A 115,263-nucleotide genomic window follows, 5' to 3' on the forward strand; every position below is an offset into this window, starting at 1 on the left:
GGTTGAATCAGAGTAACAGAATTGTGGTGAAAATGTTACTTTGAATGTAGAGTTGTTGTGGGCTGGTCTGAGTGTTTCAGAAACTGCTGATCTGCTGGGATTTTCCTTCACATTTACCTGTAGGGTTTTTAGAGAATGGTCCAAAAAACAGAAAATATCTAATGAGCGGCCATTCTCTGGGTAAAAAGCTTTTTTGGTGACAGGGGAGAACGGCCAGACTGCTTCAAGCAAATAAGAAGGCAAGAGTAACTCAAACAACCACTCATTACAACCAGGGTATGCAGAAGATCGTCTCTGATTGTACAACACATCAAACCGTGAAGCACATGGGCTACAGAGGCAGAAGACCACACCAGGCACCACTCTGATCAGCTAAAATAATGAACAATAGATGATCTGAAAAAAAAAAAAAAAACATTGTCTGGACTAAGTCTGTATTTCTGCTGTGGCGTTCACGTTGTTGAGTCACAATTTGGTGTAAAAAACACAAAAGTGTGGGTCCCTTGCATCGTGTAGCACCAGTTTAGGCTGGTGTTGCACTGTTTAAATGCCACAGCTTGGTGTTGTTTCTGACCATCTCGATGTCTTCATGACTACCCATCTCCTGGAGTCTACTTCCTGCAGGATAACACACCATGTCACCAGTGTTGGTCAAGTTACTTGAAAAAAGTAATCAGTAACTAATTACTGATTACTTCCCCCAAAAAGTAATCCCGTTACTTTACTGATTACTTATTTTCAAAAGTAATTAATTACTTAGTTACTTAGTTACTTTTTAAAAACACGATTTACAACCTGAGTAGGTGATAAAGTGATAGATCTTTCAGCCCAATTCTACTTTTTCTGCATAATCCATCATACAAAATGTAATCAAATGGAAAAGTCTCTTTTTAAAACTTTTATAGTTTTATTAATTTTAATCTTTTAACTTTATGCATCAAGCAAAAATTTAATTATATGCAACATTCTCTGACTGGAAGAAATTTGTTTAATATTTAAACCTATTTTCTGCACATTCCAGCACATAAAATTTTTTTTTTTTTTTGTGTTTACACTCACTCTTTCAAATAGATGCAAGTAAAACACAGGAGAAAATAAATATAATCAAAGACTAGCGGTCCTGTTGCTCTATTTTCACCTGTACAGCAGGAGTTGGGTAGGCGGAGGTTTACCCTGGTGCAGGTGTGCCGCAGCGGTCAGTGGAAGGATACGGCAGTTTCTCTGTGAGTTTCCCATTACATCGTTGCGCACTCGGAGCTTGCTTGGAAGTTTAGGGGTTTTTTTCGCTGTAAAAAGAAGTTTTCTTCCCACGCACAATGCTAATGGACGCTAATGTTTTTGTCACTTTTTATGGAATCAAACTCAAAGTAAGGTCAGTACTTCCACGCTTTAAACGCTGCACGCTCATACTCTCTCCCGCACTCGATATATGATCCATTGTTGATCTGCACACAGCTGTTGTCACGAACATCGCACTCGCTTACGTCACTGTCATGAGACATTCTCGCAAAAAAATCACGGTTTTAGTAACGCAGTAACGCAGCGTTCCTACGGGAAAGTAACGGTAATCTAATTACCGTTTTTGCAATAGTAATCCCTTACTTTACTAGTTACTTGAAAAAAGTAATCGGATTAACGCGTTACTGCCCATCTCTGCATGTCACAGAGGTCAAATCATCTCAAACTGGTTTCTTGAACATGACAATGAGTTCAGTGAAGCAGTTTGAAATGGCCTCCACAGCCAAAACATCTCAATCAAACAGAGCAACAGGAGATTCAGGATGTGCAGCCACATAAAATCTATCATGTCAATATGAATCAAACTCACTGAAGAATGTTTCCAGCACCTCATTGAACTGCAACGAAGAATTGTCTGTGGGTGTATATGTGGCTCTGTTATTGTCTGAGGTTTATAGAGAAAAAACAGTTAAGTTCAAATAAAAGTTAAATAGGATTTAAAGCATCTTCAATTTCTATTCTTGAGCTCTTACCTCTTTTCATTTTCTATTAAACTGAACTTCTTCTTTAGTGTCATTTTTTTTTTAATTTTCAGAGTTTGTTCATTCTGAGTAATTGCTTTCATTATATTGAAATAAGCCACTTTTCATGTTTTAGCTGCCGTAATTATGATTTCCCAACTTCTAGAAATAATAATTTCTTTTTTATTTGTTTTGGGGTTTTTTGTTCAGATATGAGGAAGATTTCTGGAACTCTTATTGCTAGAAGACCACTTTTCAGCACCAGCCAATAAATAAATAAAATAAAATAATACACCTGCTTATTGTGTGAGGCAGCAGGCAGCTGTGGGTCCCTCATACACACCTCCGTGTTCCTGTGTCGCAACAGGCCTTTGATCAGGTAATTGCCCCTCGGCCCCGGAGTTTGCATCCCCCATATGTCTCTATGGCGACCACCTCTTCAGCATCCATCTGCAAGCCGCCTTCACACCCCTTTTAAGATGAACTTATATGTTACGAAGCCACAAGTGAAGTAGCACCGTTTCCACTTAAGCTGCAACCTATTTGTGAAATCTCACATATGATGAATGGTGTGTGTTTATTTTTTGTCCCCTCTTTCCATGGGTTTGTCCATATATCCGGCACATGCAAAAAGCTCCCACACACACACACCTCAGTGGAATGGTGAAATACATTTTTTCAGACTGTAATAAGGAAGCTTTTGTTTCACTCTGAACACTGATGTAACACCCATACATGCATGACACGACATGATCAGAATGCAGGTGGCGCTCATAAGGAACCATCTCAGGACTCAGGAGTGTCTGTGTGAAGATGCTGTGCGGAGGGTGACATGCTTCAAATGCAAGGGATTAGATCCTGTAAGGAAGTGAGGTGCTTTTTTGACAGATTTAAATGCACAGCTGCCCCTTTAAATTTAAGATCACTTTCCTCTTTAATGCCTGCAAGATCACATTTCAGTTTAATTCATTCCTGCTCTTGTAGAAAGAAATTCTCTAATTAGAGACACTCTTTCATCCATTTAAATATTCTCATTATATTTAGCATTAATTTATGGCCACATTTCCCAGAAATTCAGTTTCATCTAAATAATTTCCTCTGGGATTGATGTTAATACAGTATTCTGATTCTGATTTAAGATTTTTTTTTTTAATTTAATAAACACCAAAATGGCATGACTCTGTAATGAGTCGGCCTCCAACAGGTCAGCAGTGGATGGAGAGGTAATTTAGTCATATTCAGACAGACGGATTTAAAAAAAAAAATCCACATGTGGAAGCTGCACAGTCACATCCTTAACTGTTGACGCTTCTGCTGGGAAAAGTGTCTCGTTATGCACCTTGCTTGAGGGCACTGCAGTAGATATTTAATGCCATCATTTGCATGCGCATGCATGGTAGTTTATAGAAGCTGGGTGACGGGTTATCACCAGAGACAATGACAATCCTTCAGAAGTTGAAGGTTATGTTATTGTGACTAAATCCCTTTCTGTTTTGCTAATTGCCACATTATTGTATCCATTATTATTGTATCCATTATTACTGCATCCATTATTAACGTATGTAATTACTTATGGTGTAGCAGAGCGACATCATAGATACATGTCATTGTCTATAATTTAATGTCCAAAAAATTGTCGTCTTAGTTTTTTTTTTTTAATTTATTTTACTGTTTTTTTTTTTATTCAATTAACAGACCCCACAAAATGCTTCATATTCTTCTTCTTTCTTATTTTTTATACAGTAACATATTACAACAACCATCGCCTCAATGTTGTAATGTAAACCATCGGATTAAAATAACCCTAAAATTTCGACTGGCACCTGAGGAAAGCATCAAATTTCTAAAAGAAACACTATATTATTGATTTTTTGCTTAGTTAAAATGTTATTTTTTAATTTTAAATATTCACAGCTTAGCTACTGGAAACGTGGATTCACAGTTTCAATTCAATAAATTCTTCCTGGCGCAGAATTTAAAAGTGTTAAAATAATGACTTCAGGGGGAAAAGTATTAAAAAGTTGTTTTTTTTATTGGACATCAAAGAACAGGATGAGCAACACGGAGCTTGAATCAAACGATCACAGCTTTATCTATGCATAGGCTATAGACATCTCTGGAGATATTTAACGATGGTGATGAGCGGCAATAATCATTGTGAGCCCTCAGTTCTTGTTTGAGAACAATCTGTTCGCAGGCTGTTGGTCTCTTTTTCACCTGGATGTCTCCAGATCAGCCCTCAGTGACCCGGTGAGTCTTGAACCATCACGGTCTGCAAAAGTGACACTTGATGATTTTCTTGAAAGCGCTCTGAAAATCTTTGTTGAAGTACGCGTAAATGATGGGGTTCAGTAAAGAGTTGGAGTAGCCCAGCCAGTTAATGACATCCTCTAGCCAGCGGGGCATGTAGCACGACTCCTGGCAGAAAGGCATGACCAGGGCGACGATGAAGAAAGGCAGCCAGCAGAGGATGAAGGTGCCCATGATGATGCCCAAAGTCTTCACCGTTTTGCGCTCCCGTGCCAGCGCGATCTTCCTCTTCGCCTCCGTCGCTTTCTCATGCCTGCTCTCGAAGAGCGGCACGGAGCTCGGGGTGTTGGGCAGCGGCAGGTTGCCTTTGGAGTTGCTGTGAACTTCGATGATCTCCAGAGACTCGCCGTCTTCGGCGTGTCTCACCGCGCCGTTGACACTCGGCAGCGGCCGGGGCTCCACGCTTCTTTTCCAGCTCTTGCCCTGTGCATCTCCTTGGATCTTTTTATGGAAGAGCGCGGGAGAGAGCGCCAGGCAGGAGTCGGACACTTTCTTTTTCTCCGTTTTACGCACCGTCCTCCTGATGCGGAACCGGGCAGCTTTGAATATCCGCCCGTATAAAACCAGCATCAGAGTTAGCGGGATGTAAAAAGCCCCGAAAGTGGAGTATATTGTGTACCAGGGGTCTTGCCTTATCTTACACTGCTTGGGGTTCGCCCTGTCCTCTGCCATGCTGCTGGGCTGGGAGCGCATGATCAGCATAGGCGGCACGGAGATGGAGAACCCCACTAGCCAAGTGACGCTGATGAGGACCGCGGCTCTCCTCGGGGTCCTCTTCTTCATATAGTCTATGGGCTCGGTTATGGCCCAGTATCTGTCCAGAGCGATGGCGCACAGGTGCAGGATGGACGACGTGCAGCATAGCACATCCAGAGAGATGAAGATGTCGCACGGAATCTGCCCGAGAGTCCACCGATTCAAAACCTGGTAGAGCGCCGCCATGGGCAGCACCAGCACCGACACCATCAGGTCCGTGACGGCAAGAGAGCCGATCAGATAGTTGGCGACATTCTGGAGAGAGCGCTCCAGCGCGATTGCTGCAACCACGCACGCGTTCCCAAATATTGCGCACAGGATGAGCGCGCCGAGCAGGAAGGATGTGACCACTTGGTAGCTGAGTTTCACCTCCTCGTCTTCTGGTTTTGGGGCTTTGTTTGAAGAGTTGTCGAGTTGAAGCCAGGCGGTCGTGTTGTTTGTGCCCTCCATCGTTGGGCCACTTCGATGCGACTGGAGAGGTTCTACTCTGCAGAGCGCATGGCACGGGAACACCGTGAAGAGCGCATAGCGGTCAGCTGGTCTGCCGAGAAGTGCAGAGAGGCTGTAAACTGCGAGTGTTGGCTGCTGACGGAGAATGATGCTGCGGTTTTATACCGGTGATGGAAAATGCGTCATTTCTGTGTGAGGCTGTAACAGAGGCATGGTTATGTCTGTTTAGTCCACAGCTCAGGCAGTGAAGATGTAGGAGCTGTGAAAAAAACACAGTAGTTTCCTTCTACTCCGTGGTCTCCAGACTGCAAGTGGATTAAGATTTATTTATTTATTTATTTATGTAAATTTTATTGAAAAAAGTGGATTTGCTCATTTTTGAATGGCCTAAAATTAAAATAATTTTTTAATTTAAAACTATTTCAGTTATTGTTTCAACTCAATATGAGTTGATATGAAATATGTTTTTCTTCCCGTGTATTTCATTTGTGGCAGTCGTCTGCTTTCAGCACCACGATCAGCGCAGTGCAGTCAATCTGAGATGTCACACTGCCACCCGGCGTTGATTCACTGTCACAACACATAAACAATTATTACATTTTTGTTATCTTAAGCTTCAAACGCCTTCAAAGTAAAATAAAATAAAATAATTAAAAAGTTTGGCCATTGTGCCAGATTGTTGTATTATTATGACACTGTATTATTTTCATTCAGTTGTTCAATGTTAAAAACCAAAAAACGTCAAGAACAATATAAAAAGTACTGCTTTGCTGCACCTCCGAGTAAACGAGCTTTAATGAGAGCCTAAAATCTTTGAGTAATTCCATATTGTTTCCTCTATTTGATTTGGAAAAAATTATGCCATCAATTTAAATAAATATTTAAAAGTAATGAAAGTTTAGCTGGATCTGTGACAGACATAAACATTGGCCAACCAAACAACTTTAACAGGGGGGCATTTTCCCTACATCACTTTTCTGTTCCATTAAAGGCAAAATTAACTTTTATCTTAAGTATCTTTTATGTGTGCTGTTGCACTTACACACTTTGTCCACAAATCAGAGGTTATAAACTCAGATGCACAACTGCAAAATTACATGCAAAACTGGAGTGCAGGATGAGTTCCTGTATAATTAATAAACTCATACATTGTGTCATCTGTGTCACATGTTACATAATGTCAAGTATAAACAAGGATAAACATCCTGCTTTAAATCATAAATGGCCTGCATTAGTATACAACCATTTGCACTCACTGGCCATTTTATTAGGAATACACATGGCAGGAACTTGATGCTTTTACCCATGCAGACATGGTCAAGGTGACCACCTGAAGGTCAAACTGAGCATCAGAATGGGCAATAAATGCAATTTAAGTAACTGTGAAATGTGGAAAGGGTGTTTCTTGATCTGGTTGGTTTTGAGTATTGTAGGTTTATGATTCTTTTGGGGTTTGAATATTGATTTATGGTAAAGCTTTCTATCATTTTTTCTTTTGAGTTTGTTATTATTGCTTCTTGCTTTTTAATTTCTTTTTTATGCTTCTAGTTCTTTGTTTGTCGCTTGATGATGTTAGGTCTCTTTCATGCCCATTCTGTCCAAGCCTCATCTTTGTGTTTTGTCCTTATTTTTTTCTCAGGTGAAGTCAGCTTTTTCTTCATGTTTACCTTTCTGTCCTTGTGTCAGGTTTTGTGGTTTGAGTCCGTGTCTCAGTGATAGCTTCTGTTTAATTTTGATAATCTCTTGTGTTTTGTATTAAGTTCTTCTTCCCTTGTCTATTCTTCTGTGATTAGCATCAGCTGTGCTCCGACCTGTTTCCTCTTCCTTCATTACCTGGTGTGTAGTGTGTGAATCTGTCCTTTCTTATGTTCTCCCTCTATGTTGTATCCCTCTGTTCCCTGTATTTTTAAGTTTTCCATGTGTTTTGCACCAGCCTTGCTCCATGTATGCTTTGTTCTTAAGCTGAGTTTAAGTTACTCTCCCAAGTCCTGTGTTTCGGTCTTTACCTGTCACATAGCATTTCATTACAGTTAGCGCCAGATGAGTATTTCAGAAACTGGTGATCTACTGGAATTTTCCTGCAAAACCATGTCTAGGGTTTATAGGGTATGGTTCAAAAGAGAAAATGCTTTGTTGATGCCAGAAATCAGAGAAGAATGGCCAGACTGCTTCAAGCTGATACGACAGTAACTCATGTAACCACTGTATGCAGAAGAGAATTTCTGAATCCAATCAAAGCTTGAAGCGGATGGTCTACATCAGCAGAACACCAGCCAGCTAAGGACAGGAAAGTGAGGTTTCAAAACTGGAAAATGCAAGACTGGAAAAACATCACCTGCTCTGTTAAGTCTTCTGCTGAGACATTCACAGGGTAGGTCAGAATTTTGCATCAACAACATGAAAGCATGGATCCATGCTGCCTTCTATTAAAGCTCTGGGCTGGTGGTGACTTATTTTCTTAGCATACTTTGAGCACTTCTAAAGGACAAAGAGGGTAGCATATTGTGGAAAGGAGAGAAATTTTCTCAATGTGCAAACGTGGATTAATGAAGTCACCACACACGAGAACACCTGGAGTCACAGACAAGAGCAGAAATTCACCGCACTGCAGTTTTTTTAAGTCAAAAAAGGAAACTAGTATTTCTCAAAATCTGACTTTTATAGTTTGTATCCTCAGTCACACTCTTTCCCTCCATTGCTGCTGCAGGACTAAGCTTGATCTTTGTGTGCGCTGCAGCGTGAGCGTTTAAGTCTGTCATTACAAAACTAAGAATCTCTATGTTTTACTCATAGATGTAAAAACATATCAGTAGATTTCATCTGAGGGGACACAATGACCTTACTGGACTCCCAAGGCCAACCCATAAAAGTAACATAACACTGTGTTTAGCTGTTAAACAAAATCAGTTTTATTTTGTGATTTACAAATGAAATTGTTAAAGAATAAATTAACATCCCGCAAGTCTGGTGACTGCTTATTCCTCAGGCTCAGAGTTAAATATAGTTTGGTATTTTCGAATTATTTGTTGTTGTTATTTTAATTGATCTATTTAAAATTTAGTTCAGTTCCATTTTAGTTTTTGTTTGACAATGTTGGGTTTTTAGTTTAGTATTTGTTAGTTTCTGTCTTTCCAATTATTGCTGTGTGCAATGACGTGTCATAGTTAAGATTAGTACAGGTATTATTAGAATAACAAATTGTTTGAACGTGTGTCATACTATTATAAACATCCAGAGTCTCAGTAAACTTGTCTTTCAGTGACTCATCAGGCAACTTGTAATGTTTTTTAACCAAACTAAAAATTACTTAAAGATCTGTCCTCTATATTTTCATTTTATTTTAGTTTACAAGTTCTCTTTTTTTTTATTCAAGTCCAGATTTTATTTGTGTTTAACGAAAATTGTACTGATCTGTACAATGTAGCTTGCCGTCACCAGTGTGTGTTTGTGAATGGGTGAATGACTGAATGTAGTGTAAAGCGCTTTGGGGTCCTCAGGGACTAAGTAAAGCGCTATACAAATTGTAAAATTATGATATTATTTTATGCCATGTTATACCCCTAATTAAAGATTGTGAATTATTATGTAGTTTTAGTTTGCATTATTCTCCTGAATTAGAAGAAGCTGATAACTATTGCATTAGTTAAACTGATTTGCATTACATTAAATTGCTGACTTGTTGTGAATGAATGATATTGTTTTATGATGCATTATATTGCTGAGTTATAAGAAATACTGTTCGCAGAAGGTTATTGTCTAATTTGTCTGAGTAGAAGAGAACAGAGTGTGCTGGAGTTTTCTGCCCCATTTCAGCAGGAGCAGATAAACAGGGAGCCAAGGTCGTAGCTTAGGCGCTGTGTGAGAGAGAGCATGTGAATGTTTAGGCTTTTTATGATAAGGTGGAGGCACCAGAGGTTATAAAAGATTGAGCAATGCTCCACCATTTTGAGATTTTGAGGCTGTCTGCATCAGTGTCCATCTCCCACGTGTGTGATCATTAAATCATCGTTTGACTCAACCCGGCCGGACCAGTGTTGTTATTGTGGTTTTTTCTCTTGTCTCCATCCCCAATATTTTGAACCTTAACAGCTTGGGGGCTCGTCCTGTGGTATTGGGGTGGAATTTAAAAGTTTGGACGGTCCGAGGTTGTCGAACGGACAGGCACGAGCCAGTGGTCTGATTTGAGTGGACAAAAGCCGGCTTATCTAAAGGTAAGGCACTACCTGTTGAATTATTTCCAAAATGTGCCAAATTGGATATGACTAAATTAAAGTCTACTCACTGAAATTACTGGTAGAGTGTCTGTTTTGATTTTGATGAGAATCACCGTGTGTTATGCAGTTAAAGTTGCTTAAGAGTATTTAATGAAGTTGAAGAAATATGAAACTGTTCCCAGAAGTAACAGAGAATGTTGGGTTTGAGTCCCTGGATATTGAGCTGAAGGCTCAGGTAGTTTGGTAGGGAAATTAGGACAGAAACTGTTCCCAGAAGTAACAGAGACTGTTTAATAGTTTTACAAATTAGGTCAGAAACTGTTCCCAGAAGTAACAGAGACTGTTTAATTGGTCGTAAAAAAGTTATCTTTCTTCGGTGAGACCCGTTATGGTAAAATTTCTCAAAATCGGTTAGGTGAAAATTATTATAGGACGGCAGCCCAGAAGTCTGCTAAGAAGCACATAGCCCGGGGGTTACGCCCCCTCCTGGCCGTGGACGCGCGGTCTTGACCTGTCGGCGAACAGGGGTAGTTCAGTTTGGCTTTAACTGTGGGGTACAGGGCATCCCGAAATAAGCTAGGAGTTAGAATCTCCTCACCGTTTTAAATGGTGTCATGTGTTTGTTTGGACAAAGTTAAATTGAGTTAGGGATTTAGAAGTTAGGTCAGAAACTGTTCCCAGAAGTAACAGATACTGTTTGATTGACTACAAAAAAGTTGGACTTTCTTCGGTGAGACCCGTTATTTTAAATTTGTCGAAATGTGTTAGGTGCTGAATCTGTCAGGCCTGTCAGTGATTGTGAATATAAGACGTCTTTGTAATATAAAATAAAAGAGTTTTGTCTGAGCTTTGTGTGACCCTGTGTGTGACGACAGCGCACTGCAGCGCTGCGAGCTATTTTTAGACGGTGTGTGAACATGCAAATGAGCTGTGACGCGCACAGAGGACTTTGCTTCCTGTTTAGCGTGTTTTTGAGTTTTATAATTTTGATTTGCAAACAATGATACATGCCTGTAAGTAAAACGCTGATTTTGCTGATTATGATACTACAAATAAGGTGTTGAATGACTAGGGTGTGAATGATGTTGGAGTTTAAAGCGGAAACTCAGAGAGGAGTGTGTTGGGAGACTGGCATGTAATCTGCAGTGCAAAGGTGGGCGTTTTGCCTGCTAGTCTATTTAACAGTGATGAAAATGATATTAAATAAATCTCTCAGTGTGTTGATACAGGTGGCTATGGGGCTGGACCAACTGCCCCCACAAGCACGGCGGCCGAAGCAAAATTATAGTAATGGAAACCAAACTCAGCAAGAATCAGCAGCTGTGGAAAAGACAGCAGCTAGCAGAGAATTAAAGGAGAAATTAAGAGAAGTTTTACACATAAAATTGCGGCCAACAGACTTGTGGAGGTTGGGAAGGCGCCTGGAGCATCACAACAAGAAGGTGAAACAAAAACACACAAGCAGAGAAATGTGGGAGAGAGGCACGTGCTAGAGAAATGCCTCGTTTGAGAAAAAACGTTAAATTAGCCCATGTACAAACGCACATACACGCAATGAAGAAACAGCTTACACCCATGAACACGTGAAGATTTTCCAGCAAGTTTAAAGCAGTGAAACTTAACATACACCCGCCGTTACACAATAAAGTTTATCCACTACTAACAAATAAACCCTCTGGGTTGCAGGACAACAACTTAACTTCAAAAAAAAAAAAAAAAAAAATCACAACCAGTGATAACACGACAAATTTAGTGGTTAATAAAAGTCAAATTGTGACATGTTTTCTTCTGATTGATTAATACAAGTGATTACTGAATGAAAGAAAATTCCATTTTTGTGCTTTAAACATGATCTTAAGAATTTTAACATGTACCTGTGTTGTCCTGTCAGCTTGGTGGGTTATGAGAGGATTATATGGTGAAAAAAAAAAAAAAAAAAAAAAAGGGGGAGAGAAGGTTGACACAGGGCCTGGTCCCGTTGTTTTTCCCCTCTCTGAGTAACACAGCCAATACAACATGATTTTCCTGTTCGTTTGTTTTGTTTTTGTTTTGTTTTGTTTTTTCTCTTTATGCTTGATTACAGGCTGCTTTGTCGGCCCGGAAAAGCCGAGGCTGACCCTGGACTCCTGCTCTCCCCTCTACCATCTTTGCTCTCTCCTCTACCATCTTTGATGTGACCCTGACCAAATGCTAAAGCAGCTGAACCCGCAACAACAACTTGAAAATGTCAACAGTGCTGCAGGAAAATGATCTCATGCAGCAGAGACGGAGAGCGGTAATCCAAGGCCCGTTTCACTACACGGGGAGATTTCTGTCAGCGTCTTTTCTTTCTGAGAAGACTGAGAAAGGCCCGGCTCCCACCACCGATTCTGACCACCTTATATAAAGGAATTATTGAGAGCATCCTGAGCAGCTATATCACTGTCTGGTTCGGGAACAGCACCATGCCGGACAGACAAGCTCTACAGAGGGTTGTGCAATCAGCTGAGCGCACCATCCGCTCCGAGCACCCTGACCTGCACTCAATCTATAGCAGGCGGTGCTGGACCAAGACCAGGAAGATCGTGAAGGAGCTCAGCCATCCCAACAACAGACTGTTCTCTCTGTTGCTGTGTACGTGACAAATAAACATCTGGATTTGGAAAACGAGGCACTCGCAAAGCCACCAGCATTGTGCCTGATTGGACACACCCCTCTCACACACTCTTTACATTCTTGCCATATGGAAAAAGACAGCTTCAGCTGACAGAGCTGTGACGAGACGCCCATTAAGCCCAGATGAAAAGTGAGGCCGAGCAAAACCATGCTGACCTTAACCACTCTGCATTAAGAATGTGCAGGACAGTGACGGACCAAAAATGACCATGGGGCAGCAAAAAGGGCGTGCCAGAGACAGGAGGAGTAACTGAGGTCAGGAGGCACCTCAGAATGGACAAAACACCAGGAGAAAATAAGCTGAAGGCACAGGTGTCGGGGCTCGGCCAGGAGCTGACCTCTGAGAAGAGCCGAACAGCAGAGCCGCAAAAGGCCGTGGAGCAAAGCAAGGAAAACATCAATGGACTTAAATCTGATTTCTGCGGAAAAGACTCTGAGGTTTCTGCCCTCAATAAGACCTCGAGGCATCAGAGCAGAAACTGAGCATGGCCCAGGAGGAGCTAGCTGAAAATCGAACCCATCAGGCTTGGAGTCCAAGACACCGGACTTGAAATCAGGCCGGAGCATCCTAGAGCTAGATGAGCAGTGTGATTTGTCCGGTCTGCTATGGAGCGAACGTTAGGGGGATGGCTTCCTGTCGCCTCTGCCGTCCTCCGATCGCTCAGCGTCCTGGGCTGCCCAGCTCTGGACTGAACGCTCGGGCCGAGACACCCAAACAACCATGGACTCCATTCCCCTGGAATGGGACCACGACTACGACCTCAGCCGTGGGCTTGAGAGTGCAAGAAGGGATCCCAGAGAGCCTTGAGGCCTGTGTAAAACTAACAGAACAAAGATTGAGGTCTTCCACTGGGGAGGTGGAAGCTGCAGACTCTCCTATACACCTTCTGGATGTCAGCCGTTCCACCTGCAAACAAACGGACAGCAGTCGTACTTGTGCAAGCAACAAACGGACATCCAGACAATTGAGCTGCGTATCAAAACCCTGAAGGAAGACCGAAGCAAAAGGGTCAAGTTAAGGAGGAGCGAAATAAGGAGAAGATGCTGGACACTGGAGAAAAGGACTGCCTCAATTGGGGCCAGAACCAGTATGGACAGAACTCTGAGCAGCAGCACCAATGGATGCAAACAGACTGAAAAGGAGGAGGGCAGGACCCAGGGCACGCTTCAGGCCGTGGTTTACCCAGAACACTACAACAGGAAAGTGATGAACACAAACACCCACACAAACACACACATCTACATGCACCGACTCAGAGTGAAAAGAAACATACATATGAACATATGCACTCGTTGATTGAGGGAGAAATGACACACACACACACACACAAATTAAAATGTTGATTCAATGAACTGAGAAGTGATCCACACACACACACGCTGATGCAATGAAGAATGCTTTACTAACAAATGCTGCACACAAACATCCAAATACGGAGTTGGTTACAACAGCAAGAACTGATTGATTATTTATTGCTTAAATGTATTTCATGCCACGCAGAGGGCATTTGTGTAGATTTAGAGGACATGGTCTGAAGCACTTTGATAATGAAAACAATGTCTGTGCGTGATGTCTGTTTATGGCTCAAAGCCTCCACTGAATTGTTTACTGTGCTTCACACAGTCTAACAAGGAGCAGTGGCACAGAGCGAAAATGATGAATGAATGGTGTGAGTTTTATTTCGAAGAGATTATGAAAAGGTTGTGTTGATTCAACTTAGTTGTTTACGTTTTTGCCAAGGTAAAGAGTTGGTGTGTAACTAGTGTCCACTATTGAGTCAAGTAAATCCAACATGTTTTGTTGGTGCAAAAAGGAGTTTTGGTTGATCTTTGGGTTTTGTTTGACACTAGGTTGATTCTATCAGTGAGGTTTGGATTGTTCTCTTTCTCTAAGAGAGAGAAAGATGGTTTGAACTTTGGACATGTTTGCAATGGGCCCCAGTATCTGTTATTATATGAGTGTTTTATTGTTTACGTTTGTTTTTGCTTTTGTTACAGTGCACTGAGATAAGAACATCTGAGAGGTGTGATCCACCGGTGGTGATATTTTGGTATTTTGTGAGTTCCTGATTTAACAAATCAGCTCTTTAATCCAGGCCTGAGAGATTGAACTTTAAAGCGCTATAAAATATTCTTATTGAAAACAGTCGCAAAGTATTTTTTCTCCATGATTATAATGAGCTTGGGAGAAAATTCACTTATATGGGACACTGATCCTGAAGCCTAAAAGGATTGCAGCGAGTCAATCCAGTCCAAAGAAGGAAAAACAAACAAGGAGCTGTTTCCTTTAAAATGATGACGTCATCTTGCTGGTGATGGAGCCTTGAATAGGCTGCGCGTGAGACTCCATTATCAGCAACTTTTGGTATGAATGTGTGTGGATGTATGCATATGACTGACGACTAAAAGTCATGGACTGACGACTAAAAGTTTAACTGACTTGATACTGAGACAAAAACGGTGCTGACTTTAGGATTATTGAATGTCCACAGACAATTCACCCAGCCTGTAAAAGAAGGGTGGATGTTTTGTTTTGCTTTGTTTTGTCTGCAAGAACAGAAGAATGACAGAGACCAAAGAGCTGTAGCTTCACAGCAGTGTGAACTGCAGACTGAACCCTTTGGTTGCTAATTTTGAGCTACTGATGTTTGCATTAAGGAAATTGTGTTTTAGTAGCTGTGTTTTAATTAAGGTATTACATTATATTGTTGGGAATATTAAATGCTAAAGTGAAGAAAAGGTTTGATCCCACTCATGACTGAGCATGTTATTATTAACCATAGTGGGTCACTATAGAGAGTCAATTAATTTTAGAAAAAAACAAACAAACAAAAAAACCCTCCACGGAGGTCTATGAATAAGAGGGGAATGATAGACAGCCACACTCAAAATGGAGATATGTAATGATAAACACTGGTCCCCGTCTTTTGGGCGCTCTCTTGAAGTAGTCAACAATTTAAAAGTAAGATAAAATAACAGGGGCATGTGCTGAGGGGTGGTGCTGCACAAGAACAAGAGTAAAATAAAGAAAATATTGTTTTTAAGAAGTGCAAATTAAAATGTACCATTACACTCAGAGGATCAATATGAAGCTTGATATTTGTTAATTTTGAATGAAGTACATGACTGGTGACTGTTCTGTCCTGAGCTTTTGTTTTTACAGCACCCGCTTGATCACACCAACAGTTTCTCGCCACCGAAGAGGGGTACTTGAAAAAAATAAAGAACGGGGAGGAATATCATCAAAAATGGAAAAAGGTAATCCCCAAAGGGGGTGATAATGCCATAACTTTCACTATGGTCAAATTCTCAAAATTTGACCCTCAAAAATTCTTAAAACATTTATAATGTCGTAAACCACATAAGCATGTAGTATTTGATTCAATAACATGGTGAAATAACAAGCAGCAAAAGGTTGATCATGTTAATGGTGTTTATTCAAGGGTGCAGAGGAGATTATTATTATTATTAAAGACAACAAATGAAATAACGAAAAGTAGAAGTGGAAAGAATTTGCGTTAACGGTAATAAAATCAAAACAAAAAGGAATACTAACTAAAACTGTACTGAATGTTCACAAAACTAACTAAAATTAACTGGATTTATAGCAAAATGTGTTTGGTTGCATTGATGTGTGCGTGCCCTGCTATAGTGAAATTAAGGTAGTACGTTAGTCGAGTCGTCTGTGTTGCTGCTCCGTTCACGCGCAGAATCAGGTCAGGAAAAGTCGGGAGACAGCGCCAGAATAGAATTGAGGATGATTTTAATATGACTGTTTTGTAGACATAACAAGAGTCTTGTAGTGGAGAGGGACGTAATGTCCTCCTGAGACCCAGAGAATAAGAAAAAACAGGGAGAAAATATTTTCGTTTTTTCTTTTTTTTTCTTTTTTTTTTTCTTTTTTCTTTTAAATGAATCAAGTGTTATTAAAATAACAATCTCATAAGATGAAGATCAGGGACCAACCCAGAAGTCACTGACACTTCACTAATTGTAAACTATTGGTTTAGGAATAAGTGATGGCACTGAACTTTCTATTTCACAAAAGTCAATTTATTTAGGATATCTGAGGAAGTACTGATTTTATTTGGAGACACAAAGGAACATTTGGCACTTCCCTCATCTCACATCTGTTTCATTGTTGTACCCAATCATTCTACAACTGAAATGCCTTGGACTGCTAACCATTTCAGGCAAGTGGAGTGAACCATATTTTGCTAGACTCTCATCAGATTGGGGCTTCCTTTTATTGATCTTTGGAGAGAAGTCTTCATTACTGGTATTATTCAGGTCTTGTTCACATGTTTGTCCCAGGTTTCTCAGCCAAGAGGAGCTTAAACCCCAGATACTGTGAGTTCTTTCACACGTTGAGATCACTGATAACTCTCAGCAACGACGTGATCTCGTAGAAACAATTAGGTGTTATGGATTCAACTATAATTGCGACTCTTATTTTTCTTTACTGGAAAACATTTCTGCATTTTACCCATATTTTATTTTTAACTCAAAATCAAAATTCCAGATTCTACTACATGTTGGTTTTGCACCAGATAGGATGACAGATTCCAGGTGGCCCTGTGTCTTTCTCTATTACATCTGCCACTGCATCTCGATAATCTTCTCTGTGGCTTTTAGTGGGTCCTGACCCTCTCATATTTTGAAAAATCTATGTTTGAATCTCCCTTAATAATTGTGTTAAGAATTCTCTCCGCCTTTGTCAAAAGTTGGGTATTAGGAAAAAGTGAAATAAATATAAATATAAAGTCCCAATGTGTAGAGCACACATTAATAAATTAGTCATGTTCCCTGTGAAAGTAAATGAGCCTAATTCTTAAAGACCCCTGAAATTATTTACCAGATGTTTATTTTTTGAATAAAATAAAAATCTGAGTTTAACAAAACATTTTAAATGTAAATATCAAGCTTACCTTTCTCTCTTCCATAAAATGTGCTTGTGGGCACGCCAGCCATTTTGAAAAGGTGGGAAAAACAATTGGCAAGGCCACACCCCCACACATGTGACATAATTTTAAAGGTACTGTTGTCCTCTCTAAGAAACATCAGGACTTAGAGGAGTGGCAAGTAGAGTATGAGAGCTACAAGCAAAAAACTAAATGTGTACTACAGTGCGCAAAAATGAATTACTGGGTCATCAGGGGGTCTTGAGGGACATTTATAAAACAAAAAATCCCACAAACCTTAAAAGTGCACTTGAAAAGCTCACACAAGAAGGTTAACCTAGCTTACCTAGAAGACCTCATCAGGGGGAGCACGCTCCCCCTCGTTGAAGAGCTCACCCACTTAACTCGCATCCCAAGAAAATAGCTAACCCCAGATAAGGCAGCGTGATGTATCCCGAGATAACAGGACTGGGACATCTAAATAAAGGTGTGAAACAATCGCCTTCAAAAGGTTATCAATTAACTTTAACCAAAATTAGGACCACTCGGTGCGGCAAGAGTTAATAGTTATTAGTCTCAACACCCAAGGATAATTAGAAGAGCATGACTGATATGATGGAACTGAGATTTTGTTACACTTAACTTTTGCAAAACACAAATAAAACTAAATTGAAACTAAGGATTTTCAGAAAATAAAAACTAGACTAAACTAGCAAAGAATTGGTAAAAACTAATTACAACTGGCAAAAAAATTGAAAATCTGGAGTCGAAACTAGATAAAAGATAAAACCTAATGAAAATGGCGAAACGTTTAAAACTCTGGTGCAGAGATTGGCAAATCTGACCAGGAAACGTTATAAAATGGATTGTCAGAACAGTCAGCGTTAAAGCCACATTTGACAGTCCATACTAGGGTGGCATTGGACATCTTGGGGGTGGAACGGGGTTGGTGTGACCAAGGTGTGGTTTGGCTTGTTGTATGTATATTTGAGATCATATGGCTCTGGATGGACCGGTTACCAGGGCATGGAAGGAGGACAGACTCATTAAAGGAGGAGAAGGAACTTGCTGGGATTGGAGATCCTCTGGGTGAGTGGTTGATTAAAAGCATGCATAAAATAGAAGTTATCTGTTGTTATTGATTGGTAATAGATTGATAATTGGCCACATTTACAGCTGTATTGACTTGTTGTGGACGTAGTCGACTTCAGGTTTAAACACTCTCATTAACAGGTTGAAAATAGTGATATTAAAGGAAGAGTATGCAGCGCCACCCTGTCAGACGCCAGTGATGGTGGAGCTCACTGATGAATCAGGTGAGCTGGATTCATGGCTGATTCAAAACTAAGATCCCCCTGCTGTGGTCAGTAAGGGGAGAAAAGGGGGAAATAAAATCAAGAATTAAAGAGGCATTTATAAACGTTTAGGTGTCAAGTGAAACGGGACAAAAGGGGGTGTTATACTGTTATTTTCAATGTCAGCATTATTATTGTATGAGAATCATGCAACAAGCATTGCATCGATGATCATTTATTGAAGCTTTTGACCTTATACTAACATCTGTGTTCCTGTGATTGTTATAACTTCTGATGAATCTTCCATTTACAGGTGTTAGGATAATGATATAATTTTTCATTGCAGGTGTAACCATGATCATTTTTATACATATTGCAACTTGTTGCTCATTGTAGAGTTGTGCTCAAGTTAATAAGGGTTAAAAGCTACAGTCAGCGCGAATGTCTGACTGATCTATTGAGGGGAAAGGCTTCGAGCATGGAGGGCCGCACGCGCTTACAAAACACTGATATCATGTTATTCTTTGTGATCTTTTCTTAAATTATGTCTTTAAGGTTAGTTTAAATAGTGGCAGTTAATTAAACGAGATTTATTAAAATATTAAATACCTGAGTCAGAACGTTACACGCGGATCACCTTAAGAGTCTGGGAAACTTTGTAGCTGCCTAACTTTTTTTTGAATGTTCTAGCTCCGTTGATTTGACACATTGGAATGTGTCAAAAAAGGGGGGGAAGGTTGAGCTTTAACATCAAACCAGGATTATTTGAACATTTTATAACTTCATTTGTGTCTTTAATAATTTAGGAATGGTAAAGCTTAAGCTAATAGCGGTCCGAGAAGACGGACCTTTTAGAGAATCAGTGAAAAAGCATAAACTATCACTTTCATGTTTAATCATTACTCATTGAAATGAACTGAATAGCGCTTAGAAGATTTGTTAATTTTTTGTCTTTTGTCAAAAAGAGGGGTTTCAATAATTTTCAGACACACCTTGCAAATGTGCTTATAACGAGTTGGCACTCGGCCTTTTGAAGGTCAGAAGCTTCGTTCGGCGTGACTGTCCGGACTGATAAAGTGTAGGAAATGCCTTGAGTGCGGAGGGCTAAATGCAAACATGCTTACACACACATAAGATATGATTAGAATAAGTCCCTGGGACATTCTGAATGTTTTAGACCAATTCTGAATCACTAGAAGGTCAGTAGATAAGAACATTAGATTATTAGGGTTAGGAAGAGAGGTGTTTTGGTTTTCTGTCTCTTACAGAGAAAGGAACAGACACCAGACGAGGTCACAGAGATGCGAGGATCCTCCGTAGCAGAGTCAGACACAGTGACTGCCGAGACATCAACTGGGTCCAAGGGTCATGGCGTTTGGGCTCCAGCTAGTCACCACAAAAGGATGGATCCCATAAACACAGCAATAACCATGAAGGGGTTGGCGGAAATCCGGGAACACCAGACCAACGAAGTTCGAGAGGCTTTTGGGCAAAAAGGGGACACCTTCCTGTTCCTTTTTCTGGAGAATACACAGATCGTTGTTTGAAATCGGAGCAGAATAATCCCCTGATCTGTGTTACGACTGAAGGGTTGTCTAACCCCTAAGGTTGAAGAATTAAGAGCAGAGGATAACCCAACTGGACGAAACTGGTAGCTGCAGCAATAAAATAAAGGTTAAGAGCTCTTCGGACAGAGGTTCTAGTCTACGTCTGAATGGTATAAGGGAACACCAAATAAAGCTGTGGGAGAACAGGGGAGTGTCATCTGGACCTGCTATCCTTGTAGTAATAGTTTGTCTTGCACCTGACTTGCGCAAACACAGAGGTCATCTTACATATGGTTTGCCCGTCAGGGGGACAAAGGACCTCAGGAGTGAGAAGAGATGAACCCGGCCACACTGGGCTACAGGGTGTTTGTGAGGTCATTATTCTAATGACCTCATCAGGGGGAATTGTAAAATTATGATATTATTTTATGCCATGTTATACCCCTAATTAAAGATTGTGAATTATTATGTAGTTTTAGTTTGCATTATTCTCCTGAATTAGAAGAAGCTGATAACTATTGCATTAGTTAAACTGATTTGCATTACATTAAATTGCTGACTTGTTGTGAATGAATGATATTGTTTTATGATGCATTATATTGCTGAGTTATAAGAAATACTGTTCGCAGAAGGTTATTGTCTAATTTGTCTGAGTAGAAGAGAACAGAGTGTGCTGGAGTTTTCTGCCCCATTTCAGCAGGAGCAGATAAACAGGGAGCCAAGGTCGTAGCTTAGGCGCTGTGTGAGAGAAAGCATGTGAATGTTTAGGCTTTTTATGATAAGGTGGAGGCACCAGAGGTTATAAAAGTTTGAGCAATGCTCCACCATTTTGAGATTTTGAGGCTGTCTGCATCAGTGTCCATCTCCCACGTGTGTGATCATTAAATCATCGTTTGACTCAACCCGGCCGGACCAGTGTTGTTATTGTGGTTTTTTCTCTTGTCTCCATCCCCAATATTTCGAACCTTAACAAAATTCAACTCCATTTACCATGAAGTTGAAGCGACAGCAGCGGCCTTTACGGTCCTTTTTGGCCCATTAGACGTCCCGTTGAGCACTTTTCATGACGTCACCGAGCTATTTAAACTCAAGAGAAATATTTTGTTTTCTTAGCGTAGCCGTGTTTACCTAGCAAATACGTCTGTCTTAAAGGTAAGCTTATTTTATTTTTATAGTTGTCGAAATGTTCTTCGTTGTATTTGGACCGTAGCCGTTGTCGTTTAATAGGGCTCAGTAGCTAACTAGCGACTCATTTTATTGTTTTACTTGAATTGTGTTTTTCTTATTTCATCGAAACCGTTAACTTTAAACTATGCACGTTAAGCGAAAACCCGTAATTTTGCCCTCGTAGTTTAAACATCGATAGTGAGAAGTTTGGTTGTCCCAGGCTGATGTGTGTGTTGTGCACGCCAGCGTGCCTGTAGAGTGTCCTTTATTATTTTAGTGACTATTTAGATTCTTTGGAGCCGCAAAACACCTGTGAGCGTTAAAAAAATAACGTTAAATAAGAAATACTTACTACCACTAAAGTTTGCAAATTGCTGTGGTACAGCATCCAAAACATGAAAAGGCCACATGGCTCAACATAGCAAACATTATAACAGAACTACATAAAATAAAAAATACAATAAAGCTAATTTATACAAGAGCTTAAAAAAACCCCTCTAAAGACACATTAAGGAGTTAAATCTAGAATAACTAGCACGTATAGTGCTATGAGGCGGTAACGATACTTTCTGTACAGGGAGTGCAGAATTATTAGGCAAATGAGTATTTTGTCCACATCATCCTCTTCATGCATGTTGTCTTACTCCAAGCTGTATAGGCTCGAAAGCCTACTACCAATTAAGCATATTAGGTGATGTGCATCTCTGTAATGAGAAGGGGTGTGGCCTAATGACATCAACACCCTATATCAGGTGTGCATAATTATTAGGCAACGTCCTTTCCTTTGGCAAAATGGGTCAAAAGAAGGACTTGACAGGCTCAGAAAAGTCAAAAATAGTGAGATATCTTGCAGAGGGATGCAGCAGTCTCAAAATTGCAAAGCTTCTGAAGCGTGATCATCAAACAATCAAGCGTTTCATTCAAAATAGTCAACAGGGTCGCAATAAGCGTGTGGAAAAACCAAGGCGCAAAATAACTGCCCATGAACTGAGAAAAGTCAAGCGTGCAGCTGCCAAGATGCCACTTGCCACCAGTTTGGCTATATTTCAGAGCTGCAACATCACTGGAGTGCCCAAAAGCACAAGGTGTGCAATACTCAGAGACATGGCCAAGGTAAGAAAGGCTGAAAGACGACCACCACTGAACAAGACACACAAGCTGAAACGTCAAGACTGGGCCAAGAAATATCTCAAGACTGATTTTTCTAAGGTTTTATGGACTGATGAAATGAGAGTGAGTCTTGATGGGCCAGATGGATGGGCCCGTGGCTGGATTGTTAAAGGGCAGAGAGCTCCAGTCCGACTCAGACGCCAGCAAGGTGGAGGTGGAGTACTGGTTTGGACTGGTATCATCAAAGATGAGCTTGTGGGGCCTTTTCGGGTTGAGGATGGAGTCAAGCTCAACTCCCAGTCCTACTGCCAGTTTCTGGAAGACACCTTCTTCAAGCAGTGGTACAGGAAGAAGTCTGCATCCTTCAAGAAAAACATGATTTTCATGCAGGACAATGCTCCATCACACGCGTCCAAGTACTCCACAGCGTGGCTGGCAAGAAAGGGTATAAAAGAAGAAAAACTAATGACATGGCCTCCTTGTTCACCTGATCTGAACCCCATTGAGAACCTGTGGTTCATCATCCAATGTGAGATTTACAAGGAGGGAAAACAGTCCACCTCTCTGAACAGTGTCTGGGAGGCTGTGGTTGCTGCTGCACGCAATGTTGATGGTGAACAGATCAAAACACTGACAGAATCCATGGATGGCAGGCTTTTGAGTGTCCTTGCAAAGAAAGGTGGCTATATTGGTCGCTGATTTGTTTTTGTTTTGTTTTTGAATGTCAGAAATGTATATTTGTGAATGTGGAGATGTTATATTGGTTTCACTGGTAAAAATAAATAATTGAAATGGGTATATATTTGTTTTTTGTTAAGTTGCCTAATAATTATGCACAGTAATAGTCACCTGCACACACAGATATCCCCCTAAAATAGCTAAAACTAAAAACTACTTCCAAAAACATTCAGCTTTGCTATTAATGAGTTTTTTGGGTTCATTGAGAACATGGTTGTTGTTCAATAATAAAATTATTCCTCAAAAATACAACTTGCCTAATAATTCTGCACTCCCTGTAGTGTTCATCTCCAGTAGGTGGTGTAGAGGGTTATCAGATCAATAGCTCACCTTTTGATCACCTCTTTGTCAGCTGATGAAAGAATCCATGTAATCTGTTGAGAATAGATTCCTTAATGTACATCAAAGTTAAAGAGAACATAGTTGTGATTGCTTGCAATGGTAATAAAAGGATTGTGCAAAACATGGAAACATCTCAGCGTGATCTCTACCAGGACCAAAAGAATCTCAGAGACCGATGTTGTCTCACCAAATCCATGTGACAATAAGTGTTTTGATTTTTGAAACATCTCATGTCCAGGATTCATCACATTGCTTCTCAGTGCTCAGATTAACGTCCCTGTCAATCCAAAAAGTCCTGAAGGTGAGTGAAGTCGCACTTTAGTTAACTGTAAAACCCTTGTTCATCCAAATGCTTAACAATCCTTCTGATGACTGCTGTAACACCTCCAGCACCTTCCAGGATTACAGGCCTAGCTTTAAGTGAGTTTAACTTTGCACCTTAAATACTAAACAGTAATATCCACGTATTTGCTGCAAACTATAAATTTATTTTTTTATCATCAAAATGAAACAGCTGTGGACCACATGGAGCCTATATCTATTTGCATGTGTAGGCTACTTCCAAAGGTAGTAGCTTTAAAATGATTTGAGCCACTTCAGATCCTATCTGGATCCACATCATCAAGCGATTGAACTAATTGATTTCCAGCCTCCAACTTCCGACTCAGAAATCAATCTCTGTACATGTGGTTTTCCTAATGCCTCTGGAAGAGAGATGGGAGGAGGACTCTTCAAACAACCAATTGTTTGTATTCACAGCTGATTATTTCAGCTGACAGTTTGAATGTCCAAATATTTTTGTCATTAGTTTTGTTTTTTTTGTCCTTTTATTTGAGAGTCAGGACCAGTGCAGGTGAGTTCATCATTATGCATTGACAGCCTTTGTCACCATGTACAGATGAAGGACCCACTGCAGGAAAATATGCAGAGATCCATGCTGCGCTGCAGGAAGTGTCGGAAAAGCATCATAGACTCAACATGTTTTTTAACGGTAACAGTTTATTTTAAAATCCTAAATGTGTTTTCTTTCATTAACTTCATAGTTTACTTTAGGAGACGTTTTATGGTATTTGATTGGGAAATTAATGTGTGACAGAAGCTAAAACAAAACTCACAAAAAAGCAAATTTGGCCCAGTCTTTTAATGCGGCTTCAGTTCATTGAGGTTTATGGACCAGACCTCAAACTAATAGAGCTCTAGTCCACAGATGTACAGAGGAGTTCATGGTCGACCCAATAACTAAAGGTGCTTAGGTCCCATGGCTGCAAAACAAGCCCAAATCATCACCACCTCCACCACTGGACTGTAGAAAGTCGTGTGAAAACATCCTTTCTCACATGGCACTAACTGGCTATCAGTACCTGAGAAGCTGTTTTTTTTTTTTTTTTTTTCATGTAAACCGTCTCGGCTGTCTGTGTGTTTTTTGCTTTGGAGCAGATTCCGTACACAGATGAAGCCTCTGCTGATGTTTGCAGTATTTGGCACCTCGATGTTGACATATTGCCAGAGTGGATTTTGACCTCAGTTCACCAAGTGAGTGTGACCCGTGTGAACAAAGATAATATGTCAACATTTTTATTTAGTTAGTTAGTTATTTTTTTTAAAGCTGTGTTGACTGTTATTGTTGGAAGAGGAGCAAGAAACTGAAAAAAGTTAATCTTTAAGCTTTGTTCCTTTGGTGTCCCCAGACCCAGTGGACTGCTGGAAAACTCAACTGCCAGAATTGTAGAGCTCGCCTGGGAGGCTTCAACTTCATTAATCGCAGTCAGTGTCCCTGTGGCACTGACGCCTCCATTCACTTCAGCAAAAGCCGCCTGGATTACGACCACAAGCACTCCATCCTGATGGGCCAGCCTTTAAGGTCGAGGCTCAACAGGGGACAGATGGACATTTCTCAGAATCACGAGGAGAGGGCTGAGTTTAGCACGACTACACTGGATAGATTTCAGGATTTTAACTGTGCTGCTACAATGCCCCATGAGAGTCCTATGGAGGCCTCAAATCCACAAACTGATGGGCGAACTCCTGTAGAAAGAGAAAATGCTCGCTGGAAGAGTGTGCCAGCTTTCTGTGGTCGTGATTTTTACCCTGATGTTGTCTCACATCCTGCAAGCGAGCAGCTTCACACAGATGGTGAAGCCTCTTCATCTGTTTCTGAGGGTACCCAGCCGCCTCTGGATCAGCATCTCCTGCTAACAGAGGAGGGTGTTGAGTCTTCTGTAGAGACTGCAGCTCTCTGCGACGAGGTCTCTGATCCTGCTGTGTTTCTCAGAAGGAGATGGATCTCTGACAGTGTCTCTGAGCATGAAGAAGAACCAGTGGTATATTCATTTTTATTTATTTATTTTCTCTCTGTTTGGATTTATTGTAAACTATCTTTAACCTGCCAGACCACGTGATTACGTGTGAGTACAGAGTAGTAGAAGTAATGGTCAAGTGAATTCTCGACTCTGTTACTGACTTTCATCCCAAAACCACACTGAGTATTTCCAGTGTTCAGAATGCATCTGAATTTGGGAGGGGGGGGCTGAAACCTTGGCAAGGTTATTTCCCATTTTCAGTCTAACTTAGCAGCCAAGAGAGTTTTAAGGCACGGTTAACCTCATTCTCATATAGCAATGTATGCTGTAGCCTACCATAGCTGGTGGGCAGATAACTTCCAAAGTGAGCAGCAAAGTGGTCCAATGGGATTGTCACCTACAGCAAGAAGGTCCTGGGTTCAAATCCAATGACTAGGACCTCTGTGCGAGGTTTGCATGTTTTCCCCATGTCTGCGTGCTCTGGCTTCCTCCCACACTCCATAGACCAGCATATTGGGTTAAACTGTGATTCTAACTTGGCTGTAAGTGTGAATGTGGTTGTTTTTCTCTCCAATTTAACTCTGTGACAGATTGATGACCCTGTGTTCCCAACCTCTTGCCCCCTGATAGACAGCCCAAACTTGTGGTTAAACTGTCTGCTTGCATACCAGTGGGGAAAAAAAATTCACTAGCTGATAGATTCTGTTGTTTGAGCTGCTAAATAAGTGACATGTGTGTTATTGTCTCAGCCTCAAACCTCTGTCGGCTCCCCACCCTCAAACAGCCTTAGCAAAAAAGAGAAGAACCATATGAAGAGTGTGAGACTGAAACAAAGGAGGAGACAGAGAGATGGCTGCAACACCAGAATGAGAAAGCACTGGTGAGAGAGCAAGGTTCACACTGAGTTAGTGTCAGTATGAAGGATGCAATCAAGTGGCAGCTGCTGTGGCTGAAAAAGGAAGCCAACATGGAAGTGCTGAAAACTGCAGCTTCTCCAATGATTCCTTCATTCTAGCTCAAAAAGCAGGGCAGTCCCCATTATCATGGTAAAATACCCCAAAACATTACAGCATAAAAAATCTGTTTGGCACAGAATGGGGGCTTTGGCCTCTGTGGATAGTTTTCAACTCTATTTTAAGACTGAAACTTGAGGCTGTGGCTGCTTTATTTGATGGGGCTGATAGCTCTGCTGGACTTCACCTAAGTGTTTGTATGTTGGTGACTTTTAGATGCATTTTAATAAAATGATCTGATTTGGCTTGCTGTGTATAGATGGAAGACCAAATGCATGAAGGCCGTGCTTCAGTTGTGGTTAGCGAAAATCCAGTGTTTTAGTAGTCTGCTGTTTGGCACTAATCAGCTGAAGTGCGTTTCCCTGTGGTGTGCAAAAGTCTGTGAACTGAAGTGACATGGTAAAGAAGAGTGTGCCAAAATTCCTCCACAATGATGTGAGAGACTGAGTCATACAGAAAATCATTACTTAAAGTTGCTGTTGAAGGTGGTTCTAGATGTTGTTGAATCACGGAGTGTAGTTTTTCATATGACTGCCTGGAGTCCTGTGAAAACCTTCAGACATAACTGTATCCGTAAGTGTAGAAAAACACTATATAAGAACCAGTGCAGTTACCATATGCATGTAATAATGAGCAGGACTTAAATTATTTTAGATACAAGATTCAAAATGTGATCTGGGCAGTTTCTCCTCCAAAGTATGCTTGTAGAAGCGTTTTTTCCCTCCGCCGTTTGGGACCAAAAAATAAAAACTCGGATGTTTATGTCCAGGCTGAACGTGTGAGAGTTTTGCTGCTGGATGATGATGATGATGATGAGGAGGAGGAGCACCAGGAGAACAGGGAGAACCTCACCTGTGCTGTCTGTCTGGATGTCTACTTCAGTCCTCACAGAAGTCAGGCCTGTGGTCATGTCTTCTGTGAGCCATGTCTTCGCGCACACGCCATGAACAGTGGAAATGACAAGACCACCTGCCCTCTCTGCCGGGATGTCATCTTATACACCAACTTACAAACTGGTACGTTTGTTAATTCGCTCTTTGTGTTCAGAATAGCAAACATTTTCTGGTGAGGATATGCTCTTTAGTTCGTCCCCTGTTCTGTCTTTTTCAGAGCTCGATCAAAGGGCAAAAACCTTTTTCCCAAAACTTTACAAGGCTCGCAAGTGTGAATTTGAGGCTTCGCCGTGTGCATCATGGCCTCTGCCTGAAGGTGAGAAGCTTTGCTGTTTAGTTTAATTTGTTTTTATTTGACTAGGAAGTGTTTCCAGTGTAATACTGTGACAGAAAAGTCTGGATTATCCCGTTTCTGTGAAGGTTGACAAAAGCAAAAATGCATGAAGTAGTTTTCAATCTCAGCTCACATTGCATCAGGACCTTGGTTCTGAGGAAGAAATAAATGGTATTGCTTTATCGCCTTGCTTTAGTGTCTGTAGGGTATTTTATCTTTACACAGCTGGTTGTAAACTGTTAAAACAATAACTGAAACTGGAGTTAAAATCGATATAGTTAGGTTTGCAAACCAGACAGAGCATTCCTCCACTTAAAAGCTTTTAGTCTCTTATGGTGGATAGATGATTCAATTTTATTTATACAGCACCAAATCACAACATCAGTCACCTCAAGGTGCTTTATATTGTAAAATAGACGCTACAATAATACTGCCTGTGATAACTGTGACACCCAGAGAAAGAAGCATCAGAACTTAAAGTTTTGGAATGGGACCAGTTCTGATTTGACAATAGATATTTATGTCTTTGGGAAATATATAATTTTTAATTCTTTAAATGTAACACACTTATGTACACTTGGGGTTGTGATACATGTATGTATTCACTTGAACCCCTTAGTTGTGTGCCTGAGGTGACCATATTGGAGTTACTCCCTCTTACTCACAAACAAATCCAAGAGAAGATGACATTGTGTGAAACTGAGGAGTGTGTGGAGCAGTCTGAAGCCTGAGCTTCTGGTTTCTCGATCAGGGCATAAAACCATAATTATGTTTGTTTTGAGATCATGATTATTTACCACTATTATGGTCACTTTTTTCCCTTGAGCTTTAATTAAAATTCAAATGAAATATACTCAAAATGTTAATAAATAAATGAACTAAACCTTTCACAGCAGCCTGGCAACGAGTGAATCTGGACTTTCATGGAGAAACAAGAGTAAAAGAAAAGTTTGCTGAAGGGCAAAAGGAGTAAATTATTGAACAGAATGCAGTTCAGTTCACTCATTTTGTTTTAATACTTGTTATAAATCCAAATTAATTACTCGGATAACCTCTATTATTTTTACATGTTCAGACATGTCATGTCTAATGTGAGTATCTAGCACTGGCACAATAATAGAACCTAAAATAAGGAAAAAACCTGAGTCCCATTAAAAAAATGTCTGGTTTTCTAACTTGAATTCTTTATGTAGAGCTCCTTATGTTATTGCAGAGCAAAAGTAAAGGAAAGAAACTGATGAGAGATTGAAGGATTTGATGGTTGTGAATAGACTCAGGCAGAATTACCAGATGAAGGTTTCTGGCTGAGGAAATGATGTGTAGTGCGCTTATCTGCCGAATGAATTGAATATTTTCATATGTTTGTTTCATCTAAAAGCTAATCATTGTTTTATAGGTTTAATATTCTTCCACTTTATAAAATTCTGCTCTTATCAAAGGTTTATTTGTATTTGGAGAAATTTTTTTCCCCGTTAAACATGTATCACTTTGTAAAATATAAAATTTGTATTTCTGTTGTTTAAAAGAATAACATTTTGAACCTCGGCACAAATAATGACATTACACACAAATTTTGATTGGTCATTAAATGTGGAACATTTCATCTCTTTCTCATTAGGTATCAGAGACGAAGATTTTCCCGTGCTTCATTTTTACGGAGTGCAATTGGGCCACATTTTGTTAAAGATATTTTTTGTCATCAGCTGCATCCTGTGCTGTGTCCTGGTTCTAGTGTTCCTCTGTTTTATCCTATTCCTCTACTGTTTTAGACCTTATGGTCTAATTGCATCATTTCTTCCAGATTAGGCCTACTGAATCGCATGTCGGATGTTAATAGAGTCCGGGAATACCTCTGAAACAACAGAGGGCATGTGAGACATTTGCAGAAATTGAGAAAAGTTTATAGTATTGAGTGTGATTAGGGTTTAATAACTACCTAATTACTTGAAAAATCTTCAGTCTGATGATTTTTGTCCTGCTAACATAACAAAGCACAGAACTGCAAAACTGAGCTTCTTGTGTCGTGTTCACTAAGGTCACTTGACAGCAATTTGAATTTTGAATGCCATATTTCTTAAATTCAAAGGTGCCAAGCTTTGAGGCATCACCTGAAAACGACCGTATCAGTGTTTTTATTTTTTTCAATCATCTGCTGAAAACTGTTTCATAGGTCTTTAATTTCTGTCCGTCATGTTTCACAACGTATGGATGTGAAAAAAATTGAATGTAAGTACATATCCTTGACTTATGTACACTTTATCCAAACTGTGAAGCACTTTGTGTTTTCAAAAGTGCCATCCAAAGATCTTGCTGCTGTTCCATTTTCTGTATCAAATGTACAGAGACACGCTGCTTCTGTGAAATGTAATCCATACCAGGAGTCTCAATAAAGGTTAGCTGGCTGATTTTTGGTTGAAAATGTGTTTTTATTTATGGTTTTTAACTCATTGGAAAATGCTAAACTATAATAACTGCTCGGTACACCTGTTTTGGGCACTTTCTCTCATTCTTCTCAGAACCTCTCAAGTTTGACGGGGAGCGCTGGTGCACAGCCGTTTTCAGATCAGTCGAGTTAGTCTGGGCCCTGACTGGACCACTTAAGGGCGCTCACAGAGTGGGCCCAAAGCCCCTCCTTTGTCTCTCTTTACCCAGCTAAATCAGCAAACACCTGGTCAGGAGCAGGTTTTAAATTGTGGTTTAAAAATGGCTGAAGCACCATGTAATTAAATGATTAAAATTCTCTGCTGCCGCAATGTCGTTCTTTAGTAAAACCACGATATAAAGCACAAAATGTGCATTGCATAGTTGCATGCAATAATGTGGTGATGGAGAAAATCTATACATGTTCTTATACTTGATTCTAATCTAAATCAGTATCTGCTGACAAAGAAAGCCCTAAATCACCACATTAATGTTTTTCTGTCCCAGTATATTTTGCGTTTTACTGTTACGTTTGTTTTATTCATTTCAGATTTTTATCATCATCTAACTGAGTCTGATTGGCGCAGGCAGTACTCGGAGAGCATTTTGGTCAGAAGTCACATGACCTTGATATTTGAGCATACATGGCGCCTGCAGCAGAGAGCCTGGTTTAACAGATAAAGTTGATAACCACCATAATGATGCTGGTTATTTCACACTGGGGTCTGAGGTTGCATCAAGCTAGCTTAAAGCACAGGAAGCTGTAATCTAGCCATCAAGTGTCTGTATTTTGAAGCCTAGTTTCTTTACATACAGTTTCTTTTCTTAACAGTAAAAAAGATGGATGAAGTTACATGATTCATTCATTCAAGTCATACTTTGAAGCCTTGAGATGAGCATTTATGCTGACAAGGTCTTGGTTTCTTAAAAAAAAGAAGTTACCCCATGTCTGATATTGGGGTTGTTTCCAGGACTCCTTTTTTAATAAGGTGGCACACTGGGGACTAAAGAAACGTAGCTTTGTTTTCACCTGTTTTTTTTTGTAGTGAATATCTTCATTTAAACCAGGGATGTCAAACTTAATGTCATAGGCCACATGCAACCCACTTCGACCAGTGAAAGGGAGGTGGGCTGCTGCCACCACACAGTCCACTTCGCACACGCCCCTGACTGATATGCAGTAGGTAATGAGTTTAAAAAACGTGCATCTCGTGGATGCAAGAAAATCATATCGTTTGTCCTGTATGCACAGAAACGGTTAATTTTCAGTCGGAGGGTGACGACTTGTTTTGCCGTTGGCTCTCTCTGTATCCTCCGCACACGTGAGCGTGGGGCGGAAGACGGAGGAGCCTCCCTGTCGGCCTTCAGGAGGGGCTGAAGGTGACTCTCCGCTCGGCTGGGATGTGGAGGGAGCTGCTGGGATATCTTTTCTGATCCTGTTCTGGGGAACAGTCACGCACCGCTGCGGGAGGGGGCTTTAGGCATTAAGCAGGGGGGGGGAAGAAAAGCCCACACCCAGCAGCGTCTGCGTGTCGTCTTCTTCTCCACAGAGGACACAGCAGCCACCAGAAAAGAGAGGGCATCGCTCGCTGCGTCTGGCTCGGCTCCGGTGGTGGGTGTGCATGCATGTGTTCTGCACCGTATGGGCGGAAAAAACGCCCAAGATCCACAGGGAGCATCTTTCCGCTCGGTAAAGCGGCGCAGACGGAGACGGATCGCCGGGAGAGTACTGAGGGGGCTGTGGACGACAGCAGGATGGTGGGTACTGAAATAAGGATCGTAGTCATGTCTGTTAATGATTAACTTGAGCTCAGCTCTGCACCAAAGGACAGATTCATGCGTGTAAATCCGACTTTTTTACGCGCAGGTGCAGCAGCATTGGCGCATAATGGATAAAAAGCGTCGCGATGAGCCGCATTAAGAGTGTGTTTGTTGTATTTGTTGCATTTGGAATCACACACAGTAATATCGTGTCCTTCCTGATCGCGTGATGGTTTGTTTTCCTTAAGACTGTGCAGGAATTCAACACCCTCGTAGCGCTGTACCGGGAGCAGGTCATCTCCGTCGGCGAGATCTCCGCCGACTGTCCTTCTCTGCGGGCTCAGATGCACCACACACGGTCCAAAGGATGCTCCATGGCCCGGGCTGCGCACCAGGACCTCGCCGTCATCTCTGTTTCGGGGTTAGACACGAGTTTGAATGATAATATTTTTTTAAGAAGAAACTGTGGCTCCCTCATTTATTGAATTTATTTTGTCTTTTTTTAAAACGTTTATGAGCTAACGTTTATTCAGGTAGAACAGGTGAGCATCACAGAGTGTATTTTAAGTTAAATCAGTAAAGCAACAATTTTGAAAAAGGAGTCAGTGATAGATTTTATCCACAGTTAGTCACACATATACACATATTTTATTTTATTAAGTGAAGGTTAAATATGCTAGATACTAGGTGTTCCCAATCAGGGATACATACAAGCGGGATACTAATCAATCAGTTATCTAAACAACTACAACTGATGAATTAGCTTTGAGCAGAAAAGGTAACAGTTAATGCAAAATAAGACTTAGAATATAGACAAAATAAATTAATTTGTGACTGTAATAGAAAAGTAATGATCAAAATAAAAGGTAGGAATAAAAGGTTGAAAAAGCACGATTAGAAAAATATTACATGCATTAAACAGTTTAATATAAACTTAACAGAAAAACGTGGCTAAATTATGAATGAAAAGTTATAGATTATTGTTGATTTGAGACCACAAAAAATGAAAAAAAAAACCAACAAAAAAATGGTTTAAATACAGTAAAAATATAAGTAGAACTTATTTAGCTAAAAGTTTGTCTAGCAGTTTAATTGTTACGTATTGGTGTGGAATAACAGATGAAACTATTGACTGCGAGTGTCTGATTCTCCTCTCCTTAATGCTGCAGTCCAGAGGACGGGGAGATCCATCCCGAGATCTGTCGGCTCTTCATCCAGCTGCAGTGCTGCCTGGAGATGTTCATAACAGAGATGCTCAAGTCGATGTGCCTGCTGGGGGTGCTGCAGCTACACAGAAAAAGTACAGTTACAGTAGTGAACACACGGTGTGATGATGCTGAATTGCTGAGTAAAGATAAAAAATAAAAACCGCCTGTGGCCAGGTGTTTGAGTGTAGTATTTAAAAGCCAAGTGTAGTATTTAAAAGCCAAGTGTAGTATTTAAAAGCTTTAAAAATCAAGTGTTACTCCCAACTGATTTCATTTTGCTTTCAGATAACAAGAATATTATTATTGTTGTTTTAACCACCTTCCAAGTGCAATATGCTGCTACCATGGATATTATGTTTTGGTTTGTTTGGGCTGTGTTTGTATAGTCGGAGTAATTGGATATATATGCCCAATAACGCACAGTACAGATGTTTGATGCAGCTTGATGAGATGCAGACTTTACAACCTGAAATCCCCAAAAGACCTGAGTGGATGTTTGTGGTTCAACTTATAAATATTTCTGACGTATATGGAGAAAAAAGTTCCGTGTTTTCCAGGCAGTTGTGCAGCATGTCTTGCATTTTGTGCTAATGGCTCAGTCACACTTGGAGTAAAAGTAGAACACTCCTTGTGACTAGTATATCACCAGGTGGTTGCTTGGTGATTGCAGTGATTATTCTTCACTTTCATCAACCAGTTGCAAGTCGTTGCAGTAACCAATTGCTTGTTCAAAGGTGACAAATTCATCTTCTGGGGGAACACATTTGTGTACAGGTCGCCTCATGGTAGCTGCTGTCTCCAACCAATCTCACTCCGATTTGTGAATGATCACCGTGTAACAGCACTTTGACCAGACCCTTTGTCACTGTGCAGTTAAGTTGCCATCCTGCAGCAACTACATCACTACTTGTACACTACAGTGAATTTCTGCACCAGATACAGTGGCTTGCAAAAGTATTCGGCCCCCTTGAACTCTCCCACATTTTGTCACATTACAGCCACAAACATGAATCAATTTTACTGGAATTCCACGTGAAAGACCAACACAAAGTGGTGTACACGTGAGAAGTGGAACGAAAATTATACATGATTCCAAACATGGTGACTCTGGACGAGCTGCAGAGATCTACAGCTCAGGTGGGAGAATCTGTCCATAGGACAACTATTAGTTGTGCACTGCACAAAGTTGGCCTTTATGGAAGAGTGGCAAGAAGAAGGCCATTGTTAACAGAAAACCATAAGAAGTCCTGTTTGCAGTTTACAACAAGCCATGTGGGGGACACAGCAAACATGTGGAAGAAGCTGCTCTGGTCAGATGAGACCAAAATGGAACTTTTTGGCCAAAATGCAAAACGCTATGTGTGGCAGAAAACTAACACTGCACATCACTCTGAACACACCATCCCCACTGTCAAATATGGTGGTGGCAGCATCATGCTCTGGGGGTGCTTCTCTTCAGCAGGGACAGGGAGGCTGGTCAGAGTTGATGGGAAGATGGATGCAGCCAATTACAGTGCAATCTTGGAAGAAAACCTCTTGGAGTCTGGAAAAGACTTGAGACTGGGGCAGAGGTTCACCTTCCAGCAGGACAACGACCCTAAACATAAAGCCAGGGCAACAATGGAACGGTTTAAAACAAAACATATCCATGTGTTCGAATGGCCCAGTCAAAGTCCAGAACTAAATCCAATCGAGAATCTGTGGCAAGATCTGAAAACTGCTGTTCACAAACGCTGTCCATCTAATCTGACTGAGCTGGAGCTGTTTTGCAAAGAAGAATGGGCAAAGATTTCAGTCTCTAGATGTGCAAAGCTGGTAGAGACATACCCTAAAAGACTGGCAGCTATAATTGCAGCAAAAGGTGGTTCTACAAAGTATTGAATCAGGGGGCTGAATAATTACGCACACCCCACTTTTCAGTTATTTATTTGTAAAACATGTTTGGAATCATGTATGATTTTCGTTCCACTTCTCACGTGTACACCACTTTGTGTTGGTCTTTCACGTGGAATTCCAATAAAATTGATTCATGTTTGTGGCTGTAATGTGACAAAATGTGGAAAAATTCAAGGGGGCCGAATACTTTTGCAAGCCACTGTATGCTTTGAAGACAGCAGTCACTGCGAATGGTTGCAGACATGGTCCTCATCTTTGAAGCAAAGGCACAAGCTCAAGTTCATTGCACACTGTTAAGCTAATTTGTTTGCGCTGCAGTCTCCAACTGCTGTTTTCTATAGGGTGACTGTATCATAAGAGAAAATCAGTTTAGTTTGTTATTATTTAATACTGAACTTAGTTGAAGAGTATATGTAGTGTTTTGATCTTACATTGCCTCCAATTTTAATCTTTCTCCAGATCAAAAATATGTCCACAAATAAATAAGTTTAGATATTACTAAGGAAACAAATTAAATTATAAACAAGCTGCAAATACAGATTGTTTGTTTTTTTACATTGCAGCCTTTACTAATGTTACGAAATCAGTTTCACCCCGGTTCTTTTTATTCCTCGGGCATCCAGAGACTGGAGTCTCTGGAGTAGTCATTTTCACAAAAACCTTTTATTCATCTTTATTCATCTTCATTTAAGCATGCATCTTCTAGAACAGCGGTCCCCAACCCCCGGGCCTCGGACCGGTACCGGTCCGTGAGTCATTTGGTACCGGGCCGCGAGAGTTGAGGCTCAGGTGTGAAATGTATGGTTTTCAGGGGTTTTATCGGTTTTCAGCGTTATTTTGTTGTCGTTTTTATCGTTTACTCGGTTTTCCTGGGTCTTTTCACGTGTGTTATGAATAAATTTTCTTTTTTTCGGTACCGATACTAGTTTTATTTTGTTGTATTTATCCACGACACCTTAAAGGCCGGTCCATGAAAATATTGTCGGGCATAAACTGGTCCGTGGCGCAAAAAAGGTTGGGGACCGCTGTTCTAGAAGCAAGGCCGGTGTCCCTCTGAAAATCTTCCACTCCTTTGTTTGTTACAGTCAGCTTTATAGAAGCAACCCCATCATAAAACCCCCATGGTGTGCTGCAAACAAAAAGTTTGTGTGTGTATGCACCAGTACCTGAGTGAGTGTGCATGTAAGTGTGGGTGCGTCGTAACAGTCAAAGCACTGTGTGTGTGTGTCTCTGTATACGTGACTTCCTGGGGGTCATAAAAGTAATCTCCTCACCCAAGCTACACCAAATTCCTCTAGACAACATACAAAACACAGTTAACATATTACAAACACTGAGACTCCCACTCTGCATCCACTGGGCCATTGGCCTCTTATTGTCTTACATTTACAGATAAGCATGTGGAGAGTCTCCTGCAAACCTGCTTCTAAGTTATAACAATTATGAGTTTTTATTAAAGGTACAAGCATCAGCATCAGCAATCCCCAACTGCAGCTTCCTGTCTCCTTTTATGACAGCAGACCCCCAGTGTCAATAAATTCCTTTCCCTCTAAACAATTACACACACTCGCAAGCCTACAGCTAAGCCAAACTGAAACACAGACAAATCCTTCCCTATTCCTCTGATCTAAGCAAATAAAACATTATATTGTAATAATTATTTTCTTGTACTCACAAATCCCTCTTTTGATCTGCCCCATGGCAGATCAACAATACACTATAGTCACTTCTCCCCTGTAATATTCAACATTTTCCCAAGAACACACTGTAATAGCATAATCAACATATACTGTAGCCTGCAAACACAGTTCCCTTCACTCATAAATCCAGTAATCCTGTAGTAAAAAAACATCAACCAGTTGTGTCCTGTTATAAATCACATGATCAAATCACATGAAGAACTGTAATGCTGTAGAAAAGAGAATGCAAATGTTAGTGCTGCGCAGGTATATACACACTTTCTCACAGTGACCTCTGTGAGCAACACAAGCCCATGAATAACACAGCGCTGGTAAATCCACAAACACAGAAAGTGCCATTTAAAAGGTCAAATCGGTATGGCCCAAAGCTCATGCAACCTAGGATGTTGCTGTCATCTTTCTGCTCCTGTAAAAAGAAACACACATAGATTCATCCACCCTTTTGTCCTGTCTAGGTGGAGGTTAACCTTGAGTAGTGGTCAAGTCAGTCAAGTCTTGTGAGCTTTTGTCAGCTTTTACCAGTCAGTCAGTTTTGGGTTTTTTGTTGTTGTTTTTTTCACTCATTCATTCATCCATTCTTTCTTTCTTTGCTGATAGTGGAATCAATTGTCGCATTTCGTTTCCACCCTCAGCAAAATGACGTCATTTCAAAAGAAAAAGAAGAATTTAGACTGGATTACCTCGTTGAATCCTTTTTGGGCAGGGACTCATTTTCTAATTGTCCCAAATAAGTGACTTTCTTCCGAGCCCATTGTAATTTTGGAGAAACTCACTTGCAACGGTTTTCTCGACGTGTCGTATAGAGCTTTTAATTCCCATCGTGCAGATCTGCTTAAAGAAAAGAAATTCCCAAACAAAACTCTCAAACAAAACTCCCAGTGCACTGTTCAAAAACCAAAAAAAATTAATAAAATAAAAATAACCAATCAAAATGAAAAATAAAAATACAGAAGCCCGGTCTTAGGACTTGTCTCAGAATATTCTTCCTCTATTAGGTGAAAACACACCAAATCTAAAACTTGGTGAAAAAGAAAAATACCTCAGCCAATTAAATCCCCCAAACTTTCATCAACCAACCAATGATCAGATTGAAATGATCAGTTTCTTCCTTTGTCCCCAGGTGTGTGCCATGGTAAAACCTTCCCCATACATCAGAAACAAAAAACAAAACAACATTATGTTGTAATAATTATGTTCTTGTACTCACACTAACTATCACATTATGTTCTGTTTTTCCCACTGTATAGAAGGAAAATATAAACTTCTGACACTTTTAGGATTTACAGCTTCAGAATTTGGGTTTCTCCATTATTGAACTAATTAAAATATTATTAAGTAAATTATTAAAATACAAAACTTTTATGCAGTTCATTTACATTTAGTCAGGAATTCAGATTGACCTACTGTACTGGACCCTCATCTAGGAATAATTTCTTGTGATCTGCAATTCATTTCTAGTTCACTTGGTAATGAGTTCAAACTGCATTTGTCCAAAAGTGCTGTTTTCGGCTTAAAACACATTTAAATACATATAAATATTAAAGCATTTGCTGAATACTTGTTTTGTTTGCTTATAGTTATTAAAACTAATTATGCTGAACATCAGTAGTTGATAGCTAAGGGCACAATGCAATAAAATATATCATGTGCTATTTTTATATGCACAGTTTTCCCAAGCTCACTGGGGCTTTAGGGGTGACTGCACAGGTTTTGTCCAAGTGCAGTAAATGTTCCTGTTACTTCTAAAAACTGTTTGGCTTAATGAAAAACGAATTAAAACTCTAAAAGTTCATTTACTGCAAAACTGGTGATTTTATTTTGGATCTGCCTGAAACCTCACTGTTGGCCACCTGAAATTCTTATATGCAGGAAAACTCCTGATATATTTAAATGTTATATGTAAATTGCTGTATAAACGTCACAACTTTCCCATTTGAGATTGCAGTGGAGCTGTCATTTTGTATTGAAACAGTAGGGGGAAGCAGAGTGCTGTATTCACGTTCATTACATTTTAAAAACATAATTAAAAAAATGTTAAAAGGAAGAAATAATTTTTGTCAAATGTTAAAACTAAAGTATTTAATTTTCTTGAAATCATGAATTGCATTCCAGATGTAAGTGTTTTATAGTGTGTGAGATTTCTTTGTCAATCATGCTTGAGTGCTGCTGTATTTGTGCGGTTCTGAAGGAACAGACTCGGAGCCAAGGGTGGATTTCAGGCTGGACGAGAGCTCAGATGTTCCCATCCTGGAGGACCGATCCTCTTCTCCCATCGACTTTCCTCAGGAGCAGTGGTTGGTGGGAAATGATATTGAAAACATAGAGAGGTACACGCACTGCACTTGCTTTTAAATTTATATTCTGAAAATGTTTTACCAGTATAAACTCTGTTTTTGTCCAGGATTATCTAAACTACTCATAAAACACTGCTGGTTCTTTGTGTGCAGAGATATGCGAGAGATGCGAAATCTACTCAGCAAACTCAGGGAGACGATGCCCTTGCCACTGAAAAATCAAGGTATGTAATATTTGTTATAGGTAAAATATATGTAAGAGAGTTGATAAAGAAGAATGGAAATCAGAAAAGTCCTTAAAACGTTTCTCCAGAAGGCATTTGGTTTGTTTATGTGGGCAGCTGAAAATTTCAGAAGGTGGAGATTTTGGAACAGGGTCGCTTCTTATTTTGGTCGGCACCCTCTCAGTCCATGGTGATATAAAACTGGCTTCACTGTGGACAGTGACTCTGGTGTTCTAGCAAATTCCAGTTCATGATAGGTTTGAGCCTTGTTGGTTCCTGGGTTTTTTAAAAGTCATCAATGGTTAGATTTTCTAAAGCCTTCAATTAGAGTCCAGAGTAGGTGAAGAAGCCTAGTTCCCCCTCAGACCATTGGAATTACAATATAAAAAAAGTTTATTATGAATTGTGTTATTACTGGGGTCCAACATGTTGTCTACCAAAGCTTAAAAGTGAGACATCTTTGATTTTTGTGTTTGTTTGTTTGTTTGGGAAGAAAACAATCTTTGTGTTTTTACATAGCGGAAGCTAACAAATGTACATATTCAGGCTATGCACAGGCAAAGTCAGTTTTCAGCTATCTCTAGTGTGCTTGTGTCAAACTGCCATGGTTGAATGTGTCACAATGTGAGGCTGGTGAGTCTCTGTATACCTGTGTGGTGTAGGTTAAACAATTCATCTACAGCCTTATGGCGCATAAACATAACTGGCTCCTACGATATTTGCATTCCTCTTACTGTAGAAGCTAAAGGATTTAGAATTTATTCAACTATGTGTGTGTAGGCTTAAAATAAGCTTTATACCAGGAAAGAATGAGCTGTTTAGCACACTTCCTGAATTTTGCCTTTTAGATTTCATCAGCCTCTTTGTTTTTCCCCCCCTGATATGTGTATATGTTGATGCTGACAGTGTTTTTCTAGGAGAGTTTTACTGAAGTTTAACCTCCAGCAGATGATGGTTTTGTAATGGCTTTGGTGGTGTTTTCAGCAAGGGTGGGTCAAATGTTCCATTGACAAACACTTTAAAGCTGCCATAATGGTTATTCAAGATGGATGTTGGTTCCTAGTTGTTTAGAAATGGTTCCAGATACCTGGGAACTTGAATGTGACATCACTCCCACCTAGCACCTACAACTGGTAGTTCCTCTGGTAACTTGCAGAATGAGAGCAAACAGGAGTTGTTTTTGGTCTTACCAAGGCAAAAGCCATTCAGGTATCACTAGCAATACAGCATAATACTTGTGGTTTTGCACTACTGCAGTAAAATCATGGATAAAGCCTGGTCAGTGCTCTCTGAATGGCTTATTTAGGGAGCCACAAATACACAACAGTGGCAGTACAGATCAAAGGTTTTCTTTTCTTGCAGGGCAACTCAGGGTTGCCGGTGTTGCTTCGACTTTCCAAGTGGGAAATGCGAGTTGGTGTTCTAGATTCAAATTCCAACTGGCAACTTGGAAATTCTGATTTCTGACTTATTCAGAAACGTAGAACAAGAGACTTTGCCAATTTGTTTAAGTCTACACTTCTCTTTCTTAGATATTCATTGAATTCGTTGGACATTCCCAATCAATACTCTCTTGACTGAGTATTGGTCAATCAAGTGAGTGCTGTCCTTTTTTATGCTGGCAAAGAGAATCTACCAGTTGTAGTTGGTCATGATCACTGACTGACTGATTGCGGTGTCCTACGACAACAGCTTCCGGACACCTATAATGCCGTGCTGAGATGCATTCCCAGGTGATTTAACCACCATTCAAACACTGACCCATGTGACCTTACCAACATGATGGGAGGGTTGGGCACCAACTCACAAATCTCCTGACAATATGCAAACATGCCCTGCCATGTCTGTGTATGTTGGAGCGACCTCCAAGGTGGCAGTCGGACTAGAGTTTGAAGTTGGAATTTTTGAGTTCCCAGTTTACTTTTTCAACTGGAATGCCACCTGTCAATTCAGATAGCCCCACCAACCCCAACATAGCAATTCAAGCTGGTGCAGTGCATGTAAACAGTAGTAAAACTGTAAAAATTGTAGTCTGTCACTGTCTTGTATTTATGATTTGCCACGTGGAGAGCATTGACCAGGCAAAACCAAATCCCGTTTTTTCTTTTTTGTGATGTAACTCCCAAGTTCTGATATTTAGGAGGTGACCTCTGACGGTGGACTTTCTCTGGCTGTGATGGAAACAAGATAACATGTTTGTTTATTGCAGATGACAGCAGCTTGTTGAATCTGACTCCTCACCCACTGATAAGGCAGAGGAAGAGACGCTTCCCTGGACTCTGCTGCATGGTGTCCGGCTAAGAGTGTGACAGAAAAGGACTTTCATTTTAATTTGTTTTATTCAATAATGTATATTTATTTAGAGGCACTTTAATATTATTTAATCCCATCTTTCATTTTTTTAACCAATATCTGAAATTGTAATCTTGCAGTATCTGTTACCAGGTTCTATTTTTCCTCGTCATCTTGATATTTACTGTTTCAGACTTCTCAGCTCATGTGTTCAGGCAGCTTTGGTGCTTGAAGTTTCAGGATTGATTTTTCAAATGTATCTTATTAAGACATTTATCTTCTAAGCTCTATATACCTGAGAGCGCGTAGGCTAACTGTTGGTAATATTGCTTTGCCATTCTCAGATTCAGGTTCCATCTTGTTGGGCTTTAAATACAGAGATATTTTTCTGGTGCTATTTATGACATACAGAACCACTGGGTGATGTATTAGAGCACCAGCAGGTCAGCCCAAAACAAAGGGCCCACCGTCAGCCACACCCTGCTCCGTTTAGATTTTTTTCTAACAACCTGAAAGTGTGCACTTAAAAATAAACAGAAAGGAAATCCAGCAACAGCCACTATCAGATACTAACAAGGTAAAACACAAAGATGAAATAATGCTAGCTTCAGTTCACCAGTCTCTTCTCTGCTCACTCTGTTCCTGTTTCACCAACACCACACAGAGCAGATGCACATGGTGAAACAGAGAGCAGAGGAGAAACCAGAAACAACATGTCCTAAATTAAGTAAATGTCATGAATAATTTTTTTTTTATTTGGTTCATTAGAGCACTTAATACTGCACTTTGGCCAGTATTCACCTTGTGCTGCCATCAGAGTGTTGGCAAATTAATAACTTTGACCAATAGCAGTTGGTAAAGATTGTTGCATAGAATCAATTTACACTTGCTAAATAGCGTGTACGTTATTTTTCAGGTCTTAAATTATAGCATGATGTCATGCTTAAAGACTTTAAAACAGTTTCATGCTGTAAAATTATTTTTATAATTAGTGTTGTAGAATTAAAGAAGTATTTTCCTGGGGGAAAAGGACACAATTGAAAATTTAGCTATCTACTATAAGCCCAAAATTTGGAAATTGTTTTAACCCCCTTTTTATTTTTGCAATAATGTGGAAACCATTAAATGTAACACAGGATATGAACCCTTATCACCCAGATGAAAGTCCCTTAATTGACCTAGCTGGCTAAAAGTGCACTACTTCTCCTAAAAAAGACCCATGATTAGCCAAAGTCATCAATGGTTAGATTTTCTAAAGCCTTCAATTAGAGTCCAGAGTAGGTGAAGAAGCCTAGTTCCCCCTCAGACCATTGGAATTACAATATAAAGAAAGTTTATTATGAATTGTGTTATTACTGGGGTCCAACATGTTGTCTACCAAAGCTTAAAAGTGAGACATCTTTGATTTTTGTGTTTGTTTGTTTGTTTGTTTGTTTTGGGGAATTTTCTTCCCAATCTTTGTGTTTTTACATAGCGGAAGCTAACAAATGTACATATTCAGGCTATGCACAGGCAAAGTCAGTTTTCAGCTATCTCTAGTGTGCTTGTGTCAAACTGCCATGGTTGAATGTGTCACAATGTGAGGCTGGTGAGTCTCTGTATACCTGTGTGGTGTAGGTTAAACAATTCATCTACAGCCTTATGGCGCATAAACATAACTGGCTCCTACGATATTTGCATTCCTCTTACTGTAGAAGCTAAAGGATTTAGAATTTATTCAACTATGTGTGTGTAGGCTTAAAATAAGCTTTATACCAGGAAAGAATGAGCTGTTTAGCACACTTCCTGAATTTTGCCTTTTAGATTTCATCAGCCTCTTTGTTTTTCCCCCCCGATATGTGTATATGTTGACGCTGACAGTGTTTTTCTAGGAGAGTTTTACTGAAGTTTAACCTCCAGCAGATGATGGTTTTGTAATGGCTTTGGTGGTGTTTTCAGCAAGGGTGGGTCAAATGTTCCATTGACAAACACTTTAAAGCTGCCATAACGGTTACTCAAGACCCCTGGAAGATGAATACTAACCATTTTCCTGACTTTACCACTGTTTTCAGTTTTACAGTTCCATTAATATCAAGAAAAGTCCAAATCAAACATATTAAAATGTACAAACTATTTAAATAGGAAGGATGCAACAAGAAATGTAATGTCTGGAAGTGTGTCCAGGGGATAAAGCCAGTTGATGTCCATGAACGTTTCTGTAGTCCCATTCTCTGGCAAAGTCACTATTACCCTATAGTAACACTGTCACATTAGAATAAAGTGTTACTCTAGTTTTAAGAAAATCCATCCATCTATTTTCCAACACTTATCTGTGTTTGGGGCACGTGAGCAGCGGTCTAAGAAGAGATGCTCAGACTTCCGTCCCCCCAGTTACTTCCTTCAGCTTTTCTGAGGGGACACAGATTCATTCCCAAGCTGGAAGAGACATCTCTCCAGCATGTTGTCAGTATTGCCCTGGGCATAGGGTAGGGACATAAATCAGCTAGGAAATAAACAGCTTTGCTTTCAAAGTAAAGAAATGCATCATAAAATAAAAAATTAAAAGTAAATCATTTTGTCATTTTGCCCTTCATCCTAGTAAAACAACAAGAGTACTGAATCCAGTTTTGTGTAAGAATGATGTCTTTTAATATCTTGAAAAAATATCAAACTTCCTTTCATAATATTATAGTTATAGTTATTTTCCTAGCTGTTGCACTAAACTAAGCTAAGCTGTCAAGGATGTATTTCATTGAGTAATCTGGGATGTTATGCACACTGAAGCCTCTAGGGGACACTAGCATTATCAGTCTAAAAGAATAGTTTTGACGGGAAGAAAATATTAAAAAAGCCGCACACACAAACACGCAGACAAAATCCATATGAAGCATTCTACCAGAGCCATTTTCCTCGCTGAATGTAACGGTCACCTGTGTTGTAAATTAGTGTTTGTGCTATTTATTACTTTAATGTAACATTGGTGGTGTTTCAATTGAGGAATGCGACGTTTTATTTTTGTCAGGCATGTGTTTGACTTGTGTGTAGTTACCGTGTCCTGCAATGTAGAGAAACACAGCTAAACTTATGTACAGCCAATAGGACATTTTATAATATTAATAAAGTTTTATATACAAGATGTTTTTTGTTTAATTTCTAACCTAAAATGTTTTAATACTTTGGGCAGCAGACCAATTTGCTTTCTTTCTATGAATGAAACGATGAGGTGGTAAGTATGACTCCGTGTTCTTAGATTACCTACAAAGCTGAAATCCAGATGTGCTTAGCTTAGTTTGACATAAAGAAACTTGCTAATGCAAGAAAATCCATGTGTCTAGATGATTAAACATAATTGGAGCTCAAATGCTCGTCAGTGAGCCAATTATCAATTTTTTATCAATTTACTACACCAGTAAAAATCTCCTTCTGAACCACCTCCAACAGTGCGAGAGAACAGGGTAAATGGTCTTCAGCCAGGAGCCACCTCTCCCTGCTGGTTCACTCCCTACCGTTCATTTCCTGGACTAAGATCATTGTCCCACAACTTATCATTCCTCTGGAGCCAGAGCCAAAAGCTCCCCTGCTCTGCCTCCTACATAATACCTTGGATAGCTCTTCTCCTACTCTTGCCACCCATGACTCCAAGAGATTTCAGGAAATTCTATGTGGATCTTCCAATGAAACGTCTCTATCCATCTTCCAATGGGAAGATCAATGCTCTCCACTCTGCTTGTTAGCTTGCTGCCAGGAGCTCTTTTCTCTCAAAAGCTGCCTCTTACAGAAACTCAGCTGTACTACGGACCAGAGCATGATGTCTGGATGCAGTGATGTTATGTTGATCTCTCTGGGGAACTTCAACTGCCTGCCAAGGGCTGCTGTAATTTACCAATTACCTCCTAATGACAGAAGGGACCTCAAATGAATGGGACAGCTTGGCACTTTACTTCCCTGTCGGACAAACTTGATCAGCTGCTGGGATGTGATTGGCTGGCCATCTTTTCATCTGGTCTGACATTTGGTCTAACAAAGAGAAGGAGAGAGAACCTACCCAATATAGGTGTCTTTAGACTGTGGGAGAAAATCAAAGTACCCAGAAGAAACCCACATTGGCAAAAGGAGCACATGCAAACTCCATGAATTAAACTTCTCCAATTATACAGCTGAAAACAACGTACAGCGGGGCAAAAAAGTATTTAGTCAGCCACCGATTGTGCAAGTTCCCCCACCTAAAATGATGACAGAGGTCAGTGATTTGCACCAGAGGTACACTTCAACTGTGAGAGACAGAATGTGAAAAAAAAAAATCCATGAATTCACATGGTAGGATTTGTAAAGAATTTATTCGTAAATCAGGGTGGAAAATAAGTATTTGGTCAATAACAAAAATACAACTCAATACTTTGTAACATAACCTTTGTTGGCAATAACAGAGGTCAAACGTTTACTATAGGTCTTTACCAGGTTTGCACACACAGTAGCTGGTATTTTGGCCCATTCCTCCATGCAGATCTTCTCGAGAGCAGTGATGTTTTGGGGCTGTCGCCGAGCATCACGGACTTTCAACTCCCGCCACAGATTTTCTATGGGGTTGAGGTCTGGAGACTGGCTAGGCCACTCCAGGACTTTCAAATGCTTCTTACGGAGCCACTCCTTTGTTGCCCGGGCGGTGTGTTTTGGATCATTGTCATGTTGGAAGACCCAGCCTCGTTTCATCTTCAAAGTTCTCACTGATGGAAGGAGGTTTTGGCTCAAAATCTCACGATACATGGCCCCATTCATTCTGTCCTTAACACGGATCAGTCGTCCTGTCCCCTTGGCAGAAAAACAGCCCCATAGCATGATGTTTCCACCCCCATGCTTCACAGTAGGTATGGTGTTCTTGGGATGCAACTCAGTATTCTTCTTCCTCCAAACACGACGAGTTGAGTTTATACCAAAAAGTTCTACTTTGGTTTCATCTGACCACATGACATTCTCCCAATCCTCTGCTGTATCATCCATGTGCTCTCTGGCAAACTTCAGACGGGCCTGGACATGCACTGGCTTCAGCAGCGGAACACGTCTGGCACTGCGGGATTTGATTCCCTGCCGTTGTAGTGTGTTACTGATGGTGACCTTTGTTACTTTGGTCCCAGCTCTCTGCAGGTCATTCACCAGGTCCCCCCGTGTGGTTCTGGGATCTTTGCTCACCGTTCTCATGATCATTTTGACCCCACGGGATGAGATCTTGCGTGGAGCCCCAGATGGAGGGAGATTATCAGTGGTCTTGTATGTCTTCCATTTTCTGATGATTGCTCCCACAGTTGATTTTTTCACACCAAGCTGCTTGCCTATTGTAGATTCACTCTTCCCAGTCTGGTGCAGGTCTACAATACTTTTCCTGGTGTCCTTCGAAAGCTCTTTGGTCTTGGCCATGGCGGAGTTTGGAGTCTGACTGTTTGAGGCTGTGGACAGGTGTCTTTTATACAGATGATGAGTTCAAACAGGTGCCATTCATACAGGTAACGAGTGGGGGACAGAAAAGCTTCTTACAGAAGACGTTACAGGTCTGTGAGAGCCAGAGATTTTCCTTGTTTGAGGTGACCAAATACTTATTTTCCACCCTAATTTACGAATAAATTCTTTACAAATCCTACCATGTGAATTCATGGATTTTTTTTTCACATTCTGTCTCTCACAGTTGAAGTGTACCTCTGGTGCACATTACTGACCTCTGTCATCATTTTAAGTGGGGGAACTTGCACAATCGGTGGCTGACTAAATACTTTTTTGCCCCACTGTATAAAGTTCTGTTGTTGCATTTTAGTTTCTCTTATAGTGTTGCACAAGAACTATGTTTGGTGCCAGATTGTGAAAACACTTGGACAACTAAAGAAAGTGTGGGAAGACAATAAGCGTACTCCCCCCTTCGCTATCTATATCTGTCGAGTGTCAAGCACTGAACATCTGGTTTATGTCTGAGCAGCTGGGAAACTCCAGAGCTTTTTACTTCCCATAACAAGGAGGACTTTATGTGCACTGATTGTTGTGGGGTTTGTTTTTTTTTTTGGTAGTTTAAAGTTTTTGGGCTCTGATTGGTCAAAGTAAGTCCAAATATCAAGCAGGTTTCCAAGAGAAATAACAGTGGGAGGTTTATGATTATTATTATTCCTGCTTTCAGGACCCTCAGAGTCACATTCAGCTCTGCCTGCAGTGCAGAGAGCATTTACTCCACTTACACTTAACGTTAACATTCAGCCAAACAGGTTAAGTACAGAATTACACTTGCTGAACAGGACATCACTGGTGAGTTTGATTTTTTTTCATGTTTTTAAAGAAATGCATTTTTTTTTTTTTTTTAAAGGGAAAATACATTTTGCTGAAAGCTTGCAATTCACCAGTTCACACCTGGTTGCTTTGTTCTTTTATTTCTTTATAGTTTTCACTTACTTTAGTCTTATGTTATATTCATATAATGTGTCCACTGTGTGTTAAATATGATAAAGCATGCATTTTCCTACAAGAAAAAAGCTTCTCGCTTGCATTAAAAAGGAATTTTGTCCAATTGCAAAACACCACTTATGATATTTACCTGAATGAATAAAAGGAGATTGGGGACTTTCAATAATGAGCTGGGAATTACATCATCTTCAGTGGAGGTGAAACCACTTTGAGTTCCCATGATGGCTCCCTCCAGCAGCTTGGCCCTGCTGCTGCTCCTCAGCTGCCTATCAACCGGTCTGGGCTGTTTCTGCGACCGATACTCCTGGAGCTCCTGGTCTGCCTGCTCCAGCACCTGCAACCATGGCACACAGAACAGAGCGAGGTGAGACACACACAGAGCACAGACGGTGAAACCAATATAGACGCAAGCGATAGGTGAGAAAAGTGTATGATGCTGAGAAGAAACACAGGTGAGATGCAGCATAGATATCACAAACAGGTGGGACACTCTACAGAGTGCACATGTAATGCCTATTTAATCAAAACAGATAAAATGGCATGCAGAAGTGTCCTTTTTAGGATTTCTTTCAGAAGTTTTGCTTTTTCTTTTGTTTGCTGTTAAAGCCAAAGTAATTGTGCAACACTGTAAATCAAAAATGAATCCCTTTCCTCTCCCATTTTCAACTGCTGTAGAGAAATGCACATGATGCCAGCAGATGCTGCATGTAAAAGGATTTCATGCTTTTTTGACAGGCAGTTTCGGCATGATGAATATTTCTGGAAGAGCAGCTGCTTTCAGTTATGTCAGCAATACGACAGCAGAGCTTGCAACCAGCACGCCTGTCCAATCAACTGCCTGCTCACTGATTTTGGGCCGTGGTCCGACTGCTCGCCCTGTGCCAAGAAACAGGCAAGGAACTCGCAGTCACGGTGTAAAACAGTGACTCTCATCTTAACTCTACATTTTCTCCACACATTTCTAAACGGCCACATTATTGTCCTTGGATTAAATGGACAAAAAAAATGAACGACCAAAATAAGACGGTGTTTTTGAAAGCTCTGAAAAATACAAATAAAGGGTTTTATCTTTAAGAAAAAGCCTTTCATCTAAGAAAATATTAGGTCTACATAAGATTGAGTAACATAGATGAACATTTTTACCAAATAATAAACATAAAAAGAGTTGAATATATATAAAATAGATTTGATCAGCATTTGGGTCATACTGAGGGCTTTAGGTAACCAAATAGTTGGTTACTGGCTAAAGGGTGACTCCATATAATATCAAATATAATATTTATCCATCTGTTACTGTTACAGTATGTAGAGCTATCACTGCTGCTACATCACTGCTTGTAATAATCATGATCATTGTCATAAAAATATACCTCTATTTGTAATGGCATACTAAGGAGGAGTAATGCTATATAAATGATGAAATGAGCACTTGCCAATGCCTTACTAAGACCTTGATATTGTTTAATAGTGTGATATTTTTATAAAGTGCTGATTTGAGATTGGAGGAACAAATTAGTTTATAATGGAGGAAACTTAAAATCTAATATAATATAACCAGAATGATCACCGGCCTCATTCTCATGTCACTGGCACAGTTTCGGACCCGGTCTGTCGAGAGGCCGGCTCAGTTCGGTGGATCCGACTGCAGCCCCGAGCTGACAGAGGAGAGGCAATGCTATCCATCCACAGAGTGCAGGATAGAGTCTGTCAACTGCAGGGACAACTTCAAGTGTGATAACGGTTAGTGGTATATTAACATAAATGATATCTACATAATTGCTTCACAGTAAAAGAAATAGCTTCACATTCTTCCTGCAGGGCGCTGCATTAACTCGACACTGACGTGCAACAGACAGAACGACTGCGGGGATAACTCCGATGAGAGGGACTGTGGCGAGTTCACTGTTGTGTGTCCTGTAGAGAAGAGAGTGGCTCCAGGGTCTGACCTGGTGGGGAACGGGTAAGCTAAAGGTCAAAAGGTCACAGCTGAGATCCTGACTCATGTCAGTCCTCTTGCATTCCTCCCTCCTGTGTTCATATATTATGTTCCTCCTCCTCAGTGGTCCAGTCATATTTCTACTTGTAAACAGATAATCACCGTTTTGTTTTGTTTGAGGCTGATATCAAGCTTTGAAAGCAATTCAAATAGGAAAATAAAGCATCTGACGACTTGAAATTTTTGGTTTGTGCATAAATATAGAAGCATAATATTTTAAAAATATCACAGATAAAAAAATCCTTGAAAATTAAATGTTTAAATCTTCACGATAATAGTGAATATCATAAAAACATTTATAAACACAAAACTCTGACATAAAAATGCAGAAAATGCTTTCAGTACTTTTTATTACACTTTATTCCAGTTTATTTATTCAGAAATTTCAATATAAGCCAATAATGACATCGGCCTGTGGATGTACTTTTAGACTTTAAAATGGACTTTTTTCTTACAAGCGAATGAGATTTGACTTTCCCCCGATTTGTGTTCGTGAAGGTTTGATGTTCTCGCCCAGGAACCGAGGGGAGCAGTGCTGGACAACATGTTCATGGGAGGAACCTGCGTCATTGAGAGGCCTCCAAGCACATTACTCTACCACCGAGTTCCTTACAACTTTAAAACTTTGAAGATCAAGGTAGGTCTTGGTATTGGAGTCTTGCATTCATATGGAGCTGTTGTCACTTCCAGGTAAATAATCAGCAGTGACAGTCTTTACAAAGTCATTTTACTTGTGTCACTAAAGTGGTTGCAATAGAGTCAAATCCTACCCAACTGGCACTTAATGCAAACCAGCAGCAGCCTGATCAAGCTAACACATGCACTGCCAGGTGCATCGAGCAGCCACCTTAAGACATTAACAGTATTTTCAATGTAATCTTTAAAAAGTGGAAAAGCTGAAGTGTTCCCAGCAACTTCCACACTTGTTAGCACCTAAGGAAGCTCACATTGAGTTGTACACAACACTGCTTGACATACGTTTATATAAACTGCTTGTGCAGCACAATGTCATGATGTGACGAACGACCATTGAGCAGCAAGGCTACAATCACTGCAGCAGACACACGAGTTAATGGAGCCTGTTCTTTTATTTTTATTGATCAAAGCTTGACTTTACTAAGCTTAACCCGGCAGTTCTGTGGAGCATTAGTGATGTATACCAGCAGCCCTGTCTAGGTAATTGGTAGCCCTTTATAACGTGCTGCTGATGAGCCACACTTTTCTCAAAACCTTCAGGGGTTTTTCCACATTCCAAAAAGGCAGATAAGCCACACAACCATTTGTGCACATTTATAATTAAAGCTTTCAAACAAAAGTATCCATAATAAGTACATTTGTGTTAAAACCGAATAACCCTAGAAATCCCAAATGACACCTAAAACCCCCAAGCGACTCTCCAACCAAACTTCCCACTTGAGCTCTACCAGAACCTTTAAATAGTGTTCAAACCCCCGGGGACACATTTGCTCAAACACATTGTAGAAGGCAAAAGAGAGAACAGGCGCGTGATCGCTACACCACAAATCCACTTACACTAAGATCTATATTCATAATAATTGCGCAAATGCATTACCCACACTTTTCTAAACTACATAATAATCAACTACATTTGTGACAAGTACTGTCTCTTTAACTTACAGTATCTGTCCACCGTACGCCAAGTAGCCACTCGAGTGCAGAATCACACAAATCATTAAAATGTTCAATAAATATATTTATAAGTATATATTTAAGATCTCTAATGTGTACGTATGTTTCTTGATGTGCGAATGGTTTCCTAAAGTGCAGAGTGCTAACTAAAATGCAAATTTCCCCGAAAAGGCATCTGCTAATCTCTAAAATAAAAATCTAAATTATTCTAGACAAATAACGAAACGCCTCTTTATTACATGTGGACATTAGAAATGATGTACAGTATTTTTTATTGGTACTTATTAAAAAGCACTTTTTGTTTAAACACTGTGTGAAACATTCAATCAAACCACTGCTGTGCTCAGCCCAACAAAACATAACAAAATGTGTTTTAAATGGAAAGGATGGTGCATTGAACGCCCTGCTATGTTACCCAAGAGTTGAACCGGTGCACCGCCTGTTTTATATGGCAGGGTTTGAAAAGTCCCAGGTAACAGATGTAGTTGTGGTTGTTTAGGTTGGAGAGCCAGAGGACTTCAACACTGAGCCTCAGCCGCTGCACGCCGAGTCCATCGATTTGAAGACCTCCCAAACGACGCCTGGCAGCAGCACGCAATCTCAAGGCTTGTTTTTCTTCCCGATCTTTTTCTTCAGTGCATCGTCTAAGTCGCACTCCGATTCTAAAAGTGAAGCTTTTGAAGCTTCAAAGAAGAAGGTGAGTCCAGAAAACTGTGGGATGCACTCACAAGTTTGACATGATGTAGTTTTGAGAAACCCAGATTCACATTATGCTTTCCCTCATTTTCTAATCATAGATGTAATGTTAGAAGGAGAAAGAAAAGAAAAGGAAAGAAAAGAAAAGACATGATGTTTACATTGTATAAAAAATGACCGCATTAGTAGGATCTGAAACACAGTCCCCACAAAGATAAATAGGTCAACATGTGTGCAGGAACACATATTTCTTTTTTATCTGTATTTTTCCCCTTATGATCTTCTTATTTATTTCTTGGATGTTCTTCTGTAGGACTCCAAGTTTATCAGAGTGAACCAAGTCCTTCCTGTGTCAACATTCAAGATTCGGGACCCGGGGGACCTCGTCCTGTCACAGCCCTTCTTACAGTTCCTCCACGCCCTTCCTCTCGACTACAACTACGCACTCTACAGGGAAATCTTTCAGCGCTTCGGGACACACTACTACAGCTCAGGGACATTGGGAGGCCACTATGATCTGCTGTACCAGTACAGCAGAGAGGAGCTCAAGAGTTCAGGTACAACAGCACAGCCTGGTGGAAAAAATGGAAAATGCAGCACTGGGCACATACAGTAAACTGAAAAATTAATTAAACACTAAAAACTGGAAAGAAAAAAAATGAAGGAAACACTCAAATACCACAGTACAACACAAAGTCAGTTAAGCTTCAGGGATATCAGATCTGTCCAATTAGAAAGCATAAAGCACTGTGAGGGCATTTCACCGGCTTCAGTGCAAATGAAATTAACAGCAAGTGCACTAGAGGAGCAACAATGAGACATGACATGTCACACAGCCAGAGTTTGACACAATGACTTCCACGTGGTTATTTGTGAATTTTTCTGACCAGTCTGTCAGAAACATCCTTCGGTGGCTCCTGTGCTCACAGCCCAGCACCGTGCCTCTTGACTGGCATTTGCCAGAGAACACCACAAATATTTTCGAGCAAGTCTAATTTTTTTTTGTACATCTGGTTAAACGAGGCTGAGTAACCATTCCTCCAGTTTTACCTCGCTTTCATCCTGACCTTTTTCTTTATATTCTCAACATATAGGGGAATGGGAGAAACACGCTTTGACCTGTTCACTCCTCAGAAACAACACGTTGTTGTCTACAACATAAAACACACAACAGCTTGTTTTGATTTCCTGCATTTCTGCATTTCTTGCTCTTTTTCTCTCTGTAGGTGTAACTGAGGAGAGCGCGATAGACTGCCTGGGCCGAGAGACCACCTGGACTATCATCCTCTACACAGAACACAGGCGTGAAAACCGATGCTCTAACAACCGGATGACTCAGAAATATGAAGGTAACAATAATACTATATTTCTGCCTCACTGCCTCAATAGAGAGCATTGATTTAGTTTCTACCGTGTTATCTTCTTCACTCTTTCCCTGCACATTTCTTTTGTCCAGGCTCATATGTTCAGGCATCGGAGAGGTCTTTCTCCATGGTGAAAGGAGGTCGAGCTAGAGAGGCAGCAGCTCTGGCCTGGGAGAGGCAGGGCGCCACTCCGGATAAAATATCCTTCAAGAACTGGGCAAAGTCTGTCCTCGAAAACCCTGCTGTCGTCGATTACAAGGTTAACTGTAGTATTCTTTCCTCAAGCATCACAGAAATAACCATCTACAAAAAATCTTGCACTTACATCTGAGTCGGCGTGTCCAGCTGCTTCCTCTCATAGATCTGGTTCATGGAATTCCTTGCGCTTCCACAAAGAGGAGGCACCTGAGGAAGGCCCTGCAGCAGTACATGCAGGAGTTTGATCCCTGCAAGTGCGCTCCCTGTCCCAACAACGCCAGGCCTGTTCTGTCCGGCACAGAGTGCAAGTGCGTTTGCCAGACTGGCACCTATGGAGCCAACTGTGAAATACGGGCTCCTGATTACACTTCAGGTATATCTGGTGCTCACCAGGTCTAGTTATAAAAACACTGTTGCTGTGTGATGTGGAAATACTTTGAATTTAAAGTGTCCTTAGTGAAATAGCATTGATATAACAGTGGGTTATTTCACAGTGTTCATTAAAGTGAAAGCCTGGGGGAAGGAACTGCCTCTGTGGCGGCTGGTCTTGATAAACAGTGCTCTGTAGCGTTTGCCTAAAGGCAGCAGTTTAAACAATTTGGGAAGATCTGCAGACTTGATTGTCCGTTGCAGTCTGGCTCTGTCCTGATGTATGGCGAAATGAAGCTTGTAGGCTAAAGCGCTTCGAGAGGTCAGTGAGACTAGAAAAGCACTGTTTGACCGGCAGTCCAACATGAAAAGATCCTGATCAGTGACGGAGCTGAAAATGAGGATTTTTTGTTGTTTCTGGTTTTTATTTGTAGACCGAGTTCTGCTAGTCAGTCACATTTTTTTTATTTGATTAAATCTAGAATATCTATTCTAATATGCCCCTCATTTTCTTAGGATCAACTTCTTATTTTGAACTTTGAATAATACTTCAGGAACTGCTAGCGAGTCTCAAAACCTTGAAGCAAACACAGTTAAGATGAAACACAGATTCTAATCAGGTTTTACTAACATTCACACTGGAAACATTATCTGCTTTGCTACATCCACAGAGGCGGTGGATGGTTTGTGGAGCTGCTGGGGGCCGTGGAGCAGCTGTGGAGCCTCCATGAAGAGACATCGGACGAGGCGGTGCAATAACCCCGCCCCTCTCAAAGGAGGACAGCCCTGCAGTGGCCCAGACAGACAGGAGGAGGCCTGTCACATCTCCATCTTCACAAAGTACTGTTTTTATTTTATATTTCAGTATAAGGAAAAGTTCTGTCAACCTTATATCTTCGCTGCTTTTACCCTGACACATGGACATGAGGATACACTGCTGCTCCTGTACAACAGCTGATTGTTTATTTTGACTATTCAGAATTACTGGACGATCTGATTTGTGTCTCTCGTTCAGACAAGAGACCTGTGACAATGATGACGACTTCACGATAGGCTGGAGGGACGAGCTGCCACCTGGTGTGCAGGGATGTCTGCGGCCAAAGAGCCCTGAGAACAGCTTCCTCCGCGTAAAACCAGACACACAAGCTGAAATGCGTCAGATTATGACATGTGCTTTATATAGACGCTCATATCTGCATTACATTATTTTGTGACAGAAAGCGAAGCAGTATTATACCTTTGGTGAGGACGAGGAGTTTGAGTGTGTCACTGGGTTTGATCTCGACGGTTTTCAGTACATCAATTGCCTTCCTGATGGAAGCTGGAGTCAAATAAGTGGGAGATGCATCAGTAAGTCTGTTTTCCCATTAAACCAGTCCACAGTTATCTTAGTGGTTTGCTACAATAGTCCTTAACGCACAAAAAAATGACAAACTGCTTAAGGATTGTGTTTGTGAATGTGTGTGTGAATGGATGTGTAAAGCGCTTTGGGGTAATTAGGGACTAGTACAGCGCTATACAAATACAGGCCATTTATCATTTACCAAAGATTAGCTGCGCCTGACGTCTATGTGATCCTGTAACCTTTAGGGAAGATTTGCCTTCCCCCTGACATCCCTGATGACACAAGTCTGTCTCCCAGCAAAGACGAGTACAGAGTGGGTGAAGTGGTGCGTTTGAACTGCAATGAGGCGGGACTGCAGCCGCTGCCGCGAGGTTTCTACAAGTGTGGTGACAGTCTCACCTGGGAGCCCCCAATACCTGCTGAACTGCGCTGCACTAATGGTACACTACACTGCTGGAGAAAACGGGGACCCTACTGGTCAAATTCTGATTTCTGACCTGCACTTTTCATTCATGTGTATTATTCATTAGATAAACCTCTGATTGGTTGGAGATACTCACCGGTCAGTGAGAGCAGGTGGTGATGGTTTTAATGAATAAAATGACATACACAGTTCTGAAGCTTTAGCTATTTGACAAGATTTCATTAAAAAACAAAACAAGTTCCAGTAAGCGGCCTTTAAAAGTAAAAAATCGTATCTGATTTGAAGTTTGGCAGAGGTTCCATTCAAGATCAGCTGCTCAGTTTTGTGCACCCACAGTGAAAAACCTCCTTTGCAGTTTTTACATTTTCCAAAGCCACCCAGTCAGATAGATTGGAAACTTTGGCAGGACATTCCCAAATGGTCAGAAGATTGAGCCAAAAACTGATTTTCGGTATTTGTCAAAATCTGATTGTCAAACATATCTCTCGTGAATTATATCAAGACATTTTGAGCCAGAAAGAACATGCCAAACACAAGGTAGAAGTTGTAATGAGTTTTTGGCAAAGTGAATTTTATTTAGCTATCCTTTATTTATCGATGTATGGAGGCTCGTTGAAAACATTGAAGGAATTCCAGGCAATTATCTACAAACCGCCGCAGCGCTGGTGGACATCTGGTCGTTTCCCAGAGGAGAACCGTGAACAACAAATTGGCTAAATTTAAAGATTTTGGATTTTTGTGGACCTGTTCTCAAAACTTTTTATCTCAGATTTCAAATGAGAACCACATGTGTAAATGAGCAGTTTTGTTAAAAATTTGGCATATTTACATCAAAATTTTTACACCTTGATCTTTTTTGTTTTTACTTCTGAGTAGTTTAATCTGCTATAAATGATCATATCCATTAACCTGCTGACATAGTTTCTGTGGACAATACTTAGTTTATGCTGTTTCTGTATGTGCTGTGTGTAGAGGAACCATTTGTTCCTGATGTTCAGTGTGGTCCAGGACAGGTACTGCGAAACTCTCGCTGTGTCTGTGTCCCACGGGAGAGCTGCCTGTAAGTATTTACGAATGAACTGGTCACATTTGAATGGATTTTTCCATATAATGTATGCACTTTTACTTTTACAACAATCCTCTTTGAATGTTTGAAATGTGATTGACAGCCCTGTGTGTGTGTGTGTGTGTGTGTGTGTGTGTGTGTGTGTGTGTGTGTGTGTGTGTGTGTGTGTGTGTGTGTGTGTGTAGTTCACAGCCGGAGAATCTCTGCATCCTGAACATAGACCTCGGCGTCACAGTGTCAATGTCGCTCTGCTCCTTCCAAGCTGGTCGTTGCCACGGTGACCCGCTGTTCTTCGTCAGCAAAGCTGCGTGCGACGCGGGCACTTTGGACAAATTGGAGTGGGGCATGTTTAGGGCCAACATGTCCTCTAAGAGCTCTGTTCAGGAGCCTTGTGAACTTGACACTTGCTATGAGTGGGAGATCTGCTCTGGTGAGTTTCACCTCACAAAACCTTTAGCCTAACAGTATGAAGCACAAATAACTGACCTAATGTTAACTCACGTCTGTCCCGCAGTGTTTAAGAAATGTGAGTGCAGAGCTGCTCGGGAGTGCCCCAGAGTGAAACAGCACACGTTCTGCATAAAGCTGACCCGGCTCCAGAGGACTCGCAGCATGGACCTTTGCTCTATGGCCGCGCTTAAATGCTCAAAGTACGAGTTTGAAATTCTCAATGAAGGCCAATGTGAGTCGTGATGACGCTTTTAAAGCTTTTCTGCTGCATTATACTCAGCAGCACCTAACACTGAATGTTGTGTTTAAAACTGCATTCAGCACATATAGTTTTAGACCTCGTTGAGCACCACAAACATCAATTTAAAGACATAATAAACAACAACATGGTGTGAACTTTGACATAAAAAATGATTTTCAAAAAAGAAAGAAATATCACACAGTTACAACTTTTATATCTGGTAAAAGTAAAAAATGAAACTCCATTTCCAGGAAATGTTTATGAGGTTAAGAGGTGCTTTTAAGACTTGCATCATCATAACTTCCTGGTTGAAAAATATCTGCTTCTTCAGTTTACACATTGAGTGAACATGCCTGTGAGCACAAAATTTGGGGGAAAGTTAACAACCTCTCCCAAAGGGGAGCAATAGACTAGGCTGAATTGCAGGTTAGAGTGAAAAACCACGGCGAGCTTCAATGAGCTCACCTTTACTTTGTTCTGAGTCGCTGTAATGGCCTCTGAGTTGCATGCCTCTCATTAGCCTATGAATATCAATAGCCTCACTTTAGTGATACTCTATAATGAATGAAGCAGTTTAAAAAAATCTGACTTATGTGTGAAGGAGGAAGAAAGCAGCAGCAGTCTGTCAGTCAAATCTAATTCCAGGTATTTTTATCCTTGCTAAATGTGCTTCACGTGCAAAAATAAAAACATAAAATTGTAACTTTGTTTTCATTTTCTCCTGCACTACTTTCTCATCCCTTGCCTTTTTTACACTGCAAATTAATGTGACTATATCAAATGGCAGCAACTCCGTGCACTTAGGCAGTTTGACATGCTGAGGTATCAGAATAACTCTCAAAATCAGTAAAGATGCCGAATTAAGTGACATGGAAGGATTTATAGAGAATAATAAAAAAATAGAAAATAGTTAAATAAATTTAAAAAATGACTTGATGATGTCAGAGATCAGAGGAGAATGGCCAGACTATTTTGAACTGAGAGGTAGTAACAATAACTCAAATAACTGTTCACTGCAACGAATGTATGCACAAGACGATGTCTGCATGCACAACATGTCCAGCCTTGAATGAGCAGCAGAAGACCACACCAGGTACCACTCCTGTCAGGTAAGAACAGGAAACTGAGGCTACAGTTCCACCAAAATTAGACAATAAAAGAAAAAACACAGCCTGATCTTATGAGTCTTGATTTCTGCTGAGACATTTGGATGGCTGGGTCAGAATTATGTGTAATGGCTCCACCAACAGCAAAAATAAGTCCTTAGATTGTATGATACAGTAACAAAAACGTTTTATTAACTTTCCGTATGTAACTAAAACAAGCAATTAGATTAAAACATTTGTGTGTACAGTGGGGCAAAAAAGTATTTAGTCAGCCACCGATTGTGCAAGTTCCCCCACTTAAAATGATGACAGAGGTCAGTAATTTGCACCAGAGGTACACTTCAACTGTGAGAGACAGAATGTGAAAAAAAAATCCATGAATTCACATGGTGGGATTTGTAAAGAATTTATTCGTAAATTAGGGTGGAAAATAAGTATTTGGTCACCTCAAACAAGGAAAATCTCTGGCTCTCACAGACCTGTAACGTCTTCTGTAAGAAGCTTTTCTGTCCCCCACTCGTTACCTGTATGAATGGCACCTGTTTGAACTCATCATCTGTATAAAAGACACCTGTCCACAGCCTCAAACAGTCAGACTCCAAACTCTGCCATGGCCAAGACCAAAGAGCTTTCGAAGGACACCAGGAAAAGTATTGTAGACCTGCACCAGACTGGGAAGAGTGAATCTACAATAGGCAAGCAGCTTGGTGTGAAAGAATCAACTGTGGGAGCAATCATCAGAAAATGGAAGACATACAAGACCACTGATAATCTCCCTCGATCTGGGGCTCCACGCAAGATCTCATCCCGTGGGGTCAAAATGATCATGAGAACGGTGAGCAAAGATCCCAGAACCACATGGGGGGACCTGGTGAATGACCTGCAGAGAGCTGGGACCAAAGTAACAAAGGTCACCATCAGTAACACACTACAACGGCAGGGAATCAAATCCCGCAGTGCCAGACGTGTTCTGCTGCTGAAGCCAGTGCATGTCCAGGCCCGTCTGAAGTTTGCCAGAGAGCACATGGATGATACAGCAGAGGATTGGGAGAATGTCATGTGGTCAGATGAAACCAAAGTAGAACTTTTTGGTATAAACTCAACTCGTCGTGTTTGGAGGAAGAAGAATACGGAGTTGCATCCCAAGAACACCATACCTACTGTGAAGCATGGGGGTGGAAACATCATGCTATGGGGCTGTTTTTCTGCCAAGGGGACAGGACGACTGATCCGTGTTAAGGACAGAATGAATGGGGCCATGTATCGTGAGATTTTGAGCCAAAACCTCCTTCCATCAGTGAGAACTTTGAAAATGAAACGAGGCTGGGTCTTCCAACATGACAATGATCCAAAACACACCGCCCGGGCAACAAAGGAGTGGCTCCGTAAGAAGCATTTGAAAGTCCTGGAGTGGCCTAGCCAGTCTCCAGACCTCAACCCCATAGAAAATCTGTGGCGGGAGTTGAAAGTCCGTGTTGCTCGGCGACAGCCCCAAAACATCACTGCTCTCGAGAAGATCTGCATGGAGGAATGGGCCAAAATACCAGCTACTGTGTGTGCAAACCTGGTAAAGACCTATAGTAAACGTTTGACCTCTGTTATTGCCAACAAAGGTTATGTTACAAAGTATTGAGTTGTATTTTTGTTATTGACCAAATACTTATTTTCCACCCTGATTTACGAATAAATTCTTTACAAATCCTACCATGTGGATTCATGGATTTTTTTTCACATTCTGTCTCTCACAGTTGAAGTGTACCTCTGGTGCAAATTACTGACCTCTGTCATCATTTTAGGTGGGGGAACTTGCACAATCGGTGGCTGACTAAATACTTTTTTGCCCCACTGTATGTACAATGTCAAAATTTTCAGAGAGAAAAAGCCAAAACCAGCATCTTTATTATTGGCAGGGATCAATACTGATCACGTTGACCTGCTCTCCAGCACATCGCCTGGCCCCCGCCTCACATTCAGTCGTGGTCACGTGAGTGCTGCCGTCACCGGAGCTAACGCAGAGTGGAGTAGAGTCTTTGGGGCATTCTGATGCATTCCTGCACACGCATTTCCTCTCTGCTTCTGCAGTTAAAAAGCACAATGGTTTTATACAGCATCCTGTCACATATACATCCTGTTTTTGGCTTTTATTGTGAGAAAAGAAAAGAAAAAGTCTTCTATAAAGACACCTTGACAGATTGTCCCCGGCTGGCAATCCTCGCAGGATGTAAACTTCTTCTCTGGCCACCGGCAGTCGCTGTCACTGGTTAACACGAAGTTCCGGCCCATACACCGCAGAGCTCCGAGCTTACAGACATCTAGCACCATATTATGGTTTGCACGAAGTGTGGCACACAGCTGCAGAGAAGTCCTAAAAGAAGATAATACACAGAAACGGAGAGAATTTGAATTAGGTTTTATAAATAGATGGAGCATTTCCAATGTGCTAAATACAGAAATGGACATCAGCTTACGTGCACTGATTCGGCATTTTACAGACACACTCGTTCTTTCCCAGAGTCTCCCATAGTTTACATGTTAGGCCAGAAGGAGGAGAGGGAGCTGTGGGGGCTGAGGAAAGCATACAAAAAGCAGGATTCAACCATATATTAAAGCAGATATAACGTGACAAAAATTGACTGCACCTTACCAGCCCACCACCAAAATGCAGCCAGAAAAAGTTATTGAGAAGAAAATACTGAACATATAACAGCTAGAGAGACAGAAGTCACCCTTAGAGAGCAAAAAAAGAAGAGCAAGATGAAATGCATTTTACCTGCTGTACAATGAGCAACAGCAGGAGAAGGAGACCACTGCAGACTGGGAGTGCAGATGATCTCCGACACCTCTCTGTCAATCACCGAGCCCTCGGGGCAGGACAGGGACACACTGTCTCCAATCTCATAGGCTTGTTTGGTTGGTGTGGCTACAACTAAATTGTTGAGTGAGGGAATCCCACATGTGGAACCTGGAACAGGAGGACAAAGCTTTTGAGCATCAGGGAGTGAGAATTACAACAAAACTGAACTTCCAATACAGTTACTAACAATGGAAAAACTTAAAACATGGAGATCTTTAAGGTTTTACTCAGTTCTGGGACTTAATTTTACTCCATCTTACAAGGCTGTGTAGGGTTTATGATCATGCTGTGTGCCCTGTTCAGCAGGTTGCTATGTCCAAAATTCAAGTGGTTATAAAGCAGCAAGAGGGAGGTGGTAGAAATGAGGCGAAACCTGCTGGTTCCCACAAACTGTACAAAAAAGATGGGCATCGCCACCAAAGACATCACCCGTTGAAGTTCTGCTATGAAGCATCCAACCATGGTTGAGGAGCATCTCTGACTGTTAGACTGTTCATATGCTAACAAGCACTCTCATGACCTGGATTATCCTCCTTTAGGGGCCCTAGAAATGATGATCATTTACAAAATTAACTTCAACTTTTATTCAGTAAGACCTGAAAATAGCAACTGAGTCCATGCAGTCATTAAAAAAATGTTTCTTTTTGCAACCGGAGGAGTCGCCCTCTGCTGGCATTACAAAACAATGCAGGCTTCAGACTGTTCATTAATGTTGACAGCAATATCCAAAATGTAATTCAATTATCAAAGTCTTATTTGAATGATTACCCTCATTACAGATGAGAGAGTGAGAAAAAGAAAGAGACTTGGGTGAGCTACAACTTTTCTCAACAGAAACCACCTCAACCTGTCTTATGTTATGTTCTGTAGGTTTTTTACTTTCAGTGGAAGTAACTGCATTAAGTGACTTCATCCTCACTTTGAACGCCCTTACTCCCAATCTGAGGCTTCAGGTGTACATGATCCCCGTGTCAAAAAACACGGCACCCACAGCAGAATAGAAAACAACAAAATGTAAGGAAAGTTTCTTCAATCTCTTCTGAGCAACATTTGATTCAGGACGAGCTGCTCAGATTTCACAGATATGGGTCAGCGTGAAATGGGCTGCTGCAATAGGACAGATCTGCTGACTGTCTTTTAGAAAAGAAAACACATCTGGTCGTATATTTGTTTTGATAACTGACAAAAACACCTAAGAAAACAATTCTCACAGTCAGGATGGACAAGTTGTTGAAGTGAGTGGACCCAGGCCCCTTTGAACCACGCACAACACCAATAATTTCTGACTCTTTTATCATCTAATCAGACAGCAGGAAATTTTTATCCGAAGAAAATATCGTGGTGTCTCAACCAACAGATAAGGCAAAGTTTTGACTTGGAAATCACCTCTGCATTACCTCAGTAAGTAACAAAGCTGGCTGTAGCCATCCAGTTCCCTCTTTTGCTGCACAAACCTAATGCAACCTGCCTAATTGTGACTATTGAAATAAATTTAAGATGACTGCAAAAAGAAGCCTCAAAGCTCCAGAAATCTCTGAACAGGAGCACAAAATGCTCATGTGCAAAGGTGTCAAGTAATGAAGTACAAATACATTGTTGCTGTACTTAAATAGAGTTGTCACTTTACATTTTTGCCACCTCTGCTCATGTGAAGGAATCCGTTCATACATACTGAAGAATTCTCTCTGGACCAAAGTACTCATAAAACACCACATGGCACACAAAAAAATTACTCCATGACTCCAGACCCCTGAGTCCTGGCTTCTTAGCCAGTGGCTATATTCACACAGCAGTTTCTGGGATAACCTGATAGCAAAAGAAAAAATTATACACACACACACAAAAAAATAAATAAATCACAAAACGTACTTTTACAAACCCTCGGTCCTGTAGTCCACTTCTGGTTTTCAGCACATGTTGCTACTGCATTTCCACTGAGGTAATACCAGTCCACGCAGGAGTACTCCACCGTGTTTCCAACCAGGTAAAAATCTCTGGGATTCTAGAAAAAAATGACAGGAAAGCTCAATCATCCTCAGCCTGATGGACTTAAAGAAGATTCTCAGTCCCAAACACCAGAGGTTCAGTAGCCTCAACAGCTGCTTAGCCTCACCTGAACAAATCCATTCCTGAGGTTTGGAGGAGGCCCACAGGTTTTTGGTGGAGTTACAGAAAGACTGAAGCACTGGGGCTCCATCATCCTGAACGCAAACAGTTTGCAGTTAGATGACTCTGATACTCCTAAATGAATGTCACTGGAGTGGATTAGTTTGCAATATCAAAATCACAACTTGTGGATCCAAATCATTAAGGACATTGCAAATAACCTTTAAAACCTTGAGATTGAAATGAATGAAAACTTTTGGTTTTGCTTTTTAAACTGTTTTATTTCATTTATTTATTTCCATTATATTGATTAAGTTACATTTACCAGACTAATACTTAAATAAAATGATTCTTACTGTAAATATTGGATGTCTGGGTCATCACAGGGCTTCTGTTCCACCTGCAGTCCCGTGCAATGTTGACCACCTCTGCTGGGGGCGGGGTTATTGCAGCTTCGGGTTCTTGACCTTTGGCCTCCAGAGCATGAGCCCCAGGAAGACCAGCAGCTCCAGCTGCCGTGGATCACCCCTGAAGAAAATCAGGAGAGCTTCAGTTTCCAGTTCTGTCTTGTTAGGAAAGGAGTTTGGATGGCACAAGTTCTGACCCCTCTGGGTTTTATGGCTGGTTACCTGGTTGTTCTCCAATCACAGCTCCGTTCTCGCATGCTCGTCCTGAGGTTCCCAGGCGGCAGACACAGCGACATTCGGAGCCCGTCAGCAGTGGCTGACCGTTGTTCTGACACGGCCGGCAGTGACAGGGATGCTCCTCCGCCAGGTACTCCTCTGTGGCCCTTTTCAGGTGGAGCTTCTTCAGTCCTGCACACTGCACTTCCTTAACCAGCTCATACAGAGGGCGCAGCTGAAAAAAACCCAACACATTTAAAACAAATACACATAATCCTTCATCAAGGAAGGTTATTTATTATGAAAAGAAACCAAATTATATCTTCTTAAGTGCAAATGCATAGCTTGCAGAAGCCAAGCCTAAACTCTAAACAACATTTATAAAGGCAACTCTGCAAAAGATCACATCTCACTTCACTGAATCCAAACTCTAATTTTTCCCTTCCTGTGAGTCTGTTTGAGTTTCTGCCCAAACCAAAGAGTCACTTTATTTTTTTTGCCTATCCTGTTGGTCCACTTGATTGATCTTTATTATTGTTATTATTTATTTATCTATCATATTTTAAGTTATTAAAGAATGGACAGATATGGATGGGGGATGGAAAGGAAGAAAGCAAGAAAGGTGGGAAAGAAAAATAGAGGGGAAGAGGGACAGTGAGAGAAGACACTAAAAAAATCCTCTCGATCACCTGATGAAAGAAAACAGAAAAAGAAAACAAGCAAAAAAGAGAACAACACAATAGGGAGACCACAGCAACAACCTAGATAAGTAGAGTAACAGAGTTTCTGAGCAGCATGCAAGACCGACAGCACATGGTATGCTTTGAGGCAGCAGCCAAGGAAGATATAGTGTGTGTCTATGAGCGCCTGCGTGCACACCTGTGTTTTCAAAAGGTTTCTCCATGTAACTATCTGCTAGAAGCTGTGGAGAACCATAGCCCTGCCCCCGAGGGCATGAAGCAGGCACGAGTATGGTGAGGGCAGATAGGCCCCCACACCTGGAGGGGCCTGAGAAACAGTCACTTAACCAGGATGAAGCAGACAATAGAAAGAAAGCAAATAGATGTTTCACTCTTTTCACTGTTATACCTTCTGGTTTATGACTTCAGGGAAGTCTTTGACAGATGAAGCCCAGTTATCGTAAACTTCTCCATTAGCTTCTGGGTTTTCCAGATCCAGAACACTCAGAGCACCAATGAGTCCTATATCTCCTCCGAACACATTGACCTTAATGGGCATCTTGTTAACACTGCTTCCTGTAGAAAGTAAGCGGAGGTTAAATCATTTATTTGGTTTCTTTGACCCTCTATGGGCCACTGTGTATGGTTCAAAAGTCTTGATATAAAAACCTTTCACCCACCGTGGCTGCTTGATACAGATTTTGTCAGTTTTTCACAGACTGTTTTGACTTTTTTCCTGAAGAAACGGCGCTTAACTTTCCTCCAACACCTCTGGTAATCTATATCTGTCGTACCTTTACAGAAAACAAGCCAGGATCAAACAGATTATCTCTAACGTGTGTGCATTATTTTAAATTGACTAAAATGCCTGGTGTCATTAATACCAAATATTCTTACTGGTAGATGCGAGTGCCTGACGGTCTAACTCCAACAAGGCTTGGTATTCGCCTCCAAGTGAGCCCTCGGAAAGGTAGTGTGTGCCATACTTCTGGAGCACCTGATGGTAGGCCGAGTAGTCATATGTGAGGGGCAGCAAGGACAAGGCCTTCCAGAAGCCTTCGGCCAGAGTCAGATACTGGGGGGCAGAGTTTTGAAACTGGGCCAGCTCCACTTTATTCTTCAGGATTATAAGTCGGTAGGCCTGGACAACAGATGTGGAAGGAAAAACTTGAGCAAGATGCTGACAGAGCCGACTGATCTGAGCCTAGGTACAGTTTGTTAATCTCATTGGAATTAAAAAAAAGACATAAACTGTATTTGTGTATACACACCTTGTTGTTAGTAACCTCCTTGTGAAACGTGCGCCGGTCGTGCACCAGAAAGGCGTTGCTCTGGATGTGCTGCATGTAGGACCAAGAGCTCTCGTAGGATTCGTCGCTCTCGTCATTGTCTACTGTCACCTGCAGCACAAACATCAGAGTTCAGCATTTTCTAAAATCGGACGGCAGCTTGTCACATCAGCTCCGTGTTGTTCAGGCTGTCAGTCAGCTCACAACTCAACAACTGCAGGCAATTTTCTGCAAACATTTATTATCCAACAGTTGGACAAATCAAACAGAGTTTTCCTCAAAAGACCATCATCCAAAGCAAATTTGTCACTTTGAGTGAACTTTTACCTGCAACTACTTGATGTCAAATTGAGCATTCTTTTATTATCTTACTGGGTTATTCATAGGAGTCAGCTCACCAACTTTATTTTGCATGAAAACTACAGGTTCCTGTTTGACTCACCTCAAAGTTATATCTGAGGATGTTGTGTGGCAGTCTGTACAAGACTTTATGGTCACCGCTGAACACCTTCCTACACTGCCCTCCAAAGCTTCGAGTGTTGATCACACCTGCTCTCAGTTTCCCTGTTAGCACATCGTACCTGCACAACACACACACACACACACACACACATCAGTTTTACACCAAACTGCAGCCTCAAAGGCTAGCATGGAGACAAATTGTTGAGTCCAAAACTTAGAGGAGAACCCACTGAGGTTATGCAGTCTATATTCTAGACACATAAGTTAAATATTCTCCTTCCCAAAAATCATATTCTGATCTGCAGTCACATTCCTGGTGTTGGGAGCTGTAGCTACTTACCCTCGACCTGTGAAGTCAGAGTTTGGAGGTGTTTTGTCGAGGTCACACGTGGCCAGGCTGTTGTCTTCGCCGCAGTTTCGCTCGTCCAGCCCGTCCTCACAGTCCTGGTCTCCATTACACACTAGAGACTGGCTGATACACTGACCTGCATGATGGTTTCAGTAAAGAGGTTTATCCACAGATTGCAAAAAAAACCCCAAAAAATGCTGTAGAAGGAATTTTAATTATTTGCGATATTTTTGTTTACACTGCAATTTACCAGAGTTGCAGCGAAACCTGTCTCCACAGCCTGCTTCCAGTGGACATCTTTTCTGTGGGACACATGTTTGTGTTTGAGTGGCCTCTCCTGAGCACGGCACACCGCCAAACTGGGCAAACACTTCCACGTGTCGAGTTCGTACCTGTAAAAAAAGTGATTAAAAACATGAATAGTCTTTTTGCACGCTAATACTGCTAGTGCACCCTATGTAAGCTCGCTTATTGGCATGGTCACATGCACTATTGAAGCTCAATTGCCTACAATTGTTGTTTATCAATACACTGCTTTGAAACCCACTTCCACCCCAGTTCTTCCTTTTAGCTAGTATCTGACTTCATAAATATCCAATCCTTGGTCACTCACTCCTGCTCTGTTTGGTGATGACCTTGCTTCTGCTAAGATAGAAACATTACTTCTCCTTTGACTGCAGTGGCTCTGACTAAACTGTAGGCATGCAAGTGTAATGAATAGATGGAGCGCTCTCACTGTGTTTCCTCTCACAGTCCTGAGGCCTTTCGTTTCTGTTGGCCTGAGGATTACACAAAGTGCAAATCAGAGTCTTCGTAATGGACTTGGGGGATCAGGCATCACTGAATGTGTGACTGCTGTGTAAACAATTTGTGTGTGCACTATATTCATTATGTCACAGCAAAGGGACAAACTGTGCAGAAATAATGCACATCTCGGGACAAAACACTGATCTTTAAAACATTATACTATAAGGATTGGCTTTAAAGTGAAGATCAGAAAGTGAAGATCAGAAGAGACAGAACAAAAAAAAACCAAACTTGTGGGGTGATCTTTGCCTATGCCTCAAACATTTTTTTGCATTATGTAACAGTTTGTTTAAACTAGGGGTCAGGCAGGCAAGCCAAAACTAAAGTTTGTTTTTAAGTTCCTAAAGATATTATTCAAAAAGTAGGGCCAAATTACCCATACAGCAAGATGCATGTGTAAAAATTAGATTTCGCTTCTAGTTCTCAAAGTAAAGCTAAAGTGGAAGTGCCATAAAGCTGCATCTTTCTAAAGGCCTGCAGGGGGCGACTCTGGCATCTTTTGTTGTCTAGAAATCTACGTGAAGAAAAAGGCCTAGGCTGTAAAAAGTTTCTGTATGATCTCAATAACTAGTTTTAGGCTCTATTTAATACAACATGACACTAATATTTTAAATTATCACTCCATTTAAAGCTCCTCTTCAGTAATAAGTGCTGTATAATTGCTACTCTTCAGAGTACGGAAGAGCAACTGCTGTTCGACATTTACACACGTCTTATTTCTGACTCCATTTTTGTTTATAACTGTTTCTGGCATGTGTGATTGTCAGCTTCCCCAGTCAAGTCTGGGGCTGTAGCTTTTCTCCCTCCATGCAGTGCCAATTTCAAAATTGCAGTTTGGCGTTCAGTTTGAGGTTTCACAACAGGACTTCTCAAATCAGTAGTTGATTTGAGATCCCATCTTTTATATACAGTCTATGGGTTTAGAGCTGTTTTAGGACTGGAGAGTTGATTCCGAGGCACTCCTTGTGCTTAAGTGTCCTTGAGCAGGAGTAGAAACACAATTACTCGTTAGAATTTACAGTGCCTCAGGCTAAAAGGCACTCTATTTACGTGCAAAGCTTTTAGCTACATGTCTCTGCTGCATGTAAGTGAATGCTGAAGCAGTTCCAATGTACCTTTGTACTTGTGCAGCCATCACACTCAGACCAGTCTCCATAAGGCCCCCATCTGCAGTTTACAGGCTGCTGACAACTGGGGATGAGGATGGGACAGTGTATTCATTGCAAAACAGTTATGTTATATTATATTATTTAAAATGAACAGATAGTAGAAAAACCTTTGATAATGAAAAAAAAAAATCTAAACTATGATTTTTGACAAACAGTGTACCAGAGATAAGTTTAACAGCCAACAGTGTCAAAGATTTCTGCATGTGTGCACCTACCAAACAGGAGAGATGAAGGCAAGTGACAACGCCAAAGCAGCAGCCAAATTCAGCTGTGAAAAAAATGCAGGGAAAGAGTTCATTTAATGTAAAAACTCCTCATTTAATAGTAGTTATGCTTGATTAGCCAAAAAAATACCTCCCAATTATTTTTAGATATAATCTAAATTTGATAAGTGCTTACCTTCATGATGTGCTCCTCAGAGTTCAGCCGTCTCCTCTGGACTAGCACAATAGCACTCAGGCTCATATAACCAGCTGGAGAGGGTTGGAGGAGGGTTGGTGGTTTTTACTCATTAGAGTTCAGGAATTCCCACACTGAAGAAACACCCACAATTCATAAGCCGTGAACAGAGACTTGGCGTTCTTTTCCACTGCTTCCATTTCTCCACCAAACTTTGTGTCACTGTGTGTCTATTTCCAGTAAAAATATGTGATAATCCTGTTTGCCTTGGGAACAACAAGAACGGTGTGCTGTTTTTTTGTCCTTTTTTCATTGTAGGAGAAAAGCAGCAGCTACGTCACAGCTGTTTATCCTGGATAAGGCTTCCATAAGCTGAGTCAGCGTGATTTAGCCAAAGGTCACATAGACTCACATTTGAAAACATTCGATTTTTTTGTTGCACAATTCATGTAGAAAAGTCCCAGGTATTAAATACTGGCATAAGTCCAGATGCCTTCATTTCAAGTACTTAAAACTCCCGTCAGAGGTAGAACTTATACAGGCAGACTGGATTATAGCCCAGCAGTGGTCTGTCATTATGCAACAAATAGCTGCAAGAAATAGTTCAAGTCTTAGGAATTAACCAGGATTTTTACATTAATTGGTGCTAAAATGACGAAGTTGCCCTTCGGTGGTCTAAACATAATGTGTAAGGCATGATTGAGAAAGCAGAAAATCTTTCACCTGGTGTGTAAAATCAGTAGATCAAGAAGATATTATGTGTGAAACTAAAAAAATAGAAAAGAAAGATCACACCCAAAAAATGTAAAAGTTTGCTAATGATGTTTAAAAGCACAGTAGCCTCTATTTTTGTCAGCCTGATGGAGCATAATAATAGAAGCTGTAGTTCTATTGTGTTTCTGCCTGTGTGCACACTTGGTCCTCTAGAGGGCACTGGTTACCACTGTGACAGTATCACAAGCCTGTGCTGTAGTGGTGCTTGATGGATGCTCAGGACACAGGACTATAAATTCTTGCTCATGTCTTTTTTTTTCTTTTTTTTTTGTGAAGTGTTGTCGTTCGGGTGATTAGTATTTTGAATAATAATATAACTCTAGCATCAAATGTGCTAGAGCATTTGCTCTTACTATTTTTTACATACTATACTGCTGAGTGACTGTCTGCTCCTCGTCAAATACATTTCATTGCAATGTTGACCCTGTGCTAACTTGCATATGACAAATAAAAACTGAAACGGAAATGTCTTAGAAAGATTAACATGTTTTCTTTCCCTAAACCTTGCCAAAGTAACATGAATATATGGATTTTACACACATGATACATAAGTGAACACTCACACTTGTACAAACAGGATATTCACTATAGGCCACACAACACAGCACAGACTCATTTTGCACAGCAGACACACTCCACTTGAAGAACTACACATAGGAACCAGTTTCCCATGAGGCCTTTCAGGGGGTGACTTCCAGGTGAAATCCAGGTAACAGTTTAGTAAAATAAGAAGGCATGTATGCAACAATAAACAAAACAAAAAACTAGTATGGAGATAATTGTTAAATATTTTGGGGACGTCTTTATTGAACCTCTGTAAGTTATGCCAAATACATCTTCTTCTTCTTTCGGCAGTTCCATTTAGCGGTCACCACAGCAAATCCTCTTCCTTCACCTCACTCTCTTCTTGCATCTTCCTTTGCCACACCAACCCTCTGCACGTCCTCCTTCGCCACATCCATGAACCTCCTCTGCGGCCTTTCCCTTTTCCTCCTGAATATATCCACCACCCTTCCCCTGCACATGTCTAAACCATCTCTATTGGAATAAATTCAGGATTCTTACTTTAAAATACATCAACATATGAAAAAAAGTCAACCTATTTAATGCATCTTGGTAAAGATTCAACCACATCTGCTCTTCATCCGACCAAAAACAAAGCAGCTCCAAATCATGATGATACTGATGATAATAATTTTTATGAGATTCTTTGAGTTACTGTGACTGAACTGTAAGAGCAGTCTAAGTATATACCTGGTGAGAATTTCAACATATTAAATTAACAGGGTGTTCTGTGATTTTGTATCCTCTTCCCCTGAGAGTCTAATATCACTAACAGCAGGCTTCTTTTATAACCAGAACTTTTCACCTATATTGACTGAGTTTGCGTCCTATCTCAAATATCAAAACTGCAGAATATGTGTGTGTCTCTGTGTGTGCTATGAGATCCTATATGTTACCCTCAAACCACCCAGCATGTGGAGAGTGCTGGGTGGTTTGAGGGGTGGTCTGAGGACAGGGTCAAAAACAAGCTGTAGCTGACATATGATTGGGTAAGGACTCACATGTACTGCTGAATGGAAAAGCACTGAAATGTGACTCCACAGGCTGGGAGGCATTCGCTCTGTTAGTCTACGTGTAGAGTCCAAGCTGAAGCTGAGCTTTTTTCAGCCATTTGTTAAGTTTCTCTCACAGTTTCTCTCAGCACCCACGGCAGCTACCAATTAGCTGTAAGAGCTTTATTAAAAAGGTTGACTAATGCACGTAATTATGTAAATATATGAAATTGTTCAGATGATACTGTGTTATCCATTTTTTTCCCAGAGCATTTTCAACATTGACAGAAAAATATTGACATTTTTTATAAAACAAATAAAGACAAATGCACATGACACACTTATGATTATTGCAAAGGACAAAAGGTGAGAGTGAAAAAATACAAGACTAAGAAAATACTAAAAGGTTTAGTTTTTTTGTAAATTTTGTAAATCAACAAGAAAAAATTGTTAAAATTGGAAGAAATAAGGCAAATGTTTTGGAAAAAAATTGGTATATTACTTACTCAAAAAAATAGAAATATATAGGGAAAAAATAAAGATCTAGCAAATTCACATGAAAAAATATGAATTTGGTCATATTCAGGAGACAAAAAGTGTCATATTTAGGAGAAATTGAGAAACACAAAAACAGCAAATTGAGAAAAAACGTGGCAATTTTTTGCATTTTGCAAGAAAAAATTGTCAATATTGTCAAATATTGACTAAATTGAATTAATGAGAACAAATGCAGATTTATTGTTAAATATGTGACAAAGTTATTAGAAAAACCTGAAAATTTCATGAGAAAAAAACTTTACAAGACAAAAGCTGCCAACAAGGCAAATTTGGGAAAAATAAATAGCAAATGTCCACTTCTCCTAAATTTCCCAGCATGTTCTTCTCTTGCCCTAACATATAGGATCTCAGTATTTGTGACACCAACTCAGTACATTTAGGCATGTAAAAATGGTCAAGAGGGGCAGGCTGTTGTGTGTATTTCAGAAACTACTGATCTAGTTTTCCCACACAACCATCTCTCGAATTTACAGAAAGGACACTGAGTAAGTGGCAGTTCTCTGGGTCACAAGTCCTTTTCTCTGGTAAAAAAAAAAAAAAAAAAAAGGTACTTGTTGATGACAGAGTTCACAGGAAAATGGCCACACTGCTTCAACCGCAAGACATCAGAAACTCAAATAACCCATCATTACAACCAAAGTGTGCAGACAAGCATCACATCTTATGCAAAACTTTGAGGCAGATGGGCTACAGGAGCAGAAGACCACACCAGGTGCCACTCTTGTCTGCTGTGAACAGGAAACTGAAGCTACAATCCACACAGGCTCACCAAAATAGATTTCTGCTGTGACATTTGGATGGAAGGCTCAGAATTTGGCATAAACAACATGGATCCCTGGATCATTTACCAGCACAGCCTACCTGATCGTTGCTAACCTTGCCCATCCCTTTATGAGCACAAAGGAGAACACACCATGTCTCAAACTGGTTTCATGGACATGAAAATGACTTCACTGTGCGTAAATGGCCTCCACAGTCACCACATCTAAATCCCACAGATCCATGAAGACAGACAGGAGCAAGGTGTACCTAATAAAGTGTCCGGTAAGCGCCTTCTCACTGTTTTCCTGCTGTTCTCAGACTCCACCGGTAGATGGCGCCACTCTTTGCTTCTCCACAGCGTAAACACATCACAGCTGCTGCCGACTGACACACAGCGAGGCGTTCTTCGACAGCGCTGCCAGCTCATCCCGCATTCTGTGAACAAATACAAAAATAAAAGTAACATAAAAACCATCACGGCTCGCAGCAGAGATAATCCGGAGGTCATTTTTTCCTGAGCGAAGTAGGAGTTTTAGTTTTTTTTTTCCTTCTTGCGTGCGTTCGCCTTTGCTACAGCTTTACCCAGGACAGCAGTGAGACCTCCAGGACCGAGCACACTGCGGTGAGTTACAGATGTGTGTTGTAACCCACGCGGATCTAAAAGCCACCAGTGGATCTGGGAATCCCACACGCAGTAGATTAAGCCTTGCTTGTGTTGTGTGTGATACTGTCAGAGCTTCTCGTTCACGTTTTCATGAGGTTAGCCTGAAGAGGGGAAAGGACACAACTCCGACTGTGTAAACAGTAAGGGTGCTGCCACCTGCTCATTACATTTGTTTAGAACTACTTTAATACTAATTTAATTTTTACTTTGGTTATTTATTATTATTACTTTGAGAAAATACTAATTAATCAATTAAGCTATGTAATGTTTCCAAGCAAAAATTCTCTAGTCATGTGGATTTCTTTTCATGTGTCTTTTCCTGAGGATTTTCTCCTTTCCTTCGTCTTAAATGAGTAAACTGAGCAATTTTGGGGTTTTAGATCTTTACGAAACCTAAAAGAAGTTTACTTTTTGGATTGTCACACAAAACAGAACTTGGGGGGGGGGGGGGGGGGGATTACATAAGAAGCACATATTAATCAATTCGTTGATTATTGGAAAAACAATTAAAAAATAATCAAATATTTGGCAATGACACTAAAAGTGAAATACTCCAAATGCCTCATGGATTTTAGGAACGTTACAAAGGGAAATAATTAACTCCTACACTATGATGAATTGCAGCGCTGCATTCCATGTTTAATATCTTCAGCTAACATGTAGTGAAAATATATTTTGATAATATGAAAGTTAGAAATGAGGGGTGACTCAAAACTTTGGCACAGCACTATGTGATTATATGACTCTGAATGCAAAGTGGCATTAGATGTATCTTGTTTGAATCAGCAATTTTTGAAAATGCATCTAGAACCTGTCTAGGCTCCTCTCGTGGCAACCTTAGGGGACTAGACATAATAGTTTAGAGACGTTCAAAAGTGTGCATTTAAGCTCCTATAATTAACGCTGCATGTCAGGACAAAATCCGTTAAAACCTGTGGCGAGGTGCTGATCAGGGAGAGGGTATGAAACCGTTTCTAAAGCTCTGAGGGTTCCTGTGAACACGTTGGCTTCAATAACTCAAAAACGAAAGATATTTAGGGCCACCAGTAGTAACTAGGGCCTCAAAATAGCCTGGGATGCCTCTACCACTCTAACAGAGCTTTAGCGGTCATCTGGAGTACTTGCTGTGCTAGAGGACTCTTGGATTTCCAGGAAGAAGATTCTCTAACTGAATGAGTCAAAAACTGAATCATCTGGGGAGAATGCTAAGAACTAAGGTTGACAATGTCTCTGTATTTTATCAGGAAAATAGGAAGTAGGTGCAGAGATTTATTGAAACATGCAAATGCAATTATTCTTGTAATTTCTTTATGTAGTTTTCAGGACTACTTCTCCGGGTCTCTCAAGGGACGTTCAAAGCTCTTTGCTCTGTTCCATTGTCTGCTATCTTTTCTATCCAGGTCTGCTTTTACTGCACTGGCAGTGTGTTTGAGACTGTCATGCTGAAAAATTAAGCATATCAGATGCCTTCCAGATGGAATCAGAATGGTAGATCAAAATCTTACTGTACTTCCTTCATTCATAATTTCCTAATCAACTTTAACAATATCCCCAACACCGCAAATTTAGCCCCAATCCATGACACAGCCTCTCTGAACTCCATGACAACAATTTGAACTATCAATTTTAAATATGGATTCATAAGACCTGTTGTCACTGTTTTTATTCCAGTTCTTGTATATTATGGCATACTTCAGTATTTTCTCCCTGTTTCCCTTGGAATGGCTTCTTGATAACCAACCTTACACTGAGACAATTTCTGAGAAGCTTCAGTGAACAGTAGATGGATTTGCTGAGGACACAGATGTATCTTTCAGGTCCTGTGTCAGGTCTTGCTGGAATTTTTCCTATTTCTTTACGGCTTGACTTTTAGATACTGTTTAAACAAACAAACAAATAAAACAAAATTCCTCTGAAAATGATCAGATACAAGGACTGCACTGAATGTGAGTGACATCCTGGAGAACTATTCCTCAGACCAGTTTGAAGAATTAGAAGAAAGTCTGGTTTTTAATGAATGGAGGGTGGTGCTGGAGATGATGTGCTGAGAAGAATGTCTTTCCAAAACATCTCGAAGCTGAAGGGAAAAACAGACTTCCATCAAATATTGAACTAAGAGGCTTTTCTTAATGAGAAAATTCTCTTCTTATTTGCAGGAATAAAATCTCATTTGAACGTGGCTGGATGTTTTGTGAAGTAACTGAGTGCAAAGCTTTAAAGTCTTAAACCTAAGGTGGAATTTCCCTGCCTGTCACGGTGTTAAGTTTCCTGTTTTCATCAAATCTGACAGCCCTGTCCTAGTTAAAAAAAAACAAAAAAAAAAAAACCCCAATGCAGTCTCACCCAAAAGATATTTTACTGTTTTGTTTTCATTTTTTTTAAGGTCCTGAAATGTTTAAACTGAGAAAATGCATAATTTCAAGACAAGTATGAGTAGTTTTAAAAGGGCTGGAAAATGGAGTTAAAGCTGTGCTTACAAATTGTGAAACAGTTTTAGTTCCTCAGTATAAAATGACCAAGGGTTTAATATCTCATCATCCACATTGCATGATGCCATTAAAAGATCTGGAGAAATCTCTGTGTGCAAGCGCCAAGACTGAAAATCAGTATTGGATACTGTGATCTATAGTCCCACAGACAGCACTGCATTAAAAATAGGCATGATTCTGAAACCACTGTCTGTGAGCACAGGTCACTGTGTCATCCACAAATGCAGGTTAATGCATTTGTTCATGCAAAGAGGTAAACATGATCCAGAAACACTGCCATCTTCTCTCGTCCAAAGCTCATTTAAACTGGACTGAGGTAAAGTAGAAAACTGTTCTGTGGTCAGACAAACTGAAATCTCAAATTCTTTTTGGAAAACATCCTCTGGGATCATCTGGCTTTTTATCAGCACTCACTTTAAAAGCCTGCATCTCTGATGGTTTGGGGCTGCATTATTGTCAGTAGGCACCACCATCAATGCTTTAGAGCAACAATGCTCTCATTCAGATGATGTCTTTTTCAAGGAAGGCTTTGCATATTTCAGCAAGACGATGCTAAACCGGAAGCTGCAGCTATTGCCTGCGATCCAGATCTACCCTAAACTATTTGTACGACAAAGATTCAGGACTGGTGAGCAGCTAGAGTCCTATATGAGACATATGGGACAACCTTCCTCTCAGCTATCGCAGATGTTTATAGACTTGTTAAAAGAAAGAGTGGATGCTGCAGAGTAGTAAACACAGCCCTGTCCAGACTAGGGCTGGGCGATATGACCCAAAAGTCATATCTCGATATTTTTTAGCTGGATGGCGATATAAGATATATATCTCGATATTTTTTTAAGCCACAAAGTAAGAACAAAAAGAGAGTTCTTAGTCACACTGTGTCCCAGATGTCACACAAGCACTTTTATTAACATACAGCACAGATGTACATGAAAAATTACTCAAAAATAAATTATGAGCATTCATTAAATAATAATGCTCCATAAATAAAATAAAACAATGTTGTTTTTGTGCATAACAAAGAGCTCACAATTGTGCAGTCAAAATGTAAACTAAAAGACGCTGAGCATAGTAACAAAGAGACAGATGTCACAGCAGCTCTATTTCCAAGTTTTACTGCGTGACTGACAGCCTGGAGTTTGAAATCCACTTCATAACCACGTACGTCTCTTACAGGTGCTATTTATGGTCCTTATACACACACAATACGGTAATATTACGTTGAAGCACAGTACGTATCACTCCGCGAGGCTCCTCGGTAGCCGTAATGCGCCGACAATCTATCAAGCGGTGCAGCTCCGTAGCTGACCAAAATCGTACTCAAACATTTTTGACAGATTGCTGAGCGCCGCGTACCACATAAAATCGGTTCGTGGCCATCAAGCACAACCAGAATTCATACATAAGGCGCGCTGTCAACTTTTGAGAGAATGAAAGGATTTTAGGCTATGCAGCCCGTAGGGACTAGCGCGGTTAGCTCGTTAGCATGGTTAGCTCGTTAACACGTTGACGCCGTCCAGCCCCACGCATGGGGCGATGCGCAGTAACTCGTTAACGGAGATTTGCCGTGTCCATCTTGTCGCTGCCTGCACGTGAAGCGATGGGGGAGGAGGGGGAGTTGTCTTCAGTGAAGGATAGAGGCGAGGCGGAGTAAAGTTGCGTAGAGACAAAAGTAGACGAAAGAGAGGCAAACTTGCGGCTCCACAACTATAAGTATAACGTAACATAGACTATATCGATATAAAGGATATTGTCACATCTTATATCTCGTATAAAAATATATCGATATGTTTTAAAAACTCGATATATCGCCCAGCTCTAGTCCAGACTTTGTTTTTAAACGTGCTGCTGCATTCAAATTAAGCCAATATTTTTTTCATAAAATTGTACATTTTCTCAGTTTAAACATTTCATATGTTTTTCATTGTTCTATTATAAATAAAACATGGGGTTGTGAAATTTGCAAATCGCTGGAATTTTTATTTGTATTTTACAAAGTTTCCCTGGGTGGAAAAGGAAAAGTGATAGTATTTATACTGTAACCTTTGTTTTGTTTCAAGTAGGGGTGGGCGGTATAAACGGTATACGGTAGAAACAATATGAATTTGGCCAACGGTAGTGTTACGGCCCTAGCAGGGCCTCTCTCTCTCCTGAGGGTGCCTGTGTGGGCGTGTCCCACTACCTCCTGCCTGAGGTGCCACCTTTCCCTCCTGTACAGCTGACTCCCATCAGCAATTAAGGGTATTTAAGCCCAGAGCAGGGTGAGCTCTGGGCCAGAGTGCCATTATGTGTGGGCCCAGCTAGTGAGCTGAGTGTCTTGTGGTGTTCCCAGCTAGTGAGCTGTGTCTTGTGGTGTTCCCAGCTAGTGAGCTGTGTATTGTGGTTCCCAGCTAGTGAGCTGTGTATTGTGGTTCCCAGCTAGTGAGCTGTGTATTGTGGTTCCCAGCTAGTGAGCTGTGTATTGTGGTTCCCAGCTAGTGAGCTGTGTATTGTGGTTTCCAGCTAGTGAGCTGCGCTTTCCTTTTGACTTTTTGCCTTACTGACCGACGCCTGAGTTTTGTTTGTTTCTTTTATGGTGATAACGGCTTGTCCGTCTCCTTTAGTTGAATTACTTCAATAAAACTGTTTTATTTAACTGTTTTGCCTCCCTGACTCCTTTTTCTGACCCGGTCACTTTTGTTACTTCCCCCTCCCCGCCTAGACCCCTCAGGGGAATGTAACAGTAGAGATTTTGACTATACCACTGTACCTCGATCGCGCATGTTGATGGTGTCATCAAGCCTGTTTTGGTCGAAAGCATCGCAGTGGCTGCAAGCAATATCATCTGCAAATTATGCCGTTTGGCAGTAATAGCAAAGAGAAGAAGCACGTTTTGGAATATGAGGAAAACCAAAAACTGCGCTTCACTTCCGTACCATTGATTCATCAATGTTGAATTCTCTCGCAGCTGCTCTATTTCCATGTTGTTGCAGTAAATTAATGACTAACCTCGTATTGTGGATGGATTATCTCAGTTGTTCTCCTGACTGAAGTTTGGTCCATTTAAAGCATCATGCCATGCGATTGCATTTGTCTCTAACCATCACGTTAACCTTTATCGAGTGGAAAAAGTTAGCGTTCATCCTCTAGCTTCACTGTGTTTGTTATGCTAAAATAGCTGTGTCGCTAGCGGTCACGTAGCACATCATTATATACCAGCTAATCCAACTTCACTAACTCTACAAAAGTCACTGTTGTTTAGTTTTCTGTCTTCATTTATGCTGGAAGTGATAGCAGAGCTGTATGTTTAAATTCTTTCAGAAATCTCTCAGTCAGAACATGCAATATCATGTTTAGGTGGAAACTAGCGAGCTAACTTCCTGCTAACTTCTAACTCTGTTAAATTTAATAAATTCTGTTTTCATGCTTGGATGTTAAACTTAATTGTTACACTTGGTAAAGCAGCAACGCTGATCATTATACTAAAGATGAAAAATTTAGACAGTTTTTAACTCTCAGTGATGCCGCAGTGTTCGTTTGACTTTAGGACCTGAAGCAGACGAAGTTTTGGACCCAGATTACTCCACGAGGCTCCTGACTATGGTAGTTGTAATGCTCCCACAATCCATCAAGTGGTGCGGCTTCGTAGCTTACCAAAGTCATTCTAAAACATTTTTGACAGATTTTTGAGCGCTTGTACCACATAAAATTGGTTTCGAGGTCAGTAATCACAACCAGAATTCATAGATAAAGCGGATTATAAGGTGCACTGTCGATTTTTCAGACAATTAAGGGATTTTAAGCGCACCTTATAGTGCGGAAAACATGGTATACAGAGGAAAAGAATATATCGCGATATATATCGTTACCGCACATGCTTCAGATTATACTGTGATACGGATTTTAGGCCATATTGCCCAGCCCTAGTTTCAAGCATAAACAGATTTATGATCTTAAATAATTTCTCACAGTTAGTTACTGTATTATCACAAACAGGTTGGATGTATTTGCCAACTTGACCCATTCAATCTCAGAGTGATGGCTCTGACTCTGTCTGTGGGCAACACTTTTTAGTTAAAAAGGTTGGTGAGCAAAATAAAGACTTGGCATGAGATAATTTAATCTTATTAGATAAAACAGATACTGACAAAATGTAACTTTGAGGCGAATCATTTGCAGTTGAAAAAAAAAACCCATGATATATCGCAGTATATGTTGGCATAAACATATAATATATCACAGTGTTAAAAATTGCAATCATATCAGATTCTATTAAATGCTAGTTATTTTTTAAAATAATGCTTTCACTAATTAGCAATATATTTGTGTGATATACACAAAAACTTCAAGAATTTCAAGCTGTTTTCTTTTTACGTTGTCATTATTTGGTAGTGTGTGTGGAATTTTGAGGTGAAAAAGGAATTTAATCCATTTTGGAATAAGGCTGTAACATGAAAAAATGTGGAACAAGTGAAGCACTGAGAATACTTTGTGTACTTCCTCCTTTGTCCCCATTATAATTACTGCTGCTGTTGGACACAGGGCAATCAAGCCTGATCGTTAGACATAACTAAGGCTCATAAAAATTATGAAAACTGAAATTATGTCTGTTTGTGCAAACACCGGTACAACGAGGCCCTGAATACATGTTAAAAAGTTATGATAAGCTTCTCTAGAACCTGGTATTGGCCTTGAACATGGTAGCGGAGCCCAGGTGTGTTTATTTAACAGGCTCTGACCTCTGCAGCTGTGAGCAAAGTTTAGTCTGGAAGAGCATGAGTTAAAAAAAAAAAAACCCTCAAAAAAACTGCACATGTAAGAAACCTACTTTCTTAACTCCGTGTAGACAAACAGAGGTAAACACTAACTTACACTACTGTGTGCATTTTGACTCCACTTTATAAGTTAAAGGTTATGTGTGATTTACCTACAGAAGTGTGGTATCTGCAGGTTTCCAAATCTGCTGTCAGTGATCACATATATTGAAACATTTTAGGGCCAATCTGTGTTAGCTGCTGAGAATCTGTTTTCTCAGAACAATACTGTGAGATATTTATCCTAAAAAAGTTCAGCTCAAGGACTTTAGATAATGGGATTTCAAATGGGCCCTCTGAAAACGATGCTAGAAAATCATCTAAAAACAGCCCTGCCTGTAGAAAAATAACCACAGTAGAGACTTGAAATTTTGCATAATTCCCGATAAGTGCAGCTTTTGTTTTTTCAGGCAAATCCAAGATTGTCAGACGGGAGGAATTCGATACACTGACATCGAATAACCCTGATCTAATTGTGTGAAACTAACTGATGCATTTATCAGTCACTTTCTTCATTTTTAATGATGTTCTGTATAAAATGAGTTTGAAAGAAAAGGAGGAAAGTTATCAGTGATTGCTGTAAACCAAGCAAGTGTCTAATTCTGATAAATATTTAAAGTTAAAAGAATACAAAAATACACATGTACCTACTGTAAGTCCTGATATCATTCAGTAAACCTTTAGTAAATTAATATTGGGTGATTTGTAAATTAAGTCTAAGAAAGTCAATGCTCCAAAGTGAGCTTAGTTGAAGAAAGAAATATGACCTTGCTGCACATCTTTGAATAGCACGGCAACAAATAGCAGTGAATATATTAGAGTGGAGACGGTAAACTGGCAAGACGGCAGACATCAGAGAAACATTCATGTAGATCGAAGCTGAACAGGCTTAGAGAACAACATGAATGGGTTTGCATCAGAAGGTCTCTGCCTCTTCGAATGGAGATCAAACCACATCTTTGTTGATATGTTCTGAGGCAGGGATCGCAAACATGAGGCCCGGTGTCCAAAATTTTGCACATTCATGTCTTACAATTTAAACCTAAGAAGTCATGTTGACACATTTCATTCATTTACTAGAGCAACATGTTTTTTTTATCATGTATAAACACTGAGACATGCTGTTTAAATTGTACTTTTTCTTATTTTAGGATACAGTATGTCAGGGATTAAATGTGGAGGACTTTCACTGGTCCGGTCCACTTAAGCAGTATGTAGCCCACGGTGTAAAATGAGTTTGACATCCCTGATCTGAGGTGTGAAAACTCATCATTATGCATAGAAGATCTTTATTTGTGAAAGAGTTAAATTATTAAAACATAAACATTTTGAAACCACTGAAAGTGTTTTCTGAGTTGTATGTGGTGCAGCGTCATTCACAAGGCCTACAACAAATACCGCCTTCATCCTAACATATATGTGGTTTTGCGTTTTCTTTAACTTTTGAAAATTCCTTGGCACAAATTTATAAGCTCCAACAGTCTGAGCAGTGCTAAGTTTTTAAATGTTATAATAAGTGTTTGTGAGAAATATTTATACAAAAAGACCTTTATTATCATCCCTCATTAACACCTCTAATCTAAGCTCACAGAAGTGAGTTCTGGGTAGATTAATTTGGCACCGAAAAAATTGCAACTGATGTCAGCAAACAAGAGCTACGCAAAGCCCAGAGAAGTAGTAAGGTTGGATTTCACAAGAGCTGGCAGGACTCCAGCACCACTGGCTGGGTGTCACGTTCAGAAGAAATCTGTTTAGTATTTCGAAATATGCCTTTCCAAGAAAGATGGATTGTTTGTGAATACCAAGAAGCATAATGAATAAAACACATTTCTTAACCTGCTTGTCCTTGCTGCTTTCGAATAACTGGTGTTGTCTCACTCATCCCCATCTTTGTGTAGCAAAAAAAGATAACAAAAACATGTCATTAAACAGGTTGCAGTTTTGAACAGCTGCTAAAATACTGCTATGGATATGCACTTACTGGCCACTTTGTTAGGTATACCTGCTCCGCTGCTTTTTAATGCATATCTGCTAAGCCTGCATTTAGACATGTAAACATGGTCAAGATGACCTGCTGAAGTTCAGACTGGGCATTGAAATGGGGGGAAAAGGTGACTGAAGTGACTTTGAACATGGCATCGTTGTTGGTGCCAGACGGGTTGGTCTGAGTATTTCAGGAACTGCTGATCTGAAGGGATTTTCCCACTCAACCAAGAAATCTGCAGCAACTGCACGATGTTATCACCATGTTTGCACCATGTTTAACCTATACAGTGAAGAATTAAGGCAGTTTTTCAAAGGAAAAAAGGGGGTCCAAGTCACCACTAGCAAGGTGTACCTAATTAAGGTGCCAGTGAGTGTAACTGTCTTACTGCTTCATCATTTCGTTGCGTTAAGAAGCTGCAGTTTCTGCTTCTGCTGCTGCTTCTTTGTGCACTCTGAGCTTCATATAATAAAGTGATTTGAAGTGTGGATGAATGAGACTTAGTCATTTATTCTTTTCTTGAGTTTAATGCAGGTAACAAGAAATGCATCCATTAAATTGTGATAGTGCAAAAGATGTAGCACGTAGTGGTGTCTGGAAAAACAAGCAACATGCAACTAGCTTAAAATGGACACTGGGCTAGCTTGTTAGCTCAGAAATTTCTTAGACATGTGGATGGACAAATCTGAAAATGTCACTCACTCTTAAACTGAAAGCTTAACTATAAAGAATTTTACTAGCCAGTTTCCCAAACACGGATTAAACCTAAAAGACTAAAAGGAAAAAAAAAATCTGTGACAACTCTATTGAAAAAAGGTTTAGTCTAGGATGAGGCTTAATCCATTTTGGGGGAATTGAGCCGTGTATTTAACAAAGGCCTCAGTCATACAGCGAGCCCCCGGCAACCACTGGTTGCTAGTGAAAAATGTGTATTCCCTAACTGGCTGGCGGATGCTTGTTAGCTTCCAGCAACCACTCAACCAATCAAAAACCGTGAGTCAACTGCTTTCAACAACTTCTGTGTTCTTATTGTAACACCTCTACTAATGTTCTAGATAAGAATTAATAAATAGCTAAAGCTGCTAAACAGAAACAAGCAAACAAACTGAAAATAAACTGAATTAAAGGCAAAATGTCAAAAATAAATAAAAATAAAAACTAATCAGAAAAGAATTTTAGAGCGCTCAAGCACTCCCAAAACCATAGTAGCCCTGAAAATAATAGCAATAATAGTTTGGAAAATAATGCTAAAATGCTAACTTCTAATGCTAACCCAGAAAGAAGATGAAGAGGTAATCTAACGACACAAATCAGTGGTGCAGATTTAAAACAAGTCTTACCTGAAGCGTTAGCAGGCAAAAGTGCAAATTGTTGTGATGATGAAGGGTGATTAAAGTGACTTAATAAGTTTCTGCTTAAGCATATTTGCTGTTTAAATAGCGTCAAAAACACTGGCTGGCTAATTTTAACCTTCAGTGTTTGTTTACAGTATAGGACAGTTACAGATCCAGGTATGAACAAGTGAAAAGAATGTTACCTGTCCATGGCCAGCAGCAGCCCGTATTGATTTAGGATATCGGTATGACTTTATTGTTATAAATTCTGTTTCACTGTTACCTTTGCACAGAGAAGGAGAGAGGAAGACAGAGAGTGGGAGGACAGAGATTTCTGAGATAAATAATATTTGTGTTTTCTTGTTTTCAGTACAGCTGGTCTTCTACATGCATTAAGCACTAGGTTGTTATATATTATTTTAGAATCTTTACTCAAGTCATGGATTTTTTTATTTATCAGTTATTGTGCAGAAAAACTGCAAAAGAATGCAAATGTGCAAAGTTTAATAAAGTTAATCCAATTTTCTTACAAGCAAGCTGAAACTATAAACATACAGAGATTGTTACTAATGTATAGCACCTGCAGCAGTGTGGCAGTCGTCGAAGTAGTAACATTCGTTCAGCATGGGAAGCTGGTATAGAATATTTTAGTAAACCAGGAAAAAAAATTCTTTGCCTTAAATAACAGTGCCTCAGCAGAGGTTTAGATCTAGTTACGCCCCGGTGGGAGCGTACTGGTTTAATGGTGGTAGTGGGCTGGGCCTTCGTCAGCTGTGTGGTTCAGTGGACTGCCCTGAGAAACTTAACATTACCCACATGTCTCCTCCACAGCTCCACACCATGGCTCACACTCTCACCATGCTCCTCTTTGTGCTTCACATCCTCACTGCTTCGGTGCTGCAGTCGGCCTCAGAACCAGGTAGGATTTTGAATATTTATTTCAATAAATCAGCATGCATGTTTGTAAAGCTGTGGAAGACCTGATTCAGGTTTGAAAACACAGTCATTAAATGACATTAATTCGTGCCTTTGGTTGTGTTTTGCAACTCTACTGCTATGACATCTGGTGCCTTCTACTAGCCAGATTTTCAGATGCTGTTGAACTGTTTTGTGGGAATAAAAATTGAGGAACATCATAATAACTGGGGAACTATTACCAGAGATCAGGATGCTTTTAATGGTCACAGGAGACTTTGAGCCTAGTATAATGTAAAATACTAATAGTTGCATACTTACTGACTTGTTTTGGCTTTAAATGAAATGGGTTGCATAACACATTCACAGAGAGCCTCGGTGAGCAGAGAGCAGATTTCTAGTGAAGTGGCTTCCCAGGAATTCTGAACAGAGAGCACTCGGCTGTTGTTAAACAATGGGAAGCTGTTCAGTTCGTAGAGGCCTGGCTTTCTACCAAACACTCCGCAAATGGAAGTGGAAATGCTGTGTATGTGGACACATAGGCTGTGTTTTATCCACAGTGATAAACTATGTCTGTGCTGGTTATTTATGTCACACACGGACATCCGGTGCTTTGTCTTGTTACATAATGCTCAGTAAGTTAGCAGAGGTGTGGACAGAGAACATAATCTCCTGCTGTTTGCTATTATCCTCTTTGTGCTCAGTACCCTTTAGGTGGGATTTTACAAGGCCGCTGTGTTTTGACAGGAGTGTTTGCTGCTCTAGAAAAAAAAATGAGACTGAGGACAACTTGTTGATTGAAAACAGTGAAGTCACAAGTAAAAGAGTTCTTTTTAAAAACAGATTTGGCAACACGCTAGCCAGCTTGTAGTGACCTGTACATTTCTGACTCACTCCAGTGATCTCAAATGTTGTGGAGGGATTCTTATTGGTTTAGTGTCACCATGGTTAATGGCTGCTTGTCCAGTGGGAGGAATATCTACAGAACCAACATAAACTTCATGATCTAATTGTGTAATATGAGAATCTACACTGGAATTTTTTAGTGTAGACAAGATTTTCAGAATCAACATAAATTTAAAAAGGCTGAATCATCATCAAAATATAGCCAGAGGCCTTGAAATTGTATTTACACAAATGTACACTATATGGACAAAGGTACTGGGACCCTCTTTGTAGCTATAATAGCCACTAATTGGTGTTGTGCTTTGTGATGTAATGCTTGCGTGCAATTGCCCTGCCATAGAAACCCATTCCATGAAGCTTCCTCTGCACAGTTTCTGTGCTGATGTTATATCCATAGGAATTTCTAGCTCTGCAGTAGCTGACTCAGCAGATCATTGGCGATGTTTATGCACAGTGGTCCCTCGTTTATTGCGGGAGTTACGTTCTTAAAAATAACCCGCGATAAGTGAAATCCGCGAAATAGCCAGCTTTATTTTTTACAATTATTATAGATGTTTTAAGGCTGTAAAACTGCTCACTACACACTTTATACACATTTCTCAGACAGGCATGAACATTTTCACACTTTTCTTTCTTATTTAAACACTTTCAAAGTTCAGACCTGATGGTGCAAAACATTTCGTCGACATTGTTGTGTTTGTCGGGGAGAAAACGTGCAAACATACAGTACAGCGCTTCAGAGTCACACTGCTAGTGATCAAAGAATTATGTAAATTTGACAAGCTGAATGCATTCTGTACTGTACAGTAGGGCTGGGCCATATCATACCGTTCACGGTAATACCGGTATAATGTTGGGCAATGATAAGAAAATGAAATATCGCGATAGAATATGGGTAAAACGTGCATGCGTAGTGCCTTTGTTTTCATACGCACATGGCGGAAAAAGTATGGCAGCGGAATGAGAAGAAATGAGAATGAGAAGGGCGAAAGCGGATCGTTGAATGAAACGGATGAACCAGAATTAGTTTGTAAAAATGCTGCAACTTCAGTGGTGTGGAACTGGTTTAGCTTTCGTCCATCAGATACACAACAAAGCACTATTTTTGGTAGAGCATGCTAGCGGGCCGTTGTTATTACCGTGTTGTTTGGAAAATATGGCACACTTAAAATCAATCCTTTGATTTTTCTGAAAATCGACAGATTATAATCCCGTGTGCCTTATGTAGGAATTCTGGTTGTGTTTACTGACCTCGAAACGATTTTATGTGGTACACGGCGCTCGAAAATCTGTCAAATGTCTTAGTACGACTTTGCTAAGCTACGAACCTGCACCGCTTGATGGCTTGTACAATAGCAAAAGCGTACAATAGCATTACTGCTATTGTAGGCAGGAGCCTCGCGGAGTGATATGTACTGCGCTTCAACATAATATTACTGTATTGTGCGTGTATAACGTCTTTTTAAGTTTTGTGGATATTATACATGGTTATGCTGAGGATATGTCGGCCAATTTCCACTGGAAATGCATTTTGGTTAAACTGTCCGCAAGGAATTTGCATTTGCACTGTTAAATTTTTATATAACTTTAATGCACATAAAAACAGCAGCTTGTTTAAGTGAAAACACATTGATTTTTTTTTTTTTGCACTAATAAAATGTGGCGTTGCAAAGTATTTTGTCTAGTGTCAATTATATTGTCCGTTATATCGTTATCGCAAATTTTGAAATGTATATCGTGATAAATAGTTTTGAAGGCGGGTCATCTACCAATCAGTTCAATCGCTGGCTGCTCCAGTCTCCAGACTGCATGCCTAAGTAACCTTTGGCCTAGATACTGAACCCCAAGTTGCTCTTCGATGTGTTCATTGGAGTATGACTGTGTGTAAAAGGCCTTAGGTGTAGAAAAAGTGCTTGTATGAATTAGGGCTGCCACAAACAATTATTTTGATAGTCGACTAGTCACAGATTATTTTTGCCATTAGTCGCCTAATCAGATCATGCATCCACTGGACGTAAAGCGTACAGCTTATAGCAGCAGCATGCGTCTGCTCTTATATAACTATCATTAGCTTACAGCTTGAAGTGTTTAAGGTATGTGCTAACTAAAAATAAAGACAAGATGATAGTTTATTAAACTTTTAATGAAATTTGTTTTTTTTAGTTTTTTTTTTTTTTTTTTTACTTTTAATTCCACTCACTGGTTAGATTTGGCACTGAAAACGACTGCTGAGTTTAGGTAAAATCTCCGTGGATAGGATTAGGAGAGGACTGGTTTGGATTTAAACACACCCTTTCACAACAATGGCCCTGTTTGTTGTGAAATAATGAGTTGGGAGGGACCAATTGGGCTCAATTAATCCTTAACATGGTGCATCAGGGCAAGATGCAAAAGGACAACTTGTGCCTTTTTTCATCTGCCATATCAGTAGTTTTGACAAAGGGGCACTAGTTGATGCCCTGGAGATGAGAAAGGACTGTAACATCTGAGGCAACCAGTGAGGCATAAAATACCACACTCAATCTGGCATTTCCGCTAGCATTTTGAAAATGAAACGGTTAAACATAAATGAAATAATTAAGAAATGTAACTGGCTTTCAAAGTAATGATGATGAAAGCAGAGGAAAACGTTAGAGGATTTTAAAGAGTTAAAAAATAGTGAACAATCAGTCGGCTTTAACAGTTTTGTTCTTGTTTCACAATAAAAGTCAACATTATCTGTTTCAAGTTTCAAGGTTGTTTTGTTTTTTTCACCTAAGGTAACAAAACTTTTACAATAGCTCTGTCACATCTTAAGGGGTGTTTATGCTCTTTCTTTCCTCCTTGCTTGTTCCATTTGGCCCCTTATATGATCATCTGGGTCAAGCTACAGCATTGGAACAAATAGTACATTTCTTTTGAGAGCACACATAGCCAAAAATAACTCCTCTCACTTTCCAGCTATACTGAAGCACCAGCTGTGGGAGGTACTACTTCTAGGAATTGAGTGGTCTATGTAGGGGTCAACAAGTGTTTTTCCTCTTTGCTACTAGAGCACCACAGGGGATATTACTTAGAAATCAGGACATTTGCCGTTGATAAAACAGCATTTCCTCTCTTAGGAGGTTATATTGTTGCTTTTTGGCATGAATAAACTGTTTTCCTGCCCATGATTTGCCCATAAAGCTTGTTGGGTCTCTAAAAGGCTGGAACTTTAATCACCGATAAGGGCTTCTTGGCTCTTAGCCAAGGAAGGAAATGGCTTTTCTAAATGTAGCGCGTAAGGCATTTCCCCCCTGAGAGTGCACTTATTGATGTCTGAGCATGTGAATCTCTAAATCACTGTTTTCGCTGTCTGCTCACAGGAAAGACATTAATGAAGGCTTCCCACCAATATGCTGAGCACAGGTTAACAGGTGCAATAAGGGGAAAAACATGAACTGATTAATTAGGTGGATTTGGTAAGTGTACGAGGCAGTCCGTCAAAAGGAAATTAATTTATCTGCTATTTCCCTTCAGAGCTAAAACATAACACATCTTATCAAAACAAATCACACAAGGGTGTTTTGTTTTACCCTGAAATAGGCTGCCAGGAGGCCTCTGAGAAATAAACATGCAGTAAACATGTTTACCCCGTAAGCTCGTGGCAGATCTGTAAGAGAAGCCCTGTAATGAGAACAAGCTGTAAGCTGATATTGCCATCTTGGAAACCGTCTGCGTGTTTTGTAGCTCTAATGATATCTGCTGCTCCAGAACTCCTGCTCACATGTTTACTTACACCACAAGTGAACTCTGATTGGTGGCTGCTAAGCAAACACAGCAGCACTTTGATGCACAAGCACAAAAATGAAAACCCTTTGCAAGCCAGTCTAGTTTTTTTAATCACTTCTCTGCCTGCAAATGGCCCAACTACATAACATGTGTATAATACGCTGTGGCACAATACACTTTTTCCATTTTGTCTTCTTTTTCACTTTCACTCAGTACTTTAAATACAAGTGAAATGAACCCTGAAATCACAGAATTGTTGTTAGCAAAAGTGTTTCTAAAATAAAATTACTCTGCTTACCCTTTCATCGTATTATATTTAGTGCTGTCAGCGTTAATCTCGTTAAATCAGAATCAGAATACGTTATTAATCCCGAAGGAAATGACGTTAATGCCATACCCGCATTAACGTGGCAAATTTCCATTAGCCAGTTAGCGCGGATCGCCCCGTACGTGGGGCTGGACGGCGCTAACGGGTTAACAATCTAACTCGGTAACGGAGATTTGCCACGTTAATGCGGTTATGGCGTTAATGTCATTTTAACGAGATTAACGCTGACAGCACTAATTATATTATATTATATTATTTGGTTGCAACTTATCTTAAACTCAAACAAATAACAGTGCAACACCCCATTTGCTTTTTCCTTTTAAGACCATTTTAAGCAGGGAAGCTGTGCTTTTAGCAAATCAAATCATGATTATTTCACAGCAATGTTGTTACCATCGATTGAGTAATAATTTCACCTCTTATCATTTTATTGGGACATAATTAAAGTCGCATTCATTTGAAAGCACTTTATTGTTTTAGCTGGTGGAGCTAAATGAATTACGATTAATTTGCAACCTGCTGGGCATTCTGACTAATAACATGCCTTATTTAGAAGTTATTACATATCCACATAGTGTTACTGATTGACCAGAATGGTCAGCATACCTTCTGCCCATTGAAACAAGAGTATTATTTAACACTTTCCATGGCATCAGTAATCTCCTTTTTTAATTCGAATCATACAGAGACCATATTCAAACCTCTGTGTCATTGTTTTATGCAAACTATACTTCCCCAGTCACGTGCCTACATGTCCCTTGAGATCATAGATTATATATGAAGCTAGATAAGATAGATGGTGTCACTGTGGTGGTAGAAACACACTTCGAGTCAGAAACATTCGAGGAAAACTGTTTGAGGGTCAACACATGAGATGCAGATGGCTATTTTTGCATTTTGAATGAAATTACGCACTTTACAATATGACTTTGTGTATATCAAACTACAGTATATAACTCTTTCCAAGGTTAAGATTTTCTATGCCGGCACTACAGTCATGTGAAAAACCGTTTTCACACGACTCTGTGCAACCGAGTGAAAAACTAAGTACATCCTTGCTGCTTCCATTATTAACAAGCGTGACTAGCTTTTTGGGGGGGAAAAAAAAGAAGGCAAAAAAAAAAAAGAGGTTTTGACATGTTGCCGGTCTGGAGCATCCAGGTTCATTTTAGCACAATGCCAGAATTTTTTTTTTCCAGGAATGGATACCCAGCAATTCTACCCCAAGGTCATACTGTGTAATACTCAGAAAAACTGTAAAACCTCCCCCGAGCTAGATCCTAAAATCTGCAGGCCTCAGTTAGCATGTGAAATGCTTGACAGTACAATTAGAGAAAGACTGAACAAGTCCAGCTTGTTTGGAAGGGTTTCTTGGAAAAAAGAAAACTCTTCTTCTCTCTAAAAAGAACATGGCAGCATGGTTTAGATTTGCAGCTGAACAAACCCAAAGGCACCTGGAACAATGTCCTGCCATAACACATGCAGATCACCAGACCTCATACCAACTATCAAGCATGGTGGTGGAGGGGTGGTGATTTGGGCATCTTGCAGTCATTGAGTCGACCATGAAGTCCTTTGTATTCAAAAATATTGTGTGCAAAAGTGTTTCAGTGATCCAAAGTACATCAGCAAATCTGCAAGTTACTCATTTATACAAAAGGATCTACAACCCCCCCCGGAGACAGACACACACAAACACACACACACAATTTCTGTCAATGATTAACATTACAAGGAGATCAAAGTTGAATTTCACTTGAAGTGCAATTGCATCAGAAAGTTCTTATTTGTTGATTTTTTTTTCCTTTAAAAAGAGGAAAAACAAATATCTGCATTGCTCTGCCTACCGTCAGTGGGGCCCTGCCTACAGTTTAAGAGTAATTAATAATAATTAATATGAAGTAATGTTCTTGAACGCTCACATTCAAGCGCATACCAACTCAAAGAAATGTTCCATGTTTTCATTTATCACTAAACTGAGCTACAGGAATCCACCACATAGCTGAGTGTCAAATTAATTATTCTCTTAATCCTGACACAGTTCTAAGGAGGAGCAGGGGATCGAATACACAGGTTATTCTAACCCATGACGGCTTTTTCTCTGAAGCAGGCCAAAGCTATTCATCTGCTGCCTCTCAGATGTGAAGGAGTCATCTCATTGTCACACTTCTATCTCATGTTTTATCCTCTCGGACATGTTGATGTAGTCAGCTGCCTGCAGCTACTGCTGTGTTTACCTAACAGCCTGTTTTTTAAAAAAAAAAAAAAGCTCTCAGCTTTCTATTTAAAAGGACACCTACTTGACATTTCACAAACATATCCCCATTCTCCCATGCAGACTGCTGTCCATACACGCCCTATTTAGCCAAAGCAAGTCACGTTTAACCACCCAAGTCAACAAAATACACAAAATAGATAGCCCCAACATACAAGATGTACTTTGCGGTGTCTCCCAGCACAGACTCAAGATTCCAGGAGACGGGCGGTTAATTCTAGGAGCTGGACAAGGCTGTAGAAGGTCCTTAACCCATCAGCAGGATGGTATCTGCTCCTTTGTGGACGGAGGACCAGGATAAGAACTGCCAGAGCTACAAAATGACCTTCAGCAGTCTGCTGTTGTGAATGTCTCTACATGCATAAAGGACACGGGGTCCATACAGACTACAGAATACAATTTTCATTTGCAATGAAATTTCAGCAAAATGGATTAACCTGCTGTGTATTCTTTTCATTTCTATCAAACAATGTAGCGTCCTTTCAAATCTAACACATTGCCCAGTCCATATCAGTGTAGATATCCAGTGTTCCTTTGGATTTTTTGACCAGTGTACAATAAAATAAAATTCAGGAAAATAATAAAAAACCAACATATAGTGTAAAAGGACATGATGGACACACAAAATTTAACTGTTTTTAAGATGAGATAATACCGGCTTTTATTTGGTTTTCACTTGGAGGGAAAAAAGCCCAAAAAATCACTCTTCCCATCAGCGCTGCTGATTTGTTCTGTGAAAGTCAGGAAAAATCAGCTGAAGCGCCAACATCCTTAATTATAAGTTTTGTGCATATATGGATTAAAAAGTGCCTTTTTATTTGGCAAAACTAATTTCCTTGTTTTGGGTTTTTTTTTTTAAATTCCCACATCCCTGATTTGATATCAAATATTATTAAAAAAGATGAACCCAAAAGCGGAGAGGCGGGCTGTTAGAGATCATGCATGCAGATCTCTAACAGCAAGAGTCCAAAACAAAGACAAAATAGAATCCAAAACTAAACTAGGAACGCTTGGAAGTAAACAGGTGGAGGACCACATGACACAACCACAAAAATGAGGATTGGATGCCTTTATACGGAGACACATAAGGGCTAACAAAAAACAGCTGAGAATGATCAGAAAAGGGCAAGGGTAGGAAGTAAAAGTGCACACAGTTTCTAAAGGAAGTGCACACAGTTTCTAAAGGAAGCAAACAGAAAAGAATACAAACATTTACCAAGTGCGACAAGAAAACATACTGAACATGTCTACACAAGAAGACAGGGGCAAGGAAACACTAAAAGACGAAGACAAACTGGGAACTAACTAAACAAAAACTCCGTAAAGACATCAGTAAATAAAGATAACACCTGAAGACTCAAACGACAAAGGTAGAAAAACAAGACACCATAAAGACTGGATAGGGAAGCTCAGAAAATAAACATGTCAAAACTTCTAAACAAAAGGCACTAAATTAAAACTGCTCTACAAACAGTAAACTAGACACACAGAGAATCCAAACCTAAAAATAACCAAACAAAATGCAGGGACTACGGTCCCTGTGGAGATGATACACAAATCACAAACAATATGAACAAAACTGAAAACCTTTCATTTAAAAAAAGGAACAAAGTGTAAACCAGGAGCTCCCAAAATTGTAGCGCCAGTTAACAGCATTTTGTTTTAAGGTGAAATCTCTATAATATTGGAGAAAACCAAAACCGTTGCCGATCTTGCTCTGAGCTGCACAGTGGTGGAGTCTCAGGGAGGGGCAGCCATCTGGTGCGACTAGTTGGAAAGCGAGGGGAAGGTGCGAAGTTTAGCAGAGAGAGATGACAAACAGCACACAAAGGAAACATTTGGCCTGTTAGAGGCTTCATTAAACACACACCGGGAACACAAAGCTCCGGAAGCCGAAACATCTGCAGGAAGGAACAAGAACAAAGCAAGTGGGACTTCATGGGGGAAAAGACACAAGGTTAATGGTTTATCATCATTATGAAAATATGATGATAAACAAGGACAGAGGGGAATAGGGGTGAGGTGCCCAGCACAAAATCACAGGAGGTCCTCCAGATTTGTAGTTTAAAGCCCAATCTGAAAAGTAGAGAGGGTACCTGCCTCCTGAACCTAAACTGGGAGTTTAGCTGATAGCTGAAGACTTCGTCTCCCGTTCCTCTTTTAGAAACTCTAGGAACCACAAGCAAGCCAGCGGTCTGAGAGAGAATTGCTCCATTGGGATAATATGATACTATGAGGTCTTTGAGATACGATCAGGTCTGATCCTTAAGAACTTGGTATGTGAGGAGGACTTTCATGTCAAATCTGGATTTAGCAGGCAGCCAATGATGATATGGAAGAAATGTGATCTCTTTCCTAGTCTCTGTTAGGGCTTTCACTGCAGGATTCTGGATAACAATACAATTACAATACAATACAATTTTATTTATATAGCCCATTTAAAAACCAGATATATGCCAAAGTGCTTCACAGAAACCAATTAAGAGCAATAATAAATACAAGTAAATAAAATAATAAAATGAAATAAATAAAAATAAAATATACTGACAGGTGGGAGACATAACTAACCAATGATACAGCAGGTAGGCACAAGCCGAAAGGCTGAAGGTTAAATCATAAAAACATTAATAAAAGCAAAAAAAGATAAGTTACAGTACACTTAAAAATGCAGGGTCTAGGAGGCAGGGAAGGCAAGGCTAAATAAATACGTTTTTAATCGAGATTTAAAAAATCGAATTTAATCAGATGCGTTAGGTAGTTTAAATCTGATCTATCCGAAAGGTCCTTTTCTGTTACGATGGGTACCCACTCTTCCTCCATTGCCCCTGTTACCTCTGGTGTCCCCCAGGGGTCTGTGCTAGGTTCTATGCTGTTCTTTTTATACTTGTTACCCTTGGGCCGAATCTTTGCTAAATACAAATTTTTTTTTTAAATTAACTGAAAAATTTCCCCGATAAGTTGGGAATGAACAATCTTCTCTAGGATTTTAGACAGAAACAGGAGTTTGGAAATAAGTCTAAAGTCAGCGAGATCTTTCTGATCGAGGCAGCTCTTTTTGAGTATAGTTTGCACTACAGCATGTTTAAAAGCAGCCGGAACACAGCCCAATAACAATGACAGGCTTATTAGTGATAAAATACGGGGCCCGATAACGTTAAACCCATCTTTAATAATGCGAGATAGGTGGAAGTCATGAACAGCGTTTGAGGGTTTTAGGTGATCAATTATACCCTTAAGAGTAGGGAGCGAAACTGGATGAAACTGATTGAGGTTAGTGGAGCATCGTAAAGCTGGGGCCTGACTCATCACAGGGGGGTGCAAGACTCTTAGAGATAAGATTCTGCCTGCAAAATGATTTAAACATTCTTCACAAAGAGCTAAGGAAGACGATCTAGGCATTTCAGGACAGGGATTAATCAATGAGTTAAAAGTTTTAAATAAAAAATGTGGATTGTGACTGTTATTTGTAATGACAGCCCACAGGAAAGCCACTTTAGCCAACTTAACAGATTTCTGAAATTCTGGCGGGTCCTGCGAAGGATATCAAAAAACACCTGGACCTTATCTTTTTTCCACCGTCTTTCAGCTTGGCTGCAAACGTGTCGTAGAGCACGTAAAGAGTCATTTAACCATGGCTGAGAGCAGCTTCCACACCATTTTACCTTTATAGGGGCCACAACGTCAAGTAAAGAGGAGCATGTATTCATTTAAACAGTAACGTATTGTGAAGGTTCAGACAGACTTAGTGGATTTTTAGTTAAAGCTAAATACAGCAGATAATACTGAAAGTTTCTGGTGTCCCGTGCGACACCTATTTTGTGTCATCTTTGCACTGAAAGTTAGTTTAAGGCCTTGGTGTTCACTCTCAGGGCTCGTCATAGTAGATCTAAGGAGCTTGGAAAGAAGGTGACTGGACTTAGAACTGAGGAAGCTTCTTGGATGAGAGGTGAAACTTCAGGAAACTTAAAGAAGTCCACTAACCTTCTTTCCTTAGACTACCATGACCTGGATGACTGAGAACCGGCACACACATTCTTGTGTTTTAATATTTGTCTTTTTATTTGTTATTTGCTGTTGGGAAGTACTTTGAAATCCCCAGAAAGGTTCTATATAATATATATATGCTAAATATATGTGTCTAAACGTTTGCATAACTATAAATTGTGAATGTGAACATATACACAGCATTTTGATATGAGTTCAGCATTTGCAGTAAATTGAAAAATAACACGTTTGTGCTTTAGGGTTAAAAAAAACCCTGCTAATCGTTTCCACATAGTTTTGGAAACTGCCCACATTCAATCAAATTGCCAAGCCAAGTCCAAATCAGTTTTTATGACTACCACAAGAAAAGTCCCACGCGTATCTTGCAGAGTGCAGTAGATATTTGGCGTCATCAGTATTGTTTAAACAAATGTTTAAAGTGGTGTTATGTTACTGTGTTGCAGAAAGCATTGAATAAAGGGGCAAAATGACCTTATGGTTGAACGTGTTGAGCATGCACATCAGTGCTTGAAAAGAACAAGAAGCAGTGCTAAATTACTAACTATGCACTGAATATTATGCACCACTTAAACTTTGGTTTCTGAATTAAATATGTTTTTCTTCATTCTGTACAGAAAAGACCAGTTAAACCACATTATGCTCACATTTTTCACCTTTGCATTGATCACAGTTCACACAGACAGGATCTGGGACAGAGTATCGTAAGTCTGTGAAGGTTCTCAGTTGTATCGTATCGTAAGGAAACTGCAGAAATGTGCTCTCTGCACACGTGTTTCGAGTTTATTCAGGCAGTAAAACAGATTCCTGGAGGTTCTTTCTGTGTAACTGTGTTTCTAGGTAAGGCAAAAGCAAATAGCTTGTTCCGTGAGCGTCGTGGCACTGAACTCTCCAGCTGCTGCTTTCTCTTAAAGAGCAATAAAATGACTTCCAGGAAACTGCTGATACTCGCCTTGTGGCTGCGCTCCTCAGTGGAGTTAGATTACCATTATTAGCTTGTCACTGAAGTGTATCTTTGCAATCCTCAAAAGCAACAAGATTTTATAACACTTGCAACAAGGAAAAGAAAAGAGAAGTAGATATTTGCTGTATTAAAGATAATTATGCGTAATCTTCCCCTCTGTTCCTCTCTCCCTGTTTCCTTCAGTTCTCTCTGAGAGACGTCCACACCTCACTGGCTGTGCTTCCCCAGACATGATGACTTTCCGTTGCAGATGGAATGTTGGCCCTTTCCAGAATCTCTCTGATCTCAGAGCTCTCCGCTTATTCTACTTTATAAATGTGTAAGAAGAAAATATCTCTCATCACTACCAGAGTGCTTTTTTGGGAAAGATTAGGAAGGGGAAAAAAGAAGAAAAACATGGGTCATAGGTGCCTGTTTTGTACAGGCATTCGCACATCTGCAGGTTCTTAAGCACAGCTTTAAAGAGTTTCTACTAGAGATGGCACGATACCACTTTTTTATGTCCGATACCGATACCGATATCATAAATTTGGATATCTGCCGATACCGATATGAATCCGATATAGTGTTTTTTAATCAACAAAACTGTTTTTTAAAATATCTTGCTGCATTTTGCAAGTCTGCAAGTTCATACTCAAGTTTAAAACAACAACTACACTAAAGCTATTCCGTTATACCTGTATACAAAAAAAATATTTCATAGTTCAGCAATACTGATCAATCTAATAAACTTAGACCTACACCATCCTCCCTATTCTGGTATTTTAAAGAGTACTTAGCGTAAATATTAAGCAACCTAACTAATAGGGTTCCAACTCCCAGCAACAACAAAAATAAATAAATTAAAAAATAGGGAACCACCCCTCACGCTCCACCTCATGATGCTTAATCAACGTAATCAACCTTAATTTGATGCAGTGTGAAAAAAAATGCACAGAAATCAATTATTTTTCAAGAAATATTAAATAGATTCAACATCTTTCTTCAACAAAATTGCAGACTGCACAGATGGTACCTTCCCAAAGGAAAATGTACTATAGCTTACTAGGGTATATATATTAGACTTAATAGTCACTATATACAGTAATTGACTTCTATTCATTTTACATCAAATTAAAACTTTGGGTGTCAGATAATTATTTATTAAAAGCTAGACATTTTAAATGAGAATAAGAAAGAAAAGTATGTCTTTGTGCCCCCTTTTCCCAGTTAATGCCCTATCGGCCCCCCTGGCTAAACTTTGCTAGATCCGCCCCTGCACAGTTACCAGCCGTCAGCTACGTAGAAAAAGATCCTGGTGTAGAAAGTAATATTAAATAAATTGTAACAACAGCTTATCAAGCTTAAACGTGCTGCTGTTGTTCAGCCGCTGGTTTGCTCTTTCTGGCGCAAAGTGGACCAAAAACAAACAAGAGAGACTCACGACAGAAAAGCCGATCAGCTGATCAGTTTCACGATTGAAGTAGCAGCCGGAGAGCGAGAGGCAGTCGCTCGTTAAGCTTAACGTGGGAATGCTTTACAAACATTCAGAGATGGACTTACACACTTGCTTTACTTCTCTCGGGGATAACTTTGTCGGAGATGAAATGCCAGGTTGCTAGCGAAGCTCCAAATGCTATCCAGACCACCGACAGGTCCCGCATGCCACAGCTGCTCTATCACGTGATGCATACGTTCTGAGGTGAGTTACGGCGTGTTGCAAGTTTTGTGAGGTGCTTTCGTGATATTTAATGGATCGGATTACATTTTTTATTTTTCTCCGATATCCGATCCAGTAATTTAGGTCAGTATCGGACCGATACCGATACGTAATATCGGATCGGTCCATCTCTAGTTTCTACACATATGTAGTGTGAGGAAAACGCCAGTTGTTTGCAGCCTTTGAAATGATTTTAAAGTATTAGAATAGAAGTATTTTTAGCCTGTTAAGTGAGCAAAAACACAATAGAAACACTTTATGTGTAGATAAACCATCATTTAGCTGCTTAGGTCAATCAGGGCCACTGGGTTTATACCTCCAATGCGTAAAATTTAAACTTATGGTGCAGACATTCACTCTGTTGACAAAGCAAAGTCCAGCTTATATTGTAACGTTTAACACGCCTAACTTCGGGCAGTTTACGCTTTATTGCCTTAAATACTCTTTTTAAGTACACACGTTTTCACACAGGCAAAGTAAATTTTCTAATTGTCAGCAAATGCAATAAAAAGATAAAAGAGGAATAATGAAAATCCCAGTTCCAATCCAGCTCCAGACTGTCACCAGGCCGACCTGCACTACCTTCATGACCCATGAATCCTTTGGCTGTATTTTATGTGTTATCAGCTGTTGCTTGATTGTGAAACTAGGAAAAACTAGATAAATTGCTTTAATTTTACATACATGTCATACTTGATGAGTTCATATAATACAGTTGTTTATTCCTCAAAACTCAAACAGAATATTTAAAAGATTAGTTAATCATACTGCCTCTTTTCATTATTATCTATAATTCCCCTCAGAACAAAATGCCATTTATTAGCAGGGTAGGTCATAATCTTATCTGCAGATTACCATGAAATCGCATTTCATGCATACATGGGAACAACCCTTTGTTCGTGACCTTGCACTGCTCATGGATTTCTTACTGTAACTGACTAATGCGCTGATCCTGTCCCCCACCATTCAGACCCCCTCATCTGTCTTCTAAAAATTGGAGTGAATGTCCTCACTACAGCAACGAGACGCCAAACGAGTGCTTTTTCGATCAGAACCACACCTCGATCTGGACATATTACAACGTCCAGCTCCGTTCCAGGGATGAGACCATCCTCTATGATGAGAAGGGTTTCCTTGTTAATGACATTGGTGAGTTCACTGCCTCTTTACACACACTGAAATTATTATGTTAGAAAAGACTAATAAAAAGATACAGTTGTAAAGTTTTCGCATGTTACACTGTCACCACTTTTAACTGTCACAGCATCACAAGTACGCGAGGTGGTTATATGACATTTTCAGGGGTGAACAATACTTTTGATCTTTGTTACAAAATTTTGTTTCTGTTTGATCTTTTTCTTATAATTCGCTAGAGAAAACTTCAAAAAGGGAATTTTTGGTTAACATAAAGGGTTATGGCCAAAGTTCAGGTCATCCCTCCTATGATTGCCTGTGCAATTATGGATAACATCTCCCATGAGTCTTAGCATTTGCATATTTTTCAGGCTTCATAGGAGCTGCAGAACAGGTTTAACAGAGCTACAGTGATTTCTAGTGTCCTGCAGAATTGATTATAAAATGCTCTTGCATGTATATGAGACTCGCTTACATGGTCAGGGCCTTGCTACATTTCTGATAATCTGTTACTTTACGTTATCCTCGACTCCTAAATTGTTACACATCCAGTATTCCTCAAAAAGAAAAACTGGGGATGCAGTTTTTCACCCGTCAGCCTGAAAGGTTTGGTTTATTGTCGTCACCCCGCCAGGCGGCATATCTCTCACCTCTTCTCTCTTTGTGTCTGCTTTAAAGGTTTATTTATGAAGGACTTATCTGTATTGACGTTTGCAAAGGCCAATAAATGGAACATTTAAAAAATAGAGCAGAGACATATCTTCCAGCTTTTCCTCTAACGCCTCGTGCAGCTCAAAGTTTTTCACTTACTGTTGTGAAAACGCTTAGTTAGGATCTTTATAGAGCACAGAGCACACATGACTTTCATCTACTGATAGTTTCATAACATTTTTTCTCCCCCCCCCCCCCCCCCCCCCCCCCACCCCTTTTTTTATTGTTTAGTCTAAGCCTATTTTTCATAGAAATATCTACAACAATGTGCTTACAACTTTGTGCCAACTGTTTGGGAAAAACTTTTCCTGTTTCAACATGATTAAATCTGAACATTGACGGCGAGCCAAGCCATCAGTGGCTGACTTCACTAATTCTCTCGGGCCGAATGTGACTAAAGGCTTGATGTCAGGTTTTGAAATCTTGCTTCAGGATGACTTGCAGCCAAATTCCAAGAAGAGGCGATTACAGCAGTGCATGTATTCCATTTGCTTTGTAAAAACAAGTTCAGCAATCATTTGCAATGTCCTGGTCTTTGCTTGCTTTCATGTAGGCAGTGAAAGAGACAGTCGAGGACAGTGATGTAAGGATCCGTCTGTTATTACTCAACAAATTAATTAGTTCAGTCCAGTGGAAGACTTCCTGACACCAGCCCCCTTACTGATGAAAAAGTGCTCTAAAGTGACCTTCTGTTCCGCAGTGCAACCGGATCCTCCTGTCAGCCTGAACTGGATGCTGCTGAATGTGAGTTTGACTGGCATCCACTATGACATACTGTTGAGCTGGAAGCCTCCTCCATCTTCAGGTGTGGAGACAGGGTGGATGAAGCTGCAGTATGAAGTTCAGCACCGTGACAACAGCTCCAGGGTGTGGGAAATGGTGGGTGTGTCATGAATCTAATACACAGCTCAAAAAAATTAAAGTAGCACTTCAAACTTCTGGGGTATTTATCTGGTCAGTTAAATAGCAGAAGGGTTGTTAATCAGTTTCAGGTGCTTTGGTGTTATTAAAATTAACAACAGATGCACTAGAGGGGCAACAATGAGACAACCCCAATAACAGGAATTGTTTTACTGGTGGAGGCTGCTAACATTTTTACCTCCTATTTTTTTGGTTTTTGGTTTTTTTGCTTGCAATTGTGGGGGTTTTTTGCATTTGGCTAGGGTCAGTGTCACTATTGTTAGCATGCGGCAATACCTGGACCCTAAAGAGGTTGCACAAGTAGTCCAACCTCTGGCAATGGCCATCAATACAAGATGAGCACTGCCGAGGTACAAAATGCACTCCAACAGGCTACTGGTGTGAATGTCTCTAACCAAACAATCAGAAATGTCACGAGGGTAGCCTGTGGGTCTGACATTGATACCGCTGACTGGCCCCGAAATTCGCCTGACCTAAATCCAATAGTTATGTTTTGGTCAATCTGACACTGTCAGGTTGCACCTTCGAGCTCAGTGACTCCCAGATATGGGATAAGATCCCCCAGGACACCATCCATCATCTCGTTATGATGATGGTGTCAGTCATGCATACAACCACATGGAGGCCATACAAACTACCTGGTATCATTTTGAGTTGCTGCAGTTGAATTTTGGCAAAATGGACTTGCCTGCTTTGATTTTGATGTGTCTTTGAATTCGGCCCTCTGTAGGTTGATCATTTTCATTTCCATCAAATTATGTGGCATCCTTTCATTCCTAGCACCTTATCCCGGTACATATCAGTACAGATATCCAGCATGATTTGTTTTGGGGGTTGTTTTTAACCCATCGAGCTCTGATGCATTTTCAAAAGGTTTTTGGGGAGCATGCACACTGGCTGATTTTGGTAATAATCTTTTTATTGTTGTCAAAGGAAACCTAAATGTCAGACTTTGAAACCTTATTTTTTTCACCACAGGCTGACCCTGTTTTGAGTACAAGGTGCTCCCTTTACGGGCTTCAAACTAACATCAATCATGAGATCCGGGTTCGGTGCAAAATGCTCAGTGGGAAAGAGTTTGGAGAATTCAGCAAATCTGTCTTCATTCACATCCCATCGAAAGGTAAACTCACTGTTTGACTCAGTGTTTGAACCGGGTGTAAACGGTGTTGTAAAGACTTTTCAGTTTTAGATCATCTTATATTTGTCATGAATTAACATTTGAGTACTATTTCACGTTTTATGTGAAGTTTAATGTGATTTTTTTTTTGTGTGTGTGTGTCCATTGTTTTCATCAGTTTCAAGATTCCCCGTGGTGGCTTTGCTCATCTTTGGTGCCTTGTGTTTAGTGGGAATCCTGATGTTGGTTATCATATCACAGCAAGAAAAGTAAGCATTTTAGATTTATTAGGCTTTTATGCTAAGCTGAAACAGTTTTGGCTGCTTAACTTTGAAAATCTACCACAGGCTCAGACGTCAATTGTGTTTACTGTTTTCTAATTTCTTCCATGCACTGTGTGGAATTTAGTATTCTTTTTTTATTTATTCCCCAAGGTGGATGGTTATCCTTTTGCCTCCTGTTCCTGGACCCAAAATTAAAGGAATTGACTCTGAACTTCTCAAGGTGCTTATCCAAAGTTGTGACACTTAAAATAACTTGATTATCTTAATTACAAAACTATATATACATATATATATATATATATATACACATATATATATATATATATATATATACACACACACACACACACACACACACACACACACACACACACACATATATATATATATATATATATATAATATACACACACATATATATATATATGTATATATATATATATATATATATATATATATTTATATATTCGAATGACTATACACTAGAGTACAGTCTACAGGTTAAAAACAAGACTTAAATTGCAATGATGGCCTCTAAGTGCATTGGTATATTTTCTTTCTCACAGAGTGGGAAGCTTAGGGAATTGACATCAATCCTGGGTGGTCCTCCTGATTTGAGGCCGGAGCTCTACAACTCCGACCCCTGGATGGAATTTATCGATCTGGACATTGAAGAGCAAAGCGACAGAGTGACAGAACTGGACACTGACTGTCTCATGAACCACCACCTGACTTCTAACTGCTCCCCACTATCACTTGTCTTCAGAGATGACGATTCAGGTCATGCAAGCTGCTGCGATCCAGATCTCCCATGCGACCCAGAACCATCACCTTTCCTTCCTCTGTTCCCAAATCTTGCCCTCAGTCAGGAGACATTATGTGCAGCAACCTCCGAGCCAAGCTCTCCCATCCAAAGCTGCAACTCTGGGGAGCTTCCTTCATTCGTAACAGACAGAGACACTTTGTACACCCAGGTGAGTGAGGTGAGGTCATCGGGCAAGGTGTTGCTCTTACCTGAGGAACAGACAGAGGGGGAGAAAATGCCTAGTAAAGAGAAGGAGGACGAAATTGTGGTAGAGAAAGAGAAGAAAGAGTTTCAGCTCCTCGTGATGAATGCAGATCACAGAGACTACACTTCAGAGCTCAATGCAGGAAAAACAAGCCCAGAATTATCCACAGGGGACCTGACTGAACCCTGTAAAACATTTCCGTCACCTCCCTATGAATCAAACACCACCTCGCCCCCACCAATCCCTGCTCCTGTCTACACTGTGGTCGAAGGTGTTGATAGACAGAACAGTCTCTTACTGTCACCAAATTCAGCTCCAGCCTCACATCTGATAATTCCAAAGAACATGCCGACACCAGACGGCTACCTGACCGCTAACCTTCTGGGAAGTATCACACCGTAATTCAGTGTCGAAGTGTGCAAATTAAAAATCTGGAGGTTGAATGTTGACTGCATCCTTTGGCAGAGTTTTGTAAAGGAACTGAATAAAAATGTGTTTTACTCTGATTGTAGAAAAGGGAAGCATTAAAAGGGAACGCTCGAGCTGAAAACTGCTGCAGTCGAAAACCAGGTCTGCAACAACTTAACTAACCACCTTTGTTAAAGCCGTATTAACCAGTAAAAGAGTAAATATTGATTGCTTATGAAGTGCACCTTCCAGTATACATGTATTTATTTTATTTGCATTTATAAGATTTAGTAAAAAAATTAATTTCCTTTCATCCCTGGTGGTCCTCTTTGTTTAAATCTTTGCTAATGTTTTGTCATTTGGTGCTGTAAGCCAAACAAGGACAAAAATGGATTGCAGGTGCACAATTCCCTGCAATATTTAAACGAGCAACACCTTCTATGCTACAGATTCACATTTTAATCAGCATTAATGTTAAAGGCACCACGTCCTTGTGCATATTGTACATATGAAAAGACAATATTTGAAAAGAAACAAATAAATAACCTTCTTTTTGATTTTCTTTTGAATGACATTTTTTTTATCTGTCAGATCAACTTTGCCTCAATGCAAACTCAATGCATTCAGTTCTGTGCTTTTCAGAATGCTCAGTGTATGTCAACATATTGATTCCTAAAAAAAGAATAATAAAGCATGATTTATGTGTGACAGGATAAACAGGAGATCAATGTAAGATGCTAATTTAATATTAATATTATCACATATTGTGTTCTTAAAAACTGTGAAAAGTTTTGAGAACTAAAGCCAAAACGATATGAACTGAAATTATTTTGCTTAGTGAGTATTTGTGTTTATAGTGCATGGATTCTTTTGCTGTTTTTTTTGTTTTGTTTTGTTTTGTTTTTTATTTCTGGTTGGCTTATATGCATTTGATGCAATGTAAAAGCTAAAGGTATATGAACAGTGTTAATTTGTATGGTTATTGCAATAATCTAAAAATATTGTCAAATAAATGAAATAAAAAATCAGATTTTGACTTTATGTGTCTTAATAAACTAAAATGTGTTTTGTTTTTCTGCGTTATGTAAAAGCCAGTGACTCTACAGCCATTGGTAAAAACCCACAATCTACTAAGTATCTTGATTTTTGGGTTACTTCTGAGTAAGTCAAAATCATAAAATATCAAAAAAATTCTAAATTGGGGACAAGTCACAATATATATTTTTTTATTTACAATAATAAAAAAAATAGAACATGGTAACAACTGTCACCATATACATTTTTTTCTCTTAAAGGTAATAATTTATGTGAAATTTATATAAACTGCAGATTTTTATTTATTTATTTTACTAAATATTAAATCATCATAGCACTGCAGAGAAACCGCTTCACTGCTAGTAAGCTAGCTGTATGCCCAAACGAGCTGGGGTCTTTGTTAGCATCATGTTAACATCACTTATGAGGAAGATAATAAAGACAATACTATACTGACTTGCTCTCGGGCTTAAAATATGACAAAGTTAAACTGCGTTAATCTTGAGAAATTTCTGGAGGAGTTTTGTCAACTAGAACAGGTAAAGTAATTTACATTGCCCTATTAGCCAGCTAACTTGCTAATAGGCTAACTTCATCTGCTATTTACTTTCTCATTTTTTTACTTTCTGCCTCTTTGTTAGACTAGGAGTTTATCTATGAACTTTTACAGGAAGGCTTTCAAATGTTTTTATTAATGTCAGCTATCTTTTTTTCTTGTGTTGTTTTTTTTATTGCTCGTAGTCACTTAAACATAAGAAGGAAACCTAGTAAGTAAAAGAGGGATTAGACTGTAAATAAACTTAATCCTAATGAACATACATCATACATTTGTAATAAATGTGGATTTTACTTTATAATAAACCTGAGACTGTTTGTGTTTTATTATATATGTGCATATGTGTCTTTATGGAATAAAGTATTTTCTCTGGATCTTTATTAAACAGAACATAACTGAAGTTAATGGCAGAAACAGCATGTTGGAGATCATGTTGGAGGATGCTAATAGACTGGTGAAGTTTTACCAGACCAAGGAGAAGAGCCTAATTGAGGGTGAGTGTTAAAACTCAAAACCTATCATTCAGTTTAATAACATCTCCCTCTGCTGGTGGTTTTGCATTCATCGGGCCCTACTGGAGTAGTGCTGTATGATTCATATATAAAAATAATCGTTATTCAGCTTATACTGGCCTTGGTGAAGGCCCTGGGTTCATCCTCTTTATGAAGTGAGATGTTATAACTTGTTGATCTCATTATTTGACATTTTAGCCACATTTCATATCAGTATCCAGCATTGTAATTCCACATATGTCATAGAAAAATACCATCTGGCAGATATTAATAACAAGCCGGATTTGGTAGCGATTCACTTTACAGAAGAAAAACATTTTAAATATTTGGGGATTTTTTCTGTAAATTATTAAATTTATTTCTGTTTTATATATGTATTTGGAGCATGAAAGTAGACTTTGTTTCTGAACCTCTTTCAGAAAAAGATAGCCTTCTTCTCACAGTGAACAAACTGCAGCAGACTCTGCAGGAGCAGTGCAACCTCAGAGGTAGCTCTAATAACATATCAAACACACATACACATATATACAGCAAAAAAAGGTACCCTTTGTCAGCTCTAACGTTTTACATATCAGGACATAATAATATAATAGTTCTTAGCAGGTCTTAAAATGAGGTATATACATGTGACATATTAGTGACATATTATATTGTGTTGTTATTTATTTAAGAACTAAACCAGAATGCAGAAATGTTGTGTTAAAGACTAAGTGCACCCTGTGCAGTTTGTAGAACAAGTTTTAGTAGCAAGAACTTGAAGTAATTGTTTTCTTCTAGGATTACTGCCTTGTTTCAGTATCCAGTTTTGGATAAACTTTAGCTGTCGCAGAGATGGCTGCACATTTGGTCCTGTATGCTGGAGAGGAAGCCCAAACCATCAACCCTGAGGTGTTTCTATTGAGATGCTGTGTTTAGTTCTCTCCAAATGTGACACTGCACATCATGGCCAGACATCTTCACTTTGGTCTTGGCTGTCCAAAAACCAGTGTTCAAGAAATCATGTGGGTTGTTCTGGTAACCCTTCCAAACAAGCCATACTCGTTCAGTCTTTTTCTGATTGTATGTCACGAACTTTAACATTTGAAATGTGAAAATAAGGCTTGTCTGGGTTGTTTGAGGTTTCTCTGAGCATTACATGGTCTGATTTGTGGGGGAATTTGCTGCGATGTGCACTAAATAAGGACTAAATAATTTTTATTATGTCTTGATATGTAAAACCTTTATATTTTTATATATTTTTGATAGGGTGATAATCAACTGAAAATGACTCCATATCATCTTTTTCATGTTTCAGTGAAGAATGAGAGACTCAAGAATGATATGGCAGATCTGAAACAGCAGAATGAGAGAACAGCAGAGGTATGAACAGAAGTAGGAGCAAGCAACAGGTGTTTCCTGTAATCACTCTGGCTCCTTAGACCTAAACTGTTAGGCTACAAAGCAAAACTAAAGGGTTTATCAGGTACATAGAGTGTTTCTACCTAGCTAAATCTCCATAATAACATATGCTGAACACATATCCAGAGTAGGTTTTCAGGTTATGAAAACGAGTTTGGTTTAAAGACCATTGTAAGTTGACACTTTTTGTTTGCCACAGATGGTCTTACCACCAATATGCTCTCTGTGTTTGATTTTTCTTTTCAAAGTTTTGAAAATACAAATTTAACAAGCAAATCATGTCTTGTTGGGCCGAATCTTTCTTTATCTTGTTTATGTGGTGGTGCTCATGTGTTTCATAAGCAGTCTAGGCTCAGTACTTTCAATACTTTATATAAATTTGGTGGTGCTAGAAACACGAAGACCGACATTAGTGACGTCAGAGCACCTCAGCATACAGGACTGAGCACGTCTGAGAACCTGTTCAGCTGTTTATGATGAGTGAAGGAACTTAACCCTCTCAGGCTCAAATTAAACTTTTTGTTGCTAATCCACAACCAAGTCCTGCAGTGGTACTTCTGAGTAAAAAAACCTCATAAAATATGTATGTGGGTTAATCCGGTTGTTAGTTCTTAACTGTTGCAAATCGGCAACGCCTGCCTTGAGAGGGTTAAACTGATGAACATCTATCATAGAAATGATACAAAGCTTTTCCTAGAGTTGGTCAAGTGAGAAACACAGAATTATACCTGCACATTTTACTTTCTCCTTTGGTTTTTTTTGATCATGTAATGTGGCAGTCTTGTTCAGTCTTGCTGTTGGATGTAGTTGATGCTGCCTCTATGCAAGACACCTTGAGGCAGGAAGGTGCCTTTTCCTGGATTATATCCAGTATAGATGTTACAATATGATGTTGACATGTTTGGCTGTCAATCTGTTGTGTTTGGCTAAGCAGAAGTTTGCTGCGGTGTTGTATTCGTTGGGATTGCACCATGTTATCTAAAAGTCATAAATCAATTTCTCTTTTTTGTCGTGAACAGCAATGCAGCAGGGTGCCAGAAATTTGCAATAGAGCGTTCGGCAGATGATGCAGAACGCACATAAATGTGTTTTCACAGAGGCTTTGGGTTTGTTTCAGATTTAAAGGTTGCTTTGTACAAGTGTTTTAATAATTACTTTTCTTAGAGCCAAGTAGTGTAAAGAAATTTCCCATTTAGTGCAACATAATGCTTCAGGTCTTGTGCTGTTGTAGCTAATAGCAGACAGGTTAGAGAACTGATCAGCCTATTTTGTCACAGAATATTTAATAATGAAATTACTTTTTACTTCTTAATGCGTAGCATATGATGTCAAAAATATCATGATTAAAGTTTAAGAGGTATAAAGTGAAGCTGTCACTGAGAGTGCACAGAGAGGTAAAATATAATAATAATAATAATAATAATAATAATAATAATCAAATTGTACAAGATTATGAGTTTTCTTTCTGCATTGTTTGGATCACCAGTGTTTCATTTTGCTGCAACAACTTTTAAAATATTCTTTACATCTCTTCGGAGCCATGGGCTTTCTTTGCCTTCAACAACAGCGTTTATTGATGCTGTTGTTAGAGGCAAAGAAAGCCTGGGCAGGTCACACATGCTTCGTAGTGCACTCTATTGCCAAGTATGAAACAAGTGAAGCTATGCTTGGATTTACCCAAATTTATAACTTTAATGATTAATTGTAATAATAACAATAATAAATCATGATAAGTGTGTCAATGTTATCTAAATACAAAAATATGCCTGCAAGTGACAGAGCTGTCGATCAAACTCGGTTTCAGTATGTTGAGAGGAAATCTTTAGAAGTGAAAACATCTGAGGGGTATGAGCCTGTCGGAGCCTGTGCTAAAACTTTGCGCAGCAGTAATTTCAGCCTTTGTATGCTGTTATCAGGTTGGAAAAGCTGAAGTTCAGCGGCTGGTCAGAGAAATGAGAGCAGAAGAAGGGAGACACAAGAGGGCGCTAGAGGATCTAAGACAGCAGTGTGGCAGGGAGGCGGAGGATGCCCACAGGGAGTATTTTAGTCAGTGTAAGGCCTCACAGAGTGCTCAGTGCACTGAGACACTGGTTCATGTCCAATGAACCCATTGCACCCTGACATGCTACAACAAATGTATGAGAACAAGTAGGATGGAAGAGTTCCAAACACTGTCTGATAAATGGGATACCTAAATCGCATTGCCTGCAGACACACCAACACAAAAAAAGCATTGTCAGCTTGCAAAATCCTTTCATAGTCTATCTTTTTATGATGTGCATTTAGACATTTCAGTGCAGCTTTAATAAAGTCTGCAGAGGGTTTGCTTCTCCCTCTTATTTAGCTACATGCTCGCTACTCTGATCAGGAAGCTCTGCAGAAACTGTTAAAGGCATCAAACAACTTACAGTTTGCTCAGATTTGCAGGAAATCTTTAGTTTTGTTGATTCTAAAAAATGTTTTTGTGAACACGTGCACTTGTTTTGTTGATTGATTGCTTTTTATGGCTGTAGACAGAGTGAGACAAAGCATCAAGCAAATTATCTCACAATTTGACAGCCTTGAGCTCTTATATGCATAATGGGAGCACACTCCATTGAGTGCATGAGGGGGTTGTAAGACTCAGAATAAGTGAGAGTGGAGATGTTATGTAATGTTTCAGGGAATACTGACACATTATTTATATAATTTATGGTCCTTGAGTCCTATTGCACAACACGGACAGCTAACAACAGATCTGTTGAAGTTTCCTTACTTTACATCAGTTTTTTACTGACAAAATCAGAGAAATCTGCCTGTGATTTGTTTTATTCAGTGGAAGCTAAAGATGCTGAATGTAAGAAGCTGCTGGAGAAAAAGGATCTGGATCTAGAGGACATGAAGAAGAGACTAAAAGATCAGGAAAAGGAGAGTCAGAACGAGCTACTCAAGTTACAGATGGAGGTAAAATAACATAATTGAAATTGTAACCATCATACTTAATTTGATTAACATAGATCTACATAAATATCTGTCATTGCTTTTAATATATTTATGATGTTTAATAATCAGGTTTAAATTGTGTGTGATTTTAATGAATAATATTAAGAACACAGGCAGGAGCAGGAGTCTAAATCTTTGAAATAAGAATAAACTCTGCTTTGGTTTTGAGTGTCTAGTTTCAGTTACAAGCTCATTGTTTTGCTCTGTGTTTTTGGCAGTTTGGTGCAAAGTTAGCCAGAGTTCAGAGTTCAGCTCAGTGGAGCCAACAGCAGCAGCAGCAGCAACATGGCCCAAACCTTCCTCAGAGTGTCTTTAAAAGGGTAAGCAGCCCACACAGAACCTGTTACACCCCCTTGTTTAAACTGTTGTCAATCTGTAACTGAGTGTTTTGGTGTGATTTACCGTATTCCAAAAGCACAGGTGAGTAAACACCATGTGTGTAACTGTTACTGATGTACTGATGTATCCTTCTCATAGAAACTACAACTAAGAGTAGAGCAAAGTCCATTAAGTCTTAACTAGAAATCTTATCTTGTTAGTCTACACGTTTTAAGTCATCAGGCTGCTTCCCGGTATGCTGTGTAAGCTTTATCAGCCTTTGTAATGCTTTAACAGACATAAATTCCCACTTAAATGGTAGGCTGACTGCCTGTATACGTTGCTTTTCTAGTCTTATTTGACCACTCAGCTTTCAACATGGGCATGTCTTTACCCCGAAAGTGTCAGCTGGATCATTTTTGAAGCATAAATTAAACTCCAAGAAGTGAAATGGCAACTTTAGGTTCATTGCTATAAATGAACTGCACCACAGTTAATCTTGATGCTGACTGTCACAAACACCTCCTTCAGGTTAACACTAGCTGTCCACTTTATTAGGTATACCAGTTTGGTATGAGCAATACTCATCACACCAGGCGTTTTTCCAATCTTCCATTGCTCAGTTTTGGGGAGCCCCTGTGAACTGTAGCCACAGGTTCCTGTTCTTAGATGGCAGCGGTATCACCTTGTGTCACCGTCCTCCATCTACATTCAGAGATGCGCTTCTGCCTTGGTTGAATATAGAAAATGCACACTAGATATAACCATCCAATATTCAAATTCACTTAAATGACCTTTCTGAGTCATTCTGGTGCTTGGTTTGAACTTAAGGAAGTCATCTTGACTGTGTGTACATTGCTAAAATGCACCGAGGTGCTCCCATGTGTTTGGCACGTCAGATATGTGCAATAACCAGTAGATGTACTCTGTAAACTAGTCAGTGAGTGTACTTAGCCACTTAGCAACAACATTCCTTCAAGTGGGGTAGTTGGTTGCTCATTTTATGTTACAGAAAAAATGTCTAATGCTTGGGTTATTTTTGGTATCTCATAAATCCCAGACAGGGTTTTGTGTGTTTTGTTGAAAACTGCTAACCAAAATTTTCATTATTATGATTTCAAAATTTATTTCATTAGGGGGGAAACCGTTCAGTTATGTGTTTTCTTACATTTTGGGCTTTAAATGATTGAATAAGAAAATAATTTCAAAAGGCATGAAATCATGAACAGCAATGAAAATATCACTGAGTGGCTTCAGCAGCCACTCAGTGCAAAGCACATGGCAGACTAGATTTTTCATTTAAACTCGTTTACCTGGCATTAATCTGAAGAATAGAAGCTAGTATTTACAGGGCGTGTTTTATAGGTCAGCAGTGATTTTGTGTTTTCAGAAGTGTGTTGTATGTCTTTTTATGTTTTTCTCAGAAGCTGCAGTTTTTCCAGGAGGAAAAGAACAAAGAGATTTTTGCCCTGCGTCAGAGAATCAAAGAGCTGGAAGAGAATCAGCGTGCCAGCAGCATCCTGGACAGCCGTCCAAAGAGAAGAAAGATTTAATTTGTTTAGAGGCTAACGAGCTGCTGACCTGCCAGTGGACGTGCATGATTCCCATAGAGCATTCTGAAATTTCCAATCTTACATATTCAACAGGACATTTACTTGGTGCTTGTGCAGTGTGACTAGATTTGACTGCAAGTCCAGTGCTCTTCTTGCAGGTGACCAGTGTAAAGAAAGTACAAACACATGCTGTATTCCTGTCTAAGGATTTAATCCAATTAGACGCCTGCAGGGAAGGATGGAGGGAGAGAGTGTAGGTGGAGTAGTGCGATTGTGAATGAATTGGCTGAAAGGGCAGTCTGATTCAAGGATGTAAATCTGTTTATCTGTTTTCATTCAAAGAAATCATTAATAGTACTTATCCCCCTTTTTTCAAGGTTATTGTAATTCACACTGAGTTCTCTTTGTGTTCATATAGATGCATTTTCTCTGTGGTTTATTGTTCTGAGCATTATTAATTGACAGAAGTCTTCAACTAGCAGAGTGTCTTGCCATAAGCTAATGTTTTGTGTGTATCATAGACTGTGTAAGAAAATGTGTATTAAAAAAACTTCAGTTGATCCAGTGAAACATCGGGCACAGCTCCTCTGTTTCAAATCTTTTCTTCTTTTTCTTTTATAAATTGCTGCTCTGTTTAGAATAAAGTAGATGACACAGCAATTTATACTTCCTGTATCATTGTGTGAACAGCATGGGTGTTGTCAGTGTGACATATTGTCAGCTTCTTTAAAAAAGAAAGCATTAAGTAGTAACACAAAGACAATAACAAAGTTGGTGAAAATGAGCTGTAAGAGCACTTCACAGCGGTTTACACGTGGAAACAGTTACAGGTAGGCTACAGTGCTACAAGCCTGTCTGCTCAGCACTGCTTCGATTAATTGCTGGAAATCAAGCTTTGGCTGGTTGGATGGAGATTATTTGCTACTAGCTTTTATGTTAGCCTTAGCCGTTAGTGTCACGATTCCATCTTTTGCACAGTAAAAATAAAACTTCACACGTTCATATATCCACTCGCCTGCTGCATCATTTTCACTTTGATTTCCAGGGTGTTTTTGAATTCAGCCCTCTGCAGGCTGATTATTCATCCTTTTATTCCTAACATGTTACCCAGCACACATCAGTATAAATATCCAGCATGATTTATTTTTGGCAGTGTTGTTTTTTGAGGGGGTTTTGAGCAGTGTGTATAATAATTATGATTTTGTACATTTGCATGGTTTTTGACTGCTGTCTGCTGATTAATGTCCTTCCACTACTCTACACAGGGATGACATACCTGAATGAAGATGCTCATGCCTGCTGAGGCGTTGACCTTTCTAATCTCGTTATCTGTGCTGTTCTGCCAGCATCTAAAGGGGACAGAGAGCTAATCTCTATGGGAACATTTGCTAATGCCGTTGCATAACATTTCATCTTCACAAAATCCAAGAGATCAACTTTACCTAGATAGCACATGGATGTCAGTTGCACAGGTGTATTATGTTAGACATGAAATCCGCATTCTGATCATATAAACTCTAAAAATAACTTATTTGTGCATATCTGTTTTATGGCCCCTTTTTTGATGTTTGAATTGATGTTAGCTGTATGAAAGGACTGGGGCAGACTCAGATTAAAGCAGGATTAGAGGTCATGGCATCATCTTAAGCTTTCGTTTCTTGGACACGAAAAGAGGCTGAAGATAAGCAAAGGTGAGGGGTGTGGC

General features: G+C 40.0%; 7 protein-coding genes across 9 annotated transcripts; 5 read left to right on the top strand and 2 right to left on the bottom strand.

Moving 5' to 3' along the window:
* Positions 1-4,244: 4,244 nt before the first annotated feature.
* htr1ab (5-hydroxytryptamine (serotonin) receptor 1A b) lies at positions 4,245-5,495 on the bottom strand. The gene has a single exon (XM_085357977.1). The coding sequence runs from the start codon at positions 5,493-5,495 to the stop codon at positions 4,245-4,247; it is 1,251 nt and encodes a 416-aa protein (XP_085214103.1).
* A 15,740-nt stretch (positions 5,496-21,235) lies between these two features.
* LOC146628650 (E3 ubiquitin-protein ligase RNF180-like) lies at positions 21,236-30,401 on the top strand. 2 transcript variants are annotated; one of them, XM_085357979.1, is made up of 7 exons: positions 21,236-21,259; positions 24,363-24,455; positions 24,902-24,997; positions 25,153-25,785; positions 27,547-27,793; positions 27,888-27,986; positions 29,623-30,401. In XM_085357979.1, the coding sequence occupies exons 2-7, from the start codon at positions 24,363-24,365 to the stop codon at positions 29,808-29,810; spliced, it is 1,356 nt and encodes a 451-aa protein (XP_085214105.1). In that variant the 5' UTR covers positions 21,236-21,259; the 3' UTR covers positions 29,811-30,401. The 2 variants fall into 2 exon arrangements, with proteins under 2 accessions (XP_085214105.1, XP_085214104.1); XM_085357978.1 differs by lacking the exon at positions 21,236-21,259 and adding an exon at positions 23,673-23,765.
* Positions 30,402-32,051: 1,650 nt separating this feature from the next.
* Positions 32,052-41,819, top strand: LOC146628651 (regulator of G protein signaling 7-binding protein B-like). Its single transcript, XM_085357982.1, has 6 exons — positions 32,052-32,183; positions 32,435-32,607; positions 33,356-33,486; positions 39,179-39,317; positions 39,438-39,508; positions 41,718-41,819. The coding sequence occupies exons 1-6, from the start codon at positions 32,052-32,054 to the stop codon at positions 41,807-41,809; spliced, it is 738 nt and encodes a 245-aa protein (XP_085214108.1). The 3' UTR covers positions 41,810-41,819.
* A 6,127-nt stretch (positions 41,820-47,946) lies between these two features.
* Positions 47,947-58,690, top strand: c6.2 (complement component 6, duplicate 2). Its single transcript, XM_085357981.1, has 18 exons — positions 47,947-48,061; positions 48,410-48,581; positions 48,953-49,109; positions 49,813-49,957; positions 50,036-50,177; positions 50,712-50,850; positions 52,363-52,560; positions 52,873-53,116; positions 53,786-53,908; positions 54,016-54,182; positions 54,269-54,494; positions 55,162-55,330; positions 55,506-55,617; positions 55,708-55,840; positions 56,081-56,275; positions 57,232-57,319; positions 57,511-57,755; positions 57,840-58,690. Exons 2-18 carry the CDS (start codon positions 48,436-48,438, stop codon positions 58,016-58,018), a joined length of 2,808 nt encoding a protein of 935 aa, XP_085214107.1. The 5' UTR covers positions 47,947-48,061; positions 48,410-48,435; the 3' UTR covers positions 58,019-58,690.
* A 2,235-nt stretch (positions 58,691-60,925) lies between these two features.
* On the bottom strand, positions 60,926-70,158 carry LOC146628653 (complement component C7-like). The gene is made up of 18 exons (XM_085359627.1): positions 69,861-70,158; positions 69,677-69,729; positions 69,408-69,483; positions 67,736-67,877; positions 67,477-67,621; positions 67,117-67,255; positions 66,657-66,785; positions 66,283-66,526; positions 66,066-66,179; positions 65,795-65,961; positions 64,712-64,940; positions 64,439-64,610; positions 64,090-64,177; positions 63,846-63,978; positions 61,893-62,084; positions 61,591-61,687; positions 61,306-61,487; positions 60,926-61,198 (listed from the first exon to the last, which is right to left on the bottom strand). Exons 1-18 carry the CDS (start codon positions 69,924-69,926, stop codon positions 61,023-61,025), a joined length of 2,544 nt encoding a protein of 847 aa, XP_085215753.1. The 5' UTR covers positions 69,927-70,158; the 3' UTR covers positions 60,926-61,022.
* Positions 70,159-73,868: 3,710 nt separating this feature from the next.
* On the top strand, positions 73,869-105,921 carry LOC146628654 (growth hormone receptor-like). 2 transcript variants are annotated; one of them, XM_085359628.1, is made up of 9 exons: positions 73,869-74,132; positions 85,609-85,696; positions 98,101-98,236; positions 100,587-100,765; positions 102,162-102,340; positions 103,361-103,505; positions 103,681-103,771; positions 103,937-104,006; positions 104,353-105,921. In XM_085359628.1, exons 2-9 carry the CDS (start codon positions 85,618-85,620, stop codon positions 105,196-105,198), a joined length of 1,725 nt encoding a protein of 574 aa, XP_085215754.1. In that variant the 5' UTR covers positions 73,869-74,132; positions 85,609-85,617; the 3' UTR covers positions 105,199-105,921. The 2 variants fall into 2 exon arrangements, with proteins under 2 accessions (XP_085215754.1, XP_085215756.1); XM_085359630.1 differs by lacking the exon at positions 73,869-74,132 and adding an exon at positions 74,176-74,314.
* A 794-nt stretch (positions 105,922-106,715) lies between these two features.
* On the top strand, positions 106,716-113,558 carry ccdc152 (coiled-coil domain containing 152). Its single transcript, XM_085357983.1, has 8 exons — positions 106,716-106,778; positions 107,184-107,289; positions 107,727-107,795; positions 108,602-108,666; positions 110,622-110,757; positions 111,521-111,648; positions 111,906-112,007; positions 113,430-113,558. The coding sequence occupies exons 1-8, from the start codon at positions 106,716-106,718 to the stop codon at positions 113,556-113,558; spliced, it is 798 nt and encodes a 265-aa protein (XP_085214109.1).
* The last annotated feature ends 1,705 nt before the right edge of the window (positions 113,559-115,263 follow it).

The sequence above is a fragment of the Diplotaxodon limnothrissa genome, linkage group LG7, assembly GCF_057381915.1.
Source record: "Diplotaxodon limnothrissa isolate DT_005_m linkage group LG7, D_limnothrissa_male_GT1.1, whole genome shotgun sequence".
NCBI classification, from domain to species: Eukaryota; Metazoa; Chordata; class Actinopteri; order Cichliformes; family Cichlidae; genus Diplotaxodon; species Diplotaxodon limnothrissa.

Coding starts and splice junctions, on each gene's coding strand:
- htr1ab (XM_085357977.1), bottom strand. CDS start 5,495: ATGGAGGGCACAAACAACACGACCGCCTGGCTTCAACTCGACAACTCT.
- LOC146628650 (XM_085357979.1), top strand. CDS start 24,363: ATGAAGGACCCACTGCAGGAAAATATGCAGAGATCCATGCTGCGCTGC. Junction 24,998..25,152: donor TTTTGACCTCAGTTCACCAA/GTGAGTGTGACC, acceptor TGGTGTCCCCAG/ACCCAGTGGACTGCTGGAAA. Junction 27,794..27,887: donor ATACACCAACTTACAAACTG/GTACGTTTGTTA, acceptor TGTCTTTTTCAG/AGCTCGATCAAAGGGCAAAA.
- LOC146628651 (XM_085357982.1), top strand. CDS start 32,052: ATGTGTTCTGCACCGTATGGGCGGAAAAAACGCCCAAGATCCACAGGG. Junction 33,487..39,178: donor GCTGCAGCTACACAGAAAAA/GTACAGTTACAG, acceptor GCGGTTCTGAAG/GAACAGACTCGGAGCCAAGG. Junction 39,318..39,437: donor GATATTGAAAACATAGAGAG/GTACACGCACTG, acceptor CTTTGTGTGCAG/AGATATGCGAGAGATGCGAA.
- c6.2 (XM_085357981.1), top strand. CDS start 48,436: ATGATGGCTCCCTCCAGCAGCTTGGCCCTGCTGCTGCTCCTCAGCTGC. Junction 50,178..50,711: donor TCTGACCTGGTGGGGAACGG/GTAAGCTAAAGG, acceptor GTGTTCGTGAAG/GTTTGATGTTCTCGCCCAGG. Junction 50,851..52,362: donor TTAAAACTTTGAAGATCAAG/GTAGGTCTTGGT, acceptor GTGGTTGTTTAG/GTTGGAGAGCCAGAGGACTT.
- LOC146628653 (XM_085359627.1), bottom strand. CDS start 69,926: ATGAGCCTGAGTGCTATTGTGCTAGTCCAGAGGAGACGGCTGAACTCT. Junction 67,256..67,476: donor TCTGACTTCACAGGTCGAGG/GTAAGTAGCTAC, acceptor TGTGTTGTGCAG/GTACGATGTGCTAACAGGGA. Junction 61,488..61,590: donor AAAATGCCGAATCAGTGCAC/GTAAGCTGATGT, acceptor ATCTTCTTTTAG/GACTTCTCTGCAGCTGTGTG.
- LOC146628654 (XM_085359628.1), top strand. CDS start 85,618: ATGGCTCACACTCTCACCATGCTCCTCTTTGTGCTTCACATCCTCACT. Junction 103,506..103,680: donor CATTCACATCCCATCGAAAG/GTAAACTCACTG, acceptor TGTTTTCATCAG/TTTCAAGATTCCCCGTGGTG. Junction 103,772..103,936: donor ATCATATCACAGCAAGAAAA/GTAAGCATTTTA, acceptor TTATTCCCCAAG/GTGGATGGTTATCCTTTTGC.
- ccdc152 (XM_085357983.1), top strand. CDS start 106,716: ATGACAAAGTTAAACTGCGTTAATCTTGAGAAATTTCTGGAGGAGTTT. Junction 107,796..108,601: donor GGAGCAGTGCAACCTCAGAG/GTAGCTCTAATA, acceptor TTCATGTTTCAG/TGAAGAATGAGAGACTCAAG. Junction 111,649..111,905: donor TACTCAAGTTACAGATGGAG/GTAAAATAACAT, acceptor TGTTTTTGGCAG/TTTGGTGCAAAGTTAGCCAG.